General features: G+C 46.1%; 1 protein-coding gene across 1 annotated transcript; it reads right to left on the bottom strand.

Moving 5' to 3' along the window:
• Positions 1-27,735: 27,735 nt before the first annotated feature.
• On the bottom strand, positions 27,736-119,997 carry gkup (glucuronokinase with putative uridyl pyrophosphorylase). Its single transcript, XM_063038160.1, has 23 exons — positions 119,853-119,997; positions 112,812-112,918; positions 103,315-103,359; positions 101,874-102,027; positions 101,719-101,790; positions 99,368-99,456; positions 93,987-94,143; positions 84,694-84,771; positions 62,194-62,285; positions 58,179-58,284; positions 56,670-56,749; positions 53,822-53,890; positions 52,483-52,543; positions 50,296-50,312; positions 45,963-46,020; positions 42,397-42,489; positions 40,344-40,404; positions 37,806-37,919; positions 36,200-36,257; positions 34,123-34,191; positions 32,562-32,625; positions 31,914-31,985; positions 27,736-29,856 (listed from the first exon to the last, which is right to left on the bottom strand). The coding sequence occupies exons 1-23, from the start codon at positions 119,907-119,909 to the stop codon at positions 29,788-29,790; spliced, it is 1,842 nt and encodes a 613-aa protein (XP_062894230.1). The 5' UTR covers positions 119,910-119,997; the 3' UTR covers positions 27,736-29,787.
• Between the last annotated feature and the right edge of the window lie 7,002 nt (positions 119,998-126,999).

Here is a 126,999-nt window from a genome sequence, read left to right as displayed (position 1 = left end):
CACTCTTTCGTTTTGGGAGCTGGGGGCTCCGGGCTTCCGTTCATGGAGCTCGGGAGCTGGGGGCTCCGGGCTTCCGTTCTTGGAGCTCGGGAGCTGGGGGCTCCGGGCTTCCGTTCTTGGAGCTGCGGGAGCTGGGGGCTCCGGGCTTCTGTTCTTGGAGCTCGGGAGCTGGGGGCTCCGGGCTTCCCTTCTTGGAGCTCGGGAGCTGGGGGCTCCGGGCTTCCGTTCTTGGAGCTCGGGAGCTGGGGGCTCCGGGCTTCCGTTCTTGGAGCTCGGGAGCTGGGGGCTCCGGGCTTCCGTTCTTGGAGCTCGGGAGCTGGGGTCTCCGGGCTTCCGTTCTTGGAGCTCGGGAGCTGGGGGCTCCGGGCTTCCGTTCTTGGAGTTGGCGAGGTCGGGGTTCCAGGCTTCAGTAATTGCAGCTGGGGGCTCCACGCTTCCGTTCTTGGAGCATAGTAGCTGGGGGCTCCGGGCTTCCGTTCTTGGAGCTAGGGAGCTGGGGATCCGGGCTACCGTTCTTGGAGCTAGGGAGCTGGGGGCTCCGGGCTTCCGTTCTTGGAGCTCGGGAGCTGGGGGCTCCGGTTTCCTTTCTTGGAGCTCGGGAGCTGGGGGCTATGGGCTTCCATTCTTGGAGCTTGGCATCCGGGGACTCCAGTTTTCCGTTCTTGGAACTTAGGAGCCTGGGTCTCCGGGCTTCCGTCCTTGGAGATTGGGAGCTGGGGGCTCCGGGCTTCCGTTCTTGGAGCTTGGGAGCTGGGGGCTCGACTCTTCCGTTTTGGGAGCTGGGGGCTCTACGCTTCCGTTCTTGGAGCTCGGGAGCTGGGGGCACCGGGCTTCCGCTCTTAGAACTCGGGACCCGGGGGCTCCTGGCTGCCGTTCTTCGAGCTCGGGAGCCGGGGGCTCCGGGCTTCCGTCCTTGGAGCTTAGGAGCGTGGGGCTCCGGGCTTCCGTCCTTGGAGATTTGGAGCTGGGGGCTCCGGGCTTCCGTTCTTGGAGCTTGGGAGCTGTGGGCTCTACGCTTCCGTCCTTGGAGCTTGGTAACTGGGGGCTCCACGCTGCCGTTCTTGGATCCTGTGAGCTGGGGGCTTGGATTTCCGTTTTTGGCTGCTTGGGAGCTGGGGCCTTCGTGCTTCCGTACATGGAGTCAGGAGCTGGGGTCTCCGGGCTTCCGTTCGTGTAGCTCGGGAGCTAGGGCCTCCGGGCTTCCCTTCGTGCAGCTCGGGAGCTGGGGGCTCCGGGCATCCGTTCGTGCAGCTCGGGAGCTGGAGCCTCCGGGCTTCCGTCCTTGGAGTTTGGTAACTGGGGGCTCCACGCTGCCGTTCTTGGAGCTTGGGAGCTGGGGGCTCCGGTCTTCCATTGTTGGAGGTTGGGTGCTGCGTGCTCCAGGCTTCCGTTCTTGGAGCTTAGGAGCTAGGGGCTCCGGTCATCCGCTCTTGGTGCTTGGGACCTGGGGTCTCCGGACTTCTGTACTTGGAGATCGGGAGCTAGGGGCTCCCGGCTTCCGTTTTTGGAGGTGGGAAGCTGGGGGCTCCGGGCTTCCGTTCTTGGAGCTCGGGAGCTGGGGGCTATGGGCTTCCGTTCTTGGAGTTGGAGACTCCACGCTTCTATCCTTGTAGATCGTTAGCTGTGGTCTCCCAGTTCCGTTCGAGGAGCTTGTGAGCTGTTGGCTCCGTGCTTCGGTTCGTGGAGCCGGGTAGCTGGGGGCTCCGGTCTTCCGTTCGTGGAGCTGGGGAGCTGGGGGCTCCGGGCTTCCGTTCGGCCAGCTCGGGAGCTGGGGCCTCCGGGCTTCCGTTCGTGCAGCTCGGGAGCTGGGGCCTCCGGGCTTCCGTTCTTGGAGCTCGGGAGCTGGGGTCTCCGCACTTCCGTTCTTGGAGATCGGGAGCTGGGGGCTCCACTCTTCCGTTTTGGGAGCTGGGGGCTCTACGCTTCCGTTCTTGGAGCTTGGGAGCTGGGTGCTCCAGGCTTCCTTTCCTGGAGTTTGGGAACTGGGGGCTCCAAGCAGTCGTTCTTAGAGCTTGGGAGCTGGGGGCTCGAGTCTTCAGTTGTTGGTGCTTGGCAACTGGGGGCTCCGGGCTTCCGTACATGGAGTCGGGAGCTGGGTGCTCCACGCTTCCGTTCTTGGATCCTGTGAGCTGGGGGCTTGGATTTCCGTTTTTGGCTGCTTGGGAGCTGGGGCCTTCACGATTCCGTTGTTTGAGCTTGGGAGCTGGAGGCTCCGGGCTTCCGTTCTTGGAGCTCGGGAGCTGGGGGCTCCGGGCTTCCGTTTTTGGAGCTTGGGAGTTAGGGTCTGCACTCTTCCGTTTTGGGAGCTAGGGGCTACGGGCTTCCGTTTTTGGAGCTTGGGAGCTGGGTTCTCCGGGCTTCCGTTCTTGGAGCTTAGTAGCTCGGGGTTCTGGTCTTCCGTTCTTGGAGCTTAGGAGCTGGGGATTCCGGGCTTCCGTTCTTGGAGCTCGGGAGCTGGGGGCTCCGGGTTCCGTCCGTGGAGATTGGGAGCTGGGGGCTCCGGGCTTCCGTTCTTGGAGCTCGGGAGCTGGGGGCTCCGGGCTTCCGTTCTTGGAGCTCGGGAGCTGGGGGCTCCGGGCTTCCGTTTTTGGAGCTTGGGAGTTAGGGTCTGCACTCTTCCGTTTTGGGAGCTAGGGGCTACGGGCTTCCATTTTTGGAGCTTGGGAGCTGGGTGCTCCGGGCTTCGGTTCTTGGAGCTTAGTAGCTCGGGGTTCTGGTCTTCCGTTCTTGGAGCTTAGGAGCTGGGGATTCCGGGCTTCCGTTCTTGGAGCTCGGGAGCTGGGGGCTCCGGGCTTCCGCTCTTGGAGATTGCGGGCTGTGTGCTACGGTTTCCGTTCTTGGAGTTTGGAAGCTGGGTGCTCCGGGCTGCCGTTCTTGGAGCTTGGGAGCTGGGGGCTCCGGGCTTCCGTTCTTGGAGATCGGGAGCTGGGGGCTCCGGGCTTCCGTTCTTGGAGCTCGGGAGCTGGGGGCTCCGGGCTTCCGTTCTTGGAGCTCGGGAGTTGGGGACTGCGGGCTTCCGTTCTTGGAGCTCGGGAGCTGGGGGCTCCGGGCTTCCGTTCTTGGGGCTCGGGAGCTGGGGGCTCCGGTTTCCGGTCTTGGAGCTCGGGAGCTGGGGGCTATGGGCTTCCGTTCTTGGAGTTGGGGGCTCCACGCTTCCATCCTTGCAGATCGTTAGCTGGGGGCTCCCAGTTCCGATCTTGGAGCTTGTGAGCTGTTGGCTCCGTGCTTCGGTTCGTGGAGCTGGGTAGCTGGGGGCTCCGGTCTTCCGTTCGTGGAGCTGGGGAGCTGGGGGCTGCGGGCTTCCGTTCGTGCAGCTCGGGAGCTGGGGCCTCCGGGCTTCCTTTCGTGCAGCTCGGGAGCTGGGGTCTCCGCTTTCCGTTCTTGAAGTTCGGTAGCTGGGGGCTCCGGGTTCCGTTCTTGGAGCTCGGGAGCTGGGTGCTCCAGGCTTCCTTTCCTGGAGCTTGGGAACTGGGGTCTCCACTCTTCCGTTTTGGGAGCTGGGGGCTCTACGCTTCCGTTCTTGGAGCTTGGGAGCTGGGGGCTCCAGGCTTCCTTTCCTGGAGCTTGGGAACTGGGGGCTCCAAGCAGCCGTTCTTAGAGCTTGGGAGCTGGGGGCTCCAGTCTTACATTCATGAAACTTGGGAGCTGGGGGCTCTGCGCTTCCGTTCCTGGAGCTTGGGAACTGGAGGCTTCAAGCAGCCGTTCTTGAAGCTTGGGACTTGCGGCTCTACGCTTCCGTTCTTGGAGCATGGGAGCTGGGGGCTCCAGGCTTACGTTCTTGGAGCTTGGCATCCGGGGACTCCAGTTTTCCGTTCTTGGAACTGAGGAGGCTGGGGCTCCGGGCTTCCGTTCTTGGAGATTGGGAGCTGGGGGCTCCGGGTTCCGTTGATGGAGCTTCTGAGCTGGGGGCTCCGGGCTTCGGTTCGTGGAGTTGGGGAGCTGGGGGCTCCGGGCTTCCGTTTGTTGAGGTGGGGAGCTGGGCGCTCCGGGCTTCCGTTCTTGGAGCTTGGGAGCTGGGGGCTCGGGGTTTCCGCTCCTGGAGCTTGCGAGTTGTGCGCTCCGGGCTTCCTCTCTTGGAGATTACGGGCTGTGCGCTCCGGGCTTCCGTTCTTGGAGCTTAGGAGCTGGGGGCTCCGCGCTGCCATTTTTGGAGCTTGGGAGCTGGGGCCTCCACGCTTCTGTTCATGTAGCTTGGGATCTGGGGTCTCCGGGCTTCCGTTCTTGGAGCTCGGGAGCTCGGGGCTCCGGGCTTCCGATCTTGGAGCTCGGGAGCTGGGGTCTCCGGGCTTCCGTTCTTGGAGCTCGGGAGCTGGGGGCTCTGGGCTTCCGTTCTTGGAGATCGGGAGCTGGGTGCTCCGGGCTGCGGTTCTTGGAGCTTTGGAGCTGTGGGCTCCGGGCTTCCGTTCTTGAAGCTCGGGAGCTGGGGGCTCCGGGCTTCCGTTCTTGAAGCTCGGGAGCTGGGGGCTCCGGGCTTCCGTTCTTGCAGCTCGGGAGCTGGGGGCTCCGGGCTTCCGTTCTTGGAGCTCGGGAGCTGGGGGCTCCGGGCTTCCGTTCTTGGAGCTCGGGAGCTGGGGGCTCCGGGCTTCCTTGTAGCTTGGAGCTGGGGGCTCCGGGAGCTGGAGCTAGGGAGCTGGGGGCTCCGGGCTTCCGTTCTTGGAGCTCGGGACCTGGGGGCACCGGTTTCCTGTCTTGGAGCTCGGGAGCTGGGAGCTATGGGCGTCCGTTCTTGGATCTTGGCATCCGGGGACTCCAGTTTTCCGTTCTTGGAACTTAGGAGCCTGGGGCTCCGGGCTTCCGTCCTTGGAGATTGGGAGCTGGGGGCTCCGGGCTTCCGTTTTGGGAGCTGGGGGCTCCACTCTTCCGTTTTGGGAGCTGGGGGCACCGGGCTTCCGCTCTTAGAACTCGGGACCCGGGGGCTCCTGGCTGCCGTTCTTGGATCCTGTGAGCTGGGGGCTTGGATTTCCGTTTTTGGCTGCTTGGGAGCTGGGGCCTTCACGATTCCGTTGTTTGAGCTCGGGAGCTGGGGGCTCCGGGTTTCGTCCGTGGAGATTGGGAGCTGGGGGCTCCGGGCTGCCGTTCTTGGAGCTTGGGAGCTGTGGGCTCTACGCTTCCGTCCTTGGAGTTTGGTAACTGGGGGATCCACGCTGCCGTTCTTGGAGCTTGGGAGCTGGGGGCTCGGGGTTTCCGCTCCTGGAGCTTGCGAGTTGTGCGCTCCGGGCTTCCTCTCTTGGAGATTACGGGCTGTGCGCTCCGGGCTTCCGTTCTTGGAACTTAGGAGCTGGGGGCTCCGCGCTGCCATTTTTGGAGCTTGGGAGCTGGGGGCTCCACGCTTCCGTTCATGGAGCTTGGGATCTGGGGTCTCCGGGCTTCCGTTCTTGGAGCTCGGGAGCTCGGGGCTCCGGGCTTCCGATCTTGGAGCTGGGGAGCTGGGGTCTCCGGGCTTCCGTTCTTGGAGCTTGGGAGCTGGGGGCTCGTGGTTTCCGCTCCTGGAGCTTGCGAGCTGTGCGCTCCAGGCTTCCTCTCTTGGAGATTGCGGGCTGTGCGCTCCGGTCTTCCGTTCTTGGAGCTTATGAGCTGGGGGCTCCGGGCTTCCGTTCTTGGTGCTCGGGAGCTGGGGTCTCCGGGCTTCCGTTCTTGGAGCTCGGGAGCTGGGGGCTCCAGTCTTACATTCATGAAGCTTGGGAGCTGGGGGCTCTACGCTTCCGTTCGTGGAGCTTGGGAACTGGGGTCTACAAGCAGCCGTTCTTGAAGCTTGGGACTTGCGGCTCTACGCTTCCGTTCTTGGAGCATGGGAGCTGGGGGCTCCAGGCTTACGTTCTTGGAGCTTGGCATCCGGGGACTCCAGTTTTCCGTTCTTGGAACTGAGGAGGCTGGGGCTCCGGGCTTCCGTTCTTGGATATTGGGAGCTGGGGGCTCCGGGTTCCGTTGATGGAGCTTCTGAGCTAGGGGCTCCGGGCTTCGGTTCGTGGAGTTGGGGAGCTGGGGGCTCCGGGCTTCCGTTCGTTGAGGTGGGGAGCTGGGCGCTCCGGGCTTCCGTTCTTGGAGCTTGGGAGCTGGGGGCTCGGGGTTTCCGCTCCTGGAGGTTGCGAGTTGTGCGCTCCGGGCTTCCTCTCTTGGAGATTACGGGCTGTGCGCTCCGGGCATCCGTTCTTGGAGCTTAGGAGCTGGGGGCTCCGCGCTGCCATTTTTGGAGCTTGGGAGCTGGGGCCTCCACGCTTCCGTTCATGTAGCTTGGGATCTGGGGTCTCCGGGCTTCCGTTCTTGGAGCTCGGGAGCTCGGGGCTCCGGGCTTCCGATCTTGGAGCTCGGGAGCTGGGGTCTCCGGGCTTCCGTTCTTGGATCTCGGGAGCTGGGGGCTCTGGGCTTCCGTTCTTGGAGATCGGGAGCTGGGTGCTCCGGGCTGCGGTTCTTGGAGCTTTGGAGCTGTGGGCTCCGGGCTTCCGTTCTTGAAGCTCGGGAGCTGGGGGCTCCGGGCTTCCGTTCTTGAAGCTCGGGAGCTGGGGGCTCCGGGCTTCCGTTCTTGAAGCTCGGGAGGTGGAGGCTCCGGGCTTCCGTCTTGGAGCTCGGGAGCTGGGGGCTCCGGGCTTCCGTTCTTGGAGCTCGGGAGCTGGGGGCTCCGGGCTTCCGTTCTTGTAGCTCGGGAGCTGGGGGCTCCGGGCTTCCGTTCTTGGAGCTAGGGAGCTGGGGGCTCCGGGCTTCCGTTCTTGGAGCTCGGGACCTGGGGGCACCGGTTTCCTGTCTTGGAGCTCGGGAGCTGGGAGCTATGGGCGTCCGTTCTTGGATCTTGGCATCCGGGGACTCCAGTTTTCCGTTCTTGGAACTTAGGAGCCTGGGGCTCCGGGCTTCCGTCCTTGGAGATTGCGAGCTGGGGGCTCCACGCTTCCGTTCATGGAGCTTGGGATCTGGGGTCTCCGGGCTTCCGTTCTTGGAGCTCGGGAGCTCGGGGCTCCGGGCTTCCGATCTTGGAGCTCGGGAGCTGGGGTCTCCGGGCTTCCGTTCTTGGAGCTTGGGAGCTGGGGGCTCGTGGTTTCCGCTCCTGGAGCTTGCGAGCTGTGCGCTCCAGGCTTCCTCTCTTGGAGATTGCGGGCTGTGCGCTCCGGTCTTCCGTTCTTGGAGCTTATGAGCTGGGGGCTCCGGGCTTCCGTTCTTGGTGCTCGGGAGCTGGGGTCTCCGGGCTTCCGTTCTTGGAGCTCGGGAGCTGGGGGCTCCGGGCTTCCGTTCTTGGAGCTAGGGAGCTGGGGGCTCCGGGCTTCCGTTCTTGGAGCTCGGGACCTGGGGGCACCGGTTTCCTGTCTTGGAGCTCGGGAGCTGGGAGCTATGGGCGTCCGTTCTTGGATCTTGGCATCCGGGGACTCCAGTTTTCCGTTCTTGGAACTTAGGAGCCTGGGGCTCCGGGCTTCCGTCCTTGGAGATTGCGAGCTGGGGGCTCCACGCTTCCGTTCATGGAGCTTGGGATCTGGGGTCTCCGGGCTTCCGTTCTTGGAGCTCGGGAGCTCGGGGCTCCGGGCTTCCGATCTTGGAGCTCGGGAGCTGGGGTCTCCGGGCTTCCGTTCTTGGAGCTTGGGAGCTGGGGGCTCGTGGTTTCCGCTCCTGGAGCTTGCGAGCTGTGCGCTCCAGGCTTCCTCTCTTGGAGATTGCGGGCTGTGCGCTCCGGTCTTCCGTTCTTGGAGCTTATGAGCTGGGGGCTCCGGGCTTCCGTTCTTGGTGCTCGGGAGCTGGGGTCTCCGGGCTTCCGTTCTTGGAGCTCGGGAGCTGGGGGCTCCAGTCTTACATTCATGAAGCTTGGGAGCTGGGGGCTCTACGCTTCCGTTCCTGGAGCTTGGGAACTGGAGGCTTCAAGCAGCCGTTCTTGAAGCTTGGGACTTGCGGCTCTAGGCTTCCGTTCTTGGAGCATGGGAGCCTGGGGCTCCAGGCTTACGTTCTTGGAGCTTGGCATCCTGGGACTCCAGTTTTCCGTTCTTGAACTGAGGAGGCTGGGGCTCCGGGCTTCCGTTCTTGGAGATTGGGAGCTGGGGGCTCCGGGTTCCGTTGATGGAGCTTCTGAGCTGGGGGCTCCGGGCTTCCGCTCTTGGAGATTGCGGGCTGTGTGCTACGGGCTTCCGTTCTTGGAGTTTGGAAGCTGGGTGCTCCGGGCTGCCGTTCTTGGAGCTTGGGAGCTGGGGGCTCCGGGCTTCCGTTCTTGGAGATCGGGAGCTGGGGGCTCCGGGCTTCCGTTCTTGGAGCTCGGGAGCTGGGGGCTCCGGGCTTCCGTTCTTGGAGCTCGGGAGTTGGGGACTCCGGGCTTCCGTTCTTGGAGCTCGGGAGCTGGGGGCTCCGGTTTCCGGTCTTGGAGCTCGGGAGCTGGGGGCTATGGGCTTCCGTTCTTGGAGTTGGGGGCTCCACGCTTCCATCCTTGTAGATCGTTAGCTGGGGGCTCCCAGTTCCGATCTTGGAGCTTGTGAGCTGTTGGCTCCGTGCTTCGGTTCGTGGAGCTGGGTAGCTGGGGGCTCCGGTCTTCCGTTCGTGGAGCTGGGGAGCTGGGGGCTGCGGGCTTCCGTTCGTGCAGCTCGGGAGCTGGGGCCTCCGGGCTTCCGTTCGTGCAGCTCGGGAGCTGGGGCCTCCGGGCTTCCTTTCGTGCAGCTCGGGAGCTGGGGTCTCCGCTTTCCGTTCTTGAAGTTCGGTAGCTGGGGGCTCCGGGTTCCGTTCTTGGAGCTCGGGAGCTGGGTGCTCCAGGCTTCCTTTCCTGGAGCTTGGGAACTGGGGTCTCCACTCTTCCGTTTTGGGAGCTGGGGGCTCTACGCTTCCGTTCTTGGAGCTTGGGAGCTGGGGGCTCCAGGCTTCCTTTCCTGGAGCTTGGGAACTGGGGGCTCCAAGCAGTCGTTCTTAGAGCTTGGGAGCTGGGGGCTCCAGTCTTACATTCATGAAACTTGGGAGCTGGGGGCTCTGCGCTTCCGTTCCTGGAGCTTGGGAACTGGAGGCTTCAAGCAGCCGTTCTTGAAGCTTGGGACTTGCGGCTCTACGCTTCCGTTCTTGGAGCATGGGAGCTGGGGGCTCCAGGCTTACGTTCTTGGAGCTTGGCATCCGGGGACTCCAGTTTTCCGTTCTTGGAACTGAGGAGGCTGGGGCTCCGGCTTCCGTTCTTGGAGATTGGGAGCTGGGGGCTCCGGGTTCCGTTGATGGAGCTTCTGAGCTGGGGGCTCCGGGCTTCGGTTCGTGGAGTTGGGGAGCTGGGGGCTCCGGGCTTCCGTTTGTTGAGGTGGGGAGCTGGGCGCTCCGGGCTTCCGTTCTTGGAGCTTGGGAGCTGGGGGCTCGGGGTTTCCGCTCCTGGAGCTTGCGAGTTGTGCGCTCCGGGCTTCCTCTCTTGGAGATTACGGGCTGTGCGCTCCGGGCTTCCGTTCTTGGAGCTTAGGAGCTGGGGGCTCCGCGCTGCCATTTTTGGAGCTTGGGAGCTGGGGCCTCCACGCTTCTGTTCATGTAGCTTGGGATCTGGGGTCTCCGGGCTTCCGTTCTTGGAGCTCGGGAGCTCGGGGCTCCGGGCTTCCGATCTTGGAGCTCGGGAGCTGGGGTCTCCGGGCTTCCGTTCTTGGAGCTCGGGAGCTGGGGGCTCTGGGCTTCCGTTCTTGGAGATCGGGAGCTGGGTGCTCCGGGCTGCGGTTCTTGGAGCTTTGGAGCTGTGGGCTCCGGGCTTCCGTTCTTGAAGCTCGGGAGCTGGGGGCTCCGGGCTTCCGTTCTTGAAGTTCGGGAGCTGGGGGCTCCGGGCTTCCGTTCTTGAAGCTCGGGAGGTGGAGGCTCCGGGCTTCCGTTCTTGGAGCTCGGGAGCTGGGGGCTCCGGGCTTCCGTTCTTGGAGCTCGGGAGCTGGGGGCTCCGGGCTTCCGTTCTTGGAGCTCGGGAGCTGGGGGCTCCGGGCTTCCGTTCTTGGAGCTAGGGAGCTGGGGGCTCCGGGCTTCCGTTCTTGGAGCTCGGGACCTGGGGGCACCGGTTTCCTGTCTTGGAGCTCGGGAGCTGGGAGCTATGGGCGTCCGTTCTTGGAGCTTGGCATCCGGGGACTCCAGTTTTCCGTTCTTGGAACTTAGGAGCCTGGGTCTCCGGGCTTCCGTCCTTGGAGATTGGGAGCTGGGGGCTCCGGGCTTCCGTTTTGGGAGCTGGGGGCTCCACTCTTCCGTTTTGGGAGCTGGGGGCACCGGGCTTCCGCTCTTAGAACTCGGGACCCGGGGGCTCCTGGCTGCCGTTCTTGGATCCTGTGAGCTGGGGGCTTGGATTTCCGTTTTTGGCTGCTTGGGAGCTGGGGCCTTCACGATTCCGTTGTTTGAGCTTGGGAGCTGGAGGCTCCGGGCTTCCGTTCTTGGAGCTCGGGAGCTGGGGGCTCCGGGTTCCGTCCGTGGAGATTGGGAGCTGGGGGCTCCGGGCTGCCGTTCTTGGAGCTTGGGAGCTGTGGGCTCTACGCTTCCGTCCTTGGAGTTTGGTAACTGGGGGCTCCACGCTGCCGTTCTTGGAGCTTGGGAGCTGGGGGCTCGGGGTTTCCGCTCCTGGAGCTTGCGAGTTGTGCGCTCCGGGCTTCCTCTCTTGGAGATTACGGGCTGTGCGCTCCGGGCTTCCGTTCTTGGAACTTAGGAGCTGGGGGCTCCGCGCTGCCATTTTTGGAGCTTGGGAGCTGGGGGCTCCACGCTTCCGTTCATGGAGCTTGGGATCTGGGGTCTCCGGGCTTCCGTTCTTGGAGCTCGGGAGCTCGGGGCTCCGGGCTTCCGATCTTGGAGCTCGGGAGCTGGGGTCTCCGGGCTTCCGTTCTTGGAGCTTGGGAGCTGGGGGCTCGTGGTTTCCGCTCCTGGAGCTTGCGAGCTGTGCGCTCCAGGCTTCCTCTCTTGGAGATTGCGGGCTGTGCGCTCCGGTCTTCCGTTCTTGGAGCTTATGAGCTGGGGGCTCCGGGCTTCCGTTCTTGGTGCTCGGGAGCTGGGGTCTCCGGGCTTCCGTTCTTGGAGCTCGGGAGCTGGGGGCTCCAGTCTTACATTCATGAAGCTTGGGAGCTGGGGGCTCTACGCTTCCGTTCCTGGAGCTTGGGAACTGGAGGCTTCAAGCAGCCGTTCTTGAAGCTTGGGACTTGCGGCTCTACGCTTCCGTTCTTGGAGCATGGGAGCTGGGGGCTCCAGGCTTACGTTCTTGGAGCTTGGCATCCGGGGACTCCAGTTTTCCGTTCTTGGAACTGAGGAGGCTGGGGCTCCGGGCTTCCGTTCTTGGATATTGGGAGCTGGGGGCTCCGGGTTCCGTTGATGGAGCTTCTGAGCTAGGGGCTCCGGGCTTCGGTTCGTGGAGTTGGGGAGCTGGGGGCTCCGGGCTTCCGTTCGTTGAGGTGGGGAGCTGGGCGCTCCGGGCTTCCGTTCTTGGAGCTTGGGAGCTGGGGGCTCGGGGTTTCCGCTCCTGGAGGTTGCGAGTTGTGCGCTCCGGGCTTCCTCTCTTGGAGATTACGGGCTGTGCGCTCCGGGCTTCCGTTCTTGGAGCTTAGGAGCTGGGGGCTCCGCGCTGCCATTTTTGGAGCTTGGGAGCTGGGGCCTCCACGCTTCCGTTCATGTAGCTTGGGATCTGGGGTCTCCGGGCTTCCGTTCTTGGAGCTCGGGAGCTCGGGGCTCCGGGCTTCCGATCTTGGAGCTCGGGAGCTGGGGTCTCCGGGCTTCCGTTCTTGGAGCTCGGGAGCTGGGGGCTCTGGGCTTCCGTTCTTGGAGATCGGGAGCTGGGTGCTCCGGGCTGCGGTTCTTGGAGCTTTGGAGCTGTGGGCTCCGGGCTTCCGTTCTTGAAGCTCGGGAGCTGGGGGCTCCGGGCTTCCGTTCTTGAAGCTCGGGAGCTGGGGGCTCCGGGCTTCCGTTCTTGAAGCTCGGGAGGTGGAGGCTCCGGGCTTCCGTCTTGGAGCTCGGGAGCTGGGGGCTCCGGGCTTCCGTTCTTGGAGCTCGGGAGCTGGGGGCTCCGGGCTTCCGTTCTTGTAGCTCGGGAGCTGGGGGCTCCGGGCTTCCGTTCTTGGAGCTAGGGAGCTGGGGGCTCCGGGCTTCCGTTCTTGGAGCTCGGGACCTGGGGGCACCGGTTTCCTGTCTTGGAGCTCGGGAGCTGGGAGCTATGGGCGTCCGTTCTTGGAGCTTGGCATCCGGGGACTCCAGTTTTCCGTTCTTGGAACTTAGGAGCCTGGGGCTCCGGGCTTCCGTCCTTGGAGATTGCGAGCTGGGGGCTCCGGGCTTCCGTTCTTGGAGCTTGGGAGCTGGGGGCTCGGGGTTTCCGCTCCTGGAGCTTGCGAGTTGTGCGCTCCGGGCTTCCTCTCTTGGAGATTACGAGCTGTGCGCTCCGGGCTTCCGTTCTTGGAACTTAGGAGCTGGGGGCTCCGCGCTGCCATTTTTGGAGCTTGGGAGCTGGGGGCTCCACGCTTCCGTTCATGGAGCTTGGGATCTGGGGTCTCCGGGCTTCCGTTCTTGGAGCTTGGGAGCTGGGGGCTCGTGGTTTCCGCTCCTGGAGCTTGCGAGCTGTGCGCTCCAGGCTTCCTCTCTTGGAGATTGCGGGCTGTGCGCTCCGGTCTTCCGTTCTTGGAGCTTAGGAGCTGGGGGCTCCGGGCTTCCGTTCTTGGTGCCCGGGAGCTGGGGTCTCCGGGCTTCCGTTCTTGGAGCTCGGGAGCTGGGGGCTCTGGGCTTCCGTTCTTGGAGATCGGGAGCTGGGTGCTCCGGGCTGCGGTTCTTGGAGCTTTGGAGCTGTGGGCTCCGGGCTTCCGTTCTTGAAGCTCGGGAGCTGGGGGCTCCGGGCTTCCGTTCTTGAAGCTCGGGAGCTGGGGGCTCCGGGCTTCCGTTCTTGAAGCTCGGGAGGTGGGGGCTCCGGGCTTCCGTCTTGGAGCTCGGGAGCTGGGGGCTCCGGGCTTCCGTTCTTGGAGCTAGGGAGCTGGGGGCTCCGGGCTTCCGTTCTTGGAGCTCGGGAGCTGGGGGCTCCGGGCTTCCGTTCTTGGAGCTAGGGAGCTGGGGGCTCCGGGCTTCCGTTCTTGGAGCTCGGGACCTGGGGGCACCGGTTTCCTGTCTTGGAGCTCGGGAGCTGGGAGCTATGGGCGTCCGTTCTTGGAGCTTGGCATCCGGGGACTCCAGTTTTCCGTTCTTGGAACTTAGGAGCCTGGGGCTCCGGGCTTCCGTCCTTGGAGATTGCCAGCTGGGGGCTCCGGGCTTCCGTTCTTGGAGCTTGGGAGCTGGGGGCTCGACTCTTCCGTTTTGGGAGCTGGGGGCTCTACGCTTCCGTTCTTGGAGCTCGGGAGTCGGGGGCTCCGGGCTTCCGTTCTTTCAACTCGGGACCCGGGGGCTCCTGGCTGCCGTTCTTCGAGCTCGGGAGCCGGGGGCTCCGGACTTCCGTGCTTGGAGCTTAGGAGCGTGGGGCTCCGGGCTTCCGTCCTTGGAGATTTGGAGCTGGGGGCTCCGGGCTTCCGTTCTTGGAGCTTGGGAGCTGTGGGCTCTACGCTTCCGTCCTTGGAGCTTGGTAACTGGGGCCTCCACGCTGCCGTTCTTGGAGCTTGGGAGCTGGGGGCTTCGGTCTTCAGTTGTTTGTGCTTAGCAACTGGGGGCTCCGGGCTTCCGTACATGGAGTCAGGAGCTGGGGGCTCCGGGCTTCCGTTCGTGCAGCTCGGGAGCTAGGGCCTCCGGGCTTCCCTTCGTGCAGCTCGGGAGCTGGGGGCTCCGGGCTTCCGTTCTTGGAGCTCGGGAGCTGGGGGCTATGGGCTTCCGTTCTTGGAGTTGGGAGCTCCACGCTTCCATCCTTGTAGATCGTTAGCTGGGGGCTCCCAGTTCCGTTCTTGGAGCTTGTGAGCTGTTGGCTCCGTGCTTCGGTTCGTGGAGCTGGGTAGCTGGGGGCTCCGGTCTTCCATTCGTGGAGCTGGGGAGCTGGGGCCTCCGGGCATCCGTTCGTGCAGCTCGGGAGCTGGAGCCTCCGGGCTTCCGTTCTTGGAGCTGGGGAGCTGGGGTCTCCGGACTTCTGTTCTTGGAGATCGGGAGCTAGGGGCTCCCGGCTTCCGTTTTTGGAGGTGGGAAGCTGGGGGCTCCGGGCTTCCGTTTTTGGAGCTCGGGAGCTGGGGGCTATGGGCTTCCGTTCTTGGAGTTGGAGACTCCACGCTTCCATCCTTGTAGATCGTTAGCTGTGGTCTCCCAGTTCCGTTCTTGGAGCTTGTGAGCTGTTGGCTCCGTGCTTCGGTTCGTGGAGCCGGGTAGCTGGGGGCTCCGGTCTTCCGTTCGTGGAGCTGGGGAGCTGGGGGCTCCGGGCTTCCGTTCGGCCAGCTCGGGAGCTGGGGCCTCCGGGCTTCCGTTCGTGCAGCTCGGGAGCTGGGGCCTCCGGGCTTCCGTTCTTGGAGCTCGGGAGCTGGGGTCTCCGCACTTCCGTTCTTGGAGATCGGGAGCTGGGGGCTCCACTCTTCCGTTTTGGGAGCTGGGGGCTCTACGCTTCCGTTCTTGGAGCTTGGGAGCTGGGTGCTCCAGGCTTCCTTTCCTGGAGCTTGGGAACTGGGGGCTCCAAGCAGTCGTTCTTAGAGCTTGGGAGCTGGGGGCTCCAGTCTTCAGTTGTTGGTGCTTGGCAACTGGGGGCTCCGGGCTTCCGTACATGGAGTCGGGAGCTGGGTGCTCCACGCTTCCGTTCTTGGATCCTGTGAGCTGGGGGCTTGGATTTCCGTTTTTGGCTGCTTGGGAGCTGGGGCCTTCACGATTCCGTTGTTTGAGCTTGGGAGCTGGAGGCTCCGGGCTTCCGTTCTTGGAGCTCGGGAGCTGGGGGCTCCGGGCTTCCGTTTTTGGAGCTTGGGAGTTAGGGTCTGCACTCTTCCGTTTTGGGAGCTAGGGGCTACGGGCTTCCGTTTTTGGAGCTTGGGAGCTGGGTTCTCCGGGCTTCCGTTCTTGGAGCTTAGTAGCTCGGGGTTCTGGTCTTCCGTTGTTGGAGCTTAGGAGCTGGGGATTCCGGGCTTCCGTTCTTGGAGCTCGGGAGCTGGGGGCTCCGGGCTTCCGCTCTTGGAGATTGCGGGCTGTGTGCTACGGGCTTCCGTTCTTGGAGTTTGGAAGCTGGGTGCTCCGGGCTGCCGTTCTTGGAGCTTGGGACTTGCGGCTCTGGGCTTCCGTTCTTGGAGCATGGGAGCTGGGGGCTCCAGGCTTACGTTCTTGGAGCTTGGCATCCGGGGACTCCAGTTTTCCGTTCTTGGAACTGAGGAGGCTGGGGCTCCGGGCTTCCGTCCTTGGAGATTGGGAGCTGGGGGCTCCGGGCTTCCGTTCTTGGAGCTTCGGATCTGGGGGCTGCACTCTTACGTTTTGGGAGCTCGGGAGTCGGGGGCTCCGGGCTTCCGTTCTTGGAGCTCGGGAGCTGGGGTCTCCGGACTTCCGTTCTTGGAGATCGGGAGCTGGGGGCTCCACTCTTCCGTTTTGGGAGCTGGGGACTCTACGCTTCCGTTCTTGGAGCTTGGGAGCTGGGTGCTCCAGTCTTCCATTAAGGAAGCTTGGGAACTGGGGTCCCCACTCTTCCGTTTTGGGAACTGGGGGCTCTAAGCAGCCGCTCTTAGAGCGTGGGAGCTGGGGGCTCCAGTCTTACATTCAGGAAGCTTGGGAGCTGGGGGCTCCAGTCTTCCATTCAGGAAGCTTGGGAGCTGGGGTCTCTACGCTTCCGTTCCTGGAGCTTGGGAACTGGAGGCTTCAAGCAGCCGTTCTTGAAGCTTGGGACTTGCGGCTCTGGGCTTCCGTTCTTGGAGCGTGGGAGCTGGGGCCTCCAGGCTTACGTTCTTGGAGCTTGGCATCCGGGGACTCCAGTTTTCCGTTCTTGGAACTGAGGAGGCTGGGGCTCCGGGCTTCCGTCCTTGGAGATTGGGAGCTGGGGGCTCCGGGCTTCCGTTCTTGGAGCTTCGGATCTGGGGGCTGCACTCTTACGTTTTGGGAGCTCGGGAGTCGGGGGCTCCGGGCTTCCGTTCTTGGAGCTCGGGAGCTGGGGTCTCCGGACTTCCGTTCTTGGAGATCGGGAGCTGGGGGCTCCACTCTTCCGTTTTGGGAGCTGGGGGCTCTACGCTTCCGTTCTTGGAGCTTGGGAGCTGGGTGCTCCAGTCTTCCATTAAGGAAGCTTGGGAACTGGGGTCTCCACTCTTCCATTTTGGGAACTGGGGGCTCTAAGCAGCCGCTCTTAGAGCGTGGGAGCTGGGGGCTCCAGTCTTACATTCAGGAAGCTTGGGAGCTGGGGGCTCCAGTCTTCCATTCAGGAAGCTTGGGAGCTGGGGTCTCTACGCTTCCGTTCCTGGAGCTTGGGAACTGGAGGCTTCAAGCAGCCGTTCTTGAAGCTTGGGACTTGCGGCTCTGGGCTTCCGTTCTTGGAGCGTGGGAGCTGGGGGCTCCAGGCTTACGTTCTTGGAGCTTGGCATCCGGGGACTCCAGTTTTCCGTTCTTGGAACTGAGGAGGCTGGGGCTCCGGGCTTCCGTCCTTGGAGATTGGGAGCTGGGGGCTCCGGGCTTCCGTTCTTGGAGCTTCGGATCTGGGGGCTGCACTCTTACGTTTTGGGAGCTCGGGAGTCGGGGGCTCCGGGCTTCCGTTCTTGGTGCTTGGGAGCTGGGGGCTCCACTCTTACGTTTTAGGAGCTCGGGAGCCGGGGGCTCCGGGCTTCCGTTCTTCGAATTCGGGAGCCTGGGGCTCCGGGCTTCCGTTCTTGGAGCTTGGGATCTGGGGGCTCCGGGCTTCCGTCCTTGGAGATTGGGAGCTGGGGGCTCCGGGCTTCAGTTCAGGGAGCTTGGGAGCTGGGGGCTTCAGGCTTCCTTTCCTGGCGCTTGGGAACTGGGGGCTCCAAGCAGCCGTTCTTGGAGCTTGGCAGCTGGGGGTTCCACGCTTCCGTTCTTGGAGCTTGGGAACTGGAGGCTTCAAGCAGCCGTTCTTGGAGCTTGGGAGCTTCGGCTCTAGGCTTCCGTTCTTGGAGCATGGGAGCTGGGGGCTCCTGGCTTACGTTCTTGGATTAGGGAGCTGGGGGCTCCGGGTTTCCGTTCTTGGAGTTGGGGAGCTGGGGGCTCCGGGCTTCCGTTCTTGGAGCTCGGGAGCTGGGGGCTCCCGGCTTCCGTTTTTGGAGGTGGGAAGCTGGGGGCTCCGGGCTTCCGTTCTTGGAGCTTGGGAGCATGGGTCTCCACTCTTCCGTTTTGGGAGCTGGGGGCTCTACGCTTCCGTTCTTGGGGCTTGGGAGCTGGGGGCTCCAGGCTTCCTTTCCTGGAGCTTGGGAACTGGGGGCTCCAAGCCGCCGTTCTTGGAGCTTGGGAGCTCCGGTCTTCAGTTGTTGGTGCTTGGGAACTGGGGGCTCCGGGCTTCCGTTCTTGGAGATTGGGAGCTGGGGGCTCCGGGCTTCCGTTCTTGGAGCTTCGGATCTGGGGGCTGCACTCTTACGTTTTGGGAGCTCGGGAGTCGGGGGCTCCGGGCTTCCGTTCTTGGTGCTTGGGAGCTGGGGGCTCCACTCTTACGTTTTAGGAGCTCGGGAGCCGGGGGCTCCGGGCTTCCGTTCTTCGAATTCGGGAGCCTGGGGCTCCGGGCTTCCGTTCTTGGAGCTTGGGATCTGGGGGCTCCGGGCTTCCGTCCTTGGAGATTGGGAGCTGGGGGCTCCGGGCTTCAGTTCATGGAGCTTGGGAGCTGGGGGCTTCAGGCTTCCTTTCCTGGCGCTTGGGAACTGGGGGCTCCAAGCAGCCGTTCTTGGAGCTTGGCAGCTGAGGGTTCCACGCTTCCGTTCTTGGAGCTTGGGAACTGGAGGCTTCAAGCAGCCGTTCTTGGAGCTTGGGAGCTTCGGCTCTAGGCTTCCGTTCTTGGAGCATGGGAGCTGGGGGCTCCTGGCTTACGTTCTTGGATTAGGGAGCTGGGGGCTCCGGGTTTCCGTTCTTGGAGTTGGGGAGCTGGGGGCTCCGGGCTTCCGTTCTTGGAGCTCGGGAGCTGGGGGCTCCCGGCTTCCGTTTTTGGAGGTGGGAAGCTGGGGGCTCCGGGCTTCCGTTCTTGGAGCTTGGGAGCATGGGTCTCCACTCTTCCGTTTTGGGAGCTGGGGGCTCTACGCTTCCGTTCTTGGGGCTTGGGAGCTGGGGGCTCCAGGCTTCCTTTCCTGGAGCTTGGGAACTGGGGGCTCCAAGCCGCCGTTCTTGGAGCTTGGGAGCTCCGGTCTTCAGTTGTTGGTGCTTGGGAACTGGGGGCTCCGGGCTTCCGTTCTTGGAGCTTGGGTGCAAGGGTCTCCACTCTTCCGTTTTGGGAGCTGGGGGCTCCAGGCTTCCTTTCCTGGAGCTTGGGAATTGGGGGCTCCAAGCCGCCGTTCTTGGAGCTTGGGAGCTGGGGGCTCCGGTCTTCAGTTGTTGGTGCTTCGGAACTGGGGGCTCCGGGCTTCCGTACATGGAGTCGGGAGCTGGGGGCTCCGGGTTTCCGTTCGTGCAGCTCGGGAGCTGGGGCCTCCGGGCTTCCGTTCTTGGAGCTTGGGAGCTGGGGGCTCCGGGTATCCGCTCCTGAAGCTTGCAAGCTGTGGTCTCCGGGCTTCCGCTCTTGGAGATTGCAGGCTGTGTGCTACGTGCTTCCGTTCTTGGAGCTCGGGAGCTGGGGGCTCCGGGCTTCCGTTCTTGGAGCTCGGGAGCTGGGTACTCCGGGCTTCCGTTCTTGGAGATCGGGAGCTGGGGGCTCCGGGCTTCCGTTCTTGGAGATCGGGAGCTGGGGGCTCCGGGCTTCCGTTTTTGCAGCTTGGGAGCTGGGGGCTCCGCATTCCGTTCTTGGTGCTCGGGAACTGGGGGCTATGAGTTCCGTTCTTGGAGTTGAGGGCTCCACGCTTCCATCATTGTAGATCGTTAGCTGGGGGCTCCCAGTTCCTTTCTTGGAGCTTGTGAGCTGTTGGCTCCGTGCTTCGGTTCGTGGAGCTGGGGAGCTGGGGGCTCCGGGCTTCCGTTCTTGGAACTTGGGAGCTGGGGGCTGCTGTCTTCCATTCTTGGAGCTTGGGAGCTGGGGGTTCCAGGCTTCTGTTCTTGGAGCTTGGGAGCTGGGGGCTCTGCGCTTCCATTCCTGAAGCTTGGGAACTGGAGGCTTCAAGCAGCCGTTCTTGGAGCTTGGGAGCTTCGGCTCTAGGCTTCCGTTCTTGGAGCATGGGAGCTGGGGGCTCCTGGCTTACGTTCTTGGAGCTAGGGAGCTGGGGGCTCCGGGTTTCCGTTCTTGGAGCTGGGGAGCTGGGCGCACCGGGCTTCTGTTCTTGGAGCTCGGGAGCTGGGGGCTCCCGGCTTCCGTTTTTGGAGGTGGGAAGCTGGGGGCTCCGGGCTTCCGTTCTTGGAGCTTGGGTGCAAGGGTCTCCACTCTTCCGTTTTGGGAGCTGGGGGCTCTACGCTTCCGTTCTTGGAGCTTGGGAGCTGGGTGCTCCAGGCTTCCTTTCCTGGAGCTTGGGAACTGGGGTCTCCACTCTTTCGTTTTGGGAACTGGGGGCTCCAAGCAGCCGTTCTTAGAGCTTGGGAGCTGGGGGCTCCAGTCTTACATTCAGGAAGCTTGGGAGCTGGGGGCTCCAGTCTTCCATTCAGGAAGCTTGGGAGCTGGGGGCTCTACGCTTCCGTTCCTGGAGCTTGGGAACTGGAGGCTTCAAGCAGCCGTTTTTGAAGCTTGGGACTTGCGGCTCTAGGCTTCCGTTCTTGGAGCATGGGAGCTGGGGGCTCCAGGCTTACGTTCTTGGAGCTTGGCATCCGGGGACTCCAGTTTTCCGTTCTTGGAGATTTGGAGGTGGGGGCTCCGGGCTTCCGTTCTTGGAGCTTGGGAGCTGTGGGCTCTACGCTTCCGTCCTTGGAGCTTGGTAACTGGGGGCTCCACGCTGCCCTTCTTGGAGCTTGGAAGCTGGGGGCTCCGGTCATCCGTTCTTGGTGCGTTGGGGCGGGGGCTCCGGTCTTCAGTTATTGGTGCTTCGCAACTGGGGGCTGCGGGCTTCCGTACATGGAGTCGGGAGCTGGGGGCTCCACGCTTCCGTTGTTTGAGCTTGGTACCTGGAGGCTCCGGGCTTCCGTTCTTGGAGCTTGGGAGCTGTGGTCTCCGGGCTTCCGCTCTTGGTGATCGGGAGCTGGGGGCTCCGGGCTTCCGTTCTTGGAGATCGGGAGCTGGGTGCACCGGGCTTCCGTTCTTGGAGTTTGGGAGCTGGGTGCTCCGGGTTGCCGTTCTTGGAGCTTGGGAGCTGGGGGCTCCGGGCCTCCGTTCTTGGAGCTCGGGAGCTGGGGACTCCGGGCTTCCGTTCTTGGAGTTCGGGAGCTGGTGGCTCCGGGCTTCCGTTCTTGGAGCTCGGGAGCTGGGGGCTATGGGCTCCCGTTCTTGGAGTTGGGGGCTCCACGCTTCCATCCTGGTAGATCGTTAGCTGGGGGCTCCCGGTTCTGTTCTTGGAGCTTGTGAGCTGTTGGCTCCGTGCTTCGGTTCGTGGAGCTGGGTAGCTGGGGGCTCCGGGCGTCCGTTCTTGGAGCTCGGGAGCTGGGGACTCCGGGCTTCCGTTCTTGGAGTTCGGGAGCTGGTGGCTCCGGGCTTCCGTTCTTGGAGCTCGGGAGCTGGGGGCTATGGGCTTCCGTTCTTGGAGTTGGGGGCTCCACGCTTCCTTCCTGGTAGATCGTTAGCTGGGGGCTCCCAGTTCCGTTCTTGGAGCTTGTGAGCTGTTGGCTCCGTGCTTCGGTTCGTGGAGCTGGGTAGCTGGGGGCTCCGGTCTTCCATTCGTGGAGCTGGGGAGCTGGGGCCTCCGGGCATCCGTTCGTGCAGCTCGGGAGCTGGAGCCTCCGGGCTACCGTTCTTGGAGCTGGGGAGCTGGGGTCTCCGGACTTCTGTTCTTGGAGATCGGGAGCTAGGGGCTCCCGGCTTCCGTTTTTGGAGGTGGGAAGCTGGTGGCTCCGGGCTTCCGTTCTTGGAGCTCGGGAGCTGGGGGCTATGGGCTTCCGTTCTTGGAGTTGGAGACTCCACGCTTCCATCCTTGTAGATCGTTAGCTGTGGTCTCCCAGTTCCGTTCTTGGAGCTTGTGAGCTGTTGGCTCCGTGCTTCGGTTCGTGGAGCCGGGTAGCTGGGGGCTCCGGTCTTCCGTTCGTGGAGCTGGGGAGCTGGGGGCTCCGGGCTTCCGTTCGTGGAGCTGGGGAGCTGGGGGCTCCGGGCTTCCGTTCGTGCAGCTCGGGAGCTGGGGCCTCCGGGCTTCCGTTCGTGCAGCTCGGGAGCTGGGGGTTCCGCGTTCCGTTCTTGGAGCTCGGGAGCTGGGGTCTCCGGACTTCCGTTCTTGGAGATCGGGAGCTGGGGGCTCCCGGATTCCGTTTTGGGAGCTGGGGGCTCTACGCTTCCGTTTTTGGATCTTGCGAGCTGGGGTCTCCACTCTTCCGTTTTGGGAGCTGGGGGCTCTACGCTTCCGTTCTTGGAGCTTGGGAGCTGGGGGCTCCAGGCTTCCTTTCTTGGAGCTTGGGAACTGGGGGCTCCAAGCAGCCGTTCTTGGAGCTTAGGAACTGGGGGCTCCAAGCAGCCGTTCTTAGAGCTTGAGAGCTGGGGGCTCCAGTCTTACATTCAGGAAGCTTGGGAGCTGGGGGCTCCAGTCTTCCATTCAGGAAGCTTGGGAGCTGGGGGCTCTACGCTTCCGTTCCTGGAGCTTGGGAACTGGAGGCTTCAAGCAGCTGTTCTTGAAGCTTGGGACTTGCGGCTCTAGGCTTCCGTTCTTGGAGCATGGGAGCTGGGGGTTCCAGGCTTATGTTCTTGGAGCTTGGCATCCGGGGACTCCAGTTTTCCATTCTTGGAACTGAGGAGGCTGGGGCTCCGGGCTTCCGTCCTTGGAGATTGGGAGCTGGGGGCTCCGAGCTTCCGTTCTTGGAGCTTGGGAGCTGGGGGCTCCACTCTTACGTTTTGGGAGCTCGGGAGCCGGGGGCTCCGGGCTTCCGTTCTTCGAATTCGGGAGCCTGTGGTTCCGGGCTTCCGTTCTTGGAGCTTGGGATCTGGGGGCTCCGGGCTTCCGTCCTTGGAGCTCGGGAACTGGGGGCTCCGGGCTTCCGTTCTTGGAGATCGGGAGCTGGGGGCTCCGAGCTTCCGTTCTTGGAGTTTGGGAGCTGGGTGCTCCGGGCTGCTGTTCTTGGAGCTTGGGAGCTGGGGTCTCCACGCTTCCGTTCATGGAGCTTGGGAGCTGGGGGCTCCGGGCCTCCGTTCTTGGAGCTCGGGAGCTGGGGGCTCCGGGCCTCCGTTCTTGGAGCTCGGGAGCTGGGGACTCCGGGCTTCCGTTCTTGGACCTCGGGAGATGGTAGCTCTGGGCTTCCGTTCTTGGAGCTCGGGAGCTGAGGGCTCCGGTTTCCGTTCTTGGAGCTCGGGAGCTTGGGGTTCCGCGTTCCGTTCTTGAAGTTCGGTAGCTGGGGGCTGCGGGTTCCGTTCTTGGAGCTCGGGAGCTGGGGTCTCCGGACTTCCGTTCTTGGAGATCGGGAGCTGGGGGCTCCCGGCTTCCGTTTTGGGAGCTGGGGGCTCTACGCTTCCGTTCTTGGAGCTTGGGAGCTGGGGGCTCCAGGCTTCCTTTCCTGGAGCTTGGGAACTGGGGGCTCCAAGCAGCCGTTCTTAGAGCTTGGGAGCTGGGGGCTCCAGTCTTACATTCAGGAAGCTTGGGAGCTGGGGGCTCCAGTCTTCCATTCAGGAAGCTTGGGAGCTGGGAGCTCTACGCTTCCGTTCCTGGAGCTTGGGAGCTGGGAGCTCTACGCTTCCGTTCCTGGAGCTTGGGAACTGGAGGCTTCAAGCAGCCGTTCTTGAAGCTTGGGACTTGCGGCTCTAGGCTTCCGTTCTTGGAGCTTGGTATCCGGGGACTCCAGTTTTCCGTTCTTGGAACTGAGGAGGCTGGGGCTCCGGGCTTCCGTTCATGGAGCTTGGGAGCTGGGGGCTTCAGGCTTCCTTTCCTGGCGCTTGGGAGCTGGGGGCTCCAAGGAGCCGTTCTTGGAGCTTGGCAGCTGGGGGTTCCACGCTTCCGTTCTTGGAGCTTGGGAGCTGGGGGCTCCGGGCTTCCATTCTTGGAACTTGGGAGCTGGGGGCTCCGGGCTTCCATTCTTGGAGCTTGGGAGCTGGGGGCTGCTGTCTTCCATTCTTGGAGCTTGGGAGCTGGGGGATCCGGGTTTCCGTTCTTGGAGCTGGGGAAATGGGGGCTCCGGGCTTCCGTTCTTGGATCTCGGGAGCTGGGGGCTCCGGTTTCCTTTCTTGGAGCTCGGGAGCTGGGGGCTATGGGCTTCCGTTCTTGGAGCTTGTGAGCTGTTGGCTCCGGGCTTCGGTTCGTGGAGCTGGGGAGCTGGGGGTCCGGTCTTCCGTTCGTGGAGCTGGGAAGTTGTGTGCTCCGGGCTTCCGTTCTTGGAGCTTGGGAGCTGGGGGCTCTACGCTTCCGTTTTGGGAGCTGGGGGCTCTACGCTTCCGTTCTTGGAGCTTGGTAGCTGGGGGCTCCAGGCTTCCTTTCCTGGAGCTTGGGAACTGGGAGCTCCAAGCAGCCGTTCTTAGGGCTTGGGAGCTGGGGGCTCCAGTCTTCCATTCAGGAAGCTTGGGAGCTGGGGGCTCTACGCTTCCGTTCCTGGAGCTTGGGAACTGGAGGCTTCAAGCAGCCGTTCTTGAAGCTTGGGACTTGCGGCTCTAGGCTTCCGTTCTTGGAGCATGGGAGCTGGGGGCTCCAGGTTTATGTTCTTGGAGCTTGGCATCCGGGGACTCCAGTTGTCCGTTCTTGGAACTGAGGAGGCTGGGGCTCCGGGCTTCCATCCTTCGAGATTGGGAGCTGGGGGCTCCGGGCTTCCGTTCTTGGAGCTTGGGAGCTGGGGGCTGCACTTTTACGTTTTGGGAGCTCGGGAGCCGGGGGCTCCGGGCTTCCGTTCTTGGAGCTTGGGATCTGGGGGCTACGGGCTTCCGTCCTTGGAGATTGGGAGCTGGGGGCTCCGGGCTTCCGTTCTTGGAGCTCGGGAGCTGGGGGCTCCGGGATTCCGTTCTTGGAGATCGGGAGCTGGGGGCTCTACGCTTCCGTTCCTGGAGCTTGGGAACTGGAGGCTTCAAGCAGCCGTTCTTGGAGCTGGGAGCTTCGGCTCTAGGCTTCCGTTCTTGGAGCTTGGGAGCTGGGGACTCCGGGCTTCCGTTCATGGAGCTTGGGAGCTGGGGGCCTCAGGCTTCCTTTCCTGGCGCTTGGGAACTGGGGGCTCCAAGCAGCCGTTCTTGGAGCTTGATAGCTGGGGGCTGCTGTCTTCCATTCTTGGAGCTTGGGAGCTGGGGGTTCCAGGCTTCTGTTCTTTGAGCTTGGGAGCTGGGGGCTCTGCGCTTCCATTCCTGAAGCTTGGGAACTGGAGGCTTCAAGCAGCCGTTCTTGGAGCTTGGGAGCTTCGGCTCTAGGCTTCCGTTCTTGGAGCATGGGAGCTGGGGGCTCCAGGCTTACGTTCTTGGAGCTTGGGAGCTGGGGACTCGAGGCTAGGGTTCTTGGAGCTTGGGAGCCGGGGACTCGAGGCTTGGGTTCTTGGAGCTTGGCTTGCAATCCCGAGCCTTGGGTTCTTGGAGCTTGGCTAGGGATCCTCATGGCTTGGGTTCTTGGTGCTTGGCTTGGGATCCTCGAAGCTTGGGTTCTTGGAGCTTGGCTTGGTATCCTCGAGGCTTGGGTTCTTGGAGTTTCTCCTGGGCTGGACGTGGAAATTCACCCCACGGAGGCAAGGAGAGGGAGTGACAGACCCAACCGCAGGGTAACGGCAAACAGCCTGCTTACCCAACGGAGGTGAGGACAGGAAAGGAGCTCAATCCAGGGTGGCTCTGATTCTCAGAGCAGCCAGCAACCTTGGCTGGCTACCGAAATGGCCAAATCCATACAACGATGACTGCTCCGAGTGGCAACAAGGCTCCATGAAGCCGTGGTCCTCCAACCAGGCCTAGAGATCACAAATGGTTTCACGAGCGTTCCATCAGCAGGTTGCTCCAAGCGAGACTGACAAGACAAACCAGCAGCCCACATGCAACCCCAAGGCTACTTATATTCCAAGCCCAAAGATGGGAATCAGGTGCCTATGATTAACTCAACCAAACAAAGGACAGCTGGAAGATCCGGAGTCCTGAGTCCACAGACCAGACCGTGAACTGGAATGTGGACTTCATGGACTTGACCATGACAAAAAGAGAGAGAGAATACAGCGTGAGCCAAGACATGAGCTGGGAAGTCACCATGGTAACAGCTCAGAGTGGTTGAGCTAATGGACGCTGGAATTTTGGAGTGATTATAAAAAGTTGATCCTTCGGTATGATAACGGCAGAGGAGACATGACATTAAGAACTGCGGAAGGTACCCAAGAAACCACTGGTGGAGTTTAAGACCACCAAGAGGGTGGAGGCGATGGACCGATTAATTTCGACCAGTGATTACAGTGCGGGTAAGAGCTTGCCTGTGGGGGTCTGCTGTTGGTGAACCCGTGCCGTGGGTTAGTAGACTGTTCCCTAGAAGGGGCTCTGTCCATCTGTGTCTGTGATGAACAGAGCCCCTTCTGGAACAACTAAAGCTGCCAACTTGAATATCAACTCAATTAACTCCCTCTCTCTCCCCATCAACTCAACTCGACGCAACACAAAGTGAACTGAACTGCTTAAACTTACCTGACACCGTAAGATTGATATCCACCTCCTGGACTATTATTTTTGTATCCACACACACATTTATGGATATATATATATATATATATATATAAATATATATATATGGATATATAAATAGTTTATAACCCGTATTATATTATTCAGTTTAATGATATAATTCGTAGTAGTAATAAATATAGTCTTAATTTATAGTAAACCAGACTCCTGGTGTGTTCTATTTCTGCTGGTCCTTTTCAACCCGTCACAGGGTTCGTGACATTCGAAGCTGACCCTCCTCTCTTGGACCATTTCATTTCCGGATAAAAATGACCATCGTGAACAATAACACTCATTGACCTTGCTGGTGCAGTCTTACATTGATTCCATTATGGTTATTTTTCTATTATGGATTTATTGAGTATGCCCACAAGAAAATGAACCTCAGGGTAGTATATGGTGACGTATATGTACTTTGATAATAAATTTACTTTGAATTTTGTTGCATTGATTAAACTACAGGGCTTTATGATCTAATTTCCAATGTATTTCACATGTAGGCATTCTGATTAACCCAAAAATAATTGTCCAACAGTGAAATTGTTACTCCCACATCATTTCAATTTTTAAAATCATATTGATGATTTTAATTCAAAACTTACACTACTTTTCAAAGGTCTTAGGCACATACAGTGAATATAGCTAGGGTGCGTAAGACTTTTGCACAGTACTGTAGTAACTTTATGTATTGCACTGTATTGCTGCTGCAGCAAAAAAAATCATGACATATGTGAGTGATGATAAACCTGATTCTGATATGGGTCTCCATCGTGGACTGAGAGTGGGAAGCGGTCAGGGAGAGGACAATCATGGTTGGGAAAAGGGGAAGGAAGACAGAAGGGAGCGTAATCACCAGACATTCCGTAATGATCAATTAACCAATTGTTTGGAATCAAATGACCTTGCTCTGTGTGTCAGGGTTAGACATGTCTGCACCTGCCCCTGGCAACCCTTCTCTGCCACTTGTCCCACACCCCTCCTCCGATGCTCCACCCTCACTATCCCCAGCATCCTTTGTTCCCGCCAGGTTTACAAACTCACTCTCCACACTTCGTTAACAAATGCAGTACTGTGCAAAAGTCTCACGCATCCTAGCTTTTATATATACATAGACACACACAAATATTATTTATATATATATATACACATACATACACATAATTGAGACTTTTGCACAGTACTGTAAATCAACATATTGATGATTTTAATTCACATTTGGGCATTCCTTAAACATGATCATTCTCTTTTAAGCACAATCAAATGTTTTATTTTGGTCATATTCATGTACAGTTGAATGACAATTAAACTTCAACTTGAACTTGACATTCCAGTTTGCTAATAGCACTGGCCAAATCAAAGGTGGTGCCGAATCAGCGTACAGGATGGAGATTGAAAATCTGGCTGGGTGGTGCCATAACAACAAACACTCAGCAAGACCATGGGGCTGGTTATTGACTTCAGGAGGAGGAGGAAACCAGAGATCTATAAGCAGTTCTCATCAGAGGTGGAGAGGGTGAGGAACTTTAAATTTCTCGGTCTTATTACTTTGGAGGACCTGTCCTACGAAGAAGGCACAGCTGCACCTCTGCTTCCTGAGGAGTTTGCAAAGATTCAGCACGACCAACGTCTATAGATGTGTAGTGGAGAGTATATTGACTGCCTGCATCACAGTCTGATATGGAAACACCAATGTCCTTGAACAGAAAATTCTACAAAAAGTAGTGGATATGGCCCAGTCCATCACGGGTAAAGCCCTCCCAAACCATTGAGCACATCTACACAAAACACTGTCACAGGAAAGCAGCATCCATCATCAGAGACCACCCAGGCTATACTCTCTTCACACTGCTGCTACCAGGCAGAAGGTGCAGGAGCCTCAGGACCTGCACCATCAGGTTCAACAACAGTTATTACCCCTCAGCGATCAGGCTTTTGAACTAAAGGGGATAACTTCACTCACCCCCATCATTGAAAGGTTCCTACAACCTAAGAAACACACAAAATGCTGGAGGAACTCAGCAGGCCAGGCAGCATCTGTGGAAAAGAGTACAGTCGACATTTCGGGCTGAGACCCTCCAGTGCTGATGAAAGGTCTCGGCCCAAAATGTCAACTGTTTACTCTTTTCCATAGATGCTGCCTGGCCTGCTGAGTTCCTCCAGCATTTTGTGTGTGTTCCTTTGATTTCCAGCATCTGCAGATTTTCTCTTGTCTGTGATTGGACTACAACCTATGGCCACACTTGCAAGCACTCTTCATCTCATGCTCTTGATATTTATTATTTATTATTACAATTTCTTTATTTGTACAGTTTGTCTTTTGCGCACTGGCTGAACACCCAAGTCAATTTATTGAGTATGCCCACAAGACAATGAATCTCAGGGTTGTATATGGTGACATATATGTACTTTGATAATAAATTTACTTGGAGCTATTATGAAATGAAAACACATAACACATTTATCACTTGACCAGTTACTAATGGATGTTACATCCATAATGGAACAACAAATATGCCATTGAATGCAGTAGAATACAAGTCCACTACCTAGGTCTCCTCCTTTTAATAGATATTATTCTGATCATGCAAAATGTTTAATAAGTATTTACAGAGCTACAGGACAAGAACAGTAGTATTAGTTGACTGGCTCATTCAAAAGAGCCATCACAGGAACATGGGAGCACATTATCTTTTGTGTGTTATTTCATTCCATGTTCTGATGCATATGGAATCAGATTTTTGGGTTCTACCAAGCCAAGGAGCAAAACACAAAATGCTGGAGGAACACAGCAGGTCAAACAATATTTGTGGAGGGGGAAAAGAAATTGTCAATGTCTCAGGTTGAGACTCTTCATCAAGACCAAGAGTGGAGAGAGAAGATGGCCAGTACAAAAGATGAGGGTGATGGTTTTATTTGCCCCAGATTCTAGCACCTGCAGTCTCTTGTATCTCCCTCAACTGTTCTTAATAAAATAAGAAACTGCATGTCAGATTATGCTTAGCAAGATAAATGTATAGGGTAATAGGGTACATCCAAATTCCTATTGTCACAGATGTCAGGTGAAATAAGGAAAAATCTTGTACAACAAGAGTGGGTTTTAAATGCTTTTAAGCGAGTCGGGTTGATACTACACAGTTCTTGTCTTGCTACAGTACATCAGTGTGGGATTGTTTGTTAAAAGCTATCCAATTTAAATACAGATAAGAATGTTATATTTCTAAAAAAATCAATGACTAAATGCAGCTTGTCTTAATATTTGACATCTGAATACCAAAAAATAACCACCTATTAATAACAAAAAATAAAGAGTGCCACTATAAAATCGTATACATTAAGTTAGATTTGAATGTTTCTATGCTAACTCTCAGAGCCTTGCCAATGGTAGCTCCATCCTCACCACCCCCACCCTATTTATTTCTCTGTAACCAATTCTCTCTCACATAACTATTAATTTCCGTTTGATTCTTTTATCACCTAATTGCACTGGGTGGTAATCTACACTGGGCAATTAAACTATCAACCAATATATTTTGGGGAAACAAGAGCATCTGGAGAAATATGTATGGTTATAGGGGAAATGTACAAACAACACACAGGCAGCACTCCAAGTCAAAAACTGGAGCTCTGTGGCAGCAAGATTACTCAAGGCTTACTGAACACACTAGCAACAGTCAACTTCAAAGACATTTTAAAATAGCAGCTTTATTGAAGATCAAGAGATGGAGATATTATCATCTTTCTTGTATTGTGGGTACTAGTTGTCAGAATACAAGAAAATTTTCTACAAAACTTTCATTACGGAATACCATCCAGTCTCTGGGTTCAATTATAACTTATAAAAATAAAATTATTTAAAAATCTAAAATATTTAGTTTACAACTTTGAAATTTGGCTTTATGACTGTATATTAAATGTAGTCTGTTTAAAACTTGTAATTGATGGAGGCTACCCAAAAGTTATACTGGAAAAAACTTATGAAATTGGAAATTTTATATATTAAGTAATCAGTTTCAATGATCTTTTTGCTGCAGCATATTATCTTTTAGTTATTTGAGCAATACTCCACACAAGCACTGCAACAAGGAATACAGACTGAATACTAAATATATTTAAAATAACTTCACAAATTGTAATTCAGTTCTGTGATTTAAGCTGATTATTGCAGACTTTTTAAGAACTATTTCCCCATTAGAAAATGTCTTCTGAAATTTACTGAATAAAGCTCAAGGAGCATATGGGACAACATCGCAGATCACAAAGCCAGCTCCTTGGAATGCCTTCTTTAGTTCAACCTACAAAGAATATGAAAACACACAAAAGCAACTTAATGCGACCTCCTTTAAAGTGGGTTAAAAACAAACACAGAACAATAACTGCAAGGGATTCATTATTTAATTGAGAGACACAGCATGGCAACAGGTTCCATCCCAATGAGCCCACGCTGCCCAGTTGTACCCATGTGACCACTTAACCAACTAACTCATACGTCTTTGGAATGTGGAAGGAAACTGAGGCACCCAGAGGAAATCCATGCGGTCACAGGGAGAACGTGCAAACTTCTTACAAATAGCAGCAGGAATTGAACCTGTCTCACTGTAATGGAGTTATGCCAACCACTTTGCTACTGTCCCACTCTCAAACATGGTGCAGAGATTTTCATGAAACAAAGTACTGAATTTTTCTTAAAAATTTGATCCTCAAGGCATGCTCATCACTGGCTAGGCTTTCATTGATTGCTCATTCCTTATAAATTTTGTTTATTAAGTGACAAATATCCTAATAAGACAGTTTCTTAGTGCTGCACAGAGGGGTTTAAACTAGAGTTGGAGGGGATGGGAACCAGAGTGCCAGAACAGATAGTGGAGAGGTTGCGGAGAGAGATGTCATTAGGACCTCAAACAAAGTCGGAAATCATAAGGTTGAGCATGGTGCAACTAGTGTCCTGAGTTGCGTATATTTCAATGCAAGAAGTATCATAGGAAAGGCAGATGACCTCAGGGCATGGATCAACACCTGGAGTTATGATATTGTAGCCATTAGTGAGATTTGGTTGCAGGAGGGGTGGCTCAATATTCCAGGGTTGCATTGTTTTAGACACAGTGGAGCAAGAGGGTTTAAAGGTGGAGGGGTGGCATTACTAGTCAGGGAAAATGTCACGGCAATGCTCAGTCAGGACAGGCTGGAGAACTCATCTGGTTAGGCGTTATGGGCGGAATTGAGGAATAAGTAAGGTTATGACCACGTTAATGGGGCTATATTACAGACCGCCCAACAGTCTTAGGGAACAGCTTTGAAGAGAGCTTGCAGACTTTTGCAAGAAACAAAGTTTTGATAGTAGATGATTTTAACTTTCCACATATTGACTCGGACTCCCATACTGTAAAAGGACTAGATGGGGTAGAGTTTGTCATGTGTGTTCAGGAATGTTTCCTTAATCAGTATGTAGAAGTCCCAACTAGAGAGTGTGAGATACTAAATTTGCTATCAGGGAATGAAACACGGCAAGTGACAGAAGTTTGTGTAGGAGAAACACTTTCCATCTCATCATCATCATCAGGTGCCATGCCCAGTTTGAGCTTTGACTGCCATGGCCCACACACTCCTGTTTCAGGTCAAGTTGATCAATTCATTGGTATTCATTTCCAGTTCTCTGGCTGCTGTCTCCATCATCATTTGTCTTTGCCTTCCTCTTGCTTTCTTCCCTTCAATCTTTCCCATAATTACCGTGCATTCTAACGCCTCTTTCCTAGTCACATGTCCAATGAAGTTATGTTGCTTTTTCATGATCTCAAACATTATTTCTCTTTTCGTGTTTGCTCTATTCATGACATCCTTGTTAGATATTCGTTTCGTTCATGATATTCTTTGCATCCTCCTCAAAAACTACATCTCTGCTGCTACAATTCATTTCCTCATGTTACTAGATATTGTCCAACATTCTGAGTTCAGGTGGGACTACAGCCAGAGGTCATGGGTTTATGGTGGAAACATCTTCATTCAGAGGGTTGTGAGAGTGTGGAATGAAATGCCAGCACAAGTGGTGCATGCATGTGAGCTTGATTTCAACATTTAAGTGAAGTTTGGATAGGTATATGGATGGTAAGTGTTTGGAGGGCTATGCTCCCAGTGCAGGTCGAAGGGAGTAGACAGTTTAAATGCTTTCAGCATGGACCAGATGGGCCAAACTGTGCTGTACTTTTCTGCTGCTCTATGACTAAATTCAAATATAACTGCTGCATTAAACTGGTGATACGTGTTGGTTTTTGAATACTCCTGAAAATGAAAGAGTTTACTTCAATTCTTCATTTGTCTGGTAACACTAGAAACTAGTCCAGATTGAGAAACATACCAGGTTGTCAGGATTCAAGCACAGACCAATTACTGCCCCTCCACTGCCAGGGAGCTTTACTGCGGAGCCAAACTGTAAAAATAACAGATATGCAGATAACCACTGAGTTTTCCTGAATTATTACATGAACACATTCTAGAATCACATTCAAAAATTAGTTAAGAAGGCACTCTGACCATCACTGCTAATAAAATATACAGCAAATTTTGCAACTTTAAATATTAATACCCAAATTAGGGATTTGTTAGATCTTAAGATCTTAATTATAATTATGTAATCTTAGAATCAGTTTTTAAAAGCATGATTTTTAGCTAATTTTCTTTAAAACGTCCCAAAATTAGAGCTTCCTTTTGTTCCCCAAGATACCAGAATGTAACTTATAAGTATGCAGTCAGAATATTTACCAATAATTAACAAATCACATTTTATAATACACACCTGGTTTACTTAATTTGAAAAGTTAAACCAGCGTTTAATTATAAGTAAATTGTCTCCAATATGACAACAATAAATCAAATCTTGTGGCTGTTTGACATTTGGAACTTTATTGCTTCTTCACAGTGGGGTCCAGATACTATAACCACATAGGAATACAGATGAAATATGCATTTTTGAAAGTATTAAACTTCAACTTTTTTTAGTGAATACCTTTCTGCCAAGCTGTGCCATCCTCAAATTTCCTTCACCCAAACAGGCATCAGTATATATTGACCTTAAATAAGCAAAAAGCATTTATTTTCCATTGACAATTCTCCAATGTAACAAAAAACCAGAACAAGCACATGCCATGAATTTCTGACCTTTAATTAACAATTTGAGATAGTCATACCATAAGGTATTAAACAATTTACAGTCAGTTAGAATTAAATAATTTAATTTCTTTGAGACCAATTGCCAATCAAAATTAAAAATTGAAAACATTTAAAATTGAAATCTAAACAGAGAAAACAGGGAAGGATCTATCCTTAAATTGATGGATCAAAAACTAATACTCATCGGAGAAGGATCCGAGAAGAGAGGAGGTAAAAGGGTGGGTGGAGGTAGGGGATGGAGGGTCTGAGTCATCGCTCAAAAAAAAAAAAATCAGATAGAGGAAGAAACCCTCAACCCCATCTAAAAGTGCCTTGACATGCATTTCAAGAATCATGGCCTATGGATCAGAAGCTGGAAGGCAGAACCATCTGGTTTTATCTTTTCCAACCAGCACAGATAAATTATCTCATGACATTAATTTGTATGATTCTATGTCCCGTGGTCAAAATCTTGTCTCTCTTCCTTTCCAATGTGCATATTCCAAGCCAAACATAGTGCTTAACAACTCTCATCAGTGGTATCGTATTGTCAAACAATGGGTGGTAGATATCCAGGATTGAAAGTGTCAGCAGATTTACTCCCAAATCTAAATAAGTCCGCCAGTGTTCATTCTGTCAGACAGCAGATCAGAAACCTACTTGGAGGAATTGTGAAGGTATAGTCACATCTTGCCATTCCATGACACTTCTGAACAATTATAGCACAATGAAAGGCATTATGCAGACATAAAAATAGGAATTTAGTACAGACTAGTAAAATTGTCCACTTTAAATATACCATGTAATTCAACGTCAAACAGCAATGTAATATTAAAGCTCAACTTGCAAGAGAAATATCAGGACCAACTTTAATCTAACTCATCTGCTGAGAAATCTACAAAGCCAACGGGTATCCTGCAAATAATGCTCTAATGGGGATCAATAAGTAAGGCTGTACTGTATATGATTTGTTACATATGCGCCAACAAAAACAACAGAGTAGTAGGATTCAAAGTTTTTATTGAGTTGTGTTAGCCACAGTGCATGCTGGGTAACTTAGGGTGCAGGAGTGATGAACTGGGTCCACCAAGATTAAAAACATGCGCACTTGACAGCCCACGCAAAAGGAGAAGGTCTTCTGCACGTAGGAGACCCAATCGATTCACCGCATGATCAATTGGCTGCATACACACCTGCCACATCCTCACAATTGATCTTACACAGTCAATGACTCCTGATGGACAGGTTACAATAACCCTCCCACAACAAACTTCATTATTTTCCATAGAAAACAATGATCAGTTTAAACCCAATGCTAGAATTGCTTGCCTTTAGAAAGCAAGCTTGTGTTAGCTATATAATACTTGTTTAAAATTATATACATGAATGACAGCTCACAGTTCAAAATTAAACCTTACCTTCGTAATTCAAAGTTTTTGTTCATCAGCTCAGAAAGCTCATGCCAATTCCTTGACTCCAAGGCTGTCCTGCTCAAGTAGAAATAGATTATACTTAGATTATACTTCATTGTCGCCAAACAATTGATACTAGAACATACAATCACTTTTGACCAACTGTTGTGCAATCCTCTACAAACCCCATCAGATGACAGATGCATCCATTAAGCAACAGATAATTATTCTCATGAGTTCTTGTTTCAAGTTCATTAGTCAAAGTACTTGGGCCAGAGAAGTATACCTTACTATTGTACAGATATGGCATTTAAATTTTCAGTTGACTAAACAGGTAACATCAGCATAGCTTTTTATAAAACAAAGTCCTATTCTGCAGCACACATATAATAATTTTCCAATATGTATAACTTGCAGGCATGGAAGCAGAAAACTCTTCAAAAGTAAAACTGAAAGGTTAGATAATTTTCAGCTTATTTTGAGTAAAATATATATTTACTGCATTAATATCAACTTGCATGTTAAGCCAAGGTATCTTTGCAAGTAGTCCCTAAACAAGTACCTGAATTACCAAGACATGGCTATGGACCAAGTACTGGTAAATGAGATTAGTATGGATGGTGACTTGATTGTCAACATGGAGACAGTGAGCCAAAGGGCCTTTTTCTGTGACTAAGTCTTTGAACAACACATTACGTGGCATTGTGATTAAAATACAGAACTAGTATCCATAATCCTGGCCTGATAATTGACCTGAAATCTTACCAAGGAACTTAAACTTATTTAAATACATTTTGGCATTAACAATAAATGTCAACTATTGAATTACAGATCATAATGTAAAGTCCACCTGGCTTGCTCATGGATCAAATTATCCTGGAGCCAGCCTGTTGCCTAGACTCAACATCATTCATCTCCAGCTGCCCATAGCCACCACCCATCTACACTTTCATTTCCCACATGCATTCGGCTGAATAAGCCAACCCTCCATATCTGACAGGCACTCTGCATGGCTGGTAAGCTCCAAGTGGTAAATAGACCTCAGTTAGTGTAATGACTAAAATTAAGATAGTCTTATGTCTCCAATTATCTCAGACATTTACAACTACTCTTACAGATATAGAATTATAAATTTAATTAAAACATTAAAATACCAAAATGTAATTAAAACATTCTTAAAATAATATAAACACGAGATTCTGAAGATGTTAGAAATCCAGAGTCACACACACACACACAAAAAAAATGCTGGAAGAACTCAGTAGGTCAGGCAGCATGTATGGAGGGGAATAAACAGTCGATATTTCAGGACGAGACCCTTCATGAGTTTGCCCCTCCAGCACCCCACAGAGAAGATAAACTTGCCACCTCACTTAGTCTAGTTTCAATTTGAATTTAGACTCTCAGCAACACAGTTGACTCAACTGCAGCCTGAAATGGCTTAGCAAGCCTCTTTTCAGGACGTAATAACAAAGGTTATAACAATATCCACTCTGAAGTAATCAAAATCCAATGCACACTACAAAACACAGCATACTAATTCTAGTGTTCATTTTTACAATACTAGTATTCAGGTAGCAGAGCGGAGATACATCTCTACCCAAGGAGGTATAAGGTGCTCCTTCCCTCCGCTAGCCTGCGGGTCACCCTTGGGCAAGGTGTAACACCTGCTTAGCCCCCCAGTCAGGGTCACGTGAAGCCATGGGAGCAGGTGGTAAGTGGTCATATGAGCAGCTGATGCACATCACAAGTCCTGATTATACAACCACTGACAGCAGGCAGACAACCTCTGAAGAGTATTGATTAAGGCTGGGGTCAGCCATCTTGTAAAGACACTGCCCAGAAGGCAGCAATGGCAAACCATTTCTGTAGAATAATTTGCCAAGAATAATCATGGTCAAAGACCATGATCACCCACATCATACAACACAGCACATGAAACGATGACAAGTGTTGAAAGGAGCAGATATATTTGTGACCTTCTCTCTCCTCTTTGCATTTATAGGACAAAATGACTGTTGTGAAACACATTATTTTTTATATGTATAGAAGTAAATTATATAACTCCTTAAAAGTAACTTACTTAGCCAGATCAGTGAGTTCTGCAAATGTTTTCATTGCTGCCATAACATCAGAATCACCTTAAAAATAAGACAATTCAGCAATAATAACAAATATGTGAAGACAACACAAAATAATTGACATCAATGAGACTGTAGTTGAGAGGGCGAATAGTTTAAAGTTCCTCGGTATACACATCACCAAGGATCTCACCTGTACTATACATACCGGCTGTGTGGCGAGAAAAGCACAACAGCACCTATTTCACCTCAGACGGCTGAAGAAGTTTGGCATGACTCCCTAAATCCTCAGCTTTCTACAGGGCTACCCATCAAGGGCAGGGGTCCCCAACCCTTTTTTGCACTGCAGACTGGTTTAATATTGACAATATTCTTGCGGACCGGCCAACCGGGGGGTGGGGGCGGTGTTCAAGTAGGGTTAAACTCACCTCAACATGTCTTTTACAGTTAGGGTTGCCGACATTCTCACTCCCAAATAAGGGACAAAAGTAGCAGTCAAATACGGGACACTTTACCCCATGAAAGACTACCATGACCATGAAGCCTTGCGCGGGCACCTGTGTGCGCATGCGTGATGTGCGCATGCAGGTATGTGCCGATTTTTTTCCCACAAATCCATTTTGGCTTAATTTTCCCGACTACACTGTACATACATTATTTCTACTTTATATAGGCTGCGTATTTATCATATCATTCCTGCTTTTACTATATGTTAGTGTTATTTTAGGTTGTATGTGTTATTTGGTATGATTTGGTAGGTTATTTTTTGGGTCTGGGAACGCTCAAAATTTTTCCCTTATAAATTAATGGTAATTGCTTCCTCGCTTTACGCCATTTCCGCACGAAAGGTTTCATAGGAACGCTCTATTTTAGCAGGGGAAATATGGGACAAACCAATTTAGCTCAATGTACGGGATGCCCCGGCAAATACTGGACAGTTGGCAACCCTATGTTCAAGTCCAACAAGTGGGCATGACAGGGAATGAGGAAAGGTGCAGCTGACTCATATCGTTTCCTCGCTGCCCGGTACCACATGCTTTGCGGCCCAGTGGTTGGGGACCGCTGATCAAGGGTATCCTGACTGGCTGATCAAGGGTATCCTGACTGGCTGTGTCACCGCCTGGTATGGGAGCTGTACTACCCTCAATCGATGAGCACTGCAGAGAGTGTTTCGGACAGCCCAGCGTATCTGTGGATGTGAACTTTCCTCTATTCAGGACGTTTACAGCAGGAGGTGAGTAAAAAAGGCCCAAAAGATCATCAGGGACTCCAGCCACCCCAACCATAAACTGCTTCAGCTGCTTCCATCTGGCAAATGGTACCACAGCATTAAGGCCAGGACCACCAGGCTCCAAGACAGCTTCTTTCACCAGGCCATCAGACTGATTTATCAATACACATTGATCTGATTGTCTGACTGTACATACATGTATACAAAACAATTAGGTATACAATCTTAGTGTTTGTGCAATTACCACATTTCCCTTCCTTATGGCTTGTACATAGTGACAGAGATGCAAAGATTTTTATCTCATGTTGGGAGATGGATGTAAGTAGTAAAATTCTAAATCTAAGTTCAATCTTTTCTTAATATTGGTCTGAACTCACCATTGAGCCATCTTTGTCGTACGTTACTATGAATCTTCCCAGAATCACTTGCTTCTCCCATGTAAGCAAGCCAGAAGTTGGGTAAACAGCTTGCATCCATATTAAAATAGTTTCCTGGAAATAGATAAAACATGAAATATATCAATAGGCACAAAATGTCACCCAACTAGAGATCTCCTTCACCACCACCTAGATGTCTGGATGCACACAAATGCAGCATCTCCGATTTCTTCTCCGTCACACTACAAACGCTTTACATATAAGCATTCTTTCAAATGTTTTCCATACACTCACTTTTAGGCATTAGGTTCAGCTGTACACCTGTTTGCTAATGCAAATATCTAAGCATCGAATCATATGGCAGCAACTTGACGCATAAAAGCATACAGACGTGGTCAAGAGGTTCAATTATTGTTCAGACCAAACATCGGAATGGGGAAGAACTGTGATCCAAGTGACTTTGACCATGGGATAATTGTTGGTGCCAGATAAAGTGGTCTGAGCGTCAGAAACTGCTGATTTCCTGGGATTTTCATGCATGACAGTATGTACAGTCAACAGTGGTGTGAAAAACAAACAACATTCAGTAAGTGGCAGCTCTGTGGGTGAAAGTGCCTTGTTAATGAGAGAGGTCAGAGGAGAATGGCCAGACTGGTTCAAGCTGACAGGAAGGTGACAGCAACTCAAATAACCATGCATTATAACAGTGGTGTGCAGAACAGCATCTCTAAATGCACAACACATCGAACCTCGAAATGGATGGGCTACAGCAGCAGAAGACCTCTAATGTACACTCAGTGGCCACTTTATTGGTTACCTCCTGTACCTAATAAAGTGGTCACTTGAGTATATAATCTTTCCTTCAAAAGCCTTGCATATAATCAATTCCAACTACCACGGGAGTTCACTTCAATTATCCTGGACTTACATGAAATGTTGACTGTTCATTTCTCTCCATCCATGCGGCCGGACCTACTGAATTCCTTTGTGTTTGATCCTCTAGATTTCCAGCATCTGCAGAATCTCCTGTTTAACCTTTCAGATTTCCCTCACCTTTGAGCCTGATAATTGCCTTGAATATTTATTTGTTCTCTTTGTACCTCTTCCAGGAAATGATAAGAGTATGGGTGGAGTAGAGAACACATGCACTGTAAAGAACAGGCATTAAGACTACTGTATATTGGAATAAATAGTCATGTTGCAGCAGGTCTTTTTCTGTCCCTGGTTTTCTTATGCAACTGGGTTTGAAAAATCCTGGGAAATCCTATAACTTTAAACCAAATTCTTCTTTCATTCATTCGCCCTGGACAACTGTCAAATTAGACAATTACAGTGAACATTTAGGATTTATAAGGTTGTACAGAAAGAGAATGATGTGGCAGAAGTTTCTAAAGATTCTCAACAATAACCCCAAAGTTTGTTATCTTTTCCACAAATCTATTGCAAGACAATAAGCACATATCCTCCAAAGCTTCAAGACATAAGAGATGGAACTAGTAGCAATTTGTATACTACAACTTGATGTTTATAAACATCAAAAGTATTCACTGGCATGTATTCCTGGCAGAGAAGATCCAAAGTGCAAGGTTACAAATTGGCAGCAGAAAATGAATGGAGTTCACAGCAGCCGCCGACACGAAGGCTGTTAGACTGCCCCCAGATGCCGTGCTTCATGATTGCAAACTTTGCAGCAATATACCTCACTAATATGATGAACTGAATACCCAAGCTTTGGGCCTACTCCAGGGATTTGGATCCAAGGACTCAATTTGGTTTGGAATGTTGTTGCTCACTTGTATTGTTTGCATGATTTGTGTTTTTTATTTCTTTCTCTGTGCATTGAGGGTTTGTCTTTATTTTTTTTAAATGGTTTCTTTCAGGTTCATTACTCTGCAGCTGCCTAGAAGGAAACAAATCTCAAGGTTGCACAATTTATACATTCTTTGATAATAAATGTACTTTGAATCTTTGGAGTTACAAATAGACAAAGCTGTTTTTATGACCTAATTCAGCGGTCATAATTGTTAGAGAGTCAATAATAAATTTAGTAAGAAATAGAGAACACATTTTCTTCATCCAGTAAATGGCTGGAATATGGAATTTGTTACTGGAGGGAGAGTGAGCTGAAATTAAATGAAACAGAAGCTGGATGAGCAATTGTATGAAAGCATTGAGAGGGTTTGTTGATAGGATGAGAGGATATGGTTCATCTGGAGCATGCCAACTCTATGCTATAAATATTTTATAAAATGGAAAACACTTCTACTGACCAGTACAGAAAGATAATAGTAATTGCATCTTAAATACGGGTTTCATCACTTCACAAATAACACACACAAAATGCTGGAGGAGCTCAGTGGGTCAGGCAATACCCATGGAGAGAAATGATCAGTCAACGTTTCAAGACTGATGAAGGGTTTTGGCCCAGAGCATTTGACTGTTTATTTCCCTCCTGCCCTGCTAAGTTCCTCCAACATTTTCTGTTGCTCAAGATCTCTAGCATCTGCTGAATCTCTGACACACAAGCAAATCCCTTACCATAGTCCTGTTTCTCCATGAGTTCTTTGCTGAAATCCATGTACACAAGCCCTTCGTAAACCTGTTTAAAAAAAGTGAATTTTGAACCAACTTGTCAGAAACAAATGTTAAGCAATGCAATGAACCCAATCACATGCAAGATTAATTTAAACAGATTACTTTGAACAATAATATTAGCAAACACATGAATTGTTTTGCATAGTGCAAACTCAGCAATTGAAAGAGGCAGAGAAAATTCTCATATTTACATTATTTGCAATTAACTGATTCTGTTCTGATACCACTCTTGTAAGTAAAAGAAGTACTGACAATGACATCTCGCATCTCTTTGCTGCTATTTTAAAGTAGGCTGACTAGGCAGTAATTAGATGGACATGATTTGTCCTGTTTTTTTTGTGAACAGATCACTTATGGGCAGTTTTCCACATAAATAGTCACGTAGTGACTACATTGCTGGCTGCCTCAGCTGGTTCAGGAGCACGTCTTCAGTATGAAACCTGTTTGCTAACTGCACCCATAACCATTACACACCCAGTATGGAGTAAACTAAATTGTCTGAGGATTTCTTTTTGATTGCTGTCTCAGAAGGAAACTTTAATGGAACATGTACTTAGCACTTCTCAATGAACATGGACTATAAATGCTCTGGCTTCATTTCCAACATCTTTGACTACAGGAATGATCTTGAAATCTTTCCTTCCCACTACTTATCCACACCACCATTCACAAACAGAAGTGGCAAGATTTCACATGCATTTTTTCCCATGCTACATCTTCGCCAGATACCCACCCCACCATTAGATGTGCCCAATCTTGCTCTTCTGCACCTTGAAACACAACTTGAGTGTACTGTATTTATGGAGGAAAGAATGCACCAAGCTACAGGTTACAGATTATGGCGATATATATTTTAGGTGATGCTGCTAGTTCACTGCACCTCATAAATGCCCTGCTTTAAGCTTCAGCATCTGTTTTGATCAATCCATCTTCAACACAAATATATTGCCACACAACAGAGTATTAAGATGGGTCAGAGATGTGGAGTGGTCACTTCTATCAATGATGATGTCATGGACAGTCACATCTGCAACGGGCAGAAGGGTAAAGACAAGCAAGTTTATCTCAAGTATTGGTTCACTTATCACCAGCCGCAGAACCAGTTAAGCAGCTATGTCCCTCAGGTCTTGATTTGCTGTCGATGATGAATACTGAAATACCCCACATTCTATGCGTCTGCTACCTTCAGTATTTCTTGAAAGTGTTGTTTAAGATGAGGGAGCACCAGAAAGGCAGTTTTGATGGTAACGAGAAAGATCCTTTGACTGTATTTGACTCAACTTCACAATACTTCATTTCCTGGGATCTATATGGATGCTACAGTCCAACTCTATCACTTTGCAATCTTCTGGGTTACATAAAGCACAGTACAGGCCCTTCAGCCAATGATGTTGTGCCAACCTTTTAACCTACTCTAAGGTCAATCTAACCCTTCCCTCCCACATAGGCCTCTACTTTTCTATCATCCATGTGTTTCCCTAAAGAATCTCTTAAATGTCCCTAATGTTTCTGACTCTACCTCCACCCCCAGCAGGGTGTTTCATGCACCCATCACTCTCTGCAACAAACCTACCTCTGACATCCCCCTAAACTTTCCTCCAATCACCTTGTCCACTTGTATAAGCCATTTCCACTCTGGGGGGAGAAAAGTCTTTGGCTGTCCATTTGATCTATGCCGATAATCACCTTGTACATCTCTAGAGTGAAGGAAGATGAGAGGGGACGCTCAACCTATCCTCATAAGACATGCTCACTAATCCAGATAGCATCCTGGTAAATCTCCTCCGTGCCTTGTCTAAAGTTTCCTCATCCTTCCTATAATAAGGCAACCAGAACTGAATACAAACTCCAAATGTGGTCGAAACTGAATGTTTTAGAGCTGCAACACTTTCTCATGATTCTTGAACTTTTTGAGTTGAGTGCTAATAACTAATTTAAATTTATCCATCTTAAATTACTCGTACGAACCATTGCATATGTGAAATGTGAACTGTACCTGGACGACTCGATCCTGAAGTCCAGCTGTAATAAATAGTTCTTCAGACTCCACATTTAAAATAAATTTTGCTCTAAGTGGCTTTGGTAAATCCTGTCAAAAGAAACTTGAAAATCAGTCTCGAATAATACAAGGAGATTTATATAGTTAAATTAAGGAAAAAAACTAAAGGAAAAAAATAGATAAATAGATAGAAAGAAAGATTAACTTTATTTCTCAGATGTACAACAAAACCTTCAGTGAAATTGCTCGCTTTGCATCAATGACCAGAGTCCAAGGATGTGCTGGGGACGGCCGCAAGTGTCGCCATGCTTCTGGCGCCAACACAGTATACCCACAACTTACTAACCCTAACCCATACATCTTTGGGACGTGGGAGGAAACGAGAGCACCTGGAGGAAACACATGGGAGTCACGGCGAGGCAGTGGTGGGAAATGAACACCGAGTTTCCGATGACTGGCACTGTAAAGCATTGTGCTATTACACTACTGTGCTGCCCCAGGGTGACTTATTTTAAAACAGTAATTTAATAAAGGGACAGTGTGGCACAGCAGGTTAGACCCCAGAATTAAAATCCAAATGAGCTCAGACAGCCAAATTACAAGGTAAAATTGGTAGCTTTACAGTATAGATTCATGTATTTATATTAGTTGTTCACTTAAGACACTGGAGACGATGAAGTAATTTAAGAGTAAAGTTTTACTGTGTATGTCTCAACACACCAAGGAACATGCATTCAGTGGCCACTTTATTAGGTACACCTGTGCACTTGCTCATTAATGTGTACGGGGTCTTTCTTTTGTTACATTTAAAATGGCGACTTTGTTATGTTAATCTGGGGAATGCGGCTTTGTAGTGCTTTAACGCCGAAGAGAGTTTGCGCTAACAGTTTGTTTTATTTTAAAATGAGATAACAGGGTTCTATTAACCAATGGGTGGTTATGTATCGTTTTGTTTTCGGATACCATGCTGTATGATATGACTGTGGACTGAGTTTTGGTGGGGAGTCGGAGGAGAGACGAGGAAGACTGCGGACGTGTGGAGAGGCTCCGGTCGATCACTCAGGGTGGTCCCGAGCCGTGAGTCGACGGAATTCGGGTGGTCATCTGAAGTCGAATTGAGCTCCAACGTAGCGTGCAAAGAACTTGGACTTTGATAAGTGTTGGTGCCTTTTTTTTCCCATTACTTTCCTCTCTGTATCAAATGTATATTAATGTCATAGAATTAGTAACATCTATAAAGTGTATTTGGTAAAATTTACTGGGTGTGCTGGCTGATGATTGATGTTTGATGTTTGTGATTGATTCGGGCGGCAACCGACCCTGTGGGGAGTGTTGAGGTGGGTGCTGGGCTGGATTTCCCCTAGACATACACGAGCCAATATAACTGAACGTTACAAATGCAAATATCTAATCAGCCATTCATGTGGCAGCAACTCAATGTATTCAAATATGTAAACATGATCAAGAGGCTCAGTTGTTGTTCAGACCAAACATCAGGATGTGGAAGAAATGTGATCTAAGTGACTTTGACAGTGGAATTATTGTTGGTGCCAGATGGGGTGGTTTGAGTATTTCAGAAAATGCCGAACTCCTGCGATTTTCACGCACAACAGTCTCTGGAGTTTATAAAGAATGGTGTGAAGAACAAAAAACCCCCCCAAAAAAAAAACATCCAGTAAGCAGCAGCTCTATGGGTGAAAATACCTTGTTGATGAGAGAGGTCAGAGGAGCCAAACCGGTTCAAGATGACAGGAAGGAACTCAAATAACCACGCGTTCCAACAGAGGTGTGCAGAAGAGCATCTCTGTACGTACAGCATGTCAAACCTTGAAGTGGATGGGCTACAGCTGCAGAAGACCATGAACACACACTCAGTGGCCACTTTGTTAGGTACCTCCTGTACCTAAAAAAAGTAGCCACTGTGTGTACATAAGTAAATGCAGCAGAGAAGTTTCCTTACAAACATTACCCAGTGCATGCTCCCAATGGTCATGGCTAAAGTCCTTCAAGCCTGAACCTACATTTAACTGGATCAGAATTGATATGCATCACCTTTGGCGACAAAAACTTCACTCATTTTCAATTCTGAAATGATCAACTAATCCAAGACAGAATCAGCTCCAGGGGTGAAAAATGGACAATGAGAGGGCACAAATTGATCTAATGATTCTTCTATTCATCTTCTCTATACAAGTGACTTGAGCCACTCCAATTTGCCTACCAGGTGCACAGCAGGTGCCATTTCATTGGGTCCTTACTCAACCTTGGAACATCTAGACAGCAAAGATGCATATATCAGAATGTTCCTTATTGACTACAGCTCAGCATTCAATACTCTCATCCCTTCAAAATCAATTATCAATAAGCTTCAAGACTTTGATCTCAATACCTCCTTGTGCAATTGGATCCTCTATTTCAGATTTTGGATCCAGTCAATTTGGATTGACACCAACATCTCCTCTACAATCTCCATAAGCATAGATGCACAACAAGGCTGTGTGCTTAGCCCCCTGCTCTACATTTATGACTGAAGCTAAGCACAGCTCCAATGCCATATTCAAATTTTCTGACAACGCAACTCTCTTTGGCCAAATCAAAGGTAGTGATGAATCAGCATATAGAAGAAAGATTAAAAATCTAGCTGAGTTGTGCCACAACAACAATCTCTCTCCCTCTCTGTCAGCAATACCAAGGGGGAGGAAACCGGAGGTCCATGAGCCAGTTCTCATCAGGAGGATCAGAAGTGAAGAGAGTCAACAACTTAAAATTCCTCAGTACTATCATTTCAGAGGAACTATCCTGGGCCCAGCACATCAGTGTAATTACAAAAAAAAGCACAGCAGCGCCTCTACTTTCCTGGGAGTCTGTGGAAATTCGGTATGACATCTAAAACTTTAACAAACTTCTATAGATGTGTGATGGAGAGTATATTGGCTGGCTGTATCACAGCCTGGTATGGAAACAACCATGGCCTTGAATGGAAATTCCTACAAAAGTAGTGGATGTGGCCCAGTCCATCATGTTAAAGCCCTCCTCACCATTGAAAACGCCTACACAGAGCACTGTCGCAGGAAAGCAGCATCCATCATCAAGGACCCCCTCCACCCAGGTCATGCTCTCTTCCCACTGCTGCTATCAGGAAGAAGGTAGAGGAGTCTCAGGTCCCACACCATCAGGTTCAGAAACAGTTACCATCCCTCAACCATCAGACTCTTGAATCAGAGGGGATAACTCTACTAAACTTCACTTGCTCCCATCACTGAACTGTTCCCATAACCCATGTACTCGCTTCAAGAACTCTTTATCTCATGTTCTTGATACTTATTGTTTATTTATTATGATTTACTCTTCCTTTTTGTATTTGCACAGTTTGTTCTCTTTTGAACTGATTGTTCCACTCTGTTGGGTGAGGTCTTTCATTGATTCTATTGTGGTTCTTGGATTTACTGAGTTTTCCCACAAGAAAATGAATCTTAGGGTCGTATATGGTAACATTATTGTACTTTGACAATAAATTTGCTTTGAACATTGCTGGAATAAATAAAAGTCAGTGTTTTACTCACATCATCAATTAAATCATAGAACTTCATCAAGGACTTAAGTGTAGCTGAAACTATCGCACTGTTAAAAGAAAAAAAAATCTTGAAGACAGAACGTGAAGCTCAGTCCACCAGTAAACATACTTATACTCTCTAGCACTCAGGGCAAGAACAGTGGGCATATATGAATGGTACCCCCCCACCACCCCACCACCCCACCAACCTCACGTCCTTTTCCACCCTGACTCACAGATATACCATTCCTTTACCAAAATGATTTCTAAAATTTGTAATTCTTTCCCCAAGAACATTCTGGGTGCATCTTCTACAGAATGATTGTCACTGAGACCTTCTCAGGGAGGGCCAATAAATGTTGGCCATACCAGTGATGCCATATCCCTCAAGTAAATAACAGCAAAAAATATGGATTTTAAGAATAGATGTAAATTACATGCAAAAAAATGTTTCTAAAAATAAAATTCTGCCACCAGTGATTCGTGCATTGAGAGTGACGTGAAGAAAGTTCCAAATAAAAATAGCTTTTCTGTATAAACAAGCACAAGTAGTCCTGCATAATTGTTTCCATGCAGTCACCAATGCAGCCAATTTCTAATGATTTCTGAGCTCCAAGGTTATAATTGTCCTGACAGTGATGAATGTTAACAGTGATACAAGAGATTTATTTATCTATCACTTCTCCATACTTGAGCTTAACCACCGTTCAAACGTACACGAATATAGCCAAACGAAACGGCTATCAATAGAAGAATCTAAACAAAAATCCCCAAAACATAATTATGAAAGCAAAAGCAGGCCATGTTTATAAATCCAGAGAACTACAGACAAAATCTGCTTTTGTATAAAAACTTCACTACAATCAACTACAACTCATTTGATTTATCTGAAATTCTCCCAAGTTACCTGTCAGATCCTTTCAAAATCTCCCATTACGAGGAAAGCAGACAAAATTTTCAAAGTACTAAGTCTTGAAATTAGGACTCATTGAGGTAACAAATCTTGTTTTTTTTTTGACAAATGGACTAATTACTAAATAGTGTCATCTTGGTGGCATCCGTAAGTCTCACGAGACCATGGATCTGCGCCTGGAAAGTCTTGCTGGAGTGTCCTCATCAGGGCGCAGGCCTGGGCAAGGTTGTATGGAAGACCAGCAGTTGCCCATGCTGCAAGTCTCCCCCTCCACGACACCGATGTTGTCCAAGGGAAGAACAAGGGACGATACAGCTTGGCACCAGTGTCGTCGCAGGAGTTGCCAGAACGAGGTTGAAGGCAACGTCGGACTGCCTTAGGGACTCCAGCTCCGGATTTGTCCTCAGGGTTTACTCCCGAAGCCTTTCCCATGAGTGGGTATGGCCGCAAGGCAGCGGAGGTTTGAAATCAGAGTTTCCCTCTCTTGGATGGACTGCCTTCCCAGGCTGACGAGCTCCATCTACTCGAAGCACTGGTTTTAAGGCACCAGGACCCGCTTTCGCCCCTTTTCCTGTCAGTAGAAACAGTTCCGCCGGGCTTAGAGGCTAAGCCACATGAGAAGGCCAGGAGTTGGACTTAGTTTTCAGAGGCTATTTGAGGCACGTGCCGTGAGGAGCACTTTTAGGTAGTGGGAGCTTGTCCCCATGACCACCCCTTGGCTTGACAATCTTGGAACCCACCACAAAAGAAATAAACTGATAAAGGCACTTCAACCGTTTTTCCTTTCCACATTTGATGCCTGACCTGTTCAGCATTCTCTATTATTTAAAATGACCAGATTTGTCAATTCCCACCATTATTTTACCTTGTTCAGTTTCTTTTGTATGCCTCATCGTATCTCTGGAAATATTTAAGAATTTCGGATTCTTCTCTAGGGCAGATGTTTTTGTCACAAGGGGTGCTGGGAATGGACCCAAATGCAAGACACAGACACTGAAGTACAAGGAACAGGACTTGACTAGAGTAGGGACGTGACAGGATTCAGGCAAGGAGCAGGGACAAGAACGCAGAGTTGGGCTAGGGAAAGCGGGACCAGGACTAGGAACCATGGACTAGGAGACGAGGCTTGGACTCCGAGCCCGAGACTGGACGAGGACCAGAACCAGGGTCTTGCCTCGGGCTCCGACCCTGGAACCAGGCAAGGACATGACATGGCTTCAGGACAGGACGTGGCTGGGGTCTAGAGGCCTGAGCTTGGAGACAAGACGAGGCTCGGACTCCAAGCCCGAGACTGGACAAGGACCCAGAACCTGGGTCTTGTCTCGGGCTCGGACCCCAGAACCAGGCAAGGACATGACATGGCTTGAGATTAGGGTCTTGGGACTTGAGCCTGGCTGCAGGCTGGGGTCTTGGGTCTTGGGTCTTGGGTCTTGAGCTTGGCTTGGGATCTTCGAGGCTTGGGTTCTTGGAGCTCAGAGATAGACTGGGAACTGAACATCAACATAGAGCCAGGACTTATCCTTCGACAAGCTGGGACTCATCTTTAGCACAACACTAACATGAGACAGGACAGAACATAACATAAACATAGAGCCAGGACTTATCCTAAGACAAGCCAGGACTCAACTTCATCTCCACACTAAAGTGGGACAGGTCTCTCCGTCAGGTAATGGAGAAACAGCCTGGCTTACCCCACAGAGGCAAGGACAAGAAGTGACAAACACCAAAGAACAACAGACAGTTCCATATCTGCTCCGGGGTAGCTTCAAGTCTCAGTTCAGCCAGCAACCTCAGCTGGCTAAGGAAACAGCCAGATCCCTACCTAGCTTGGAGTGGCTGGCCCAGGAAATAGCCAAATCCATACCACAAAGACTACTCCAATGAGTGGCAACAAGGCTCCATGAAGCAGTGGTCCTCCAACCAGGCCTAGAGATCACAAATGGTTTCACTAGCCTTCCATCAACAGGTTGCTCTAAGGGGGACTGACAAGACAAACCAGCCCCCACACTCAACCCCAAGGCTACTTATATTGCAAGCCCAAAGATGGGAATCAGGTGTCTATGATTAACTCAAACAAGGGACAGCTGGAAGACCCGGAGTCCGGAGTCCATGGACCGGACCGTGAACCGGAATGCGGACTCACGTACCGGACCATGACAGCTTTAAGTTTTTGAAATTATGAAGGTGTTCAACAGATTAGACATAAAAAGTTTCCCCTTTAATACAATTACAAAGATTGAAACACCGAGGCAAGTGCAGAAGGCAAGCGAATGTTTGGCACTACCAGCCTACCAGCCTCTTGCTCGCTGCTACCAGAGGAAGGTATCTGTGTGTGACGGTCTCTTGCTCGTTGCTCCTGAAGGAAAGGCCCCTGCATTTGAATGGTCTCTCTCTCCTCTTTCCTCTTGGATGCTGTCAGAGGATGGTACCGAAGTTCTGGGTCTGCAATTTATGGATTGGACTGTAGTTCAATTGGACTTTTTTGATTTTGTGTTTTTAATATTATGTTTTTGCTTGTTCTTGTTGCTGCTTACATGGTTTGTATGTCTTTTTGCATGGGGGAGGTGTTTTGATGTTCTTGTTGCGTGTGTGTGCGCACGCACGATGTTCTTGTTGCTGTTTGTGCGTCTTTTTTTGCACGAGGGGAGATTAATGTTCTGGTTGCCATTTGCGGAATTTTTTTTGTGCATTGGCGGGGTTGACGTCTTTCTTTGACTAGTTTCCATGGTTTTCTTTGTTCCATGGCTATCTCTGGGAAATCTCAGGGTTGTATACTACATACATCCATACCTTGATAATAAATCTACCTTGAACCTTAAACCTTGTACCAAGCAAAATACAAGAGTAAAAAAAAGTAAAGAATTCAGGAGAAGCTTAGTTAATCCTGAGTCAGAATGTGGAACATGTGGTTTATCATTTCATGGGAAACAGTAATGAATAAGCACTTGACTTGACAAATCAAATTAACTGTAACTAATAGGATTGAATCATATTTTTAAACACAAAGGAGTATTTTTTTCCTGCAGTCCACTGCTGTCTTCATTTGCCCATAGTTTTCAACACAAGGTTCATTCAGCTCAACAAAGGAAATGTGCATCTGTAGAAGCTGATGCAAGGAAGAAGGGCCTTATGTTAAAAAATCTGTTTAAGTGCTGTATATTCCACATTTTTTGGACTATCATTACAGAGTGACAAATATTAAATATAGCAAAGAGAATGATGAGTGTAGACAAGTAAAGCAGGCTGTGCTAACCTTAATCCATTACAATTTTATGGCACATACATGTGCTAACACCACAGTAACAAACCCCTGCAGTAGTGAGTACTGTCTGTGCTGTTAAGCTAAGGGAAAGAATTCTCAACCAAGGAATGGTTGCAGGAATGCTCAGTATAATAAATATATGAAGCAAAGTATTTTATTGACACTGACCTGCTTCCAGCAAGCCCCTGTAGAAAGACAGAAGTCAGATAAGTGAGATTACATGCACTAAAAGTACATTTCTGAATCTACTTTATGTTGTAAATAAATGAGGCACACAGATAACATTAACCAGCTTGGCCTTCATTTACTGGTCTATAATTTCTCTTTTGGCTCCAATTCCTTCACAAACAACAAGATAACTTCTACATAACAAGCACATTGCATTATACTTAACAACAGTTTAGATAAACATAAACAAGTGACAATCTAAAATACCAGATCTTGGAAAGGATAATGGAAAACTTGGTCACATAACTGGGCGTGGGAATTGAGAGACACGTTACGTTGATGGTTAATTTCAAACCAATGAGCTAGCCTTGAGGTATGGCTGTTAGTCTAACAAAAACAAAACAGAAAAATAATTGTAGACCATTGTATAAGCAGCTCAATCCATCACACAAACCAGTTTTCCCTCCATTGATCTTGCCTACACTTCCTACAGCCAAAATAATCTAAGACCTTTCCCATCCTGGTTATTCCCTTTCCATCCCCACCCCCTTCCTTCAAGGCAGAAGATAAAAAACCATGACAGCATGAATTACCAGAGTCAAAAGCAGCTGTCATTCCACTGTCCTCAGAATCGGATTAACTTATTTATCAAATGTACATTGACATGTACAGTGAATTGTTTTGTTCACATTTACATCCAACACAACCAAAGGACGTGCTGGGGCAGCCAGCACGTGTCGCCACACATTCGGAGTCTTGAATAAATGAACTTTTGGTCTCCCAGTCCACCTCACTGTGGCCCTTGCACTTTAATTGACTGCCTGTGCTGCACTTTCTCTGTAACTATGACACTACATGGTACATTTTATTTTCCATTTTACGACCTCAATAGTTAGTCCTGACGAAGGGTCTCGGCCTGAAACGTCGACTGCGCCTCTTCCTATAGATGCTGCCTGGCCTGCTGCGTTCACCAGCAACTTTGATGTGTGTTGCTTGAATTTCCAGCATCTGCAGAATTCCTGTTGTATGCATATATACTGTATGGCATGATCTTTCTGGATGGCAAACAAACAAAAGCTCTTCACTCCTTCTCAGTACATTGTTGTTCCTCTCCGCACCTTGTGGCACATCGAGCGGCAACCTTGTAGTTTCTTTAGCATTTGCCTATATTTTTTTTTTTAAATAGGAGGCCAAGTTACTAGCTTGATGCTCAACCCAGCACAGATGGAAAGTACGCAAGGAGCCAGCCGGATTCAAAACTGGGACTACTTGCCTTGAAGTCTGGTGCAGATGCCACTACAGCACCGGCTGGCTAATCTCAGTACCTGTGACAATAATAAACCAATGCCAATCATGGATAAAAGCATGGGAGATGCAAAAGTTGATAAAAAAAAAAACATGAACTGAAGCTTGCAGACTGTGAGGAGGCAAGAGGAGGGATGGGCAAGACCACAAAAGATATTTAAATACAGTAATACACATAGAATATTATAAATCTAAGGTCTAGACAGACCGGGTAAGTCAAGGTAGCATCGACAGACTATAAAACCTTTGTGATAGATGGTACAAGTTCAAGGGCTTCAGTTGCTCGTGGACAAACCAGGTAATGAAAGCAACCACTAACAGACACGTGGAAAATGGTGGAAGTTGGAAAGCCGACACATATGAAGTGACCATTTGGTCACCTAAGGCATCAAACAGCAACAGCCCGATTTTTGGATTTGATCTGATGGTTCAAGAATATTTCATCTCATTACGCTGTTGGGCTTGCTTCCTTCTGTACGTAAAGAGTCCAAACCAGAAAATGAAAGTGAGTCAGAGTGAGGAAGGGGGTGGAAACCATGACACAACGGAAAAAGAGAATTATGGCCTACTTGTGCAAACTCAGTGAAGAAAAATCACTGAACCAATAAAGAATACAACTTCAATAAGCAATGAAGTCCAAATTCCAGATTTATTACTTACTTTAAAGCAGAGAAACCGTATTCATCCCACCTAGCCCTGCGGCACACCTTTCTGTTCAATTGCACATTCGCAGTTACTGACAAATGCTGTCCTTCTGGCCCTATGCACCAGTTTAAACTCATGCTTGGACCCAAATACCTGGTAATCACTCGAAATGTCACTCACTTCAAAACAAGATCACCAGCTATCAGCACATCCAAATCTGCTCACAAATTTACTTACCACTTGCCGTGGTATGTTAGTGTCATATTTCAAAGTAAAGTTCCGTTTGGCCAAAGCAATTCTGAAAAATATAGGAACATCAGCTATATAAACCACTATAGTTAATCGAACTTGAAGATAGACATTTTCTAAACTTCACATCCAAAACGAGTAGACTTCCATTTTCCCTGAAGCAAAAGCATAAGCATAAGCATAACTAAACTTGAAAAGTGCTTTAAACATAACAACTTTCACTGCCCTGGAATATCACTCCCAGTTACATACTTTTAGCATATAGTTGTTATTGTAATGTAAAAATAATACTGGATTTTGCATTCCAAGTATTAGCTCCAATAAATAGCAATGTGGTAAGTGATCATGTAAATAGTGGTGAGGGTACACGGGAGGTGGGGTAAATTACCCCATTCTACTTCAAAATAAGGCCCAGAGCTGTATAAAGCTGAGTTTATTGTCATTTGCTCAAGGCACATGGTACAATAAAAAAACTTGCTGATGACAGCAATAGGCATGTAGTCACAGGCAACACACAAAATGCAATTTTTTTATAGAAAATACAAGACAGTGAAGAGAATGAGAAAAAAAATGTGCAAAAAACTGTTTGTGAATCTAGTGGTGTGGGACTCAAGGCTTGCGTACCTCCTGCCTGACAGCAGTGAGAAGAAAGCATGACCTGGACAGTAGGGTTCTTGATGCCATCTTCTTGAGGAACACCTCCTGTAAATGCTATCAATGTAGAGGAGGGCTGTACCTGTGATGGACTAGGCACTATTCTCTGGAGCAAGGGTTCACAACCTCTCAGTTAATGGTAGGGGTCCATGCCATAAAAAAAACGTTGGGCACACCTACTCTGGAGCCTTCTGAGTTTCTCTGCACTGGAATTGCAGTACCATGCCATGATACAACCAGTTAGAATACTTCCAACAATGCAGGAACAGCTTCTTCCCCTCTGCCATCCGATTCCTAATGGACATTGAAGCTTTGGACACTAACTCACTTTTTAAAAAAAAAAATACAGTATTTCTGTTTTTGCACATTTTAAAAAAATCTATTCAATATATGTAATTGATTTACTTATTTATTATGTTTTATTTTATTTATTTTTTTCCCTCTAGATTATGTATTGCATTGAACTGCTGCTGCTAAGTTAACAAATTTCATGTCACATGCCGGTGATAATAAACCTGATTCTGATTTGTAGAAGTTTGTATTTGGTAACATGGCGAATCTCCAGCTGACAGGACCAACAAGTCTCTGTTTAATATCTCAATATGAACACATACATCTATATTAACAATCTACTGCATGCAACAAGCTAAATAGATTCCATGGCTCTCCTTACCCTTGTTCTGAGCAGTACTGATAGAACTTCTTACAGGTTGCTTGCAGTAATCTCAAACCACCCAGGTAGCTGTGAAAAAAAAAAACAACTTTAGCACCTTTCTTCCCCCCCGCCCCACCAAAAAACACGGCAGATATTTTATTCCTCTTCATGTTCTCTATCACACCTACTGCAACACTATTTCACTATTTATGTGATCAGACCAGCATTGTTACAAAATAATTGAAAACTGGTTCATCACTTTCCATGGTGGCCCTGAACTTGTCCACATGTATCCTGTCAGATCAATGTGTCACTATCCATTCAGCTGTTATGTTTTGGAATCGTATTGAACTACAGAAATTCAGCTCCATGGTAATGAAAGTGGGAATGGCTCCAAGTGACCATCAAAGCTGCTTTGTTATTACAAGTATCACAAAAGTTCATTTCTCCACTAGGGGGAAAGCCTTTTGGTATAATTTCATGAACATAGAATAGTACAGCACAGTACAGGCCCTTCGACCCACAATGTTGTGCCAACCCTCAAACCCTGCCTCCCATATAACCTCCCACCTTAAATTCCTCCATATACCTGTCTAGTAGTCTCTTAAACTTCACTAGTGTATCTGCCTCCACCACTGACTCAGGCAGTGCATTCCACGCACCAACCACTCTCTGAGTAAAAACCTTCCTCTAATATTCCCCTTGAACTTCCACCCCTTACCTTAAAGCCATGTCCTCTTGTATTGAGCAGTGGTGCCCTGAGGAAGAGGCGCTGGCTATCCACTCTATCTATTCCTCTTAATATCTTGTATATCTCTATCACGTCTCCTCTCATCCTCCTTCTCTCCAAAGAGTAAAGTCCTAGCTCCCTTAATCTCTGATCATAATGCATACTCTCTAAACCAGGCAGCATCCTGGTAAATCTCCTCTGTACCATATTCCGTCAGGCCCCGGGGACTTATCCGTCCTAATGTATTTTAACAACTCCAACACCTCCTCTTCCTTAATATCAACATGCTCCAGAACATCAACCTCACTCATATTGTCCTTACCATCATCAAGTTCCCTCTCATTGGTGAATACCGAAGAGAAGTATTCATTGAGGACCTCGCTCACTTCCACAGCCTCCAGGCACATCTTTGAACCTTTATCTCTAATTGGTTCTATCTTCACTCCTGTCATCCTTTTGTTCTTCACATAATTGAAGAATGCCTTGGAGTTTTCCTTTACCCTACTCACCAAGGCCTTCTCATGCCCCTTTCTTGCTCTTCTCAGCCCCTTCTTGAGCTCCTTTCTTGCTTCCCTATATTCCTCAATAGACCCATCTGATCCTTGCTTCCTAAACCTCATGCTGCCTTCTTCCACCTGACTAGATTTTCCACCTCACTTGTCACCCATGGTTCCTTCACTCTACCATTCATTCTCTCACTCTCACTCGGACAAATTTATCCCTAACATCCTGCAAGAGATCTTTTGGCCCTTTTTATTTTTATTCTCCCCATATTCTGATTAATTCCCCTAGATCCTACCACTCACTTATACAGTACTGTGCAAAAGTCTTGGGCATATATACATTAGAAACATATAGCTAGGGTGTCTAAGACTTTTGCACAGTACTGTAGTAATTTTATGCATTGCACTGTATTGCTACCACAAAAAAAATTTCATGACACGTGTGAGTGATGCTAAACCTGATTCTGATATGGGTCTATTGTGGACTGAGAGTGGGAAAGGGGAATCATGGTTGGGAAAAAGGGAAGGGATCAGGAAGCACTAGAGAGACATTCTGTAATGATCAATAAACATTGTTTGGAATAAAATCACATTGCCTGGTGTTTCAGGGGTGGGTGTGTCTGCACCTGCACCACCTCCTGCCCCTAGCACTCCTTCTCTGCTACTTGTCCCACACCCCTCCCACAGCACTCCACCCTCACCATTCCCAACATCCTTTGCTGCTGCCGGATTTACAAACTCACTCTCCACTTCACATTGACAAATACAGCACTGTTAGGCACTCTAAAGCTCTTGCACAGTACTGTACACCAGGCATCATTTACTGTGAACCTTTAACCTACCAACCCACACATCTTTGGGCTGTGGAAGGAAACCAGAACACCTCATAGTCAGAAAGAAAACGTGCGAACTCCACACGGACGGCACATGGTCAGGGTTGAACCCTGGTCTCCAGTGCTGCAAGGCAGAGGTTTTACCAGCTGCACCACTCTGAAGAATCAGATACACTTCCACTGAAGGATGCAGTATTTTCTTTGGGATATCTATTATAATGTTACATCCAACAAGAAAGAAAATGATTATGTAACTTCTCCCATCAACCATGTCAGAAGATCACAATGTGACTGGGACTCTCAGTAAATAAATTGTATTATGTTGCTTTGGTTTAGTGTTTTCAGTCAGGGGTTCTGTGGACTGCAGTGTTGAGATTCAGTTGCTGAAGCAGCTTGTTGTTGCCTGTTCCACCACATTTCTGACTCTCCAATTGACACGGTGCCACAAAACTCACGTTAACAGTTATTGTGTATAGTGACATTAGGTTTATAAACCACATTACACAGAACAAAGTCATATGATTGATCACACTCGCCTTTTTCCATTGCTTTTTCCTGCAACAATACTGCATTTCCCCTCTTTAGTCATTTCCCTTTTAGAGTCTAATTTCTCAACCACTTCAAGTTCTCCTGTCCTGATTTCTAGCAGTCTGGTGAATAAGGACATCTGTCTTCATGACTCTTCCACCCACTCAAAAATAATACATTTTTAAACTGAAATAGAAACATTAGTCTGCTGACTGGCAATTTCTGCTGGAGAAATGGTCGCTGGAACTGAAACAAATGTTTGAGATACAAACCCTTCCTTTCGACTGATCCCATACAAATCTTGCAAGCTGCCAAACTCTGTTGGGTCATTCAGAGGATGGGGTATCAGCACCTAGTGAATTCAGAAACAGAATTTTTTTTTAAAAAATGCAAATGAAGGAGCATATCTTGTGTCAAATCCTTAATTTGCTGACCTCTTAAAAACACCACACAAAATTCATTTGCTCAACTCTCTTCTCCAGTTCAATGCAGTAGCCTCATGTCACGATTATTTTCCATGAGCACAGTCTGTCAGACCCCAGAAAATGAAATTCTTCCTGTGTAAACCTAAAGCCTTTCACATGGTTGATTTGACTGTGAAACTTCAGTTGACAGAACCTCACCCACTTTTTTTTTAATCCCCTAAATCAATGTTTATATACTGTACACATACAATCCATTCCTGGGAAGACATACCAACCAACAGTGCATGGTGAACAGCACAAAATGGATGCTGAGTTGCAAACAAGATGGACAAAATTGAAGAAAAATAATATTTACTTTTATTAATTAAGAAAATTTGAAAATTATCAATAGTTCACATTCATTTCCAGCAGTATACAGATTAAACAGAACCTTAGGACTCGCACTACCAGGTTTAGGAACAGTTACAAAACATACGTTTTCCATATCATTGTAATTTAGGTTGGCCCTTGATCAGATTGTGCAGAACCTCATTTATGCAAAATTCCTTGTTGCCAGTTCAGTGATCCTCAAATATGGTTACTATGGTAGCTTCAGAAAACATTGGAATCTACTCAATAAAAATCATAAATAAGAGTCCAGAACTAAAAGCAGAAAAAGCAAATATTTAGTAACACACACAAAATGCTGGTGGAATGCAGCAGGCCAGGATGCCGCCTGGCCTGCTGCGCTCCACCAGCATTTTGTATGTGTTGCTTGAATTTCCAGCATCTGCAGATTTTCTCGTGTTTGCGTTTTTAAATATTTAGTAGTTTAGAAGCATATGTCTCTCTCCACCTTTGCTGTGCTCTGCCAGTAAATTTCCACTAAAAAAAAATCAGTTAACTTAGCCCAAAAGCTTTTCATCCCAACAATGTGCAAACATATGCATGTTGTTTAAAGAAAATGCACTGGCATAGATACTAATTCTACATCCTTGAATAGAAGTCAAAACAAGGGGAACAATATGTACTATTTCATGGGCCTTTAATCACACCACACATGAAAAGGCAGAAGCAATTTTAAAGCATAAACATTTTAGAATCTGATAGAAGGCTATTCTGTTAAATTTCTTATTATACTGCAACTACACAAAATCCATAAAACTGTGTCAGGGCTAATCCTGAATTTTCTGCATTGGCTGCTTTAGAGAAACCATTCTGCTTTTGTCTTTCAGTTCAGGGTTTGAGAATGCCGTTACTAAGACCAACAAGAATACACGAGTAATTTTCTTTCAAACAGTTAATAGAAAGTGTTCATTTGCTCTTGTGCATATTCCATGCCAAGTACGCTGATCAATAAAGCACAATTGCACTTACGACTTTTTTGCTTTCGTGTATCGTCACATCGGCCCAGAAGTTAGATATCGTCATGGCAATTGTCTTTCCATTGAAGCCGTCTGATGGATTTCCCATAATTCCTACCCTGAACAGAAGGCAATGTCAGTGCAATGACTTATAACATCTGGGACATGAAGCACACACCAGAAAATACATTTTCAGTGTTATTGGTGGACATAATGTGGCAACATTCTGGTATAAAATTTAGATGCAAAATAAGAGGTAGGATTGGAGTGGAGAGGTATATGCAAAGAAATAAAGAAATTAATTTTATTATTTAATATTATTACAGAACTTTAATGGAAAACCAAAAGAACTAAGATTCAAATAACAGAATTTTAGTGTAATTTGAGTCTTCACTCCAGTAATCATTCCTTAACATTACATGACAGAAGCTGATAGACTTAATTGCCTCCTTTCCAGAATCAACTTAAAAGAAAACATTCCAGGAAGAATGGTACATTTACAAGAACTCTAGATAGTTAATCTATTTTGCAGGTGCTGCTGGCAGAGGGTGGATAGTTCTTAAAAGATATAGAGAGGGATATTTGACATCACTGGAATGGTAGTGGAGCACCCTCTAGTGTCTGGTAAGGAGAAAATTTTGCACTGTGACAATGCAGCATCTCATTGGTTGTTTGGTTTCATTAACACATAAAACTGCACCTTCAAGCTTGATAAGGTTGATGGCCAGAGCATTATGATTTCTACTTTTATGGTTTCTACTTTCCCATCATTCACACTCGACCCTTCGCTGCCCTTCAAGACTCTGGCTATCGAGCTCCAACTCAATCACAAATGCACTTTCCAAACTCCTTAGCTGATTGTGCACATCCTCCCAAATCCCCAGACACCCAAGCTGACCCTTTCACTCCATCATGTGCCTTCTTCAATTGTAAAATCTGCTCCCCCATCCCATGACCTCCTCGCAAACCTTCACCAGCTCCATCATTGTGGCACAAGCAATGGAAAAATCTCGGTGTGCAACTTGTGCAGGTGCTCTGTGCATCGGCAGAACAGAAGAATCCTGCAAATGACCCAGAAACAAACTGTCACCATTTTAAAAAAAACATGCCTTTTGAGCCAGCGGGCAATTTCAAGTGGGTTTGAGTTGGAAGAAAATCTGTATTGAAAGGCTCACATGTTAAAAGTATTTGGATGTTGTTGGCACAATAGTCCTTTCAGATCTCATAGATAAGACCATAAGGTACAAAAGCAGAATTAGGCCATTTGGTCCATTGAGAGTGCTCCGCCACTTAATCATAGCTAATCCAATTTTCCCTCTCAGCCCCAATCTCCTGCCTTCTCCCGGTATCCCTTCATGCCCTGACCAATCAAGAATCTATCAACCTCCGTCTTAAATATACATAAAGAGTTGGTCTCCACAGGCTCACCACTCTCTGGCTAAAGAAATTCCTCCTCATCTCCGTTCTGAGGAGAGGCTGTGTCCTCCAGTCTTAGACTCTCCCACCATAGGAAACATCTTCTCCACATCCACTCTATCAAAGCCTTTCGCCATTCAACAGGTTTCAGTGAGGTCACCCCTCATTCTTCTGAATTCTAGTGAATTCAGGCCCAGAGCCATCAAACGCTTTTCATATGACAAGCCGTTCAATCCTGGAATCATTTTCGTGAACCTCCTTTGAACTCTCTCCAGTTTCAGCGCATTCTAAGATAAAGGGCCCCAAACCGGCTCAAAATACTCCAACTGAGGCCTCGCCAGTGCTTTATAAAGTATGAACATTACATCCTTATTTTTCTATTCTAGTCCTTCTGAAATGAATGCTAACTTTGCATTTGCCTTCTTCACCCCAGACTCAACCTGGAAATTAACCTTTAGGGAATCCTGCACAAGGAGTCCCAAGTCCCCTTGTGCCTCTGTTTTTTGTATTTTCTCTCCATTTAGAAAATAGTTAACCCTTTCATTTCTTCCACCAAAGTGCATGACCATACATTTCCTGACACTGTATTCCATCTGCCATTTCTCTGGACATTCTCCTAATCTGTCTGAGTCATTCTGTAACCTCTCTGCTTCCTCAACACTACCTGCCCCTCCACCTATCTTTGCATCGTTTGCAAACGTGGCTACAAAAGCCATCAATTCCATCATCCAAATCATTGACGTATAACATAAAAAGAATCGGTCCCAACACAGACCGCTTTGGAACACCACTAGTCACCAGCAGCCAACCAGAAAAAGCTCACTTTATTCCCACTCTTTGCCTCCTGCCAATCAGCCACTGCTTTATCCATGTTAGAGTCTTCCCTGTAATACCATAAGCTCATAGCTTGTTCAGAAGCCTCATGTGCAGCACCTTGATAAAGGCCTTCTGAAAATCCAAGTACACAACATCAGTCGATTCTCCTTTGTCTATCCTGCTTGCTATTTCTTCAAAGAATTCCAACAGATTTGTCAGGCAAGATTTTTCCTTGCGGAAATCATGCAACTACAGCCTATTTTATCATGTGCTTCCAAGTACCCCGAGATTTCATCCTTAATAATCAACTCCAACATCTTCCCAACCACTGAGCTCAGACTAACTGGCCTATCATTTCCTTTCTTCTGCCTCTCTCCCCCCTTCTAAAACAGTGGAATGACATTTCCAATTTTGCAGTCTTCCAGAACCATTCCAGAATCTAGTGATTCTTGAAAGATCATTACGAATGCCTCCACAATCTTGTCAGCTACCTCTTTCAGAACAATGGGGTGTATACCATCTGGTCCAGGTGATTTATCTACCTTCAGACCTTTCAGTTTCCCAAGAACCTTCTCTCTAGTTATGGTAACTTCACACACTTCATGACCCCTGGAACTTCCACCATAATGCTCATGTCTTCCACTGTGAAGAGCGATGCAAAATACTTATTCAGTTCGTCTGCCATTTCCTTGTCCCCCACCACTACTGCCTCTCTAACATCGTTTTCCAGTAGTCTGATATCCACTCTTGCCTCTCTTTTATACTTTATGCATCTGAAGAAACTTTTAGTATCCTCTTTAGTGTTATTGGTTAGCTTACTTTTGTATTCCATCGTTACCTTCTTAATGAGTTTTTTAAAATTACCTTCTGTTGGTTTTTAAAAAGCTTCCCAATCCTCTAACTTCCCACTAATTTTTGTTCTATTATATGCCCTTTATAAGAGATGACTTTAACATCTCTTGTTAGCCACAGTTGTGTCATCTTTCCTTTAGAATACTTCTTCCTCTTTGGGATGTATATATTCTGTACCTTCTGAATTGTTTCCAGAAATTCCAGCCATTGCCGCTCTGCCGATATCCCTGCCAATGTTCTTTTCCAATCAATTCTGGCCACTTCCTCTCTCATGCCTCTGTAATTCCCTTTACTCCACTCTTATACTCATATATCTGACTTTAGCTTCTCCTTCTCAAATTTCAAGATAAATTTGATCATATTATGATCACTTGCCCCTCAGGATTCTTTTACCTTAAGCTGTCTGAACAATTCTGGTTCACTGCACAACACCCAACCTGGAATAGCTGATCCTCCAGTGGCCTCACCCTCAAGCTGCTCTAAAAAAGCCATCCCATAGGCATTCGAGAAGCTCCCCCTCCTGGAGTCCTGCACCAACCTGATTTTCTCAATCTACCTTCATATTGAAGTTCCCCATGACTATTGTAACATTGCCCTTTTGGGGTGCATTTTCTATCTCCCGTTGTAACTTGTAGACCACATCCTTACCACTGTTTGGGGATCTGTATACAACTCCCATCAGGGTCTCTTTACCCTTGCAGTTCCTTAGCTCTATCAACAATGATTCTACACCTTCCGACCCTATATCATCTCTAATGATTTGATTTCTTTTTTTTTTAAACCAACAGAGCAACACCACTTCCTCTGCATTAATAGGCAATGAAATAGCTGGAATTCTCACAAGGGGTTAACAAAACAATTGCAACATTTTAGAATTCATAGCATCTGAATTAAAACTAAAATGCAACATAGAGCTGTGTGAGCAACACTAAAACCAGTGGTACCTTGCATAGGAACGGCAGGTAACTTGTTTGACTGTTGAACCATGTTGCTTCGAGGAGTAGAGTGCCAACCACTTCTTATATTCAGAAAGACCCTGTCAACAAAGAGTGTTAGCAGAAGAAAAGCACAAGCTAAAGGAGTCAAACCACCATGTACAGTGTGTGATCAACAAATCCCCCATTTTCACTTCCATGGCATTGGTAATTACAATGTGTTTAAGGAGAAGTTAGGTAAGCAGTGGAGGAAAAGGAAAACCAAAAACTGTTGGACACATGTAACTGGACAAGCACCACAGAGCAAAGGAGTGAATGCTGTGGTTCAAAGATTATTCTGATGAAAGTAAATTCTACTTCTCTCTTTGTTGGCTTGTCTCACCTGTGAGGCACTTGCAAAGCATTTGCTTTATTTCAAACTTCCTGCATCTGATGCAGCTGATAGAGATGAGAGTGTACAGCATTTAGTTACTTCTAATCTTTTCCTGCAACACCGAGACCATGTTGCCTCCAAGAGTAATTATCTCCCTGTAAACCATTCACTCTCATATGCCCATCAACTCTGGCTTCATTTTCCTACCACCCATGAACACGAGGGGAAATTTACTATAACCAATTAACCTACCAACCAGTAAATCTTAGAGAAGCAGGAAGACATGCAAACTCCACACAGATAGGATTGAGACCATAAGACATAGAAGAAGAATTAGGCCATTCAACTCGTTAAGTCTGCTCCACAACAGGACTGAACCTGGAGCTGAGAGGCTACAGCAATACCTGCTGCACCATCCAATTCAGAGACTAGTCTATACCCCAGTGGTATCAGACCTTCGAATGGACCTCTTGTACACTCTTGAGCTCTCAATCTGCCTCATTATGGCCCTTGCACTTTTTTTGGTCTCTGGGACATTTTTGGTCTTTACTGATAAAGACCTGTGCTCCAAAATTAACCAGCTTTTTATCCAAGGTATTCTAGGACAATCACAATCCTGACTTTGACTTAACAATATGGAAAGTGTGACTGTGCCAAAAGCTCCATCCAGCAGCAGTTTCTCTCCAATAACCTGCTCATTGATGCCAGAACAACTCAGCCCCAGAGCTCATCAGAGGTTTGGTCAAAAGAGGACAAAACAGCTGAATTCCAATGGTGAGATGGAGGTGATCGCCTTTGACACGAGATAGCGTTTCACTGAGTGGACTCCTGGTAAGGCAATGGGCTTCAGGGGGGGGGGGGGAAGTAATCCAATGGTGGGCATTGTCCCTCAAACAAAGGAAAGTAGATATAGTCATTAAAGGTCAATCATCCCAGACCCAGCACTCTACAGCAGGCCAATGCCCTCAGCCCAACCACCATCAGCTGCTTCATTATTCACCCTCCCTGCATCACAAGAGCAGAAGCAGAGACACAAGCGCACAGGTGCTTCAACCTGGAGCAACACATAGAAGGCTGGAGGAACTTGGGTCAGGCAGCATCTACAGAAGGAAATGGACAATCAAGATTTCAGGTTGATACATCTCATCTGGACTAATAGATAAAGGAAAGATAGCCAGGTGGAGGGAAGGGGTAGTGCAAGAGCTGGCAGGTGATAAATGGATCCAGATTAAGAAGGGGGGTGGTGATGATAAGGCAAATGAGGGAGAGCAGAGGCAACGAGAGAATGGAGACAGAAGCAGGGAAGTGATAGGTGGAAGTGACAAAGGAGTAAAACTGGTGGAATGTTGTGGGAGAGGAAGGTGGAGCATGGAATTAAAGGAGGGAGGTGGGATGCAGAACTTGTGGGGTGAGTATGTGAGGGTAATTGAGCAAGGTAGGGTGGGGAAAGAGATATGCTGATGGGGGCCAGGTAGATCAGAGGAAGAGAGAAAAGAGAAAAATGGCAGAGGAGGAGCAGTTACCAGATGTTGGGGAAGCCATGCCACTATTTTGGATGAAGTGGAGACATTTGCAGACAATTGCACAACTTTCAACTCTATTACCAGCCCCTTAGCAATTGAAGCAGTCTGTGCCTGCACATAGCAAGGCTTGGACTACATTCAGCTATGGGCTGATGTGGCAAATACTAGACATCAGAATTGCCACAACAATGCCAGGCAGACATGAAAGGGAGAAACACAGAAAACCTACAGCACAATACAGGCTCTTCGGCCTACAATGCTTAGAAGTTATCTAAGGATACCCGTAGCCCTCTATTTTTCAAAGCTCCATCTAGCTATCCAGGAGTCTCTTAAAAGACCCTATCGTATCCGCCTCCACCACCGTCACCAGCAGCCCATTCCACGCACTCACCACTGTGTAAAAAAAAAATTACCCCTGACATCTCCTCTGTACCTTCTTCCAAGCACCTTAAAACTGTGCCCTCTCATGTTAGCCATTTCAGCCCTGGGAAAAAGCCTCTGACTATCCACACAATCAATGCCTCTCATCATCTTATACTCTATCAGGTCACCTCTCATCGTCTGCCGCTCCAAGGAGAAAAGGCCGAGTTCACTCAACCTATTCTCATAAGGCATGCTCCCCAATCCAGGAAATGTCCTTGTAAATCTCTTCTGCACCCTTTCTATGGCTTCCACATCCTTCCTGTAGTGAGGTGATCAGAATTGAGCACAGTACTCCAAGTGGGGTCTGACCAGGGTCCTATATAGCTGCAACAGTACCTCTCGGCTCTTAAACTCAATTCCACGGTTGAAGGCCAATGCACCGTATGCCTTCTTAACCAGAGTCAACCTGCACAGCAGCTTTGAGTGTCCTATGGACTCGGACCCCAAGATCCCTCTGATCCTCCACGCTGCCAAGAGTCTTACCATTAATACTATATTCCGCCATCATATTTGACTTACCAAAATGAACCATCTCACACTTATCTGGGTTGAATTCCATCTGCCAACTCTCAGCCCAGTTTTGCATCCTATCAATGTCCTGCTGTAACCTCTAACAGCCCTCCACACTATCCACAACACCCCCAACCTTTGTGTTGTGGCGACCCACTTTCTAGCACACACGAACTGGCTCACGAAACAGCGCGCGCAGGCAGAGGGCCAGCCCCAAAAAGGGTGCCAGGCCATCTTCACCAGCAGGGGGAAAATCCCGCGCGCAGAAAGGGTCTGGGAATATGCATTCCCCACAGCAGTCCCGCCCAGGGAGGGTGGGAACGGGAAGGCTTTAAAGCAGGCTGCGAAGTTTGAATAAATCTCTTTCATCGCAACTCCAACTCACTGACTACGTGTGGTTATTTTAGCGCTGTGTGTAGTACACCGCTACAAATGGTGACCCTGACGGCCCAAACGATATTTGGACCAGAGATGACCGACGCAGCATCTGTTCACGCAGTTTCGTTAAAACTGCCAAACTTCCGGCCGCTGAGACCCCGTTTGTGGTTCGAACAAGCAGAAGCCCAATTTCACATTCGGCAGATAACCTCTGAGTCCACTCGCTACTACTACGTGCTGAGCTCCCTCGACCAGGAGACAGCTGCACAAGTTGAGGAGTTTATACAGTCGCCCCTGGAGAACGGCAAATACACAACATTCAAAGCCCTGCTCATAAGGACTTTCGGAATCTCACGGCGCGAACGAGCACGCCGCTTAATGCACCTGGATGGTTTGGGAGATAGGCCGCCGTCAGCATTAATGAACGAGATGCTGGCCCTGGCTGAAGGACACAAACCCTGCCTCATGTTTGAGCAGGCGTTCCTAGAGCAACTGCCCGAGGACATATGCCTGCTGCTGTCCGACGCAGATTTCAGCAACCCCCGGGAGGTGGCGGCCCGAGCAGATGTGCTGTGGAATGCCAGGAAAGAGAGAGGGGCATCCGTCGCACAGATCACCAAGCCGCGAGCCCAACGAACAATGGTGTTTCTACCACCAGCGGTGGGGCACAGAGGCCCGCCGCTGCAGACCACCCTGCAAATTCCCGGGAAACGCCAGGGCCAGCCGCCGCTGATGGCTACAGCGGCTGGCCATCAGGACAGCCTCCTGTACGTCTGGGACAAGCAGTCGAGACGCCGCTTTTTGGTCGACACCGGAGCAGAGATCAGCGTCTTACCTCCAACGAGTTATGACACCCGCAACAGAGAACCGGGACCCACCCTGAGGGCCGCTAATGGCAGCACAATACGAACCTACGGCACCCGCACAGTGCGGCTACAGTTCAGCTCCAGCCGGTTCACGTGGGACTTCACACTGGCCGCCGTGGCCCAACCACTGCTGGGGGCAGATTTTCTACGAGCCCACAGCCTGCTGGTCAACCTGCAAGGGAAGCGATTAGTCCACGCCAAGACTTTTCAAACGTTCTCCCTGGGTGAAGCACAGTTGCCAGCCTCACACCTGGACTCCATCACGCTGTCCGACGATGAATTCACCGGGGTCCTGGCAGATTTCCCATCAGTACTGAAACCGCAGTTCACTGCAGCCATGCCCAGACACGGAGTACAGCACCACATCCCGACCCAGGGACTACCCCTCCACGCCCGTGCTTGAAGGCTTCCCCTGGACAAGCTCCGACTGGCGAAGGAGGAGTTCAAGAAGATGGAGGAATTGGGGATCATATGACGGTCCGACAGCCCATGGGCCTACCCTCTGCACATGGTGCCCAAGGCAACGGGGGGCTGGAGACCATGCGGTGATTACCGCAGAATGAACGAGGCTACAACGCCAGACCGCTACCTTGTGCCGCACATTCAAGACTTCGCAGCAAACCTACACGACGCAAGGATCTTTTCCAAGGTAGACCTCGTCCGGGGATACCATCAAATCCCGGTACATCTTGCCGACATCCCCAAAACAGCACTCATCACCCCGTTCGGACTTTTCGAATTCCTCCGAATGCCGTTTGGTCTAAAGAATGCCGCACAGATGTTCCAGCGGCTAATGGACGCGGTGGGACGCGACCTGGACTTTGCATTCATCTATTTGGACGACATCCTCATAGCCAGCAGTAGTCGGCAGGAGCATCTGTCCCACCTCCGCCAGCTCTACTCCCGCCTGAGCGAATTCGGCCTTACAATCAACCCAGCCAAATGCCAGTTCAGACTTGACACCATCGACTTCCTGGGCCACAGGATTGCTAAAGACGGGGCAACCCCTCTGCCCACCAAGGTAGATGCGGTCTGCCACTTCCCCCGACCCAACACAATCAAAGACTTGCAGTATGGTGAATTTCTACCACCGTTTCCTCCCCTCAGCAGCCCCAACCATGCGCCCCCTGTTCACTCTGATGTTGGGTAAGGGCAAGGACATTACCTGGGACGAAGAGGCCGCAGCCGCTTTCGTTAAAACCAAAGAAGCCTTGGCAAACGCCGCGATGCTAGTGCACCCCAGAACGGATGTTCCTACTGCCCTCACGGTGGACGCATCCAACAGAGCAGTTGGTGGGGTGCTGGGGCAACTCATCGAGGGTCGCTGGCAACCCCTGGCGTTCTTCAGCAAACATCTACGACCACCCGAACTCAAATACAGTGCTTTCGACCAGGAGCTATTGGCACTATACTTGGCAATCCGGCATTTCAGGTACTTCTTAGAAGGTAGGCCCTTCACCGCGTTCACAGACCACAAACCGCTTACCTTTGTGTTCACTAAGGTGTCCGACCCCTGGTCGTCCCGCCAGCAGCGATATCTGTCCTACATCTCCGAGTACACGACGGACATCCGGCATGTCTCTGGAAAGAACAACGTCGTGGCGGACGCACTTTCCAGACCTACCATACAGGCCCCGTCCCAGGGGTGGACTATGCAGCGCTGGCAGAGGCACAGCAGGCAGACGCTGAGATCCCCAGTTACAGGACTGCAGTCTCCGGTTTGCAGCTTCAAGACCTCCCCGTAGGCCCAGGTGAGAGGACCCTACTATGTGACGTAGCTACCGGCCAACCCCGCCCTGTCGTCCCAGCAGCCTGGCGCCAGCGGGTTTTCGAATCCATTCACAACTTAGCGCACCCCTCCATCAGGACAACTGTCCGGCTGGTCTCCAACAGGTTCGTGTGGCATGGGCTTCACAAACAGGTCAGTGAATGGGCCAAACCGTGTATGCAGTGCCAAACGGCCAAGGTGCAGCGGCACACCAAGGCTCCACCGCAGCGGTTCAAACCCACCCGCCGGAGGTTCGACCACATCCATGTGGATATCGTGGGGCCCCTGCCAGTGTCACGAGGAGCGCGGTACCTCCTAACTATGATAGACTGGTTCACCAGATGGCCAGAGGCAGTCCCGCTCACCGACACCACCTCCGAATCCTGCGCCCGAGCACTGATCGCAACCTGGGTAGCCCGCTTTGGGGTACTGGACCACATTACCTCCGACAGGGGCGCCCAGTTCACCTCCAGCCTGTGGTCGGCTATGGCCAGACTTTTAGGATCGCAGCTACACCACACAACTGCCTACCACCCACAGTCGAACGGACTAGTGGAGCGCTTCCACCGTCACCTGAAATCGGCTCTCATGGCCCGCCTGGAGGGGCCTAACTGGGTGGACGAGCTTCCCTGGGTCCTGCTCGGAATCCGCACGGCGCCCAAAGAGGATCCGCACCCCTGGTCGTCCCAGGAGAGTTCATACCAGCCCCAAGGGGGCAAGAGGAAGAACCCACAGCAGTCCTGGACAGACTATGGGAGAGGCTCGGTAACCTGGCCCCCATACCCACTTCACAGCATGGACAGAGCCCGACCTGCGTACCCAAAGACCTGCAGAACTGTAAGTTTCTTTTTGTACGACGGGGCGGACACCGGGCACCGCTACAACGGCCCTACGGGGGACCGTTTAAGGTGATCAGGAACAACGGGTCCACGTTCGTGCTGGACATTGGGGGGAGAGAGGAGGTTTTCACGGTGGACCGACTCAAACCAGCCCATGTGGACTTGGCACAGCCGGTCCAGGCTCAGGCACCGCGGCGCAGGGGCAGACCTCCCAAACAGAGGCCGATCCAGACTGTGGACATTGGGGGAGGTATCGCCAGTTCTGGGGGAGGGGGGTTATGTGGTGACCCACTTTCTAGCACACACGAACCGGCTCACGAAACAGCGTGTGCAGGCAGAGGGCCGGCCCCAAAAAGGGCGCCAGGCCATCTTCACCAGTAGGGGGAAAATCCTGCGCGCGGAAAAGGTCTGGGAATATGCATTCCCCACAGCAGTCCCGCCCCAGGGAGGGCGGGAACAGGAAGGCTTTAAAGCAGGCCGCGAAGTTTGAAAAAATCTCTTTTCATCGCAACTCTAACTCACCGACTACGTGTGGTTATTTTAGCGCTGTGTGTAGCACACCGCTACAGTGTTATCAGCAAATTTACTAACCCATCCCTCCACTTCCTCATTCCAGGTCATTTATAAAAATCACGAAGAGAAGAAGTCCCAGAACAGAATCCTGAGGCACACCACCGGTCACCATCCTCCATGCAGAATATGACCCATCTACAACCACTCTTTGCCTTCTGCAAGCAAGCTAATTCTGGATCCACAAAGCAATGTCCCCTTGGATCCCATGCCTCCTTACTTTCTCAATAAGCTTTGCATGGGATACCTTATCAAATGCCTTGATGAAATCCATAAACATTACATTGACTGCTCAACCTTCATCAATGTGTTTAGTCACATCCTCAAAAAATTTAATCAGGCTCGTAAGGCATGACTTGCCTTTGACAAAGCCATGCTGACTATTCCTAATCATATTATGCCTCTCCAAATGTTCATAAATCCTGCCTCTCAGGTTCTTTTCCATCAACTTACCAACCACTGAAGTAAGACTCACTGGTCTATAATTTCCTAGGCTACCTCTACTCCCTTTCTTGAATAAGGGAATATCTGCAACCCTCCAATCCTCTGGAACCTCTCCCATCCCCATTGATGTAAAGATCATCGCCAGAGGCTCAGCAATCTCCTCCCTTGCCTCCCACAGTAGCCTGGGGTACATCCTGTCTGGTCCCGGTGACTGATCCAACTTGATGCTTTCTAAAAGCTCCAGCACATTCTCTTTCTTAATATCTACATGCTCGAGCTTTTCAGTCCACTGTAAGACATCCCTACAATCGCCAAGATCCTTTTCCATAGTGAATACTGAAGCAAAGTATTCATTAAGTACCTCCGCTATCTCCTCCGATTCCATACACACTTTTCCACTGAAACACTTGATTGGTCCTATTATTCTCTCACGTCTTATCCTCTTGCTGTTCACATACTTGTAGAATGCCTTGGGGTTTTCCTTAATCTAGCTCACCAAGGCCTTCTCATGGCCACTTCCGGCTCTTCTAATTTCATTCTTAAATTCCTTCCTGCTAGCCTTATAATCTTCTAGATCTCTATCATTACCTAAGTTTCTGAACCTTTCGTAAGCTTTTCTTTTCTTCTTGTCTAGATTTTCAACAGCCTTTGCACACTACGGTTCCTGTACCCTACCATCCTTTCCCTGTCTCATTGGAACATACCTATGCAGAACGCTACGCAAATATCCCCTGAACAATTGCCACATTTCTGCCATACATTTCCCTGAGAACATCCATTCCCAATTTATGCTTCCCAGTTCCTGCCTGATAGCTTCATATTTCCCCTTTCTCCAGTTAAACGCTTTCCTAACTCTCTGTTTCTATCCTTCTCCAATGCTATGGTAAATGAGATAGAACTGTGATCACTATCTCCAAAATGCTCTCCCACTGAGAGACCTGACACCTGACCAGGTTCATTTCCCAATACCAGATCAAGTAAAGCCTCTCCTCTTGTAGGCTTACCTGCATCTTGTATCAAGAAACCTTCCTGAAGACACCTAACAAACTCCACCCCATCTAAACCCCTTGCTCTAGGGAAATGCCAGTCAATATTTGGGAAATTAAAATCTCCCACCACGACAACCCTGTTATTATTACACCTTTCCAGAATCTGTCTCCCTATCTGCTCCTTGAAGTCCCTGTTACTATTGGGTGGTCTATAAAAAACACCCAGTAGAATTATTGACCCCTTCCTGTTCCTAACTTCCACCCACAGAAATTCCATAGACAACCCCTCCATGACTTCTTCCTTTTCTGCAGCCGTGACACTATCTCCAATCAGCAGTGCCACGCCCCCACCTCTTTTGCCTCCCTATTTCTGAAACATCTAAAACCTGGCACTCTAAGTAACCATTCCTGCCCCTGAACCATCCAAGTCTCTGTAATGGCCACAACATCGTAGCTCCAAGTACTGATCCACGCTCTAAGCTCATCCGCTTTGTTCATGATGTTTCTAGCATTAAAATAGACATATCTCAAGCTATCAGTCTGAGCACATCCTTTCTCTATCACCAACCTGTCCTCCCTCTTGCACTGTCTCCAAGTATTCTCTATGTGAGCCAACAGCCCCTTCCTCCATCTCTTCAGTTTGGTTCCCACACCCTGCCCCCCCCCAGCAATTCTAGTTTAAACTTTCCCCAATAGCCTTAGCAAACCTCCCTGCCAGGATATTGGTCCCCCTGGGATTCATATGCAACCCTTCCTTTTTGTACAGGTCACGCCTGCCCTAAAAGAGGTCCTAATGATCCAGAAATCTGAATCCCTGCCCCCACTCCAATCCCTCAGCCACGCATTTACCCTGCACCTCACTCTATTCCTACACTCACTGTCACCTGGCACAGGCAGTAATCCCGAGATTACTACCTTTGAGGTCCTGCTTCTCAACTTCCTTCCCAACTCCCTGTAGTCTGTTTTCAGGACCTCCTCCCTTTTCCTACCTATGTCGTTGGTACCAATATGTACCACGACCTCTGGCTGTTCACCTGCCCACTTCAGGATATCGTGGACGCGATCAGAAACATCCCGGACACTGGCACCTGAGAGGCAAACTACCATCCGCGTTTCTTTCTTGTGTCCACAGAATTGCCTGTCTGACCCCCTAACTATAGAGTCCCCTATTACCGCAGCCTTCTTCCTTTCCCTACCCTTCTGAGCCACAGCACCAGACTCTGTGCCAGAGGCACGACCACTGTTGCCTCCCCCAGGTAGGCCGTCCCTCCCAACAGTACTCAAACAGGAGTACTTATTGTTAAGGGGGACAGCCACAGGGCTACTCTGGTATCTGAATCTTGCCCTTCCCGGTCATCAGGGGAATGGCGGCATAAGGAAAAGGTCTCTCGACAAAAAAGAAGGTAAACTGCCCCAAAATCGAATTTAGACAAATACTTAATATTGCATAACTATATTAATAAAAGGGGCAAGGATGATGTCTAAGAACAAGAATAAAAAGTCCGCTCCGAAGGCTGATAAACATAAAGAGACGCAGCAAGGCGACGGGCCTAGCTCCCCCACGGCAAGCCAGGACAGAAATAATGAGGGGGAATCGGTGACTCTGTCTTTGATTCTCAGAGAGATTCACGAGTTCCGACAAGATAACAGCAAACAGCAGGAAGATATTAAAGGAGAAATAGCAAAAACTAACTCGCGGATAGATGAAGCCGAAGCGAGGATTGTTGGAATTGAAGAGAAGCTACAAAACGCCGAGGAAGTGATAGCAGAAATGCTGAAGCTGCAAGATCAGCTCCAGTGGAAACTATCAAGAAGGCCGCTCAAGAAGGGAAAATGTGAGGATCTACGGAGTTCCCGAAGGAACTGAAGGTAAACCCGGGTTGATGATTCCCTTCGTGGAGAAGCTGCTTACAGAGAATCTTGATATACTGGCCGCAAAAGACCTACAGATAGAAAGGGCCCACCGGGCGTTAGCACCACAGCCTCCGGCAGGCGCCCAACCCAGATCGATTCTGGTCAGATGTCTCAGTTACAGAACGAAGGAAGAGGTGCTTAAACGGGCATGGCAAAAGAAAGGTTTCATATGGAACAACTGTAAAATCAGTTTAGACCACGACTGCGCACCGGGGATTCTTGCCAGACGGAAGGAATATACGGAAACACGGAGAGTCCTGAAGGAAAACAACATCAGATTCCAGATCCTGTATCCAGCTTGGCTGAGAGTCTATTACGACGAAGGGACAAAAACTTATGCTACGGTGGAGGAGGCAACGTCGGACCTGGTGGACCGGGGACTACCTATTAAAGTTATCACCCAACCGGAATCGCTACTGGAGAGGATTCGGCAGAAGTCGTGGCAGTTAGTGGGGCGAGGACGCTCCACTCGAACCAGAGTGTCAAACTACAAGGAAAAGCTGCAAATATTCAGACGCGAATGTACAGAGAACACAGATTAATTAAGAGAAATGACTGAAAAGAGTAAATCGGACTCAAAGGTAAAATGAAAACTGGTAACTGAAAATAAACTAGGCGGAATAACTTGAGTGACAGCAATATGGTCGAGACACAAATAGGAGAGAATTCTCTATGATTATTCACACTGCGGAGGGCCCTCTAACACAGGGTGAAGATAGAGGTTATCCCTCTGAACTGAGGCGGGTCGGTGCTCAGGCCTCACTGTGGGAAGTTGGGAAAAATTTTCAAATGTTACACGTTCAAAAATTTCTAGGGTGTGGTTATATGTCTTGGTTTACTGTTGAGAAGGGATTGCTTACTGTTTGGTTAGAAAAGGAGAGTGTATTTTTTCTACTAGAGAAAATGAATTGGTAAAAATAATTTCCTATAATGTTAATGGGGTTTTGAATCCAATTAAAAGAAATAAGATTATGTCTAAATTGAAAAAAGAGAGGGCACAAATAGCTTTCCTCCAGGAAACACATATGAGCCAATCTGAACATGGAAAATTAAAAAGAATGGGCTTTAAGCATGTATTTTATTCATCATATAAATTGAGTCACAAAAGAGGGGTAGCTACTTTAATATCAAGTACTCTTAATTACGAACATATTTCAGAGACTAAAGACAAAGAAGGACGGTTTGTAAAAATCACAGGAAGAATAGAAGGTACAGAAATAACATTGCTGAATGTTTATGCTCCTCCAGGTTGTGAATGATCATTTTACAGACAAATTTTTGACCTAATGGTCAGTTCTCAAGGGGTAGTAATTTGTGGAGGGGATTTTAATATTAGATTAAATCCTGTATTAGATTCTTCAAGAATAGTTACTCAGAATAAATATCTGACTCGGAAAATGAATTCATTGATGGAGGAGTTGGGAATTATAGATATCTGGAGGGAATTACACCCTACTAGTAAAGATTATACACATTACTCTTTCCCTCATTCAGCCTATTCAAGGATAGACTATTTCTTTATCTTTAATACAGACAGACTCAGGATAAAAAACTGTAATATTGCAACAATTGATCTGTCAGATCATAGCCCAGTCTCCATGTCTCTAATCCTGGAAAGGAAAATGAGGAAAACACTATGGAGGCTAAACTCACATACACTCAATAACCCGAAAGTAATGGAGAGATTAAGGGGAGAAATCAAAGAATATCTAGACCTTAATGACACGGGAGAAACATCACCAGTGATCTTATGGGATACATTGAAAGCTGTACTGAGAGGGAAAATTATTTCCATTACCACTCACATGAAAAAAATCAATGCACAAAAATTAGCAGACCTTCAAGGAAAATTAAAACAACTTCAAGTTGTAGATAGCAACAAAAGTAATTCAAATCGAAAACAGGAAATTAGGAAATTGCAAAGTGAAATTGATGATATTTACACGTTGGAAACTCAAAGAAATTTTCTTTACCTGAGACAAAAGAATTATGAAGTAGGAGGTAAATCAGCTAGATTATTAGCATATAAATTACGAAAACAACAAGAAGACAATACAATTCATAAAATAAAGAATCCAAAGACAAAGCTTGTGGAGAGTACAATAGGGAAAATTCAAGAGAGTTTTGAAACATATTATCGAGAGCTGTACTCCCAACCCCGGGCCCCCAATGAGCCCTATATAGACAGTGTATTGAATTTTTTAGATCTACCTAAACTTACAGATTTACAAAATGAAAGTTCATTAGAACCAGTAACTGTCAAAGAACTGAACGTGGTCATCTCTAGGTTAAAGGCTGGAAAGTCCCCGGGTTCTGATGGGTTTACCTCAGAGTGGTACAAGTCCCTGAAGACATAGTTAGCCCCATTACTACTTAACACCTTTAATTGGATCTTGCAGAGAGGAGAAACTCCACCTTCCTGGAGAGAAGCGATTATTTCAGTTATTCCTAAAGAGGGTAAAGATAAACTAGAATGTGGCAATTATCGGCCAATTAGTGTTCTTAATTTAGATTACAAACTATTTACATCTATATTAGCGCGCAGATTGGAAAAGCTTTTACCTGGCCTGATCCATTTAGACCAGACTGGATTTATTCAACAAAGACAAACACAGGACAACATAAGGAGAACTCTGCACATATTAGAACAGGTTAATAAGAACTAGACAGAGACAATGGTAGTAGGATTGGATGCTGAGAAAGCTTTTGATTCGGTTAGTTGGGCATTCCTAGAGTGTTAGGAAGATTCGGCTTTCAAGAAAAGTTTATTAAAGTAATTCAGACTCTATATGACAGCCCTGCAGCCCGAATTAAGATAAATGGGGACCTCTCTGACTCCTTCATCTTAGAGAGAGGCACTAGACAGGGATGCCCAATTTCTCCTCTCCTTTTTGCGCTATATATTGAACTGCTTGCCCAACTAATAAGACAGAGCGAAATCGTAAAAGGTATCAAGGTGGCAGGGATGGAACAGAAAGTGGCGTTATTCGCAGATGATGTTTTGGTCTATCTGAGTGAACCAGAAACATCATTTATAGGATTGTTTACACTGTTGGATGACTTTGAGAAAATATCAGGTTATAAAATAAATGTAAAGAAAACGCAGGTTATGTCCCTAAATTATACACCATCCAAAAAATTGCAGGATACATACGATCTTAAGTGGGAAGCTAAATCATTAAAATATTTAGGAATAACCCTGCCAAAGGATCTTTCAACACTGTCACAGGTAAATTATGGGCCATTAATCTCAGAGATAAAAGCAGATATGCATAGGTGGAATCTTATCCCCTTTTTAAGTTTAAATTCAAGGATAAATACTATAAAAATGAATATTCTTCCTCGGTTATTGTATCTTTTCCGTACTTTACCAGTGGAGGTGGATGATAATCAATTCAGGGAATGGGACAAATGGATTTCCCGCTTCATTTGGCAAGGAAAGAAACCTAGAATTCGATATAACACCTTACAGTTAGGGAAGGGAGGAGGAGGTATGGTTCTTCCTTGCCTGAGAAATTATTTTAATGCCTCACAGATAACCCCTCTGTTATATTGGTGTAATAGGGAATATAAGGCTAGATGGAAGGAAATAGAATTTGGATTAGTTGACAGTTTTCCTCTTCAGGCCTCAATAGCTGACAAAGGATTGATGGCCCAGTTGGAAAAATTTAATAATGCTTGGATAAATCTTACATTAAAAGTATGGCAGAAGGTGGTTAATTCATGTGGAATTAATAACATGCTAAAACTCTTTAGATGGTGTGCATATGATACCGAATTCCTTCCCAACAGAGGAGATAAAAGATTTGAGCTATGGATAAAGAAAGGTCTTACAACCTACCTCTCATTTATAGATAAAAGAGTATTACAAAGTTTCCAAATCCTGCAGGACAAACATGGCCTAGAACATAATGATTTTTTTAGGTACCTTCAAATACGAAACTATGTTAACCGGAGTTGTAGATATACAGACCTATCAACAGTAGAATTAGAATTTTTCAAGATTCTGAATTCGGCTTGCAGTTCAATACCTAGTAAATCAGTTTCTCGATTATATAATGCACTCTCCCATGCTAAAAATGTAAATACACTGTATATTAAAGAGAAGTGGGAGAAAGAAGCGGGGTTGGTACTTTCAGAGGAGGCTTGGGGAAAAATCTGCAGCTTTCAATGGTCCTCAACTAATTCTTTGACTTGGAGAGAACATTGTTGGAAAAACATTATAAGGTACTTCAAGACCCCATATCAGGAAAAATATAAAGATACAAACGTGACGTGTTGGAGAAGGTGTGGCTCCAAGGAGGCAAATCATTTTCATATTTTCTGGGATTGCCCTAAATTAAGTCTATATTGGGAAGGTATTCATAGAACATTAGTTAAGGTACTTAGGTCCCAGATACCTCTGAACTTTGAGACGCTCTATTTGGGGCATGTATTGTTTCTTGAACAGAAGGAAGATATAAAGTTGCTGCAGGCCCTCTTAGCGGCAAGTAAGAAATCAATCACTAGAAAGTGGCTAAATCCAATACCACCTACATTAGAAGATTGGCACGAAATTATCTTGGAAATATTTAAAATGGAAAAGTTGACTTACTCTCTGAGAATTCAAAAAGAAAAATTTTATCAAATCTGGAATAAATGGATTGAATATATAACCCCAATGCGAGCAGACTTTAGATGACTCTCCTAATGATTTATACTGCTCTTCTCATCAACACAGTAATATTGCTAACGTAAGCACCCCTAGTCTAAATGTCTTTTTTTTTGTTTTCTTTTGGAAAATAGAGAATTAACACAAGTAAAGGGAAAGATTTGGGAAAGGGATAAAAATGAAAAAATTAAGTAAATAAGTACATAGGGATTGGATAATTATGTCTGCGGGCAGGAGCAAGCATGAACAAATTAGGGTATAAACACCTACAATGGTTGTTACATAGGCTTACATACAACATTTTGGACCAGTGGAAATGGTCCAGAAGAGTTATATGGAAACTATAACTATTTTTCTTAACAACTAATACCATTACTTAGCCTAATAGATTAGAATTACCACAGTACATAATTATCTATTTAAGTATCTAATTTCCTTTTATATCATCTCAATGTGTATTTAAGAATGTATAAATAATTATAGTTTTATACATATAAAAAAATGGAAAAGGTTATGTGTGAAAAAAGTACATGATATTTGTGAATTCCTTATCCAAATAAAAATAAATTTAAAAAAAAGAATCTTGCCCTTCCCTCTCCTGACTGTGACCCACTTGTCTCCCAAGGCCCTGATGTGACTACCTGCCTGTAACTCCTCTCTATCACCTCCTCACTCTCCCTGACCAGACCAAGGTCATCAAGCTGCATCTCCAGTTCCCTAACCCGGCCCCTGAGGAGCTACAGCTTGATGCACCTGGCGCAGATGTGGCCGTCCGGGAGGCTGGGAATCTCCCAGACTTCCCACATCTGACACCAAATACAGAACAGCGGCCTCAGACATACTTCCTGTTTCTATTCTTCACAGGTAACCTACATGTCCTCGACCAGTTGTTACCAAAGCCCCCCTACTCTGTCTCCCTCTACTCTGGCACCCGCTCTGTAAAGCTGTCTTCTTTGTAAATCTTCCCGCTCATCTAACTCGCTGACGTCCACACGCTTGCACAGTCGTCCCTTGATCAAACCGCTGAAGAAAAATCTGTCTCCTTTGTACCGTAATGTATAACATTTCCAGTGAGATATCACTGACACCACTCCTGTAGTCCACCTACACTGAATGTGATGTCCACTTTCTTAGTGATTGTACTTGCTTACTTTCACCTCTGGTGCCAGGCAATGACCATCTCCAGGAGGAGAGTCAACCAGTGTGGTAGGCCAATAATGAACAAAAATCATTGCAGAACAGAAGAATAGACAGATTTTAGTCTGAATAAACATTTTGTGGCTGTCACAGCCAGGGATGGACAATGGTCCATGAAGTTCCCTGAGAATGCCAAGAAATTACCTGCAAGGAACTGAAAATTACTCAAGTCCTTCCAAGGTTGCAACAGAATTCTGCTCCTGAGAATTGTCCCTAATCCAAGCAGTTTATAAGACTGAAATATGGCTACCTGGCAATATACTTAAATAATATTTAGATAGGCCACTCAAGGGCAGCATGTAGTTGAACCAGGGCATTTAACTCTACCTTTCAGAATTTGCTGCAAACCGATTCCCCAGACAGAAGATGCCTACAGCAGCTGGCAAATCTATCCCACCTGTCTCCAAAATGCTCATTTGCACGCACAGCCTGTACATAATGGATGAGAGACAAGTGGAGGGTTATGTATGAAGGAAGGATTAGATTGATCTTAGAAGACTAGCACAACATCGTGGGCCGTAGGGCACTGTGCTATAGTGTTCTGTGTTCCACAAATTGGGTTTTGTAATATGGAGAGAACCAGTGAAGGATAAATCAGTTTTGCATGAGGCAAGGTACAATCAAGGGTCAAATAAGATGTAATCAATGGTGCTAGCCCTTTTACTGTAATAAGGTTGGCACATCAAGAGATAACCTAGTTTGGGATATGAAGTCTGTTGGCCAGAAAGAACTATAATCAGTGAACAGAAATGGAGGTGGCCATTTTGCGAACTGTTTATGATGAACTGATTCTTCTCTGGGATAACTTAATCAGAGCAATTGAACATGGACACAAGGAGTTTTTGCTAATGATCTGCTAAACCCGAGACTATTCTCAAATAAGAAGCTGTTTATTGTGCAAAATAGCAGGTTTGCAGAGTTCTCATCAGTTCTCAAATGGCAGGTTCTCATCATCTGGACCCAGTGTCTGGTTGACCTGGTTTGAAAAGTCAGAGTCGAATAGAACAAAAGAAGTTGCCCAAGGCACAAAGTTGAAGGCAAAGGTCATAAATTGATACTGCTTTAGCCTTGGACTACATCCGATGAAAACTGACACAGGTCACTCAGATGATCTTGAGCCAATGAAACTAAAACATTAAAGATTAATCTGAGAAGAGAAGATACAAGAATGAGGATTTTAGGAGCACAAGCAGCGATATCTCTTCAGAGACTAACCATCGCAATGTGGAGGACCTCAAATCAGATACATAGAAATCACATTGGGATCACAAGTAATGCCTGGTGAGTGTAGGTGCTTTTACTGGGCATTTCTTTTCTGTTCTTTGACTGTTCATGGAGAGTCAGGGAAACTTAGTGGAGGTGCACACAGTTAGTTTGTAAATCCATGTGCTTTTCAGTTGAGACAATAAAGATACCTGGTTCTCTGTGCTTAACTGATCATTATTACTGAGGGGTAATCCTCGTAATAAGTTCTTGTCAGAGCTGTGTGGAGAAACCAATCTTTTGCTTCAGTGCTCCTGATTCACTTGTTACAAGTAACTAAGGTGCATCAAGATTGATGCCTGACCTGCTGAGTTCCTCCAGCATTTTGTGAGTACTGCTCTGGACTTTCTAGCATCTGCCGAATCAAGATGTGTTCCAAGATTGATGAAGTGGAAGATGGTAATAGCAATCAGGTCCAGGACAAAGATGGACAATGAAGGTTGTGCCAATTCTGGTTTATCAATAAGATTTCATGTCGTTGAGGAGAAGAGATAGAGGACCTTCATTGCTGCCCTAAATGGCAACAGCATAACAGGCAGTAACTGACTCATTGACTCACAGAAAGGATAGGAGGGACTTAATCTTGGAAACAGGATTTAACTCCTTACCAACTCCTGAAACACAGTGTGTGCACAAACCTTGGACCAACACTCAGAAGGAGCCCTGAACCCCAGCAAACAAGGAAACCAGAAGTCAGAGACTGCCAACTTGCAGGTGGTAAACAGTGAAAGTTGTGAGTGCTTGGACTTTGTCTTTGGAAATAAATGTTTGAATAAAGCCAAGATTACCTTTCACCAGTTGTGTCTAATATAATTAATTATCAGGTACAACACCTTAAATTTCTAATGCCCGGTAGCACCCACATCTACAGTGATGAAATGCTCTGAGAGGCTGGTCATGACTAGACTGAACTCCTGCCTCAGCAAAGACCTGGACTCACTGTAATTTGCCCACCTCCACAATAGGTCAACAGCAGATGCAATTTCAATGGCTCTCCACATGGCTTTAGACCACCTGGACAACACAAACACCTGTGTCAGGATGCTGTTCATCAACTATAGCTCAGCATTTAACATTATCATTCCCACAATCCTGATTGAGAAGTTACAGAACCTGGGCCTCTGTACCTCCCTCTGCAATTGAATCCTCAACTTCCTACCAGAAGGCCACAATCTGTACAGATTGGTAATAATACCTCCTCCTCGCTGATGATCAACACTGGTTCACCTCAGGGATGTGTGCTTAGCCCACTGCTCTACTCTCTTTATACCCAGGACTGTACGGCTAGGCATAGCTCAAATACCATCTATGAATTTGCTGATGGTACAACCATTGTTGGTAGAATCTCAGATGGAGACGAGAGGGTGTACAGGAGCGACATATGCCAACGAGTGGAGTAGTGTCACAGCAACAACCTTGTACTCAATGTCAGTAAGATGAAAGAACTGATTGTGGACTTCAGGAAGGGCAAGACGAAGGGACACATACCAATCCTCAGAGGGATCAGAAGTGGAGAGAGTGAGCAGTTTCAAGTTCCTGGGTGTCAAGATCTCTGAGGATCTAACCTAGTCCCAACATATCGATGCAGTTATAAAGAAGGCAAGACAGCAAATATACTTCATTAGAAGTTTGGAGAGATTTGGTATGTCAACAAAAACACTCAAAAACTTCTATAGATGTACCATGGAGAGCATTCTGACAGGCTGCATCACTGTCTGGTATGGGAGTGGGCTACTGCACAGGATTGAAAGAAGCTGCAGAGGGTCATAAATTTAGTCGGCTCCATCTTGGGTACTAGCCTACAAAAAACCCAGTACATCTTCAGGGAGCGGTGCCTCAGAAAAGCAGTGTCCATTATTAAGGGCCCCACAGCACCCAGGGCATGCCCTTTTCTCACTGTTACCATCAGGTAGGAGGTACAGAAGCCTGAAGGCACACACTCAGCGATTCAGGAACAGCTTCTTCCCCTCTGCCATCCGATTCCTAAATGGACATTGAACCCTTGGACTCTACCTCACTTTTTAAATATATATTATTTCTGCTTTCGCATGATTTTTAATCTATTTGCTATACATATACTGTAATTTATTTACTTATTTATTTTTCTTTCTATATTATGTATTGCATAGAACCGCTGCAGCTAAGTTAACAAATTTCACGACACATGCCAGTGATAATAAACCTGATTCTGTGCTACACCTGTTATTTGCAAGATGCACCATCACTGAGTATTCCATTATCAGCATCTTGGGCATCACCACTCACCAGAAATTCATTTGGACCAGCTACATGAATAAGTTGGCTACCAAAGCTGGACAGACACTGGAGACTCACTGCTTGACACCTTGAAGCCTTTCAACAAAGCACAAACAAGATGTGTGAGGGAATAGCTTCATTTGCCTGGTTGCATCCAGCCAAGACAGCACTCACAAATCTGTTATTAAGACAAAGTGGCTCACTCGATTGGTATCCCAGCCACTGCCTTAAACATTCCTCCCTTCTTTCCACCACCGATGCTCACGGTCTACAGTCTTCCCCATCTACAGATTACCCTACATTTATTTGCCTAGGCCGCTCTGACATCACTTTCCAAACCAGCAACAATGACAGACAATAGCTTCAACAAAAACGGAATGTTCTCCTCTGAGACTCACGCCATCTTGTCTTGAAAACCTATCATTGCCCAATAACAGTCAATCATCATTGCTGTGTCCAAACCATGGAACATCCTCCCCAAAGCCAATAATGGGGGGGGGGGGGGGCCACCTTCACTAGAAAGACTACAATCGTTCAAGGAAGTGATTCACTATCATTGTCTCAAGAGCAATTAGAGATGGGTAATAAATGCTAGCCTTAACTGTGAAGTCTAGGTCCCCCCAAAAAAAACACACTTTAAAATATTCAAGCTCGTGTTTCTAGAACAATGAATGATAATCCTGGATTGTACTTTACCTCAGCTTAAGACCTCAGAGCTGAAGTATGCCTGTGCACTAGTTTCACTCTTCCACATTCAGCAAAAAATAATTGCCCTCCCAAATTTTGCAAATTTAAGTAATCCTGCTATCCAGAAAATATTTCTTACTCCCATATTTGGAACCTTACTTTGTAATAAATGTGTCCAAGGTTTTCAACATACCATCTGATAAATATGTCTTTGACTACAGAACATTGCGTTGCTGCACTGACAGGACAAGGTAATTGTTTTCAAAGTTCTGCCTCAGACTTGCATGCTAAGAGCTGCCAGAAACTTAGGGCAGCAACAACTTAGCAAAACATCCTGATGTTTACAGGGCTCTCGTCAGACAAAAATCTAACATCTAACCACGTAGGTGTTTGGTTAGGTGGCTCAAAACTGATTCAAGGACCTAGCTTTCAGAAAAAATGTTAAAGAGGCAAACTGCTCCAGGAGGGAGCACCAGAATTTAGGACTTGGGATGTTAAAGCCAATGGAATTTGGAGACGCAGATCAGTCATTGGGATGTTGAGTTCAAGGTGATTGCAGAGATCAAAATGGTTTGGGTTATAAAAGATTTTTTTAAAATAAAGATTACTAATATATAAGGTTAACAACAGGAATTCTGCAGAGGCTGGAAATTCAAGCAACACACATCAAAGTTGCTGGTGAACGCAGCAGGCCAAGCAGCATCTATAGGAAGAGGTGCAGTCGACGTTTCAGGCCGAGACCCTTCGTCAGGACTAACTGAAGGAAGAGTGAGTAAGGGATTTGAAAGTGGGAGGGGGAGGGGGAGGGGGAGATCCAAAATGATAGGAGAAGACAGGAGGGGGAGGGATAGAGCCAAGAGCTGGACAGGTGATAGGCAAAAGGGGATACGAGAGGATCATGGGACAGGAGGTCCGGGAAGAAAGACAAGGGGGGGGGGTGACCCAGAGGATGGGCAAGAGGTATATTCAGAGGGACAGAGGGAGAAAAAGGAGAGTGAGAGAAAGAATGTGTGCATAAAAATGAGTAACAGATGGGGTACGAGGTACGTTCAACACCTTATATTCCGTCTGGGTAGCCTCCAACCTGATGGCATGAACATCAACTTCTCTAACTTCCGCTAAGGCCCCACCTCCCCCTCGTACCCCATCTGTTACTCATTTTTATGCACACATTCTTTCTCTCACTCTCCTTTTTCTCCCTCTGTCCCTCTGAATATACCTCTTGCCCATCCTCTGGGTCACCCCCCCCCTTGTCTTTCTTCCCGGACCTCCTGTCCCATGATCCTCTCGTATCCCCTTTTGCCTATCACCTGTCCAGCTCTCGGCTCTATCCCTCCCCCTCCTGTCTTCTCCTATCATTTTGCATCTCCCCCTCCCCCTCCCACTTTCAAATCCCTTACTCACTCTTCCTTCAGTTAGTCCTGACGAAGGGTCTCGGCCTGAAACGTCGACTGCGCCTCTTCCTATAGATGCTGCTTGGCCTGCTGCGTTCACCAGCAACTTTGATGTATGTTGCTTAATATATAAGGTTATTCAGTCCAAAATTCTCTTTTTTTGCATCATTCGCTACAATCATACAGTTGTGCCTGCAAAACTATCACTGGTCATTTCCATTAAACAATAGCATCAGCACATTATACTCTGTCTCTGAAAACAACATACTGGATGCTATTGACAAGAATGAATTGCTAGCCATTAATCTCCCCAAGTCTAATCCTGTGTTCCCTGAACATTCCACTTGCATGTTTGATCTCATGGCTAAAGTTAGGAACAGAGAAAGGGAAACTGTGGGACAGACTACATTGCTATAAGTGACAGCAATCCACACCCAAAAGCAGAGTTTATTGTCGAGTCTTACCACTTGACCGATGAGCTGGAATCCTGTTGGCAACTTCATTCCAAATACTGGGACATTTGCCTTGTTGATGAGCCACTCCTGAAGTGAAAATAGTAAGGTTTCAATCATCACAAAGAGTCACAAAGCAATACAATATGTATACACAGGGCCTTTGGCCCACTGAATCCATGCAGTCTACGTTGTCCACCCAGCAAGTCCCAATTTCCAGCATTCTCCCCGTATCCCTAAGGAAATAGTTTTGTTCTTTGTAAATAGACAAAGGAACTCAAAATCCTGTAACAAAATGGCTCACTTATCAGTTTTTTTCCTTTTATCATTCTCATTGTCTCCTCTTATGATCTAAGGGCCACACAGGAACTTCGTTGTACACAGCAGCAAGACAAGCACCTCAGAGGGAAATATACTCAGATCTGAATAAAAAAGCATCAAGATTTCAAGCCATATCTCACAAAATTTAGGGAGACACATACAGGAAAACTGTACCACTGGAGTAGTCATCTTTCTGTAAGAGACATTTGGATGGGACATGTTCCCTCCCAATTCAACGCATTAGGTTCTGTTACAGTGGTTCTTTCCTCTATGCTGATATAACCAATTAACATTCATTTGCTTTTGCACTTTTTAAAATATATATTCTTAATTTAAAGTAATTTTTTTTATATATTACACTGTACTGTTACCATAAAACAAATTTTATGATAAAAGTCAGTGAGAATAGCGTACTGCTGTTTTTGGGACTTTGGATAAATTGTCCAATACATCTGCACAAAACAACCAAAATATTTGGGCGAATATAGATCTTTCTTTCACTCCTCTTAAAAGAGTTAACAGAAAATGCAGAATGCAAGATATTATCAAAGCACATTCTCTGACTGGGCCTGGCATGATTTAAAGTAAACCAGCCTGTTCCTAACCAGCTGAACGACTAGTCAAGGTCAAATTTCAGGAAAACCATCTGACTGATCCGGTAAATACTGACAAAGCCCAATTGCTTTTGTTTATTATGTCTGAGTTTCATGAGTGCAGAGATTGAAGACAGCAGTATGAGATTACATTGGGGCATGCTCTTTCCCTGCTATTTACAATTTTATCTGCCTCACCTGTCAGCTTTTCAAAAAGCAATAAAGTTTAAGCTTCTCTCTATACCCACTACCCCACCCTTCTTCCAATTTGGCTTAGTTGTCTGACAATTCAAGTCTGCGCCTAGTCAATAGCAGAGCAGACACCCACCTCTCCCGGAAATTCCAGGAGTCTCCCGCAAATTGATGGTGCTACCTCCCTGAAATGAGTTTTTGTAGGGTGGGATGTCTGGTAGAGTATCATAGAGATATAGAACAACTGGTCCTTTGATCCGCTAAATCGGTGGACCATCAAGTATCCATTTATTTTACATCAAACTTGTCCCAACTCATTTTGCTCTTCCTACATTCCCATCAACTGCCCTCCCTCAAGATCCTACACACAAGGGCTACCTAGTAGAGACCAATACCAAATCCGTGAAGTTACAGGAACAAGGTGCAAACTCCATGTAGACAGCACTGGACTGGAGCTGGATCATGAAGGCTGAAGACATCTACTGAATATTTGCTGCTCCATTGTCCTGCCCCCGTTTGCTGAAATGCCTTAAGTATTTGGCAGTGTCTCTTTTTAAATTTTTATTTATTTTCTAAGATACAGCACAGAACAGGCCCTTCTGGCTCTTCGAGTCATGCTGCCTGATTTAACTCTAGCCGAATGACAGGACAATTTACAATTTTCACGTACCCCGTGACAGGTTAAAGGACCAGCAGAAATGGAAAAAACTTTGGAGTCCAGTATTCCTATTAACTAATGGTATTTATTAGTAACTATGCAATACAGAAATATAAATGCAGATAAATCAAACAGGTTAGCAGTGATTATATATAAGTGTGGAAATATATGAAAACCAAGCTTCTTCAAGTCTAGGGGTAAATAGTCTTACGATGACGAGTAAAGTTCAGTTCAGTTCGTGGCATTGAGTTGAGTAGTGATGGGGAGAGAGAGAGAGACAGAGAAATAGATTTAGTTCTTCAGGTTAATTAATGCGAGATGTTTGTACTCCAAAGGCGAATGTTGTGAGAAGGCAATTACGTCGATATTCCACAGATTCCACGACAGCAATACAAAATAACAATAGTGGTAGGGTTTATCTCCGATGTTGTTCCACTCCACACACGGAATATCACCGACAATGATTGTCAACAAACATCCCTTCAACACAAGTGGTACCACACCCGAATTCAGCTACGGGTCATCCCAAGGTGGTGGCCACACGATACTCCAACAGAATCCACGCATGGATTATCACCAACAGTAGCTTATCACTCAGGGGACCCTCTTCAAGTGGTAAAATTACCAACCCAGGCAAGGATTATCACACACAGGTAGCTTCCACACAAGGTTACCCCAAACACACAACTGTGATAGCCACTTATCCAGTTCCACGACATACAAAATAACTCCAATGGTGATTTGCCACAAGGGTGCCTTTCTTCAGTGAACTAGCACACCCAGACAAGGGTAACACACAAGTGGTATTCACAAGGTACTCCCCTCACCACAGAACCCACTCCTGTGGATGAACTATGTGACAGTCACACCTTCGTATTCGAATGGAATCAAACTCACCCTTACGGGCTACTTAGAAGAGAGTCCAAACAGTGACCTCTTTGTCACTAGGTTTCTTCTGTTTCAAACCTTCTCTCCTCTCTTCTCTTCCTTTAATGTCACCGAATGTGACCACAACAAAAGGGGACCGTTCTTCTGTGGTGGAATTATCAACCCAGGCGAGGGTTGGACACACCAATAAATTATTAAAGCAATACATTATAAAAGCACCTTGTTAAATGTATAAAACATGTCTGCATCAGTGTTATCTTGCATTTCCATACAATGTTACGTTAGGCTGTTACACATTTATTGTCAGATATTGTTGTGGTGTTGGAGGTTGTGTTCAAGAAAACACTGAAATGCCACACTGCCGCCACCATTTGTTCCGGCACGTCATGACAGCGTTTCTAAAAACCTCCATGTACCCCATACACACTACACCACTCAAGCGGCCTTTTCAGATTTGTAAAGTGTTTTAGAAAAGCTCCGTTTTCAGGGGAGGAAAACGCCATTTCAGTGTGGATGGAGGGTCAAAACGAAGAGAAAAAGCTTCATTTATGGATTTATCTGGTCTAGTGTCGACGTAGCCTCAGTGGACACATTTCCCAGCACAATTGTCAGGAAACTGCAAGAAATTAGCAACTCATCACAGGACTCCAACACCAGTCATGACTGAGGCTACGTCCACACTACGCCGGATAATTTTAAAACCGAAGCCTTTTCTCTTCGCTTTGACCCTCTGTCCACACTAAAACAGCGTTTTCATCCCCCAAAAATGGAGATTTTCAGAAACGGTCTCCAGAGTGAATAAATCTGAAAACGCCTAATATCCGTTGCAGTGTGTACGGGGTAACCGGAGCTTTTTAAAACCGCTGTCATGTTGTGCCGGAACAGATGGCGGCAGCCGGGCATTTCATTGTTTTCTTCTTCTTATTATTATTATTACTACTGCTTTATTGTCGCCAAACAATTGATACTACAGCGTACAATCATCACAGCGATATTTGATTCTGCGCTTTGCAGAACCTAACAATTTCAGAACAGACGGCAATGAGACTGAAGCCAGAAGAGTTAGAAATGTACTCACCAAATACTTTGACCCATAGCTTACTGAATCAATAAGTATACTCACTTTGCCCTGTTTTCTGTCCTTGCTTGTATGAAGGTGGTTTACCTATTTATGCAAGTACTTCTCTGACAATAGATGTGTAACAGCCTAATGTAACATTGTATGGAAATACAAGATAACACTGATGTAGACATAAACAACAGGAATACTGCAGACGCTGGAAATTCAAGCAACATACATCAAAGTTGCTGGTGAACGCAGCAGGCCAGGCAGCATCTATAGGAAGAGGCGCAGTCGACGTTTCAGGCCGAGACCCTTCGTCAGGACATGTAGACATGTTTTATACGGGGTCATCAGGGGAATGGCGGCGTAAGGAAAAGGTCTCTTGACAAAAAAGAAGGTAAACTGCCCCAAAATCGAATTTAGACAAATACTTAATATTGCATAACTATATTAATAAAAGGGGCAAGGATGATGTCTAAGAACAAGATTAAAAAGTCCGCTCCGAAGGCTGATAAACATAAAGAGACGCAGCAAGGCGACGGGCCTAGCTCCCCCACGGCAAGCCAGGACAGAGATAATGAGGGGAATCGGTGACTCTGTCTTTGATTCTCAGAGAGATTCACGAGTTCCGACAAGATAACAGCAAACAGCTGGAAGATATTAAAGGAGAAATAGTAAAAACTAACTCGCGGATAGATGAAGCCGAAGCGAGGATTGTTGGAATTGAAGAGAAGCTACAAAACGCCGAGGAAGTGATAGCAGAAATGCTGAAGCTACAAGACCAACTCCAGTGGAAACTAATAGATCAAGAAGGCCGCTCGAGAAGGGAAAATGTGAGGATCTACGGAGTTCCCAAAGGAACCGAAGGTAAACCCGGATTGATGATTCCCTTCATGGAGAAGCTGCTTAGAGAGAACCTTGATATACCAGCCGCAAAAGACCTACAGATAGAAAGGGCTCACCGCGCGTTGGCACGACAGCCTCCGGCAGGCGCCCAGCCCAGATCGATTCTGGTCAGATTTCTCAGTTACAGAACAAAGGAAGAGGTGCTTAAAAGAGCATGGCAAAAGAAAGGTTTCATGTGGAACAACTGCAAAATCAGTTTAGACCACGACTACGCACCGGGGATTCTTGCCAGACGGAAGGAATATACGGAAACACGGAGAGTCCTGAAGGAAAACAACATCAGATTCCAGACCCTGTATCCAGCTCGGCTGAGAGTCTTTTACGACGAAGGGACAAAAACTTACGCTACGGTGGAGGAGGCAACGTCGGACCTGGCGGACGGGGGACTACCTATTAAAGTTATCACCCAACCGGAGTCGCTACTGGAGAGGATTCGGCAGAAGTCGTGGCAGTTAGTGGGGCGAGGACGCTCCACTCGAACCAGAGTGTCAAACTACAAGGAAAAGCTGCAAATATTCAGACGCGAATGTACAGAGAATACAGATTAATTAAGAGAAATGACTGAAAAGAGTAAATCGGACTTAAAAGTAAAATGAAAACTGGTAACTGAAAATAAACTAGGCGGAATAACTTGAATGATAGCAATATGGTCAAGACATAAATAGGAGAAAATTCTCTATGATTATTCAAACTGCTGAGGGCCCTCTAACACAGGGTGAAGATTGAGGTTATCCCTCTGAACTGAGGCGGGTCGGTGCTCAGGCCTCACTGTGGGAAGTCGGGAAAAATTTTCAAATGTTATACGTTCAGAAATGTCTAGGGTGTGGTTATATGTCTTGGTTTACTGTTGAGAAGGGATTGCTTAGTGTTTGGTTAGAAAAGGAGAGTGTATTTTTTCTACTAGAGAAAAATGCAAACTGAATTGGTAAAAATAATTTCCTATAATGTTAATGGGGTTTTGAATCCAATTAAAAGAAATAAGATTATGTCTAAATTGAAAAAAGAGAGGGCACAAATAGCTTTCCTCCAGGAAACACATACGAGCCAATCTGAACATGGAAAATTAAAAAGAATGGGCTTTAAGCATGTATTTTATTCATCATATAAATTGAGTCACAAAAGAGGGGTAGCTACTTTAATATCAAGTACTCTTAATTATGAACATATTTCAGAGACTAAAGACAAAGAAGGACGGTTTGTAAAAATTACAGGAAGAATAGAAGGTACAGAAATAACATTGCTGAATGTTTATGCTCCTCCAGGTTGTGAATGGTCATTTTACAGACAAATTTTTGACCTAATGGTCAGTTCTCAAGGGGTAGTAATTTGTGGAGGGGATTTTAATATTAGATTAAATCCTGTATTAGATTCTTCAAGAATAGTTACTCAGAATAAATATCTGACTCAGAAAGTGAATTCATTGATGGAGGAGTTGGGAATTATAGATGTCTGGAGGGAATTACACCCTACTAGTAAAGATTATACATATTACTCTTTCCCTCATTCAGCCTATTCAAGGATAGACTATTTCTTTATCTTTAATACAGATAGACTCAGGATAAAAAACTGTAATATTGCAACAATTGATCTGTCGGATCATAGCCCAGTCTCTATGTCTCTAATCCTGGAAAGGAAAATGAGGAAAACACTATGGAGGCTAAACTCACATATACACAATAACCCGAAAGTAATGGAGAGATTAAGGGGAGAAATCAAAGAATATCTAGACCTTAATGACACGGGAGAAACATCACCAGTGATCTTATGGGATACATTGAAAGCTGTACTGAGAGGGAAAATTATTTCCATTACTACTCACATGAAAAAAATCAATGCACAAAAATTAGCAGACCTTCATGGAATATTAAAACAACTTCAAGTTGTAGATAGCAACAAAAGTAATTCAAATCGAAAACAGGAAATTAGGAAATTGCAAAGTGAAATTGATGATATTTATACGTTGGAAACTCAAAGAAATTTTCTTTACCTGAGACAAAAGAATTATGAAGTAGGAGGTAAATCAGCTAGATTATTAGCATATAAATTACGAAAACAACAAGCAGACAATACAATTCATAAAATAAAGAATCCAAAGACAAAGCTTGTGGAGAGTACAATAGGGAAAATTCAAGAGAGTTTTGAAACATATTATCGAGAGCTGTACTCCCAACCCCGGGCCCGCAATGAGCCCTATATAGTCAGTGTATTGAATTTTTTAGATCTACCTAAACTTACAGATTTACAAAATGAAAGTTTATTAGAACCAGTAACTGTCAAAGAACTGAATGTGGCCATCTCTAGGTTAAAGGCTGGAAAGTCCCCGGGTTCTGATGGGTTTACCTCAGAGTGGTACAAGTCCCTGAAGACATAGTTAGCCCCATTACTACTTAACACCTTTAATTGGATCTTGCAGAGAGGAGAAACTCCACCTTCCTGGAGAGAAGCGATTATTTCAGTTATTCCTAAAGAGGGTAAAGATAAACTAGAATGTGGCAATTATCGGCCAATTAGTGTTCTTAATTTAGATTACAAACTATTTACATCTATATTAGCGCACAGATTGGAAAAGCTTTTACCTGGCCTAATCCATTTAGACCAGACTGGATTTATTCAACAAAGACAAACACAGGACAACATAAGGAGATTTGAGCTATGGATAAAGAAAGGTCTTACAACCTACCTCTCATTTATAGATAAAAGAGTATTACAAAGTTTCCAAATCCTGCAGGACAAACATGGCCTAGAACATAATGATTTTTTTAGGTACCTTCAAATACGAAACTATGTTAACCGGAGTTGTAGATATACAGACCTATCAACAGTAGAATTAGAATTTTTCAAGATTCTGAATTCGGCTTGCAGTTCAATACCTAGTAAATCAGTTTCTCGCCTATATAATGCACTCTCCCATGCTAAAAATGTAAATACACTGTATATTAAAGAGAAGTGGGAGAAAGAAGCGGGGTTGGTACTTTCAGAGGAGGCTTGGGGGAAAATCTGCAGCTTTCAATGGTCCTCGACTAATTCTTTGACTTGGAGAGAACATTGTTGGAAAAACATTATAAGATACTTCAAGACCCCATATCAGGAAAAATATAAAGATACAAATGTGATGTGTTGGAGAAGGTGCGGCTCCAAGAGGGAAATCATTTTCATATTTTCTGGGATTGCCCTAAATTAAGTCTATTTTGGGAAGGTATTCATAGAACATTAGTTAAGGTACTTAGGTCCCAGATACCTCTAAACTTTGAGACGCTCTATTTGGGGCATATATTGTTCCTTGAACAGAAGGAAGATATAAAGTTGCTGCAGGCCCTCTTCGCGGCAAGTAAGAAATCAATCACTAGAAAATGGCTGAATCCAATACCACCTACATTAGAAGATTGGTACGAAATTATCTTGGAAATATTTAAAATGGAAAAGTTGACTTACTCCCTGAGAACTCAAAAAGAAACATTTTATCAAATCTGGAATAAATGGATTGAATATATAACCCCAATGCGAGCAGACTTTAGATGACTCTCCTAATGATTTATATTGCTCTTCTCATCAACACAGTAATATTGCTAACGTAAGCACCCCTAGTCTAAATGTCTTTTTTTTTGTTTTCTTTTGGAAAATAGAGAATTAACACAAGTAAAGGGAAAGATTTGGGAAAGGGATTAAAAAAAAATGAAAAAATTAAGTAAATAAGTACATAGGGATTGGATAATTATGTCTGCGGGCAGGAACAAGCACGAACAAATTGGGATATAAACACCTACAATGGTTGGTATATAGGCTTGTATGCAATATTTTGGACCAGTGGAAATGGTCCAGAAGGGTTGTATGGAAACTATTATTACCATTTTTCTTAACAACTAATTTCATTACTTAGTCTAATAGGTTAGATTTACCACAGTACATAATTATCTATTTAAATGTTTATTTTGCTTTTATATCATCTCAATGTGTACTTAAGAATGTATAAATAATTGTAGTTTTATACATATAAAAAAAATGGAAAAGGTTATATGTGTGAAAAAAGTACATGATAATTGTGAATTCCTTATCCAAATAAAAATAAAATTAAAAAAAAAAGACGTTTTATACATTTAACAAGGTGCTTTATTAATGCAACAGAGTTAGTCAGTTTTTCAATGTTCGTCGTCAGCCGGGTCATACTGTCCATGAACTCCCTGTCGGTTGCCTCCATATGCCCCAGTATTTGTGTTTTTTTTAAGTTTTAAGTCCTCCTGCACGAGAACCAACAGCAATTCCTTTTAAGTTTTTCTACTCTGTAACTGGACAAACACGCATTAAGTATACTGTTTCCTCTTCGCTTGTTTTCTGTGTGTCCTGCGCGTGCCCAGCAGAGGAGATTCGCCCAAATATCCGTGTTAGTGTGGACAGAGATATTTTGAAAAACGCTTAGTGTGTACGCCTGTCGTTTTTACTCAAAACCGGCGTTTTCAAAATTATCCGGCGTAGTGTGGACGTAGCCTGAAGTTCAGTATTTTCACCTTCATACAAGCGGCACTCAAAAATGTTCTGACCCTCCTTACAGGGAGTTTTGTCTCATTGTCCTGCTTAAGACACTTTCAAAATTTAACATTGAGTGTTAGTAGAACAACTCCTTTATTGCATGTACAATTCTTGCTGTACTGACAGACTTTGGAGTCTAAAAATAGAAAGGTTTTCTCACCATATACTTCCCAAGACCTCGATCCTTCACCTGTGGATAGTGCATCAAATATTCTCCAAGAGTGGGCAATGTCTGTTTCTGGAAACAATAAAAGACCACACTGGCGAGCCTTGATGTTGTGGTATCTGCGGACGGTTTCTCATAAAACTTGGTGATTCTGAAAGCAGAGAACCCCAAGCATTTTAGTACAGATGTACTTGCCATTAAATCTGTACATACAGGTGTCCCCCGCTTTACGAACGTTCACTTTACGCCACTTCGCTTTTACAAAAGACCTACATTTGTACCTGTTTTCACTAACCGAAAGAGGATTTTCGCTTTTACAAAAGAAGACACCTGCTTTAAACTTGTGGTTACCCCGAGAAAGACTACCATGACCGTGAAGACTTGCGCGGGCAGGTGTGTCCGCATGCGTGTACATGTTGATTTTTTTTTCTACAAATCGGTTTTGGCTCAATCTTCCCGATTCTGATACACTGTACATACATTATTTCTACTTTATATAGGCTGTGTATTTATCATATCATTCCTGCTTTTACTATACGTTAGTGTTATTTTAGGTTTTATGTGCTATTTGGTATGATTTTGTAGGTTATTTTTTGGGTCTGGGAATGCTCAAGATTTTTCCCATATAAGTTCATGGTAATTGCTTCTTCGCTTTATGCCATGTCGGCTTACGAACAGTTTCATAGGAACGCTCTACCTTCGGATAGCGGGGGAAACCTGCATATGAAACAGAAGCAGGAATAAGCTACTGACCAGTGTTTCCTCTAAAGGGGTGGGGGTGGTGTGTGTGTGTGTGTGTGTGTGTGTATATATATATACACTCACACATCTTTTGCTACTAGTGCACAAAGGAATTTAAACTATGCACAAAAGGTTGTCACCCTTTACCTCGTTGGCATATTAAGTATATTTCACAATCATATTTCATTTTCTAGTTTCTGATATGGACAGTGCTGACAAGGTAGAGGATGATTTGTCTGCAGATTTTACAACTGGCTTATTGAAACTTCTTAAATTGAAGAAATTATTGATACACTATGTCAAATTCCAAAGAAGCAAAGAGCGTGAAGCGCAAAAGAACTGCGAGTTCATTCAAAGTGGAATGGCTTAATGAAACAGTAGAAACTGCTACTCTGAAAGTTCATGAGGTCAGGAACGTACAGCTATGAGAAATATTTATGTCAATACAGAAGCTGGTGTGACCTGCGTGCATTGTCATGACGCAAAAGTTGCTGGAGAATTTGCAAGTGGGAAGAAGTGAAGTGATCTTTGGAAATTTGACTTTTTAAAGCATCATTTAGCAAGTAAATCACATATGGACGGTGTGCAAAAGCTCTGACGAGAAAATCCTCATTACCCACTACAGACCTGCTACTTGCGTTTTATGAGTACAGATGAATGAGAGCGAAAATGATCAAACCCAGAGGAGATCAAAGTTCTCATTGACAGTGTTTTGCTAGCTGATAAAATGAATACCTCTATATATAAAATTCAGTGTGCACATGTTGTTGTCATTGGGCAAAAAAAAAAATGCTCAGCACAAGATTTTTGTGCACACTGGTCATTACAAATTAGAGGGAAGATTGCTATGGACTCTGATGCCCATTCCACCACTCAATAATGTCACAAGGTAAAACATTTTACATCAGGCCTACTTTCCTGCACTTATCCCATATGTCTTGATTCTCTTACTACAAAAATATCTATCAACTTCTGTCTTGAATATGTACAGTGAATAGGCTCCAACAGCACTAAAGAATTCCAAAAATTCATTACTGAAAAAATTTCTTCCCATCTCAGTACTGAATGGCTAACTTTCAACTTTGAGTTTGTAACACCCATTTCCAGACAACCTAGTCAGAAACATTATCCCTGCCTTTCGCCTGCCAAGATTCATGAGAATTTCTTTGATCTTTCACTGATTTTAAATCCCATTGATATTGGCCCAATTTGCTGAATTTCCTCCAACTGAATCAAACCACTACCATGGAGATGAGTGCACAATACAGTATGTCATTGCACTCCCCCAATCCAGACAGTAACCTTTTAAGTGTTCATTCTTGCATTCAAATCCTTCTGTATATTGCTGCCTTAATTACTTGATGGGCCTGCAAGTCAACTTTAACAATTTACATATGAAGTGACCCAATACACATCAACGCCATTCAGTCTCTCACCATTTACAAAATACTTCACCTTTTGATTGTACTCATACTAAATTAGATAACCTCCATTTCTCCTCAGTATTTTCCATCCACCATATCCTAACTCATTTAACTTAAGTCTATCAACATCCCTAAAGCATTTCTGTATTCTCCTCACAACCAGCACTGGCATCTGGTTTTGTGTATTGATCCTTATGGCACCCACTAGTCATAGTCTCCCAACTAAAATGTATTCCTTTTATTCCTCCTCCATCAAATCATACTCAAACACATGTTCTTGGTTAATAGCCTCATATGTGCCTTTTCAAACACCACCTGAAAGTAAAATACTCCATATCCACTGATACCCTCTTATCTAACTGGAACCTTCAACTTGTCAAACACACTTTCTTTTTAATAAATCGATGCTGTCTCTATCCAAGCCTTTTATTATTTTCCCAGTATCCTTCAGCTGTTTCCTTGGTAATTAATTCAAGCATTTTCACTACTGCTGATAACTTGGACCATTGTTCCCCATTTTCTCTCACCTGTCCTTCTTACACTTGTACTTGAACTTATTATCAATTGCATTTGTATCAATAAGTTCAGAGCGGATTTCAACCAATGATAAAAAAGCTGCAAAGTCTTTTTAGGACATACTTTGAATTTAGACCCATAAATTTCTGGAAAGCCCAAATCCAGAAGCAATCATGGTTGGACATCTGCTTTACCAAAGCATTGAAACGTTCTCAAGAAATCTCAGTCCGTAAGGAGCCAATTCCTCTATTTATGTCTTGCAGGTAACAGCTCTACACTGAAATGGACAATTATTAATTCCATGTACTTCTTCAGATTGTATCCTGCTCTGCCCACTAGACATTAAAAAGTATGTTAAAGATAGAGATATACAGGAATTATATCAATGTGCGAGACTTCAACCAAATGACCTGAAATCATTCCAACTTGCAGTATACTTTTCATCCCACTTGAAGTGGCAGCTTCACAAAGCAAGCATGCATAAAGATAATCTACAAATCGAATGGTCACAGACAATGTTACAAAATGAAGAACTAGATAGTGAGACTTAACAACATTCCATTTCTGTGGTCTCATAGAGAAACCTTGCAAATTGCATGGCTGCTTATCAGTAATGAGGCACTTTGAGCTGGATACTCAAAAGGTCACAGAATACAAAAGCCATTGTTCTGGCTCAGAGGCAGTGAACAGCGAGCCTGGTTAGCATCACATCATGATCCGGAGCTGTCTATCATCCATTCATAAGATGGCTAAACTATTCCCCTTGTACCTTATCAGGCATGTAATCAATTGTTAATATTATTGGTTTGCAGGAGAACTGAAAACATGAGCAAAATACACAAAATGCTGGAGAAGCTCACCAAGTCAGACAGCATCAACAGCTGGGGGTGGCGGGGGGGAGGGGGGAGGTGGTGGGAGAGAGAATAAACAGTCGACGTTTCAGGCTAAGACTCTTCATCAGGTGATGAAGAGTCTTGGTTCGAAACATTGACTGTTTATTCCCCTCCATCAATGTTGCCTGACGTGCTGAGTCCCTTCAGCACTTTGTGTGTATTGCTCAAGATTTCCAGCATCTGCAGTATCTCTTGTGCCTGTGCACAATTCTGAAATCTTCCCTTTGTCCTGTGGAGATATTATGCAAAATTTTTTGTGACTCTTTCCACTGGATGTTATATCTACAGTACATGGATAATGAACATCTAGTGCTTGAAACACACCCAAGTCCCCTGTGATTCTTCAATCACTTGTTTTCACTGACAACCCCATGTTTGCTGAGCTACATTAGCCCTCGGGCCAGTAATCATCCATTTAAAGAGTTTTACTTTATAATCCCATTTGCCCTTGCCTCTCCTATTCGCCATAATCTTAGCTCCTCTGAGATTTTGCAATCTTCCTTTTCTTCTAACAAATCTATTCATTCCATTACTGATAACCAAGCATTCAACCTGGGCTCTGGCATTTTCTCCCCAAGATTTCACCCCTCAAGTTCTCTGCTTTTATTCTCCAAATCTACCTCTTCCACTAAGCATTCAATTATCCAAACTCTTATCTCCTTTCAAGGCTCATTGATGATTTTTCTTCTAAATGTACAATATTTCAGAATAAAAAGAATTGTGTTGTTACTACAAAAACTGGAAAAGCTAGAATTGCTTTCTTTTCGTAAACACGAGGAATTCTGCAGATGCTGGAAATTCAAGCAACACACATCAAATTTGCTGGTGAACGCAGCAGGCCAAGCAGCATCTCTAGGAAGAGGTACAGTCGACGTTTCGGGCCAAGACCCTTTGTCAGGACTAACTGAAGGAAGAGTTAGTAAGAGATTTGAAAGTGGGAGGGGGAGGGATGGAGCCAAGAGCTGGACAGGTGATTGGCAAAAGGGATATGAGAGGATCATGGGACAGGAGGCCTAGGGAGAAAGAAGGGGGAGGGAAGCACCAGAGGAAGATGGAGAGCAGGCAAGGAGTAATTGTGAGAGGGACAGAGAGAGGGAAAAAAAGAGACAAAGGAAAAAAAATATATATATATATATAAATAAATAATGGGAGGAGGGGCATTAACGGAAGTTAGAGAAGTCAATGTTCATGCCATCAGGTTGGAGGCCACCCAGACAGAATACAAAGTGTTGTTCCTCCAACCTGAGTATGGCTTCATCTTGACAGTAGAGGAGGCCGTGGATAGACATATCAGAATAGGAATGGGACGTGGAATTAAAATATGTGGCCATTGGGAGATCCTGCTTTCTCTGGCGGACAGAGCGTGGGTGTTCAGCAAAGCGGTCTGCCAGTCTGCGTTGGGTCTCGCCAATATATAGAAGGCCACATCGGGAGCACCGGACGCAGTATATCACCCCAGCCGACTCACAGGTGAAATGTCGCCTCACCTGGAAGGACTGTCTGGGGCCCTGAATGGTGGTGAGGGAGGAAGTGCAAGGGCATGTGTAGCACAAAGACAGAGAGGGGCATTTCTATTATGCAAGGAATTGCTGTGATCTGCAACATTACCTGCAAAGGCCGAGGCAGCAGGTGCAAAATTGACTTGAACAAGAAAAACAGGTCTGGCAGATGGAAGCCGTCATTACTGCCTTTCGAAACACAACGCATGATGGGCAGACTGGATACTTTGATTCTGCACATTTTCATGATTACTTGATTCACAGTAAATAATTCGCCCTTTCCAATCAGTGACCTACAGTACCTGTGTGTATGGGGGCACACCTCAACTATCCCCCTGGATTCAGTCTTCTCGCCTTCTTCCATCTCGTAGAAAATGGCCAGCTCACCTTTCTGTCAGCCAACACAGAAGCATAGCAGTCACCATTGGCAAGTCAAACTGATTAGATACACTGCTTGCAAATTCATTCTACCCCGAGAGCCCCTTCCATCATCTACAAAGCACATCAGCAGTACGATGCTATAGCTTCCATTTTCCTTGAAAAGTGCAGCTGCGAGTGGCACGCTAGTATAGTGGCTAGCGTAACACTATTACAGCCATTGCGATTCAGTTCCTGTTGCTGTCTGTAAGGAGCTTGTACGTTCTTCCCGTGACCATGTGGGTTTTCTCCAGATGCTCTGCTCTCTTCCCACATTTCATCGACATGCGGGTTAGGGTTAGTAAGTTGGGGGCATGTAACGTTGGCGCCAGAAGTGTGGAAACACTTGTGCTGCCCCCAGCACATATTTGGATTGTGCAAATGACACATTTTACTGCTTGCTTCAATGAACAAGTGCCAAATAATGACAACCTTTATCTCTCATCTTTATCTAACGATTCTCAAACTGCTCAGCACCATACAGAACTAAGGGGCAGTGCAGTAGAATTGAGCTGGTGTCACTTGAGCGGTGAGGCAGCGTCTCCTGGAGCAGCTCCCTCAGCAGTCAAGAAACGCGGGTTCAAGTCTGAACTCCTGCACTGTTGGGTGCATCTCCCCGCAACCACATGGACCAAATGGGCTTCCTCCAAGTGTTCCTGTTCTCCCCCCATAAATTGTCCCTAGAGTGTAGATAAATAGTAGGATATGGAGGGGGGGAAATTGATGGGAATAGGGGGAGAATAAAATGGGTTAGGGTAGCAATAATACAAAATTGGCTGCTTAATGACTGACTCAGAGGCTGAAGGCCTTGCTGTCTGTGAGAAAGCAGCTCACTGGTTTAATACCCTGCTCACCATTCTAAACCCCGAAGGTCAAACCTGTGATCGGTGCCCTGGGGTGAAGCCTGAAACTGGAGGCCCAATACCTGCAAATCTGAGCATCTGGGGAGAAGGACTGAAGACCCGTAAACAGGCCTATCCTGTGGTTGGAGGCCTGTCTGGATGCCTGAGAGGGTGGGAAGGACAGGAAAGGGGCTTATTTTGCTGTTCTTGCTGTTGCTTGCGCTGCTCTGCTGAACATTGCGTGCACACTATGTTGGTGCTGGAATGTGTTGCGACACTTGCGCGCTATCTCTAGGCACGTCCTTGGGTGTGCTGGCTGTTAATGCAATCGATGGATTTCACTGTGTTTTGATGTACATGTGATAAACAAATCTGAATCTAAATCTGGAGATTACTTACAAAATACAATGCAGTTACTCACCAGAGTTACACCAAAACTTGAAACCTCAACCCCCAAAGGAAGCACAAACAGAAACACCACCACCTCTGATTTCCCTCCAATTTGCTTGGTGAATACATCCAGCCAGAGTTCTTCATTGTTGCTGGCTCCAAATCCGGGAACTCTCTCCTCTACAGCGCTGTGGGAGTACCTTTTCCAGAAAGACTGCAGTGGTTGAAGGCAGCTCTCCACTACCTTCTCAAGGGCAAGTTCAAGTTCTCAAGTAGCAGAAACTTGTAAAATTAGTCTACTCTATCATGGGTACCAGCCTCTGTAGTATCCAAGACATCTTCAAGGAGTGGTGCCTTCAGAAAGGCAGCGTCCATTATTAAGGATCCCCACCACCCAGGGCATGCCCTTTTCTCACTGTTACCATCAGGAAGGAGGTACAGAAGCCTGAAGGCACATATTCAACAATTCAGGAACAGCTTCTTCCCCTCTGCCGTCCGATTTCTAAATGGACACTGAACCCATGAACACTACCTCACCACTTTTATTTTTTGCTATTCTGCACTACTTATTTTAACTCAGTTCTCTACATTTAACACACTTCACGACATATGCTGGTGAGATTAAACCTGATTCTGACAATTAGCGATGAGCAATACATACTGACAGGTCCCAAATAATTTTTTTTTTTCCTAAGTCCTTTCAGGCAACTACAGGTTCTCCCCAGTGTATGGGTTTCATTCTTGTGAGCTCTTTTGTAACTCAAACAATTCGCAAGTCAGAAGTGTGACTGCAAGCTAAGTTCTCATACGGTACATGATGCCCACAGCACTGCAGCATGTGGCAAATCTATCCCAAACACTTGCTTGTACATATGAGTTGTACGTAATTCACGGTTTGCAAGACTAAACTTCCAGCACTTTTCCCCAAGATTCCTTATGTAAACAGGACTTTTTGGACCAATTAAACATGATGTGAAAACAAGGAACTGAAGTTCCCACCTGACCTTAAACTTGAAGAATTTGAGGACCTCGGCGATATCAAAGTTCAGATCTTCACACAGCATATCCCCAGCAATCTGGAAATACAAAGCTTGTGATATTAGAATATTTCAAGCATGCATGCACAGCCTCAAAGTGTCATCATTTAAGGAATACGTACCACCATGACATCATCACTGAACTTCTTGCTACTGACCACCAACTCAAAGTCAGCCACAGCACCCAACTGGGTTTCATTGGTAGTTGAGCCATCATTAATAATGTTTTCCGTTGGGAAGTCATTGGCAGTTGCCCATCGCTCATAGTACTTGTATCTGAAAGTGAAAAAGTGCAAGTTAAATCCAAAGTTGCAGAGCGGATATATTTCAGCTTCATTCAATACTTAAACTTACTTCAGCCCATCACCCCTACCGGGTGCCGACAGCAGCTCGCCAGATCCTTCCTCTCCCAGGAGTGAGGTCTTTGGAGCGTCTGTTGCCGTTTCTGTAGCTCTGGGTTTTTAACAGGATGGGGTTGCTAGCCCCATGGCCACCCCTACTCCTTTCACAGGCGGGCTTGGGGCCGCACATGGCAGAGTTCTGCATTACAATGTATCATATCAAACCTTCCCATTAATTTAATCTGCCAAAAACTCACCCACTCTGAGTTATTGTGTTAAATCTACTCACTGCCTTAACTGGATTCCAGCTTGTAAGACATTTCTGTGTCTTTTATTTGACGTCTATTTTGCCTACACAATAAATCAGGCTGGCTGTCTCATGGTGAGTAACTCTGTCTCTGTCCCTTGCCCCGGCACCATCTACAAATCATAAAAGTGATGCAATCGCCCCACTTGTGTGGATGAAGCTTCAAGAATTCAGTTAAGAAATTTGACACTGATCTGAATAAGTTAAGTAACCGTGGTAAGTAACTATGATTACACATCTGCACAATACACTGTGGTAACAGGGCTGACTTTTGTCAGTCACACATTACAAATCCATGACTTGAAGAGGGAAAAGTGGCATGAGAACGCAACCTTCTCTCACTCACACTCCCTCACTCTCCCCAGGTTAAAAATCGGAAATTCTCGTCCTCACAGTGCTTTTTTAAAATCCCTTCACCACTGGGACTGCAGAGCTTCCAGCAGGCAAATCAACACTCTCTTAATGGCAAGTAGAAATGGACTGGAAAGGGTGATTCTGCAACATTCCATGAAATACTATACAATACCCTCAGTTAGACTTCTAGCTGGTAACTCACTCCCATGTCTGACAACCTACAGCTTCCCTCTGACTAGATTCCAGCATGCAATTCACTTTTTTTTTTGCTCAACTAGTATATAGTCTGAAAAATGCAAAATGGATCCCAGCCAAATTTACTTGTCCTGCCTCAGATATTTACATTTTATTCATTTTTGAGCCCCACCCTCACTCTTTCCCTGCTGAAATTTAGCTGAAACCATTTATCTTCCTGTTAATGGCCAAGCCTATTTTCCTCTCTGCAGATGCTACCTGGCTCTGATACTTTCCAAAGCTTCTTTCTTTTGCATCTACAACAGACAGCATTTGACTTGGACTTTACTTCACCCGTGATCTGAGCAACGGAACAAACACACTCACTTGTCTGCATTTGTGATGAGGTAGACTTCACTGAAGAGGTTACGCCTGCAAACAGAACAGAGGAAATATGTATATATGCAAAGTAAAACCATGATGAAGGTATATAGAAAAAAGAACGGTCTTAGAAACCTTCACAGCCTCAAACATCAGAAGTGCTTATTATACTTTTTTGAAAAGTGCTGTAGTGTGGAAAACATGGCTGCTAGCTTCTACAGATCAAGATCCAATTAAAACAACAGGGTACATGATTTAATGATGTAATTTGAAGCATATGCATGGGTCATGACATCAGGGAGCATTCTTGTCCAAAATAGTGTCATAGGGGTTTCTTTTTGCTCTCATCTCATCTGAAAATTGCCTTCGAGAACACAGCATTCCTGGAGACTTCCGGTAGAGCTCATGGAGTGAAGTCGTGTTCTTGACTCGCTCCATTACCTCTGAGTTTTTTTTCCTATGATCAGCTATATTAAGCTAACCATTAAGGCATCAACTTTTATAGTACTTTGAAACAAATTGTGTTTTTTGATATTCGGATGCTTTTACGGTCTGCTATGTCTAAGAATGGGAAAAATGGGAAAGACGGCAAACCTCCGGTTAGACCGAAAGGTACCGACCTTCCTCCAACTGAACCATCGTTAACCTTGAAAGCTATATCGGATCTAATTCAAATGGAAATTTCAACCTCTATAACAGAGCTGATTCATGCGGAAATTTCAATTAATCTCCAGAAAATTGCCGATGCAATCGATAAAATGCAAACATCTATCATGGAACATCAGTCTGCTATATTTAATCTTCAAAAATCCACGCAACAAAATGAACTCAAGATGGGGAAAATCGAAGAAACAATTACTGTAATGAAGAAAAAAACTTGACTTTCTGACTTTTTAAAAACTCTGACTTAGAATCCAGAATGCGACAGCAGAATATTCGAATTATTGGTATTCAGGAAGCTGCTGAATCTGACAACCCTATAAAGTTTTTTTCTCAACTTCTAAAAGATGCATTTCCCACCGTATTTTCTGACCAACCACCATTATTGGATCGGGCTCACAGAGTTCCATCATATTCGTCTAAGTCAGATAAACCTCGGCATGTTATTTTACGATTTCATTACTTTCAAGACAAGGAGAAATTGCTTCGATTCGCTCGATCTAAAGGTTACATTGATTTTTTGGATCTTTATTTTCGATTCGTGGAAGACTTCAGCAAACAGATTCGGGATCAACGGGTTCGTTACAGATCTGTGATGTCGGAACTCTACAAGATGGATTTAAAACCAGTGCCGCTTTACCCAGCGCGTTTAAGGATTCGCACACTTGATGGGGCTCCCCGTTTTTTTGATTCTCCATCAGATGCCCAGAGTTACCTGGATCAATTTTCATCTTCAACATCTTAATCGTAATTTTTAATTATCTCTGTTTGATCTGTTAATCTGTTGGGTTTAATTTTTTTTTGCTTTATATGGGCAGAAAAGTTTATTTTTGGTTTAATTAACATGGTTGCCAAACTTTTTTTTCAACTGCGTCATTCCTTTCTTTTTCCCTGGGGATTCTGGGTGGTTATTCCCTCAGCATCATTTCACGTATTTCCTTTGAGGCCTTAAAGTTTGTAGTTTTCAAATGTACTTTTTGTAGTTTTTCCTAACCAGGCTATGTTAATTATCTCGTTTCTTTTTTTTTGTTTAATCATAGGGTCTGTTGTTCGTTATGGTTTTCTTTATATTTACTGGCTTTTTCTTTGTATTATATCGTGCTTGTCTTAACTAGTCTACTTTTTTTTATTCCTTTACTGTTTTATAATTTTAGCTGATCTTTTTTATACTTACACTTTTTTTTAGTGAGCGTTTATCGGAAGTCATGGAGATAGTCTTAGTGCTTGCTTCTTTCTGGCTGGTCTGTTTTAGATTTAGCTTTGGGGTCATGGGGTAGGGGGTGGTAGGAGGGGCTTCACTTTTTAGTTTTTTTCTTCTTGGGCTACTTACATTACCGAAGCATTGGTTGTGTTCTCCTTCCCGTTATCTCTCGTTTGTTCTGTTCCCTTTCCGGGTTCGTGGGTCGGACCTATTGTCAATCCTTTTTTTTGCGGGTTGACTTTACGGTTTATGGAGTCAATTTTGGAGTTAATTTTGTCTCTTGGAATACTAACGGTCTTAATCATCCAATTAGAAGGAAAAAAGTTTTTAAAGTATTCCGGAGACTTAAAGCACGTTTTATTTTTACAAGAGACCCATGTGCGGAGGGGGGACAGACTACGTGTTTTTAAATTTTGGAAGGATCAATAGTTCCATCCGAACTCTAACACTAAGATTCGAGGTGTCTTTATTTTTATAGACCCCTCAGTTACTTTTGTACAACATCATATTATTTCTGATCCGAATGGTAGATTTCTATTGGTTAGTGGACTACTCTTTAATAAAATGGTAGTTTTGGTTAACATTTATGCTCCCAACATGGACTGTCCAGAATTTTATAAACACTCTTTAATCTGTTCCTGAATTTGAATGGGTTTTCACTAATCTGGGGCGGAGATCTTAATACTTGTTTATCTCCAGTTTTGGACCGTTCGGCTCCTTTACGGACCTTACCCAATAAATCTGCAACTTTGATTAACTCATTCCTCTCTGATTCTGGGTCGACGGACATTTGGCGTTTTTTGCATCCTCAGGAAAAAGATTTTTCTTTTTTTTCCACATGTTCACCATTCCTATTCAAGAATTGATTTTTTTTTTTAACTGACTCTCGTCTTATTTCTTCAGTGGTTAAATGTGATTATGACTCTATAACCATTTCGGATCATGCTCCACTTAAGCTTTCTATTAAAATATTGGCCAATACACAAAATAATAGACAATGGCGTTTTAATTCGCTGTTGCTTCAGGACTCGGATTTTGTTAACTTTATGAATGAACAGATTGATCTTTTTTTTTTACAATTAACTATACAGAAGATATTTCTATGAACATCCTTTGGGATACTTTTAAAGCTTATATTCGTGGTCAGATTATCTCGTATTCTGCTGCTTTGAGGAAGAAGCTGAAGCAGGAGGAGCTGGTAATTGTGGACAAGATTAAGGAAATTGATAAGAAATATGTTACAGCTCCCTCTGAGGAGTTGTATAAACAAAGAACTGAACTTCAAATGGAACACAGTTTATTACTTTCGTCCTCGATTGTAAATCAGTTAAAGAAAACAAGAAGTGAATTTTATGTACATAGTGACAAAGTTGGTAAACTGTTGGCTAATCAGCTGAAGACTAATTATACTAAATTTCAAATTAATCAGATTTATAATCAAAATGATCAACTGATACTTGATCATGCTGAGATTAATCAAGCCTTTTTTGATTTTTATTCTTCCTTATATCAATCAGAGTCTTTACGAGACTCTAAATATATGAATGACTTTTTAAGATAACCTAGATTTCCCTAAGATTTTACAGGATATATCTTCTATGCTAGATACTTCCATTACCACTGATGAGATTAAGAATGTTATTTTTTCTATGAATCCGGGGAAAGCTCCTGGCCCTGATGGGTTTACCACGGAATTTTATAAATTTTTTGCACCTTCATTAATCCCTTGGTTATTTAGGGTTCTGGAGGCTTCATTAAAACTTGGTAAACTTCCCGAATCCTTCTATAGAGCGTCAATCTCTTTAATATTAAAGAAGGATAAAGATCCTGCTCAATGTGCATCTTATAGACCAATATCTTTATTAAATGTTGATTCTAAAATTTTTTCTAAATTATTAGCAAACAGATTAGAAAAAGCACTTCCTTATATTATTTCGGAAGACCAAATGGGTTTTATTAAAAGTCGTTACTCTTTCTATAACATTCACACACTGTTAAATATTGTTTACACTCCTTCACAAAACGTTCCTGAGTGCGTTATTTCTTTAGATGCTGAAAAAGCCTTTGACAGAGTAGAATGGCCTTACTTATTTAAGGTGCTTGAAATGTTTAATTTTAGCTCGAAATTTATATCCTGGATTAAATTGTTATATCATTCTCCTATGGCCTCAGTTCGTACTAACTCTTTTAAGTTCACCCTTTTTCCCTCTTTCTCGAGGTACTAGACAAGGTTGTCCTCTTAGTCCTTTATTATTTGATATTGCATTAGAACCTCTTGCAATTGCTATTCGAGAATCTCCAAATATTATTGGGATAACTCGGGGCTTAAAGTCCCATAAAATATCACTCTATGCTGATGACTTACTTTTATATATTTCCAATCCTCAAAAATCTATCCCTGCTGCTTTAGATTTATTAGCACAATTTAGTCTCTTTTCCGGTTACAAGTTAAATCTCAGTAAGAGTGAACTTTTCCCGATTAATAAGCAACTTCCCTTGTATCATAACCTTCCGTTTAAATTGATTAATAATTATTTTTCATATCTTGGGATTAAAATTACTTGTAAACATAAAGATCTATTTAAGACTAATTTTTTACCCTTAATTGATCATATTACTCAACTTTCATTTAAATGGTCTCCATTATATTTAACTTTGATTGGTCATATTAATGCAGTTAAGATGTTTATTCTGCCAAAATTTTTATATATATTTCAGGCATTACCGATTTTTGTTCCAAAATCTTTTTTTGATAAAGTTGACTCTAAAATTTCTTCATTTATTTGGCAAAATAAAAACCCAAGACTGGGTAAAATACATTTACAGAAAGCTAAGAGAGATGGAGGTTTAGCATTACCTAACTTTAGATTCTATTATTGGGCAATTAATATTCGACACATGAAATTCTGGTTACTTGACCAAGATACACTATCCATTCCTAAATGGGTAGTATTCGAATTACAATCTGTTCAAGGTTATGCACTTGGCTCTATTTTAGGTTCTTCTCTTCCTTTTGATTTGAAATGCCACAAACAGGTCTGTAACCCGATAGTTAAATATACCTTACGTATTTGGTTTCAATTCAGAAAATTTTTCGATCTTAACCAATTTGGGCTAGCGATCCCTATTTTAGGTAACATATTTTTTCCTCCCTCTTCCACGGATCGTGCTTTTCAAATTTGGAAGACTAAGGGTATTTCATGGTTTTTGGATTTATTTTTAGATGGTTCCCTTATGTCTTTTGAACAATTATCTAATAAATATAGTTTACCAAGAATACATTTTTTTTAGATATCTCCAAGTTCGAAATTTCCTAAGTACTATACTTTCTTCCTTTCCAATGCTCTCTCCTACATATATTTTAGATACTATAATTAACCTTAATCCATGTCAGAAAGGTGCAACGGCTATTATTTATAATATTATTATGAAACTTAGGAAAGCTCCATTTGATAAGATTAGGTCAGATTGGGAACAGGAATTGGGTTTTATTATTTCGGCGGATGACTGGGTGCAGATTTTACAACTAGTCAATACTTCCTCTATCTGTGCTAAACATTCCCTAATTCAATTTAAAGTTGTCCATAGAGCACACATGTCCAAAGATAAATTAGCTCGTTTCTATTCTAATATTAATCCTTTTGTGACAGATGTCAGGGGGAGATAGCCTCTTTAACTCTTATGTTTTGGTCCTGTCCTACTCTGGAAACCTTTTGGAGAGACATTTTTAATATTATCTCAAAGGTATTGAATATAGATATTTCTCCCCATCCTATTACTGCTATCTTTGGATTACCTAAAATTTCCAGTAATCTTTCTTCTTCAGCCCGTAGAATGATAGCATTTCTTACTTTAATGGCAAAAAGATGTATTTTACAACATTGGAAAGAGATTAATGCTCCAACTACGTTTTTTTGGTTTTCACAGACGATATTATGCTTAAATTTGGAGAAAATTAGAAGTAATCTTTATGATTCTTCAGTTAAATTCGAACAGACCTGGAGATCTTTTATTCAACATTTTCATTTAATGTAATTTTTTTTCTCTCGGTCCATATTTATGTTCCCTTCTTGTTTTTCCTTAACTGTTTTTAATGGAGGTCGGGTTTGAGGACGTGATTTTAAGTTCTTTAACTCTACTTGTTTCCTAGTTAGCTCATTGCTTTGCTTTGCTTTTCAGTTTAGTTGCACGGTGGGTTTTTTTGGGGTTTTTTTTCTCTCTTTATTGATATATATACAAATTAGTATACTATTATATTACCTTGTTATTTTAGGTTTAAATTGCACTGTTTGTATTAATTTTTTTTCTGTATTAATACTTCCTGTAATATATTATATTCTAACAGTGTATTAGTGCCTATATGGTTTACCCTTTGTGTACTTATTTTTTTTTGAACCAACATGTCGAGGAACCAACTAGAGAGCAGGCTATTCTGGACTGGGTTTTGAGCAATGAGGAAGGGTTAATTAGCGATCTTGTCGTGAGAGGCCCCTTGGGTAAGAGTGACCATAATATGGTGGAATTCTTCATTAATATGGAGAGTGACATAGTTAATTCAGAAACAAAGGTTCTGAACTTAAAGAGGGGTAACTTTGAAGGTATGAGACGTGAATTAGCTAAGATAGACTGGCAAATGACACTTAAAGGATTGACGGTGGATATGCAATGGCAAGCATTTAAAGGTTGCATGGATGAACTACAACAATTGTTCATCCCAGTTTGGCAAAAGAATAAATCAAGGAAGGTAGTGCACCCGTGGCTGACAAGAGAAATTAGGGATAGTATCAATTCCAAAGAAGTAGCATACAAATTAGCCAGAGAAAGTGGCTCACCTGAGGACTGGGAGGAATTCAGAGTTCAGCAGAGGAGGACAAAGGGCTTAATTAGGAAGGGGAAAAAAGATTATGAGAGAAAACTGGCAGAGAACATAAAAACGGACTGTAAAAGCTTTTATAGATATGTAAAAAGGAAAAGACTGGTAAAGACAAATGTAGGTCCCCTGCAGACAGAAACAGGTGAATTGATTATGGGGAGCAAGGACATGGCAGACCAATTGAATAATTACTTTGGTTCTGTCTTCACTGAGGAGGACATAAATAATCTTCCAGAAATAGTAAGGGACAGAGGGTCCAGTGAGATGGAGGAACTGAGTGAAATACATGTTAGTAGAGGAGTGGTGTTAGGTAAATTGAAGGGATTGAAGGCAGATAAATCCCCAGGGCCAGATGGTCTGCATCCCAGAGTGCTTAAGGAAGTAGCCCAAGAAATAGTGGATGCATTAGTGATAATTTTTCAAAACTCATTAGATTCTGGACTAGTTCCTGAGGATTGGAGGGTGGCTAATGTAACCCCAATTTTTAAAAAAGGAGGGAGAGAGAAACCGGGGAATTATAGACCGGTTAGCCTAACGTCGGTGGTGGGGAAACTGCTGGAGTCAGTTATCAAGGATGTGATAACAGCACATTTGGAAAGCGGAGAAATGATCGGACAAAGTCAGCATGGATTTGTGAAAGGAAAATCATGTCTGACGAATCTCATAGAATTTTTTGAGGATGTAACTAGTAGAGTGGATAGGGGAGAACCAGTGGATGTGGTATATTTGGATTTTCAAAAGGCTTTTGACAAGGTCCCACACAGGAGATTAGTGTGCAAACTTAAAGCACACGGTATTGGGGGTAAGGTATTGGTGTGGGTGGAGAATTGGTTAGCAGACAGGAAGCAAAGAGTGGGAATAAACGGGACCTTTTCAGAATGGCAGGCGGTGACTAGTGGGGTACCGCAAGGCTCAGTGCTGGGACCCCAGTTGTTTACAATATATATTAATGACTTGGATGAGGGAATTAAATGCAGCATCTCCAAGTTTGCGGATGACACGAAGCTTGGCGGCAGTGTTAGCAGTGAGGAGGATGCTAAGAGGATGCAGGGTGACTTGGATAGGTTGGGTGAGTGGGCAAACTCATGGCAGATGCAATTTAATGTGGATAAATGTGAAGTTATCCACTTTGGTGGCAAAAATAGGAAAACAGATTATTATCTGAATGGTGGCCGATTAGGAAAAGGGGAGGTGCAACGAGACCTGGGTGTCATTATACACCAGTCATTGAAAGTGGGCATGCAGGTACAGCAGGCGGTGAAAAAGGCGAATGGTATGCTGGCATTTATAGCGAGAGGATTCGAGTACAGGAGCAGGGAGGTACTACTGCAGTTGTACAAGGCCTTGGTGAGACCACACCTGGAGTATTGTGTGCAGTTTTGGTCCCCTAATCTGAGGAAAGACATCTTTGCCATAGAGGGAGTACAAAGAAGGTTCACTAGATTGATTCCTGGGATGGCAGGACTTTCATATGAAGAAAGACTGGATGAACTGGGCTTGTACTCGTTGGAATTTAGAAGATTGAGGGGGGATCTGATTGAAACGTATAAGATCCTAAAGGGATTGGGCAGGCTAGATGCAGGAAGATTGTTCCTGATGTTGGGGAAGTCCAGAACGAGGGGTCACAGTTTGAGGATAGAGGGGAAGCCTTTTAGGACCGAGATTAGGAAAAACTTCTTCACACAGAGAGTGGTGAATCTGTGGAATTCTCTGCCACAGCAAACTGTTGAGGCCAGTTCATTGGCTATGTTTAAGAGGGAGTTAGATATGGCCCTTGTGGCTACAGGGGTCAGGGGGTATGGAGGGAAGGCTGGGGCGGGGTTCTGAGTTGGATGATCAGCCATGATCATAATAAATGGCGGTGCAGGCTCGAAGGGCCGAATGGCCTACTCCTGCACCTATTTTCTATTTTTCTATGTTTCTATGTTATTCAATAAAAAGATTTAAAAAGAGAACACAGCATTTCTCTTGTCCTGCACTGGAGTTCCTGCCCAAGTTTTCCACTCAAATCTCTGGCAGGCTGTCAAAATCCACACTCAAGTCAGAGGCAAGAGGTGGCCATTCAGCCTGAACAAAGATGAAAGGCAGCCAGTTAAACACTCCTGCAACCTGAATCCTAGCATTACTGTGGCACAAAGGGAGCCCCTCCTGACCAGTGGCTTCCAGTAGTGGACTTCAGTTAATTTCAGAGTTCAGGAAATTATTCTTTTATCAAGTGCCTTCCCTTTTTAAGAAACTGATGGATTCAGTTTTCACCACCTCAACAGGCAATGGATAACTAAGTATTTTCACTCAGTACTTTCCTCCCTCCTTTGTAATTTTCACCTAAAATTTTTAATCTATGAACCCTGGCTCGCATCACATCATCATCTTCAATAAAATCTTACAAATTTCCCTGATGTCAAACACTCTACAGAACTCAGTTCCTACACAAGCATATTCAATCAGCAATTCACACAAAATACTGGAGCAACTCAGCAGGCCAGGCAGCAACTATGGAAGAGAGTAAAGAGTTGACGTTTTGGGATGAGACCTTTCCTCAGGGCTCCGTTCAATCAGTAATTGAATGATTTAATGAGAAAAGCTTACCTCATCTCCTCAGTGCACATCCAGTGGTCATGCCTCACCTCCTCACTATCCACTGCTTTCAAACCATCTCCGAGATTTGATAATCCTTACACAAATAACTTATTCTGACCAGAAACGTATTTGAAGTTAATACAACTGCAGCTCTTCCAAGCAGAGGAACAATAACAAAAATCCACTCACATATTAACAACTTCCCACCAGAAATCCAAGATCTTCTTCCCACCGACTCCAGGTAACAAAGCCTTTGGGACTCCCTCCAAATGGGAATATAGGCCGGTTGCTTCATTCTGGAAAGAAAATACAAATAATGTCACAGCAGCCTAAATAGTATGTGATCTCTGTTCCTGGTATGTATGAAAGCAGAGATATTAACCAGCGAGTCCACAATAGAACCACTCTTGGTGAAGACTGGCATAAAAACAAGGTTGCATCGTTAAGAAAATTGGCAGGACAATCTTTCTTGCTGCAATGTTGTTTCTTCCCTCTAACAAACCATCCGTAGTTAGTCTTACAGCGATGACACTTTCAGAACCCAGATTACCTAAATTTATGTGGTCAAGCTGCGGTATACAGGTGACACTTAAATTTGTGTTCATCAGAAAGGGAGGGCCTCGATATTGTCAACACTTTCATTTAAGTAAATGAGAAGACGGGCCATCGATCCAATATCCGCAAAACAAGGGACCTCCACCAACTCACCCTGCTGTGGATTCAGATTTATTTACCGCACGTGCTTGAAAACATACAGTGAAATGTGTCATTTGCATTAACAACCTACACAAGATGTGCCGGGGGCAGCCTGCAAGTGAGGCCGCACATTCTGCTGCCAGCACAGCATGCACACAATGTTCAGCAGAACAGCAGCAAAACAGCTCCTTTTCCTCCTACCCACCCATTCACACACAGACAGGCCTCCAGCCACAGGACAAGATGCCTCAGAATCTTCAGTGGACTTGCAGACATCAGGACTTCTGCACACACCAACTCAGGGGATATGACTATCAGGCCTGTTAGGCCAAAAGGGTAGTGGATCCAGCCAGTTAGGCAGAAAGACGCAAATTCCCCTCATCTCTTTCAAAACTTTGTTTATTAGGACGGAACAGAACAAGCATTAAAATACTCTACACGTGCGCAGGCCCCTGTCATGCATGCCAAAGACCACGGTGGTGAAGACATTCAACCCGGACAAAGATTAACTCTTTACAATGCAGAATCCGAACTTACAGTAACCTCAGAAAATAAAGAGTATGGTGAGACACTGAAAAACATAGCCCATTTACGATATTTTGGGAGTCACGTTTCAGTGCAGACATCAGTGATGAAACATCATAGCCCTCAACAAGCCAGTACTGCTTTTGATCAAATGAGTTTAAAAAGTATTTAAAAGACAAGACTTGAAAGCTTGTGCAAATGAAAGGTCTCCCAGGCAGCAGTAATTCCTGTCCTCCTGTACGCTCCTAGACTAACTACAGCAGGTATCTCATGGCACTGGAAAAATGCCACTAATACCATCTCTGAAAAGTCCTCTAAAGTCACTGGAAGAACAAGCTGGCCGATGTCAGCTCCCAAGCCTCCAGCGCTGAAGTCAGAATTACACATTAGACAAGCTACATCGCTTATATTGATACTGGACTCCTGACATAGACATTCTATTCTAAACTCTGTCGTGGGAAAGATTACTGGGTTGACCAAGGAAAGGCTTTGAGTATGTCCTCTAAGTCCCACTGAAAGGGAATCTCTGATCCAGGACTGTTCAAAGTGGAGAACAGCTGATTTTGACAGCCTCCAGTCCATGCATCAGGAACACATACAGGTCATGGATAAATGGAAGGAGCTGACTACCTCACAAACCTCCTATCTGATCTTCCTATCAGTCACTGTCTGTTCCATCTGTGAATGAGTTTATATATCATAGTCATAGAAGGGTACAGCATAGAAAAAGCACCTTCAGGCCACCGAGTCCACACCAACCATGAACTACCCACACACTCATCCTACATTAAACCTTTTTTGTATTTCTTCTGCACGTTCTCATCATCTCCTGCCAGATTCAACTGCTCATCTACACAGTAGGTGCACTTTACATTGACCACTTAATCTATGGTTCCTTGAGGTTGTTATAGCTGAGGCTGGTAGTGGGGATAAGCTCCCACTACCTATTAAATGCTCCCAATGACATGCATCTCAAATAGCCTCTGACAACCACGTCCAGCTCCTGGCCTTCATGTGTGGCTTAACTACTAAGCCCAGCAGAATTGTTTCTACTGGCAAGAGAAGGGGCAAAGGAGAGTTGCTGACACCTTAAAAACAGTTGCTTCAAGCAGATGGGGCTCGTCAGTTATGGTGGGCAGCTCGTCTAGAAGGACAACTCTGATCTCAACCCCCCCACTGTCTTGCAGCTATACCCACTCAAAGGGAAGGCTTCGGGAGTAAACCCTGATAGAAAAATCCAGAGCTGGAGCCCCTAAGGCAGTCTTACATTGAGTTCAATGTTGACTGGCATCTCCTGCGACACTGCTGGTGCCAGACTGTATCGGTCTCTGCCGTTCCTTTGGGTTCATCAGATGCACGGAGAGGGGAAGCCTGCTACATGGGCAATAGCTTGCCCTCCATATCGTACTGCCCTGGCTTGCGGATCACATACACAGTTGGAATGCAACATCCACGGTCGACCCTGACTGACAGAGGCTTCACTCACTCACTTAACCGATCAACTGGCATGTCTTTGAGACATGGGAGGAAACCAGAACACCTGGAAAAAATATGCAGTCACAACAAGAAATTGCAAACTCCACACACATAGCATTCAAGGTCAAGACTGAACAATGGTCTCTGGAGCTGTGAAGCTCTGGCTTCATGACAGTTCTCGTTCCCTATGCACCATCTCCTTCTAAGGCAGCCCCACGACAATAAGTCACTCTTGACCCCGAGATCCTCTGGTTGTCCAAGAACAAGGGCACCATGGTAGGTAGCAGTTAGCGCAACGTTATCATAGCTTGGACCTTTCCGGAGTTCAGAGTTCAATTCTGGCACCATCTGCAAGGAGTTTGAACATTCTCCCCTTGAACCGTGTGGGTTTCCTCCAGGTGCTCCAGTTTCCATCTACAGTCCAAAGATTAGTAGGTTGATTGGTCATTGTAAATTGTCCTGTAATTGGGTTAGGATTAAATAGGTGGGTTGCTGGGCAGAGCGGCTCATCGGCCCCAGAAAGGACTGTTCTGTGATTTAACACTAAATAAAAATAAAATAAATTCAGGGAATGAGACTTTCATATTTAATGAAAAATCTTGAGTTTATATAGCACTTTTCAATCCAGAAGCACCTTAGAACCATCCAAGTACAGTTTGAAATGTCTCTACTACAAATAACAAACATGATCAATGATTAGATAACCTGTTTAATGATGTAGTTTTAAGAACATGATAATTATTCTATTTAATCTTGTCAATATTTATCCTTGAATTAACAACACTAAAGGTATCAGATTATCCAGTCAGCAGCTCATGGTTCTTTGAGGAAGTTTGCGGGATACAAATTGATTGTTACATTTCCTATGTTATTTTAGAGACCATAGAGCATGGTACATGGCTATAAAGTACTTGGGAATGCCCTGAGGGTATAAAAGGCACAATGGAAATGCTAGTTATTTTCTCTCCACACACCAGAGGATGTCCAGCACTTCCCACTTGCATTTGGGACCAAACCATTTGTAGCTCACAGTCAAGGTTAAGTTTATTGTTACAAGAACATGTAGGCACATATGCAATGAGAAACCCTTGAAGGAGCATTACAGGCATGTAGCATCAGACACACCAACATGTCTCTAATTTGTTCCCAGTCCTACCTAGTAGTACAAAACTAATATTTTTTACTGCAGTTGAACCACCAAATAAAACTTCATAAATCAATCTGTACAAATTCAAGGGATTTTTCCTAGTCAATAATCGCACCACTTGTCTTATTCAAAGTTCTTTCCTGTTCTATTCCAGCAGATTCTACTTTTGTTCAGCAGATCATTGTTCCTTCTTGTTCACCCCCATATTCACTACTATCCAGAGCATGCCCTCTTCTCATTTCTACCATCTGGGAGGAAGTACAGGACCTTGAAGACCCACATTCCACAATTCTGAAACAGTTTGCTACCCTCTGCCAGCAGATTTCTGAACGGTCTATGAACCGAAGACTGTTATTCCATTTTTGTCCATTATTTATTTTTGTAATTTATAGTAATTTTATGTCTTTGTACTATACTGCTGCCACAAAACAACAAATTTCATGTCATAAACACAAAAGACTCTGCAGATGCTGGAAATCCCAAGTAACACAAAAAAAAATGCTGAAGGATCTCAACAGGTCAGGCAGCATTTTTGGAGAGAAATAAATAGTCGACATTTCAGGCCAAGACCCTTCATCAGGGCTCATGTCAGCCAAGTCTATAATAATAAATTTGATTCTGATTTTAGACTCCTTTACCAAATTCTTTCTGATTTCTATAAACTCAATCAGTTGGCATTATTCTTCATGATGAGTCCTGGCAGATCAGGTCTCTCCGCTACCGTTCTTACTGGTCTCAAAGGAGGGGAAAACCATTACAAGAGTAGCTGCAACATTACAATTTTCACAAAAACATAACCATAAACTGTGTCTGTGTTTCCAAGCCTTTTATCCTCTTGCAGTTACATCAGAATTAGAAAACCTGCAGTTTGCCAGCAATCACAACAGGAGCACGGAGTGTTTGGGCCTATAAACGCAAGTTTTTCCAATCATTTCACAAATCTGTAACAAGTTTTGGAAGCATGGCAGCAAACAGTTAAAGTACTTTCAAAAGGAATGATGCATTGTACTGATGCATTTAATTGTTAAGCATTAAAGATGAAGTACAGGTTTTTAATATTAGAGACTAACAGAATAACTGAAGGCAATACAAGAGCTGCTAAATTTGAGAGGTTACAAAATGATTTTGAGGACTAAAATGGTATGGTATATTGGATCTGACGTTTCTAAATATAACTACTTCAGGGACAAGCCTTAAAGTGGGTATAGTTAATATCCTTAGAGCTCAACAAAACTCTCACTTGCCACTTTAGTTCTCTAACCAGTGTAGTAATGTGAACAATTCCTGACAGTCTGCTATATGATAATGAGGAATACTTAAGAGATTGAATCACATCACACGGGCAGATTCAAAATCTTAGGACAATTTTCAGTTTTTGAACCACTTGTGCAAAAGCAACTAAGTATTTCTAGTATTTCCATATTTAACACTACTATGCTTTAGACTCAATACTTCTCTCTTCATCCCCCACTGAACAAAGGACAACAGCCCACACTGGCATCCGGGACATAACACAAAAAAACCACTCCCCTGATTGGACAGCTCACATTCCAAAGTACCCGTGATCTCTAACCACAACCCAAACACTGCTTCTACAGAAAGACCATTACATTAGCAGTGAAACCTTTCCCAGGGTGTTACACTTGTTATCTGTCCAGTGAGTATTTTAGTAATTAGAACAAAGATTATTCACATAGGTTTCCTATACAACCATTTCAACATCAGTTATCTAGGGAATAGCAATTTAGTTTTATATATGTACACACATACACACACACACAAAATGCTGGACAACTCAGCAGGTCAGGCAGCATCTATGGAGGGAAATAAATAGTCAACATTTTGGGCTGAGATCTTTCATTAGGACTGGCAGTCCTCAAAGATCTTGGCTCAATACATCAACTGTTTATTCTTCTCTATAGAAGTTGCTTGACCTGCTGAGATCCTCCAGCATTTTGTGAGTGTTATTCTAGTTTTCCAGCACCTGCAGCATCTCTATGTCTCTAATAATATGGTAATTATAGCATTTTTCCCCATTTGAACCAATTTTACAAAAATATATGGTTCCAAAAGAGAAAATGGTGCCAGAAACTGAGTCATGGATCTTACCTTATCGAGATGCAGAGAAATAGGAAGGAAATCATAAATAGTAAGGCCTCAGGGCTGAAGGCAGCATCTGAGTTAAAGACACAAGCAGGGCATAGACAATGACTCTTTTGGGGGATTGTCCATGCCCTCTTTGTACACTCACTGTTTGCCCTATCCGCAGCTCTTTCCCTATAGCCCTCAAATCATTCCACCCTCCTCCAAGGCCACTATTCAGTTCCCTTTGAATTGGCAATTGGTAGTTTATTTATTTATTATTGTCACAAGATACAGAGAAAAGTTTTCTTTGTTGCAGGCCATCCAAACAGATTATTCTGTATATTAGGGGGAAAACAAGAGAATGCAAGGGAAGTGAAAGTGCAGTGCAGGTGGACAAATAGAGCGCAAAAGCCTTAGTTGAACCTTAATTGCAATGAGTTCCAGTCTACCTAGATTTTTTCTTTTGTCCTATAGGGCTTTTACCGGTCACATTTAGTGCTTCGCTGGGTCCTAGCTAACGCAAGCAGCTACTTATCACTTATAAGGACGGAAGTTATAACAGTCTTGCATATCAATAATGGACGAGATACGGACACTGGTAAAGACTAATCTACACACGGTCTACACTTTAATCGTACCATTTGGCAACAAAATATTTCCAGGCGCCCTGAGCTCCTGAAACGTGCTGGACAAAAGCAGAGTGCCTTTCCAAAGACATACGCTGCTAAACCGTACCGTAAACCGGATGCTATTGAACCTTCACCCGACAACACAGAATCTTTGTGCGGGCAAAGGGGAGAAGTGAGGAATGATCGTTTCACCATTTACTGTTTTGTTTACTTTGCAGCCATTCTGTTGAGAAATGTTTAGGTGCGGAAACTCAATCCCTGTTACTTTGGACTTGGCTGCAAATCCTACACACGAAATTAGCGCAGCCACGTAATACCTGTCTGCGTTCGCAGTAACGTTATGCATTTATTTTACAGGGGTTTTCTTTTAGAAAAAGTATTCCAGAATCCGTAAATGGCGATGTTCTCGGTGAAGTCTGTACGGGGCAAGTGGCCTCTCAACCTTAAACATGGGAGGTTAATAAATATGCCGCACAAAGGCCGAGGAAGCGCAGTCCAGGACGAGCGACAAGAGCAACTGCTCCAGTCCAGCGTGCGGTTATGTCTAACACAGCCCTCAAAAACGAGCTAAAGTGATCAGCACGAGTAGAGCAGTTACTCCGGAAACCTTGAGATGGGTCTTTTAGTGAATTTCAAAAACCAGTGCAATGTTCATAAAGCGAGTTAATTCACCTTGATCTCGCTCTCCAGCAATGTCCCATGTCCAGCAACTAGAAGTACGCAGATCATTACGGCGGCGCCAACAACCAGCTACGTGGCGATTCGATGAAATTATCCACAGCAAAGAGCTTTTTAAACAAACCCACACACTATTCGATCGCCGCCTTTCATTGCACTGCGTCCTGACATCACGGCATACAGGCGGGGCCAAGGTAGCGGCAGGAAAAAGTAATGGTACTGTTGCTTTCCCGTTTGCATTATGTGTCTCCATAGCTCGGGGCAATGAGTTAGTTTGAACTCTACCTCTTTCCTGAACGTAAGAAATGCTAGATATTATAATAATGATTTTTAAAAACTAGACACTAGAATACTACAGCACAGTACAGGCCCTTCGGCTCTCGATGTTGTGCCGACGCATATATTCCTAAAAAATATACTAAACCCACAATACCCCGTAACCCTGTATTTTTCATTCATCCATGTGCCTGCCCAAAAGGCTCTCAAATATCCCTAATGTTTTAGCATCCACCACCATCCCTGGCAAGTCATTCCTGGCACCCACAACCCTCTGTGTAAAAAACTTACCCCTGATATCTCCCCTAAACTTCCCGCCCTTAACTTTGTACATATGCCCTCTGGTGTTTGCTATTCGTGCCTTGGGAAACAGGTACTGGCTATCCACCCTATCTATGCCTCCCATAATTGTGTAGACCTTTATCAAGGCCCCTCTCATCCTTCTACGCTCCAAAGATAAAAGTCCCAGCTCTGCTAACCTTGCCTCATAAGACTTGTTTTCCAATCCAGGCAACATCCTGGTAATTCGCCTCTGCACCCTCTCCATAGCTTCCATATCCTTCCTATAATGAGGTGACCAGAACTGAACACAATATTCCAAGTGTGGTCTCACCAGAGATTTGTAGAGTTGCAACATGACCTCTCTACTCTTGAACTCAATCCCCCTATTAATGAAGCCTAGCATCCCCTAGGCCTTCTTAACTATCCTATGAACCTGTGCAGCGACCTGAAGGATGTATGGATTGGAACCCCAAGGTCCCTCTGTTCATCCACACTCTTAAGTAACCGACCGTTAACCCTGTACTCAGCCGTCTGGTTTGTCCTTCCAAAATGCATCACCTCACACTTACCCGGATTGAACTCCATCTGCTACTTTTCTGCCCAACTCTGCATCCTGTCTATACCCTCTCGTAACCTGCGACAACCTACAGCTCCATCCACAATTCCTCCAATCTTCGTGTCATCTGCAAACTTACTCACCCATCCTTCCACCTCTTCATCCAGGTCATTTATAAAAATCACAAAGAGCAGGGGTCCCAGGACAGGTCCTTGCGGCACTCCACTAGTCACCGACCTCCAGGCAGAATACTTTCCTTCCACTACTACCCTCTGCTTTCTTCCTGTAAGCCAATTTCTTATCCAAACAGCCAAGGTTCCACTGATCCCATGCCTCATGACTTTCTGGATGAGTCTCTCATAGGGGACCTTGCAAATGCCTTGCTAAAATCCATGTAGACCACATCTACTGCCCTACCCTCATCAATTTCTTTTGTTACCCCTTCAAAAAACTCAATTAGGCTCGTGAAGCACGACCTTCCCTTCACAAAGCCATGTTGACTATCTTTGAGTAGACTGTACTTCTCCAAATGCTCGTAGATCCTATCCTTAAGAATCCTTTCCAATAGTTTGCAGACCAGCGACGTAAGACTCACTGGTCTATAGTTCCCAGGATTCTCCCTATTACCTTTTTTAAACAAGGGAACAACATTTGCCATTCTCCAATCCTCCGGCACCTCCCCTGCAGCCAAAGAGGATTCAAAGATCATAGCTACTGCTCCAGCGATTTCTCTCACTTCCCACAGCAACCTGGGGTATATCACGTCTGGCCCTGGGGACTTATCAATCTTTATGTTTTTAAGAAGAACCAACACTTTTTCTTCCTTAATCTCCATATTGTCCAGCACACAGGCCTGTTCTATTTCGACCTCACCCTGATCAAGGTCCTTTTCACTTGTGAATACTGAAGCAAAGTATTCATTTAGGACCTCCCCAACCTCCTCCACCTCCAGGCACATGTTGCCTTCTTCATCTTTTAGCGGCCCCACCTTCATTCTTGTCATTCTTCTGTTCTTCACATATGCATAGAATGCCTTTGGGTTCTCCTTAATCCTACATGCCAAGGCCTTCTCATGCCCCCTTTGAGCTCTTCTAAGTCCTTTCTTAAGCTCCTTCCTGGCTACCCTATATTTCTCATGAGCCCCTCCTGCTTCCTGCTTCTCACATCTAACATATGCTTCCTTCTTCCTCTTGACGAGTTGCCTCACGTGTTTCTTCAGCCACGGTTCCCTTTTCCTACCATTTTTTCCTTGTCTCAGTGGGACAAACCTATCCTGAACCCAGTACAAGTGGTCCCTAAACTTCCTCCACATTACTTCTGTGCTTTCACCCTTGAACATCTGTTTCCAATTTACTCTTGCTAGTTCCTGCCTCATCCCTTCATAGTTAGCCCTTCCCCAGTTAAGCACTTTCCCATTTTGTCTGTCTTTATCCTTTTCCATAGCTATGCTAAAGCTAAGGGAGTTGTGGTCACTCTCACCAAAATGCTCCCCCACCAAGAGGTCTGCCACCTGACCAGGTTCATTACCCAGGACTAGTTCCAGTATGGCCTCTCCTCTCGTCGGCTGGTCCACATACTGTGTCAGGAATCCTTCTTGAACACACCTGGCAAATTCAGCCCCATCTATTCCCCTTGCAGTCAGGAGGTGCCAGTCAATATGAGGGAAGTTGAAATCACCCATAACTACGACCCTGTATTTCCTGCACCATTCTAAAATCTCCCTGCTTATCTGCTCCTCGGTGTCCTGAGGGCTATTTGGGGACCTATAGACTACTCGCAGCACATTGATTGATCCCTTCCTATTTCTGACTTCCACCCACACCGACTCAGTGGACACTCCCTCTGCAGTGTCCTCCCCTTCTATAGCCGTGATACTATTCCTGACCAGTAATGCTACTCCCCCCACCTTTTCTACCTCCCATCTTATTCCTTTTAAAACACCTAAACCCCGGTACCTGCATCAGCCAATCCTGCCCTTCCTACAGCCAAGTTTCAGTAACGGCCACAACATCGTAGTTCCACGTACCGATCTAAGTTCATCCCTTTACTCCTAAATTCATCCTCTTATTCCTAATACTCCTAGCATTGAAATAGACACATTTCAACCCCTCTAACTGGCTACATTTATGTTTTGTCCCCTGCCTGTCCTTCCTCACCAACTCAGAACACACAGCATCATGCCCTTGTCCTTCTACTCTAATCTCTGCACTCATATTCTGATTCCCACCCCCCTGCCAAACTAGTTCAAACACTCCCCAACAGCTCTAGCAAACCTGCCCGCCAGGATATTTGTCCCTTTCCAGTTCAGGTGCAGCCCGTCCTTTTTGTACAGGTCAGACCTTCCCCAGAAGAGATCCCAATGATCCAGAAATCTGAACCCCTGCCCCCTGCACCAACTCTTCAGCCACACATTCATCTGCCATAACTTCCTGTTCCGACCCTCTCTGTCTCGTGGCACAGGCAGCAATCCTGAGATTACCACCCTTGAGGTCCTGCTTTTTAACTTCTTTCCTAACTCCCTATATTCCTCCTTCACGACCTCATCCTTATCCTGTCTATGTCATTGGTCCCCACGTGGACCACAACATCTGGCTGCTCACCCTCTCTCCTGAGAATACCAAGAACTTGATCCGAGATAACTACAAATGCTGAAAGTTTAAAAATTTTAAAACTCGGAAACTGCAGGAAATTTCAGCAGGTTAAGCAGCATCTGTGGGAACAGAACCAAAGTTCGAAGCTGAAACATTGGCTATTTCTCTTCCCACTTTGTGGCCTGACCTGCTGATTATTTCCAGCATTTATGTTTTTATATTATTAACTACAGAATGATCAGCTGCTAGGGTCTGCTCCTACCCACTAAATTTAACTTTTGTGGAACTCTTTTACAGCTTTTGCCCATGTTGAAAGTATGAGCACAAGTAGAAACAAGGAGCTCTGAGGAAACTAACTCCATGGTGCTCTTTAACAATGTTTTTTATTTTCACAACTCTGAAGACCATGAGCTTGGAAGCACTTCACATGCCCTCGTAGCCATAACCTGAAGTTGGTGCTCTCTTCCTTTGCAACTGTTGACTTTCATTGTTCGTTCTGATCCTGTCCTCTCCAGCTTACTGATTAACTCTTTGATCAATTGCTCCAAACGATATCAAATACCTCTCTGGGTTCCACTAACCAGAAAGAATCTGAATCAGAATACTTTATTATCACCAAGTATGTGGACACATACAGGGAATTTGATGCCGGTTTCTCTGAGCTATCGCTGTACAGAATCAAAAAGCAAACAAAACAATAGTGCAAATAATCGTGAACTATATACAATGAGGTATACTTGTGTATGTACAGGTGGACTTCGTTTACAATAGACTAAAATTCAAGTGTTCATAAGACTGATGGCATACAGAAAGAAACTGTTCTTGTACCCATTTGTCCTGGCATACTGTGATCTAAAGTGCCTACCAGAAGGAAGGAGTTGGAACAGGCGATGTCCAGGGTGTGATAGGTCTACAATGATGCTGCTTGCTCGCTTCCTGACTCTAGATGCATATAAGTCCTGGATCGAGGGCAGCTTCACACCAATAATCCTTTCCGCAGCCCTGACGGTTCTTTGGAGTCTATTTTTGTCTTGTTTGGTAGCTGATCCAAACCAGACAGTGATGGATGAACAGAGAACAGACTGGATTATTCCTGAATAGAATTGAATCAGCAGCTCCTGAGGCAGGTTGTACTTCCTGAGTTGACGTAGGAAATACAACCTCTGCTGAGCCTTTTTGATAAGAGTGTCCACGTTGGATGTCCACTTCAGGTCCTGGGAGATTGTGACACCCAGAAACCTGAAGGTCTCCACAGCTGTTGAGTATAGTGAGTGGGGGGAGTATTGGGGGGCTCCTCCTGAAGTCCACTGTCATCTCCACAGTCTTGAGCGTATTTAGCTCCAGATTGTTCTGACCACACCAGAGGGCCAGCCGTTCCACCACCCATCTGTATGCAGACTCATCACCGTCTCGGATAAGGCCAATGACAGTTGCATCGTCTGCAAACTTCAGGAGTTTAATAGATGGATCCTGTGAGGTGCAGTCATTAGTGTAAAGGGAGAAGAGCAGTGGGGAGAGCACACTTTCCTGGGGGGCACTGGTACTGATTGTCCAGGTGCTATTATTATTATTATTATTATTATAAAGCCTTATTATTTAATTTTTTGCATACATGCAACTTACAAAGATTTCCCTTTCACTGCTATTTGAGTACATTGCTTGTTACACATACATTACTTCTTATCCAGATGTGTTGTTTAGTCTCTTAAATATGTACAACGTAGTCCACCACTGTGTTCTGCATTCCATTGCTGAACTCTTTATTTGAAAGTTCTTTTGTAGGAATTGTTGAGAACTTCCACACTGGACTCGACTTCATAGACATAAATCTACCGTGACAGAAATACACAGAATCAATATTTCTGATGGAGACTGTATTTAATTACTAGCTAACTAACACCTGGATTGAAGAGGAAACACAAATAGACATCAGCAAAAGTCTTCAAATAGCCTGTTGATCAAAGCTGCAGGCCAAGTGCCGGAAGATGGAATCAAGATGGATGGGTACCCGTAGGTCTGCATGGATGAGGTGGGTTGACTGACCTACTTCCATGTTTATGACCTTATTTTAGATCAGTGAATTAGAATCAGAATCAGGATTTAATATCACCTGCATATGTCATGAAATTTGTTGCTTTGCAGCAGCAGTACAATGTAATGCATGGTGATAAAAACAATAAGTTACAATAAGAAATATATATAATAAATAACTTGTGCAGAAAGAGAGGGAAATACGGAAGTAGTGTTCATGGATTCATTGTCCATTCAGAAGTCTGATGCTGGAGGGGAAGAAACTAGTCCTGAAATGTTGAGTGTGTGTCTTCGGGCTCCTGTGCCCCCTCTATGTTGGTAGCAATGAGAAGAGGGCATGCCCTGCGTTACAGGGGTCCTTAATGATAGATGCCACTTTTTTGAGGCATCGCCTATTGAAAGTGTCCTGGATGTTGATGAGGCTAGTGCCCATGATGGAGTTGGCCGAGTTTACAACTTTCTGTAGCTTTTTCCAATCCTGTGCAGTGGCCCCTCCATACCAGACTGTGATGCAACCAGTACATCTGAAGAAAGTTGCGAGTGTCTTCGGTGACGTACCAATTCCCCTCAAACTCCTTATGAAACATAGTGGCTGATGTGCCTTCTTTGTAATTGCAACAATATGTTGGGCCCAGGATAGATCCTCAGAGACGTTGACATCCAGGAATTTAAAACTGCTCACCCTTTCCACTGCCGATCCCTCAATGAGGACTGGTGTGTGTTCCCTCAACTTCCCCTTTCTGAAGTCCACAATTAATTGCAAAAGGAGGTACAGAGACCCAAGTTTTGGAGCTTGTTGATTAGAACTGAGGGGACAATTGTGCTGAACACTGAGCTGTAATCAATGAGCAGCAGCCTGATTTAAGTATTACTATTGTCTGGATGATCCAAGACCGTGTGAAGAGCCAGTGAAATTGCATCTACTGTAGACCTATTGTGCTGATAGGCAAGTTGCAGCGGGTCCAGGTCCTTGCTTAGGCAGGAGTTGATTCTGGCCATGACCAACCTCTCAAAGCACTTCATCACCAGTAGATGTGAATGCCACTGGGCATTGTTGCTAAGCTGAGTGAGTCTTACCTCAGTGGTTGTTCAGTTAACCTTTTGAAGCAGGTGGGAACCTTTGACTGCAGCAGTGTGAGATTGAAGATGCCCGTAAGCATTTCCGCAAATCGGTTGGTACAGGTTTTCAGAGCCCTACCAGGTACACCATGAGGGCCTGGCACCTTATGAGGGTTCACACCCTTGAAAGTTGTTCTGACACCGGCCTCTGAGACAGAGTTCACAGGCGGATGCTGTAGGGATTCACACAGATGTAGTTTTATTCTCCCATTCAAAGCATGCACAAATGGCTTTGAGCTCATCTGGGAGTAAAACATCACTGTCATTCATGATGATAGGTTTTGCT

This window comes from Mobula hypostoma, chromosome X2 (genome assembly GCF_963921235.1).
Source record: "Mobula hypostoma chromosome X2, sMobHyp1.1, whole genome shotgun sequence".
Lineage (NCBI taxonomy): Eukaryota > Metazoa > Chordata > Chondrichthyes > Myliobatiformes > Myliobatidae > Mobula > Mobula hypostoma.
The sequence above is the reverse complement of the archived record's forward strand: the minus strand, read 5'-3'. Positions and strand labels throughout refer to the sequence as shown.

Excerpts from the sequence above, each read along its gene's own strand:
- gkup (XM_063038160.1), bottom strand. The coding sequence starts at position 119,909 with ATGATCTGCGTACTTCTAGTTGCTGGACATGGGACATTGCTGGAGAGC. Across the intron at positions 103,360-112,811 it reads TGGTGGGAAGTTGTTAATAT|GCGTAACCTCTTCAGTGAAG; the intron begins GTGAGTGGATTT and ends TTCTGTTTGCAG. Across the intron at positions 101,791-101,873 it reads TCAGTGATGATGTCATGGTG|ATTGCTGGGGATATGCTGTG; the intron begins GTACGTATTCCT and ends TTGTATTTCCAG.